We start from the raw sequence: 109,523 nt of genomic DNA on the forward strand, positions 1-109,523 counted from the left end.
TGCTAAATAAAACCTGCTTTAACTCACCCTAAAGTCCCATTTAATTTAAGACACTTCACCCGAATTTGCTCCTGTGGGTATTGTCCACAGTACATGTATAATATCAATGTGTTCTTGTAAAAGCGCCTCGATGACTTTGAGGTGTGAAGATGGGTGGTGTGGCCCGCCAGCGCTGCGTCTGTAAAGCCGTTGTGTCCTTGGGCAAGACACTTCACCTGAACTTGCTCCTGTGGGTATTGTCCACAGTAGACGACCATTACATGTATGTATGATCTGTATGTGTAATGTGTATTTGTAAAGTGCTTTGAGAGTAATTGATAAAGCGCTATAATAAATATAAGGATTATCATTATTTTTATTATTTACTGAATCACTAAAACAACATGAACGGACTCAAATACATTGCACATCAATTGAAAGTAAAATAACAGAGATACTGTGAAATATATCTATAAAGCATCTCGAGTACACAATATAAATATACAGAATAAGCACAATATAACAGACCAACAGAGGGGGGAAGGAGTGGAGTACAAATAATTCGTTACTTAAGTACATTTCTCTGGTATCAGTACTTTACTCTACTACTTATTTTTCTGACGACTTTCTACTTTTACTTCTTACATTTTGAACACAAATACCTGTACTTTCTACTTCTTACATGTTGAACACAAATACCTGTACTTTCTACTTCTTACATGTTGAACACAAATACCTGTACTTTCTACTTCTTACATGTTGAACACAAATACCTGTACTTTCTACTTCTTACATGTTGAACACAAATACCTGTACTTTCTACTTCTTACATTTTGAACACAAATACCTGTACTTTCTACTTCTTACATTTTGAACACAAATACCTGTACTTTCTACTTCTTACATTTTGAACACAAATATCTGTACTTTCTACTTCTTACATGTTGAACCCAAATACCTGTACTTTCTACTTCTTACATGTTGAACTCAAATACCTGTACTTTCTACTTCTCTCATTTTCCAAACAGCTGGTTCCTTTAGTTTGAATGTGTGTTTGGTGGCGTGATCATTATTATTTAGAGTCATTGCGTGCCTATTGATTTGAACACGATGCGTGTATCCATCATTTCCTGGTCTTCTCTAAAGAAGAGGGACCAATGGAAACGTTGTCATGAAGCTTAGCGCAAGTTCAAGAAGGAAGACCATACCCCTGGTGTTACACGTCACTGCAAGCTCTTCTCCCATTAAGTAATCAGGGGCGGGTACTCCCCAGCTAGCAATCATTGCACCTGCTAAACCCTTTAAATCTGCTCTTCCCTCTCTGTCAGTTGTCATTTCAGGTGTCAACGCACAACTCGCCTCCACCCCTTCGCCTCCTGTCTCCTAATTCAGGGCCAAGCTAATCCTTCTTCCTCCAAACCAGACCGAACCATTATCACCACCACCAGTGTCTAGACCCCGGGGGGTTCATCGGAGCGGTTTTCCCCTCCTGAATGATATCCTACAAACCGGGGCCTAATCTCCAAACATCAGTTGATTCATTGTTGTAATCTGTCAATCATAATTTTCTATACCACGTGTCCGGTATTAAACATGTATTTCATACATCACGTCTCTCATGATTGAAATGTTGCCGTTGTTCAGCATGGAAACATTAATTAGCTAACAATGACATTATTGTTCTATTAATATAAAGGGAGGTCAGGTACTCTTTAAAACAGCTGGTAGCTATGGGTACTTTTTACTTAAGTACATTTCAAAGCTCATACTTCTTTACTTTGACTTGAGTAAAGAAGTTTAGTCAGTACTTCTACTTTTACCAGAGTATTTTTAAACACGAGTATCTGAACGTCTACTTGAGGAAAGGATGTGTGTACTTTTGCCATCTATGCAGACCAACATACTACTGACACGATGTAATATAGGACAGTGTTATGTTTAATTGAATACATTTGTATCTTAAAGGTCCCATGTCATGCTTTTCCCGGTTATTACCCGTCCCCTTGTGTGTTATGAAGGTTTTTATGCATGTAAATGGTGTGCAGAGTCAAAACCCTCAAAGTACACCCTGTAGCGAGTAAAACTCTAACACAGAAAATACCTCCCCAAAATGCCTCGTTGGAGATACGTCATTGTCCATTTGATTCTTCCGGGTACGCATGATGTCATGCTGATCTCTCCTCCCTGGCTGCAGGCTGATAACAGACAGTTGGGATCGCGGCGAAATTCTCTCTGCAGACCCATTCTCTCTGCAGACCCATTCTCACAGCGTTTATCAACCTTTTTCTTACTCAATATCAAGCCACACTTATTGTTTTTACTTCGGCTGTGACTTTGTGTGTGACAGGATGAGTTTGGCTGTGTTTGGCTGTGTATCGCTAAACAAGGAAATCATACCTCCACGGAGCTCAGCTCGATTCACAACGTCCCGACCAATCAGAGCACACTGTGCTCACAGGGAGGGTGGGGGCTGGAGCTATTGGAGCTACAACGAGTCGTTAAAGGCAGAGAGTGGCATTCAGTGAATACACGTAGTTTACAGAGATGCTGTATGAGAAACCAATGTGAGTTTGGAAAATTGCACAATATAAATCTAATCTAGTAGACCTCAACAATGGAATTATGATCAGTGGAAATGGCCATGACATGGGACCTTTAAAGTAATACTTCACCCACAAAATGACTATTTGTCTATCAATTACTTTTTATTCCTGAAGGAAATGTTTTTTTCCACTTTACGGTGAACAAAACATCCAAAACTGTAGAAAAGTCTTGATTCATTAAAGTAAAGGCTTCCTTTAACAGCAACACTTAAAACAAAACTTCTGTTTACAAAATGTCACACAACTCGTCAACTTAGAAGGTCAATTAACAAACTCATTTAATATTTGTGATGGTCACTGTTATTATTTCATCCACATATTTTAGCATCTACTGTCTTTTTATGGTTGGATTGTGTTGTTTGTTGCCCTTTTTTTGTAGTACTTTCTTCAGTATTTGGAGCTGCATCTCTTGTGTGAAAAGTGATGTGAATAAAGTGTATTATTATTATTATATCTCTTTGTCCAATATACTGAGTCAATAAACAACATTTTCAGGAAATTAATAAGTATCTTTAGGTTTATTATAACAAATTCGTTCAGGTAAATAAAACATATCCCCCACAAAATGACAATTACTACATGAGTTGCTCAGCCTGTATGACCTTGGATTCTTCCTGAACTGTAGTGGAGTATAGTCTAAAGTGGCAGGAAATTGAAATACTTAACTTAAGTACAGCTCTTAAGTATATGTGCTTACATATTCAGTGCGTTATAATAAAGTATTCAGCGCTGCGCTCTGCTGATGGAGCTGGAGATTAGACACCTGACAACACCATCAGCCGCAGGACAAAAGAGAGACGGAGGAATTTATAGCGGCTCGGGATGCATCACTCTGGAAGCTTAGCACATAAAGCCTCCGATACATATTTTAAAACATGTATTGTTTATTTGGGTCACCATAAACTGTTACCTCGACCAGTGGTTCTCAAATGGGGGTACGCGGACCCCTAGGGGTACGTTGCATTTGCAGTACTGCAGGGGGTACGTGAGATGTATTTTATGTTAATGAAAAAAACAACATAAGTAATGCATTTAAACAAACTACTAATAGTAGATTAATTACTTTATTCAAAAGTTTACAGTAATTCTGGATAATAAAATGGGAACAATAAACGGGGTGCTCTCTTTTCCTCTCCCTCTCCTGACAGCCCGTCAGTCTCGTGCAGCTCGCTGAACCAGTAATAAGTGACCCGACAGTAAAGAATAAATATATGTATAACTAGTATAGCTTGTTCCAGAGTAGATAAACAAGCTAAGTGTGTTAGGTCTAACTCTTAGTGTATTTAATTTTGCTCCACTCAACGGTCCGTCACAGCGGCGGAGCTGTGATCATGCAGAGCTGCGTGTTCTCTGTCAGCAGCAGCTGATCTGATCTCTCTCTCGCGTCCGGTTATAGATCTAGCTAGTTCTAGTTAATGATATGACTGCCTGCTTATCAAAGGACACCTAAACAATAAGCGTTGCTTGGCAACGGCTTGTGGCCGCAAAGTATAGCGCAGCATTATGCATATGTTTATATGAGGAATGATGGGTCAAAATCCCATGCTCATAAAATGCTCATATATTTTTTTATCCATACCCCACGCCCCAAAATAAATGAATAAATAGATATACCAATTTTGGGAAAAGTAAGGAAGTTTGAGCAGTGTGGGTTTTATATGAACAGAGTTACACATATTTCAAAATGCAGAGTGTAATAACTGTTTGCCTCCCTGTCAGAATGACAAAGATCCTCAGTGAAGCACAAGCCCATGTTTCTCACTACATTGTAAATACAACTTATTACAAAGATCAGTTCAATGCAACTAATGTCATCTTAGTGTTATTGCATGATGTTAAAATTGGTTGGCCATGAATTTAGTGATGGATTGTAAACATTTGAAATGTAGCATTTAAGTGTTTCTCAGTTACAAGGTTGTTGTTTTAATAAATCAGACACCGATGGTGCAGCGCTGTACTGTACCTCTTTATATAGGCATTTTTCCTTAACAAATTGTTTTTGCGCAGATCAGGGGGTACTTGGCTGAATTTTCTTTTCAAAGGGGGTACATTAATGAAAAAAGTTTGAGAACCACTGACCTAGACAACACATCTTAGTCTGACTCCTCTTTTTTTGACTGATTTCTGTTGAAGTCGCATTTTGTGTTTTCATTTGTGTTTGTTTGTTTCTATGCTTGTATTAAACATTTGAAAACTTTTTTAAGTACATTTAATAAATCCATAGTATTATTATTATTATTATGACTATTATTGATATTTCTGAATATTTTTTTTTAACCTCCACTTTGGTTCTTTGTCTAGCAGAAGAGCTGCTACATCAGACTGGCTTTTCCTTTTCAATTATTATTTCTGTTGAAAGAAAACATCAAATATTGGTTTAATTTTCTCATTCAACTGGAGACACTGCATTATATTGTGTAATGAAACAAAAATAAGAGTCAACAAGTACGTTAGCAAGACTTTTCTTCGACACAGTGATACTTGAGCTAAATGCTAATGTTAACATGCTAACATGCTCAAAATGACAATGCCAAAAGGTTTAATGTTTACCATGTACACTAACTTTGTAGATTGGAGAGCAGCAAAGAAGAGATACTCCTCAGGAGTGTCGACTCTTCTCCATCAGGAGTACGTTTTCCGGACCGGAGGATCCGATGACAGCGACAGGAAACCAGATCCCGCTTGTCGATTATCAGAGGTGTTAGTCGACATCTCGCCTGACAAACGAGATGTTTGTTGTTGCCATGGATCCGTTGTTTACAGCCTGAGGTGTGAAAGGCTCCAGGGTCACAAACTGTATTGAGATCAAATGTTACCGCATGATAAATATCAAGGTATCTTATATTTCAGCCTTTTCTATAATAAGTTGGACACTATTGGCAGGGGCGGTTCTGGGGGGGGGGGGGGGGGCAACAGGGGCCAGTGCCCAGGGACCCCCCTGTGACCCCCCTCCAAGAAAAGGTTAAAATATTACGATTTATTAGAACTAAATCTAATCAGGGACCCGGATGTAAAGTGGAGATTAAACTGTTCATTACCTTATATAAAAGCAAATGTTTTTTTAATTAAATTGTCACTTGAAGTTACTAAAACAAATACTCTAAATGAAAAAAAATACTGAAACAAAGGACTATAACTTAAATTTACTAAAACAAATCTTTTACAAAAACAGATACCAATTACTGTATTTTATGTTTATACAATTACTTTATACTGTCTTTGTCTTTTTTAACCCGCTTTTGTGTGCCCCTCCCAGACCCGGCGTCATGGGCGGGCCCCATGGGGCCGGGCCCGCCCATCCAGGATTTGGGCCCGCTGTTTAAATCAGGGCTGAATACAACATTTTAATTGTTTTATTATTATGTTCAGTGGCGGCGCCAGGGTATACTGGGGTAGGCTACAGCCATACCAAGAAATGGCTTAGCCCCACCATGAAAAATGATGTTAAAGTAAGCTAAATAAAGTCCGCCAACTCGCGCGGAGTTAATTGCACAGACAGCAGTCCAGTTAGTAAGATTGATTTCAGTAGCCACTTGTCTGGAAATACCGAAGACTAGAAACGGTTTTGAAAACTTTTGTCACGTAGTGATCGTCTTCACAATAGAACATCTTTGATAATGTCTTCTGGCCAATCAGAATGAAGATAACGGCGTTGTGTTGTTGCAGGAAGTCCCGACGGAGAATACTTTTGCTGTAGTACAGGTATATACATCGATACAACATTACGTGTTGATAGAAATCAACATGTAATGAAATAAGACCCCACGGTTTGATGATTGATAGGTGTGTGGGCTGTCTTTCATTTTGACACACAGAACAATGGGGGCTACCCTTATCCACAATGTAAAGTAATTCACACAGCCTCTTCCCTCTTCAGTGAGGAACAGCAGGTTCAGCTTTCAGAACAAAGTAGGCTAACAGAAAACTAAAATGGCATTCATTTTTTTAAATATGGCGTGTAGTAATAGATGTATTTATTTTTCTTCTCAAGAGAGTACCAGAATGTGTATTTTATGTTAGTATTTCAAAATAGCTCCTGGGGGACAATCCCCCCAGACCCCCCGGGGCTGCAGGGTTGGGTTTTCAGCATGTCAACTCTTTCACTTGTGGGGAAATTGCAGGATTGACACAGCGTTACAAATGTGCCACAAAACCAACCAATGGATGTATATAAGACCGTCAACAGCCTAAACCCCTCTGTTTCCGTAACAACAATTCACGAGCGCCTCCCTCACCCCCCCCCCCTTGACAATTCAGATTTCCCGGGAAATGTAAGTTTCGGGGTGGGCCCGCCCTGGTAAATCAAATGCCCGCCCAGAGACGTATGTCTGCCGCCGGGTCTGGCCCCTCTCATGAAATAATGCCGCGTTTCCACTGCAGCGGGTAGCCCCGTTTAAGCGTCCTTAACCGTCCTCAAGCGGCCAGGCCGGTTTTTGGTGGCGTTTCCATATAGCCTAGTACCGGCCAGCGGGTACTTTTTCCCTCTTTTTCCGGCCTCATAAAATCGTGGTTCCCTCAGACCAGGGCCAGGGCTGAACTAGTGACGTCAACACTCTCGACTGCTGATTGGTCAGAGAGAATCGTCACAAGTTTGCGCGCGAGTTCATCCCTAGCGTCGCATATATATCTAGAAGCAAGCTTGCAGCATTTTTATACACAGCATTTTGTAAACGGAGGAGCTACAAAAATGGCTACTTCTAAGAAAAGCACACCGTGGTCGACCGAGGAGGTGACGACGTTCCTACATCTCATTGGGGATGATCAAATCCAGCGGGAGCTCGACGGAACAACTCTAAATGTGAACAAAAACAAAGCCGATCGCCCCGCCTACACTGCGTTGCTACCCCAGGTCCTAAACTGTAATGGAAATGCGCCACGGCCTGGGCCGGCCAGCGAGGCAGCCCGAGGCCAGAGCGAGGACGCTTAGGGACGCTTAAACGAGGCTACCCCGCTGCAGTGGAAACGCGCCATATCTGGCCCCAGCCTGGCACCTCCTAGTTAAATTGGTCTAGAACCGTCACTTCCAATAGTCTATTGTAAATCATCCTGTTAGAGGAATTATCCACCTTCAACCACCTGGACTCTGTCTAATGTTGTATATTAATATCACTTGAGCACCAACAAGCTACAGAAGGTTGATTTTCCATTATCATATATTCAAATGATTATTCATCGATAGGAATACATGAATGCGGTGATCTTCAGCGGCTGTAGTAATTATAAGGAGGAAGTCGGGAGACATAGTATAAAGAGTCAGAAAGTCTGCTTCGGTTGTTCGGATTTCGTGTGGCATGGGTAACCAAAATTCAACGTTGAGCCACTTTAACTGCCTACATAGTCCAAATATACTATACGAAATGTACGTACAGTTAAGTTACATCCATGCGGAAACCTGCAGATCGATAAGTGAACTGTAACCTGTAATCTCTGTCTTCTTCTTTCGTGTAACGTCAGAGGTCCAACTCAGTGTCGTGTAGCCCTGACCAATTTGCTGCCCTAGGCAAGATTTTAGCTGGCGCCCCCCCCCCCAAATGCAGACACTTACACTTACTATGACTCGCGCGTGCACGGTTGTGGCATGACCACCAAAACAGAAAGACTGTAACTCTATCTAGTTTCCTATCCATTTGAACATGATTTAAGTGGGGGGGGGGGGACCTCACCTTCTCTAGGGGGGTCCGGGGGCATGCACCCCCGGGAAGACTTTTTTTTTTAATATTGAAGTTAAAAGCATCAATCTGGTGTACTTTGAGAGCAACATTAGGAAATCTATGGATACATCTCTCAACACCCAGATGAAACAGAACTCTAAGCAGATTTTCTTTTTCTTTATGGATATTTTACAAATCACTCCTCTTTCAAACTGTATTCTTGTTTATTAATAACAACTTTTTTGTACTGTCATATAGTATTTTATACCTGTTTTTCACCTATTCTCTTATTTTTTTATAACTATAATGATCATATAACGGTGTGCCTTTACCTCACTGAGCTGAGGTTATCAGAGCCGCTCAGTCTTTCAGGAGAGAGCTCTCTAAAGCTCTCCCCCCGCGGCCGCTCACACAGTAAATTCCAATGTTAATAAAAGCACACAGAAGCTGTGTACGTTTTTTGGGAGTTAGATTTATTTTTAAATTAACACAAATAAATTGTGTTGTTATGAAATAAAAATCTTTTTATTTTTTTATTTCTAACTTTTTATTTTTTTTTTCTCCCCAATTTTCGGCGCCCCCTATGGGTTGATGCGCCCTTAGCATTCGCCTATACTGCCTATGCCGAGGGCCGGCCCTGCGTGTAGCCATGCCCGCATCTCTGGTCCTAAGTCGAAGAGGCTGGCTTCCGAGGGTGGTCTATATAAAGGGCAGGTGGTGATTATGTGTTCGGCAGTCTGTTCAGGGTTACCACACTGGCATGCAGCACTGTCTGCCAGGCCCCACTTCTTCAATGATGTTTTGAAGCGACCAACCCCAGTTCCTACACCTTTGTTGTCTGTGTTTTTGTTTAGAACCTTGACCCTTTTACCATGTAGGCCTAGTTCAGTTCATGAAAGTTGATTGTTTTGTGTTAAAAAGATGAACAAAATGACGATGGACTAAATCAGCTCTTCAAAACAGTAGTCCACAAACCAGTGGGTGACGCCAGTTTCGCTATAGCGTCGACGGGGGGGGGGGGGGGACGACGACGACGACGATGACGACGAGTGGAGCACGCGCGTGAACCGGAGCCTGGCAGCGGCGAATATGAGGTGCGAAACTGTGGCGCGCTTGCACTAATTGCGCCGCATTTGCGCTTCAGATGAGGCTCCCTCCGAAAGATGAGGTCCCACGCAGTCTGCGTGATCTGCATGTACGGAGGGGCGGGCCTGACGCCACGTGGATCATAAGTAGAGTTGATAATTGACGATCGTCGGACGATTTATGGTTACCCAAACCATGATACCTTTCCTTTTAGGCACCAAAAGTTAAGTGAAAGTGAAAGTCAAAATAATTATGTCAGATTTGCCCCTTCTGGCCTAGCTTCTGGTGGGTGCAGTTACTGAAGCATTAGAGGTAAGGTAGCAAAAACAACTGATAACATCCATGTTATGGCCTCATATTGTTCAAAACAAGTGATAAGATATTCAATAATGATTGCCATCAAATTCAATAAAAAGATTATCTGATTGTATCAGTCTTATTGTGTTGATGCTGCTGCTGAAGGTTGTCATGCTGATCAATTATTAACGCTGGTCAAACATTGATAAGTCTGTCTCACTCTGAATCTCCCTGATCCTCCAGCAGATCCACTTCCTCTCTCTGATCCTCCAGCAGATCCACTATCTCTCTCCACTCCTCCAGCAGATCCACTATCTCTCTCTGATCCTACAGCAGATCCACATCCTCTCTCTGCTCCTCCCGGTGTCTGACGGCCGCCGGGCGTGTCTCTGCTCGGCTGATGGGGATTCCGGTTTTTCCGGACGGATCCACCTGGTTTAACACGCAGCAGCAGCTCTGAGCGCCGGATCAGTCCGAGCAGCAGCAGCAGCATGATGGACTCCAACACTGCGACCATGGGAAACCTCCCCAGAGGGATCGGGATATGTACGACCATCCCGGACATCCTCTACCTGCCTGAACTGGTAAGAAGCAACATCTTACAGAGAACGTTTTATAGTTGTTCTGAGTGTCGGTGACTGTCTTGTCTTTGGTCAGCTGCCACTTTACGCACGCCAATGAAAACACCCTGAGTTTGAACTAGTAAACACTCAAAACTGCCTAAAAAACAACATCGGCAAGAAAACGTTTTAAACTCTTCATATTGAAAAAGCCTCCCCTTGGATCTTAGAAAAGCAAACCCCTGACATTTTAAAATTAAATTAAAGAGCTATCTTTTTAATTTGGGGTACTTTTAGTGGTATAACTTTTCATGTTTGATTGTTTTGTGACCTAACTTGTTATTAATTATGTTTCATAGTCTTTATTTTCACTCACTTTATTTTAATGTATCTTGTCTTTATCTGTAAAGCACTTGTGGCTGCATCTTGCATGAAAGTTAAAGTTAAAGTTGATTGATATTAAAATTATAATTGTGTTCTGTGTGTGAGTGACTGTCTGTCTTTGGTCAGCTGCCTTGTTATGCACGCCAATGAAAACAGTTTAATTAGTAAAGACTAAAAACTGTGGATAGTAACAAAGCAGTGAATTATTAATTGGTTTCTTGTGTGGGAGACCGACTGACTGGTGAACATCTTCACATCACCTGCAGTTTCCCCTGAGTCTCTGTTATCATTTCACTCCTTCAAACACAAATTCAGCTTCTGCTTTTACTATTTGTGTTTCCTGAAGAGAACAGATACTCGGTGCGAACAAGGAATTACTTAATCTTCCCACCGGTTTGACTGCAATCAATCTTAACTCTTTGTTTTGATAATTGAGCTATAGAGTACTTCATAATGGGCCTCTCATTCAAGCCTGATGGGAAGCTGCTGCTGTGATCTTGTAGTTTCAGATAGAGAAGATTGTCATAGGTTTCGGGAAGTGAAATTGAAATGTTGTTCACTTTTATTAAAGGAACAATCTCTAATCTATAAATATGAGCTAAGTAAGACAACACAATAAGACATCAGAGGTATTATTGGTTCTGTTGGCTTTAAATGGGACAGGATTTGATGCCAGAAGCGAGCTGGTTTTTGGAGTATTGACTAATCAGGTTTGGAGCAGGCTTTGGTTGCATGCAGGTAAACAATGGCTGAAATGCAATCTTGGAAATCATTACTGTCTGATGACAAGTTGACCTTTTTATTAGCTAAAAAATAAACTGTTGACAATCTGACTCAAATGGCTAATTATAAATAATGACACAGAAGTGAAGTTTCACCCATTGCTAAACTTGAACCACAGGAATATTGTCTTTTGTCCTGAGGCTGTTTCTATGAATCTAAATAATGTTCCTTCCTACATCTGAAATATTTCCCAAACAAAAGAAGTATGAAAGGAGGTGAAGGGGTCACAGCAGCCAGACATTAGACAGAGATAATATTCCTAGAATTAGCCTGTGTGACGCAGGAGAGATGGAATCAAAGCTTTAGCTGATACGAAAATATATAAATACTTTTACTGTGATGATTTGACGTCAGTAAAGTCTGAGATGAGGAGGAATGCTACAATCGTGTTCACATTAGCTCATGCATTAATTCAAACAGAAACACAGCGTGTGAGCAGGTGGATTCTAGGTGAATCCATGAATAATGCAGTCTGTCAATCATCAGAGGTGTGAACTGAGCCAGTTACGCCCTGCTCTGTGCTGGAAATACAGGGTGGACAGAATAAAGGAAACACACATCAACTTATAAGTAGATGTTCAGGTTTGCAGATGACTATAGGTTCCAAGACAATGACACCAGCCACAACCCAGTCTTTCGCAACTTTTTTGTGGGGGTGAGGAATCTCATCTTCAACTTTCCGTACCAAGGATATGATAATTGATGTTAGAAGACATCCCAACATACAGCAAATGAAGTCTAATCCATCAAGAATCAGACGGAGGGATTTGCAAGCAGATTGTGAAGCTGTGTGCAAAAAGGAACACAAGCATTTTTTAGGAAACTTTGACATCACTATGTAACACTTGAGGTTATTTTGGTTGGCACTCCAACACATTGTATGTGATAACTTAGGGGCGGGACACCTTTTAAGTGGTCGACCAATCACAACAGAGCCGGCCAGCTAACCAATCAGAGCAGACTGGGCTCTGGTTTCAGACAGAGGGTGAAAATAGGAACATTAAAGCATGGAGACATGTCCCAGAGGCTCAAACCTGAAAATGAACATAATGTCCTCTTTAAACATAATAATGTGCAACTATTTTTAAAATCAGAACATCTTTTGGAAGAGACACATTTTTCTCCATTTCATTTGATTTAAATTAAATGTATTTGGGTTTGAATTGTTTGACTTCACTCATTATCATCTGACATTTGATAGAAAGTGATCGAGTAATAATGAGCTGATTTGATGACAAAACAATCGCTAGACGCAGTAAACACATGCTGTCTCTCCTCTCACGCCTCTCTGGTGTCCCTGCAGGTCTTCGGGGGTCTGGTCTGGATCCTGGTGGCGTGCACGCTGGTGGTGCCGGCGAACCCTCAGGCCTGGGTCATGTTCGTCTCCCTCTTCTGCTTCTGCATGACTTTCATCTGGATGGTGATGTTCTTCTGCGGGACGCATAACAACAGAGGCTCCTGGGCCGCAGCAGTAAGTCTTCAACACATCTTAGCAAAGACACAAAACACTCAAAACTGAATCAGGAAGACTTTGACTCTCTGCAGTTTGAGACAAAGTGGTGCACCCTTCATTCCTGCTCATCATTTCCCTCAATCAATTTGAGATTCATCTTATATATATTTGTCAAACATTGATCTCAATGAATTTGTCTAAATAGAGAAATGTGTGTGAAAACCTGAACATGCCAATTGTTTGCTGGTTTCTGCTTTCTCGAGAACTCTCTCCAAAAAACACTGTGGAGTAGAAATGTGTCTGTTGGGTCTTAAAAAGTTCCTGTTGGTTCCTCCATTGGACTTCTTTGTTTTCTTAAGGAACATAGTGACATCACTATGTCACACTCGCGCTTCTATTGGCTAGCGCTCCAACACATTGTACTTGATAGTCTAAGCGGCGGGAAATCTCTTAGCGGTTGACCAATCACAACAGAGCCGGCCAGCTAACCAATCAGAGCAGACTGGGCTCTGGTTTCAGACAGAGGGTGAAAAGAGGTGCTGCAGCACAGACAGTATGAGAACAATAAAGAGCTTTTTGAACGTTAAAGCATGGAGACATGTCACAGTAGAGACACTACATACTGATATGAACCTGAACATGTGTGTAATATGTAGTGCCACATTAAGTTCTCACATTGCATACATTTATGAGTTTGGAAACTCCTTAAGAGAAATTCATATTGGTGCATTCCTGGACGCTGTGAAATATGAGATTTAGGGCTTTTAAGTAAAGAATCAACATGATAATGCTCCCATAACAACCTTGATTGCCTTCCTTTTAGGTTTGAGTCTTATGTTGGATCTTTGGCTGCTAACTCAGTGCAGTTGGAATTAGACACATGTGTGAAAGAGAGAAATTCCAGCCTATCCTCAGCTCTCAGATAATAGAGCAACTTGAACGCACTTGAGAGATATTCCCAAACAATTGTGATAACATAGCAGGACACCATGACTAACCTTTCTCTTTGTTACAGTTTTTTTAAAGAATGTGTTGGTGTGTATTTTGACTCTCTGGCAGTGGAGACAGTTCAGCACATGTCTGACTAACATCACACCATAAGGAATCTCTCACACTTTGTTTTCCCTTCCTTGTTTGTCAGGACTTTGCATATCACGGCATCGCAGCCTTCTTCTACCTCAGTGCTTCGGTGGCTTTGGCCAAAGTGACCCTGGAGATCAAAGAGACGACCCCACTCAACTCCCAAAACTACAAACTGGACATCTCTGCAGTGGTGAGTCAGGCTGGTTCATGGTAAACGGATGTTAAATTATCTGCAGAGAGGATTATATCGTGCAAACTAATAAAGAGAACCAAACACAGTAAGGTTCAGGACCACAGACCTGAGCAGAGTGCAGGAATGTGTATGTTTGTAGGCAAATCTGGAAGTTAGCATTGCTCTGGTTCCATTAACAAAAAGCTAATGTGATTTTTCCATTGGTTTAAAGTAAATAAGTTACACATGTTTTGTTTAGTAAAATAATCTTCACAAATGACCACCACGTTTCCTCTTGTCTTGACCTGATCAAGGTTTCTAGTTTAAAGGTCACCTATTATGCAAAATCCACTTGTTCATGTCTCTCTACATCAACATGTGTCCCCTCTTCTTCATGTCTCTTCTACATCAACATGTGTCCCCTCTTCTTCATGTCTCTCTACATCAACATGTGTCCCCTCTTCTTCATGTCTCTCTACATCAACATGTGTCCCCTCTTCTTCATGTCTCTCTACATCAACATGTGTCCCCTCTTCTTCATGTCTCTCTACATCAACATGTGTCCCCTCTTCTTCATGTCTCTTCTACATCAACATGTGTCCCCTCTTCTTCATGTCTCTTCTACATCAACATGTGTCCCCTCTTCTTCATGTCTCTTCTACATCAACATGTGTCCCCTCTTCTTCATGTCTCTTCTACATCAACATGTGTCCCCTCTTCTTCATGTCTCTTCTACATCAACATGTGTCCCCACTTCTTCATGTCTCTTCTACATCAACATGTGTCCCCTCTTCTTCATGTCTCCTCTACATCAACATGTGTCCCCTCTTCTTCATGTCTCTTCTACATCAACATGTGTCCCCTCTTCTTCATGTCTCTTCTACATCAACATGTGTCCCCTCTTCTTCATGTCTCTTCTACATTAACATGTGTCCCCTCTTCTTCATGTCTCTTCTACATCAACATGTGTCCCCTCTTCTTCATGTCTCTTCTACATCAACATGTGTCCCCTCTTCTTCATGTCTCTTCTACATCAACATGTGTCCCCCACTTCTTCATGTCTCTTCTACATCAACATGTGTCCCCTCTTCTTCATGTCTCCTCTACATCAACATGTGTCCCCTCTTCTTCATGTCTCTTCTACATCAACATGTGTCCCCTCTTCTTCATGTCTCTTCTACATCAACATGTGTCCCCTCTTCTTCATGTCTCTTCTACATCAACATGTGTCCCCTCTTCTTCATGTCTCTTCTACATCAACATGTGTCCCCTCTTCTTCATGTCTCCTCTACATCAACATGTGTCCCCTCTTCTTCATGTCTCTTCTACATCAACATGTGTCCCCTCTTCTTCATGTCTCTTCTACATCAACATGTGTCCCCTCTTCTTCATGTCTCTTCTACATCAACATGTGTCCCCTCTTCTTCATGTCTCTTCTACATCAACATGTTCTGAAATGATCTGAGACCTGTAGTATATTGATGAAAAACAGTATAATAGGGGACCTTTAAGTTTGCAAGAGTGTGAGTATAAACACAACAAGGCTAAAATGAGACGAGTGAATAGATGAGTTTCCATGATGGCCGTGATGAAGCCCGCCTTTATCTTAGTGATGTGGACATGAGTTATTTTACCGTGCTGTTGTAGCCTAACGATACTTTTTTAGGCTTTAGAGTTTCTCTCCTGTCCAAACATGACAGTAGAGACACAAAATACAAATATGAACCTGAAAGTGACCATAATGTGTCCTCTATAAAGGTGGAAACATGCTGGTAAGGTGCTGGGACTCTACTGGGCAGATTATTATGTCTTATCCTTTGAAATCATTCTCCGAGGGTGTGACTCACTTCATTCACCTGACGTTCTCCTTGTCTCTTCAGGTCTTCTCGTACGTGGCGACCCTCCTCTACTTCGTCCACACCATCTTCTCTGCCATTCGATGGAAATCTTTCTAGACGTTTCTAAACAGAACTGATTTTGATCCTTAAAGCTTGTGCATAAAGCTACAACACGCTGATTTAAAGGGAGGGCTGGCGATGATGGAGACTGACTGCTGAGGTTTCTGTTTCTCCCTGCGCTGGGAAAGGTTATCTGTGAAGCAACATCTGGATCACTTCAGCGTCTCTCAGCGTCCGGCTGGCAGAAGCAGGAGGGTTTCAAGTGTATAAAGGGATGAGATGAGGCTTTTCTGTCAAAGGATTTACAGAAACTCTTCAGCATGTAGTCCAGATGCTGCATAGCAACTACATCTGTATAAATCCCCATCAAGTTGAATCAACAACAAAACTGCTTAGCCTTTTATGATGGTTTCTATTCTTTTCTAATCTTCAAACTCTTCTTATCTGGTTTCTCTGTTGTTTTTCTTTTATCAAAACTGTTTAGTTCGGTCTTCTTGTTTTTCTCTCAGCTGATTAAAATGATTCAGATGTGGCTGATTTTATATTTTTATAAGTTTCTTAACAAGATAATGTTATTTAGTATGGACATTTTGTAAGGTTAGCCTTTGTTACTGACGGCTTCGGTTTTGTAAACACGTTGAGACTGCATAAAGAAAATGTATAAATCTGGTTGTTTTTAAACATTCAAAACCAAAATGTTTTCCTCTCTTTATTCAACAAATCCATCCAAATGAGGATCAATTTTGAGGAAATTAAATAAATAGCTAGATGTATAAAGGTATCAGAACTGATGATCGAGTAAGAAAGTGGGTTTATTTTGTGCATCATAATTTATGTAATTTAGTTTAATTTTTGGGATGTTTCAATCTTGTTCACTACATGTATAGTAAATAATATATTCTATAGGATAAGATGAGTCACTTAATGCTGCATGCATACCGTCAGTCAGCCGCAAAATAACAATTAATAACATTACCCTCTCCTCAATAGTCACCAACCTGGGTGTGAAAATGGACGCCCATCTGACCTTTGAGGCTCACATTAAACAGCTGTGCAAGAACTAGAACTAGGGAGGTGTGTGGCGCAGTGGGTTGTGTGTTGGTGTTCGGATCAGGGGGTCACAGGTTCAAACCCCACTGCAGTCAGCATGTCGTTGTGTCCCTGAAGACACTTCACCCCAAATTGCTCTTGTGGGGATTGTCCACAGTATTGAGTATGTAAGTCGCTTTGGATAAAAGCGTCTAACAAGTGACATGTAATGTAACTCCATTTATCACCTCAGGAACACTCATATCTGTCGGACGCGGAAAAGCTAGTCCACGCCTTTGTCTCCTCCTACTGCAATGCACTCCTCATCGGGATCCCTAACAAAAGCATCCAGAAGCTTCAGTACATTCAGAACAGCGCTGCTAGGACCCTGATGAGGGTGCGCAAATATGATCATATCACCCCCATCCTGAAATCACTACACTGGCTACCCGTGAAACTGAGGATCGAATTCAAGGTCTCCAGGTTAAATCATGGTTAAATCCTGTAACTTAACAAATGGGGAAATTTGGCAATGCGTTCTAGCAATTTGGCAACGCCCCCAGCCACTGGGATCTGCTGGGTTTTTGGTTGGAATCCGCTGGGTGGAGTCCTATGTATCCATGGAACTGCCCCCCCCCCCCCCCTACCTCAAGGAACTCCTCACCCCTCATACTTCCTTGCGGACCTCGCGCTCCAGCAAAGCCAACCTCCTCGGACCAAGCTCCGTACTATGGGAGACCGGGCTTTCTGCTCGGCTGCTCCCAGACTGTGGAATGCTCTCCCCGACCACATGAGAGCACCACAGACCGTGGAGGCTTTTAAGAAAGGCCTCAAAACCCATCTGTTCAATAGAGCCTTTTCCTAGACCTTTTATTTGATTTATTACTACCCTTTTATTTCTTTTGTATTGTTTGTTTTTACTGATTTTTATTAATCTTACCGTGTTGTGTACTGTTTTATATTGTTCCATGCTCACTGCATGTAGCACATCGGGATTTGCACTCAAATATGAAGTGGTTTATAAATGAAACCCATTATTATTACTATTATTTTCAATAATTGAGAGATCAATTCATTAGTGTTCGGTCTATTTCGGGCAGACTGAACATTTAAATACACATATTGATTCATCAGATGTATTGAGAGTAAATTATATACTGAACCAGTTCATAGTCAAAGGTCAAACTCCACTGAGAGGGAAACCCTGTCCTCAAGTGGGCGGGACAGGGGGCGGGGTTAAGGCCAGGCTAGTATTTGACCTTGAATGTAATACAAACACACACACACACACACACACACACACACACACACACACACACACACACACACACACACACACACACACACACACACACACACACACACACACACACACACACACACACACACACACACACACACACACACACACACACACACACACACACACACACACAGTAAGGTTGAGTGGGCAGTATTGCGGGTCAGTGAACTGTAGCTGTGATGTATAATTGATGAGGGAAGGCAGCAGGTGATAATAGAAAAGTATCTCCATGAAACTGAAGATGAACCCTGTGAGGATGCAGCTCATCACTACATTCAGCTCAATCACAAACAGCTGAGACACTATATATCACAGAATACTATGTTGTTAAGACCCACAGGATGTAACATACACATACAGCTCAGAGTGATGCTTTCAGTCAAAGAGAGTGTGTTGACATGTAGAGGATCATACTTTGACAGGAGCAGTCTTTTAACCAATGTGATGGGTTACATCCTATAGGACACACATTGATCATTGACACTTCAAAAGACCCTTGCACCTGTTTTAGGGGGGGTTTTACCATCATTTAGCATCACAAATGTTTCCCCAGGCACCAGTTACCTTGTTTCTGATGCCAGCTCTGGAGCTTTCCCCGTCCCTCCCTCATTCCCTGACCCTTTAAGACGACAATAGGGTGGCCCTTGTGAGTCGAGTGTGGCTTCCTGTGGCCATCTTGTCTGTGTGAGTCCAGAGGACGTCTGCAGTGAGAGATTCAGGGGTTCACCTCTGCCACAGCAATGATTCTGATTTAGAGGTTAACAATGGGGACCAAAAAGGGTTCCCAGAGGGGGTTATGGACAGGAACCTCTGGAACCTCTGCCCCAATGATGGCTGACATTCGGCCGGTGTATTTCATGCGTGAAAGGCCCTAGTTTGGATTGGGAAGGATCTGGAGGAAGGTGGTTCCCAACTCTGGCAGAGAGCTTTTTCAGTGCCCCTCGCTTGGATCTCGTCACTTCCCAGATCGAATCCTGGCTCCTGGCATGTTGATTGGTTTACGTAAAGGGTGTTCGCGGAGGTGTCCAGATTAATCATAGCAAGTACGTCACCAGGTGGGTCTGGGAGAGATGGGGCTGTATTTGGACGTTGATGTGGGCACAAAACACGGCTGAACGTAACAACTGAACTGAGTTATGCTGAGTTAAGTTATGCTTATGTCAGAAATGTTGCTTATGTCAGTACATTTGAAAAATTAATTCATGTTCGGATATGTAATTTGATATTAACAATTTTTAAAGTAACACATACGTTTCACTATAAACAAGAAAACAATCTGAATCTAAATGTAAGATTTGACACAGCAGCACAGGAACCTGAAGTCACATTAATGTGAGACCACAGCGCCACCTGCTGATGTCAGCAGGAGATTACAAGCACTTTCAGAAGCTGCTTACATTTTAGTATCAACACTTTAAATGTGTAGAAATATAGTAAAATTACCACTTTCAAATTATAATTCTTAAGATTTTCATTTAATCAAAACACATTGTTGAGCTTTAACAACTCAATGTATTCACACTTATTCACACTGCTGTGTATAAAAGTCATCTTTAAATTGAACTGCTTATAACTTTACACATGTATTATTCTGAGCCCTCTCTCTACTGTATTGCAAACCAAGAAATGAAAACACTGCATGTTTTGTTGTTGTTTATTTGGAATAAAGTTTGTTTTGGCATATTTTTAAATGGATACTTGCTCTCAAATGTACATTCTGTCAGATATTGTATCATGTCATTGTCACATCTTTAGTCATCATTAGTCTTGGATTTGCTCTGGTCTTTACAACAACAAACAAAGGAATGAAAAGCATTATGTTGACATTGAATTATTGCTTTATAACTCAAACTCAAAGCACAATAGTAGCCAGGGGACTTGTTGTCCCTTTGTTGTGCTTGTTGATGTTGTTTCATAATTGTTCTTATATTTGAAATGACTAGGTTAGCTACGTTAGCTAGATAGCTTACAGCAGATCTGCCATAATATCAGAAAGAATCATGCGATCACATTGTTAAAATAAGCTGAAAAAACTCATATTTTAGGTGAATTTCCAACAACAGCGACAGTAGGCCCACTTATAACCCCCAAACATCAACAAGTGCTCCGGTCCCAGCTGTGTGCGTCACTTTTTAGTGTCCCCGTTTCAGGTGTGTTTTGAGATTCTTGCTGCATTTGGTATTTGCAGCGTTTAATTTATGCAATGGTTTCAATAAACCCTGCGCATGTTCCTTCAAGTTGGTGAAGATGTTTCTTCATTTGCATGTGTTTTGGCACATTTGTGTTTTAATTTTGGCATCGTCATTTAAACTCCTGCGCGTCTATTATTATAAAATGTGTCTTCATAGGGTGTGCATTATTAGACATTAAAAAGTTCCTTATATCGGCTTATAACTATAACACAGGGTTATATATCAAAGCATGTATCGTAATTGTGTAATTAATCATGTCCGTACCACTTATTAATGTTAACTATTGAGACTTTAAGAACATTGGCTTTCACTGTTGGAGGACTCTAACGGTGTAAACATTTCAATTTGACCAGGAACATGTAATGGTTTCATGGACTATAGTAGAAGTCACTCAGTATCAACACAAATGTAATATGTATTCCCTAATTCTTATAGTGCTCATTTATTGATGGTTAGGTTCAATGTGTGAAGTGAGCCTGAGACTGTCGGAGCGACGATCACACTCCCGCTCTGAGCCGACATCGTGTTGGCAGCTGGAGGTGAAGCAGCTGGAGGTGAAGCAGCAGAGGAGGAGGAGGAGGAGGAGGAGGAAGGTACAGCTCCGTTCATCTCTGCAGATAAAACATACAGATGCAGAGAATCATATTTAAAAATCAGAATCAGTCCCACAGATAATTGTCCCACACAGGGGGAACTTACATTGTTACAGCAAAAGTAAAGAGCCTATGGAGCAAGATAACAACACAATTTACAAAATACACAAATCCAGTACCAGTAACAGTATTTAAAAAACCGTGAAGTCACTAATTTTGCTGAGATTATAAGTGCATTTAAGACACATCCACTGCACCTGCATATTTATTATTCAACTCCTCTGCAGCCTTCATGTTCTTCATCTCCTTCAGAATCTTAACAGCCCGCTTCACGGACATTTCTCCACCGTAGCTACTGGTCATCTGTGACACAGTTTTAATCCGGCTTGCGTCCTCCAGTTTGCTCACAGCAATTGGATTGACGCCATCCAAGTTCGCTAGACTGAGGTGCCACTTAAATGTCCCAAAGTCATCTTTGCCCAAGTCGTCCAGAGTCCCAAGCAGCAGCTTATCCACCATGTCTGCTCACTGTGAAAGCAGAAAGAAGGGAATCATTTTGCAGATTAGTATTCAGAGAATAAATCAAAGATTCAAAAGGTTTTATTGTCATATGCACATAAGCTACAGTTTAGAAATGGCAATCAAATTCTTCAGACCGGAACTCCTCCAACAATGCAGCATATGTAAAATAAAAATAAATAAAAATAGTGGAAGAAGTCTATATACATTTAAATAGAATAGGATAGATAAGAACAAAATGTGAAATGTATTTTTACTTCAACTTCTGTAATAAATCTGTAAATACCTGTGCAATTAATAGTTAAGCTATCTTTGGCTCTTCATTTTTGTAGTAACAACAGAAATGTCACCTTTGTGGGACGACTAAAGGTATTCTGATTCTGATTCAGTCATACCTGCTTTGCTGCAAAAAGTTAAATATAGATTTTGCAAAGAGAAATCAGAAAAGCCAGATGTAATAAGCAGCACCTTTGCACTTTGACCACCTTATTCCCCTATACAGGATAATAAAGTGTACCCTGACCTACACCATGAGAACATTACACCACTCACACACGTCTTAGTTTTACCAGAGCTTATGTTCTGGACTATGACTGCAACCTAAAATGTAAACAATCAACAAATACTGATATAAATCAGGTTTAAGCATTAATAATGAACTTTTTGGTTCCAGAATGTATATTAACTTAGGGTAAACATTCACAAAGGGATCATATTAAATAGCCATCGACAATAACAAGTACAGAAAAGTCATGTTTTTATATTACTAAGTTATTGTAAACTGATTTTGGTTCATAAGGAAAGGGGTCTTAAGGGCACTCCAGCAAGGTTGTCATGTTCTATTATAATGTCAATATGTGTCTTTGTTGTGCCCTCTGGTGGTCATTCAGGAGTAGTGCAGCACTCTGCAGTTTGTTTTCTGCTGTCAGTTTTACATCCATGTTCAGCTACATTGTATTTTCCTCTATTTCTGTTTGAGACGCATCGCTCTTTTTAAATTGTACTTGAAGACAACAGTAAAGAGGGTTCAACTTTACTCCTCTGACTTTATCTGGAAGCTTGTTAGCTGTCTGTCGATTTGTGTTCAGACACAAACTGAGGATAGAATACATGTAATATTGATTATAATAATAATAATAATAATGCATTTTATTTATATAGCGCTTTTCACAACTCAAAGACGCTTTACAGTATGAGGGAGGGTAGACAAACAAGGACAGGCAAACAAGTAAGTAGGCTATAGTAAAATAAAAATAAATAAAAAACGGCAGTCAAGAGGAAGTTGATTGAGAGGTAGGGGGGGGGGGTTATGTAGACAGAGTTGAAAAGATGTGTTTTGAGGCGGGACTGAAAGACTGTGAGGGACTCAGAGTCATTACTCATTATGAAGTTAGGGGACTCGACAAAAGGGATACATTGACATTTGTGCGTCGGTATATTCATCTTAACTTGTAAAGTTTGTTCTATTTTATGGCCTATTTAATTGAAATATGTTCGTATCGGCTATGTGGTTTAAAAATGTCTTTGAGAAAGGGAGGGGGCTCAAATGTAATTGTATTCTGCAATCCTGTATAATGACAAAGAAACATGATTTACAGTTCTAACAGTCAAAACTGAAGCAGCTGAGTCTGGTACAAATCCTGACTTTTAGTCCCCTGTAGGCCTATGGGTTACGCCAAATGTAAAAACGACATTTCCCAAAATGCCGGACGACATGGATCTGGGTTATTGTTTGTACATTTGACAACTGTATTCACCAGCGGAGTTATTTACTTTATACAAATGATGAATGTTCGTAACTGTCAATATCTCGAAGGATAAACCATTTGAAATGCATTGTTTTAATATGAATAACATTATATACACTCACTGTATTAACTATATATAAAGGGCACGGTTTAGAAAGCGATAACAGGAAATACTTTATAACTGACTGAATATGATAAACGATTTAAAAAGCCTAGATCAATCTGAAAACAAACACGATGAATATCCATTCAGAGAGAAGAGACAGACCGTCATTGTGTAACACAGTAAATGTTACAATATCCCGTTTAACAATCTCCTGCTGTAACTTAACCACTCATCTCTATTGTGAAATACTTTAACCACAACAACACAACGGAAACCAAGAGTCAGAACAATGCAATAATGAGCAATAATAATGTAATTCCCAAAAGGTCTTACCGTGTGTAAAACGGAGTTCACTAGTAGTCTCACTGCCGCCAAATATTTTACTTTCAGTTTCAGTAACAGGAAGTTCAGACCAGCGAAAGGGGCTGGAAGTGTCATTCTCCTGAAATCACGCATATATAGATCCGAATACATAAATACACACAATACTGTTTACATTTCTCCTCAGAAGTGTAGAGTTCTTACCTCAGCTATCAAATATAACACGAGGCATTTTATTTGGCTCATTTCCAGTAGCGTAATGTATTGAAGTACACAGTGCTTGAATTGGAATGAAAAAGGTGCCAGTACTCTAAAATCAGCAACTTTTTCAAGTCTTCTCAGCTGCTTTGCAATATACTTCACATTGTTAGAAAAGGCTCCAGAAGGCCTTGGGGACATCAGTATCAGGGGCTGGAGCTGGACAGGCTCTTTCATCAGCACTTCTCCTTCCCTTTGCCAGCCAGGACCTCACATACTGTTCCGGATTGAACTGTCCTAGTGATGGTCCATTACATTTAATGAAAACCAGGCTGGACAGTCGGCTGACAGAGAGAGCATTCCTTTTTGCAGTAAGGATATCGTTCATGCAGCTGAATGCCCGCTCACACTCACTAGTGGAGACAGCGATGGTTCGGACTGCTTTCAGTAGAGGCTCCATGGCAGCAGGTGTACGGGATGCCCTGGTTTCCTTGTATTCGCGAAAGCCCTGAACAGTCTCTCTTCTGTCCACTTTCAGCACTTCGCACAAACGTAGCACCTCTACCCCCATACTGTATGTCTAACTCCTCTTCAGGCCAACTTCCAGGATGGATAACTTTCATGTCCTGGATTAGCTGATTGTCCCGGGCCTCCCGGCCATGTAATGGGATTTCTCTTGTGCTGACATGAGAGGAGGTTGTGGAAGTCATTCTGTGTCTCAGATTCTCTACCATACTGCGGAAAAACTGACCTGCATGAATCTGTACAAGCCTGCCATTCTCACGCAGGGCAACACCCTTGAAGGACTTCTCAGCTAGAGCTGTATGAACTGTAGTCATGTGTGGGCCAGGCATGGTGACCATGGATTCAAAAACTCGTATTTCTCGAGTTAAGAGCCTATCTGCTGTAGGCAGTGTCATCTCTCTTTTTTGGAGTTGCCGAGAGAGGTCGCTGAGCTCTGTGAGCGCATCGTACATCAGTCCCAGATTGCTGACAAACGTTGCAGATGTGAGCACATCATCCAGGCCCTTGTACTTTGCTCTGTCTCTGGAATCCCTGCTCGTGTCGTTTGCAGCATTTGTGAAGTGATCATGAAGCACTCGGTAGTTTTCCCAGACTGCTCTGATGCTCCTTTCACTTGAAGCCACCCAGCGGATGGACAAAACACGCCCTATCACCAGGAGACGCTGTCCGACTGCTTGCGCACACTGCGCTAACTGCCTCTGATTTTTGGGGGAGGCATGGAACAAGGAATAGAGTTTGTCAAAAAAGATCTGGAAATGATTGAGCCCTGAGACCTCCTTGACCACATCCCCAACTGCCAGCTCTAGACGATGATTGGAGCAGTGCCACACAAACAGGCTTGGGAATTTACTACACAACTGGGTAGCAACGCCTGTTCTCTTCCCTAGCATGACTGAAGCCCCATCACATGCAAAAGAAACGAAACACTGACCTAAAAAGTCCTCGTTAAAATCTCTTCCAAGACACTCCATTAACGCCTTTGTGATATCATCAGCCGTTGTTCCATCCAACTCGATCAGCTCCCAAAAAAACGTTTCGGGCTCAGCATCAGCTACTGCTGAGCGTAGACACACAACAAGCACCGTTTTACCACTAATAGTGGTAGATTAATCGACCAAAACACAGAGTTTTCTTTGGTTTTCTGTAATGTCTTTTGCCATTTTTTTCTTCAGCTCATGAGCTATGTGGTCGATGATTTCGCCACAGGTTTTATTGGAGTGCAAAACCCTGCCCACGTTCAGCCCATTCAGTTTCTGTACATTCAAATCAATTGGCATGTCTGTGAATGGCCGGCTATGTTTGCCAATTTTATATGCCGTTCGAAAAACTCTGATAGTGGTGTCTAATTCAGATTTATGCATAGACTGCACTTGATGTTGAATAGTTTCACGTGAAGCAGCTGTAAGGATGTCAGCAGCTTTTACATGGGCTTGTGATTCTTTATGTTCTTTGATTTTTTTTCTCAGGCTAGCTTGTTGTTTGCCCTTGTCAACACCGAAATGAGACACTGCACACTCACCCCATTCAGTTGACAGTTTCAGTCCTTGTCCAGTGTGTATTCCCAAAGATTTGACATCTCTGCATATCCGACATCCTAGCTTCTTATCTTTAAGAAGGAGCCATGCATTGGTCTTGCAAAAATATTGCACCTGGTCCGTTGTCCAGCAGTCAGGTGCATCGCTTTGCCCGGTGTTGGTGGTGGCAGTTGCGCCAGCAGCAGCTAACGTTAGAGGCTCTGGAGGAGGCGGCGGAGCTAGTGCTAATGCTAATGCACTAGAACTTGGAGCAGGAGGATCAACCAAAGAAAGCTCCCCATCAGACACAATTTCCAACACAGGCACAGCATTCTCTGTATTTGAAGTTTCTTCCGGCGACAACCGCTGTCTTTTTGCACTTTTATTAATCCACGCTAACATTTTAGAAATGCTAATTTGTGACGTGACTTGCTTTCCTTCTCTCGGGGGCGTGCCTGCTCTGTTCTATCACTCTACATAGCCACCCACTGGGTGGGAGTTGCACTGCATAAACACAACACACGTGCATCTAGGTATGTAAATTGTAAAGCATTAAAACATGGTTTTACTAACAGTTTTCAGTATGTTGTTACTTCGGCATTATTATTATTATTATTTTGAAACGTGTATTACTATTAAATCACGGTCAAATAGGTTAATTTTGACATAGTCGTTTCCACCACAGTATTTACATGGAGAAGATAAGCCCCGCCCCCTCTCCAGCACGTTCTGTTTGAATGACAGGAGTAAACAGCTGACAGCCGCTGTGAAACTCCAGCGGTTAGAGCGATGAGAATGTCCGTTCGGCACCTCATGACGCATCTACTGAGTACCGGGCGGCTGTATATATATATATGGTTATGGATGTATAATAAGAACGGCGGGAGAGTGTTGAGTACTGGCACGGTGCATGAGTACCGGAGTACCGCCAGCATGCCGGTACTGAGCAAGAAGTGCCGGTACTCCATGGGTCAGAACCAGAAGTGCCGGTACTGCGTACCGGTGAGTACCGGCCCAATTCCAGCACTGGAAGTACATTTACTCAAGTACAGTAGGCTACTTAACTGCGATTTTGGGGTAGGCCTACTTAACCATTTATTGCTACTTGTATACTTTTACTCCACTAAATGTATGCAGCCAATATAGCCAACTCCTCTACATTTAACAAATTTATGTATTTACATATTCACATTATAAGTTAATACAACATATTAATATATAATATATAAAAACTTTGATATGAAGTTAAGATATCCAGCAGCAGTAGACCTATATCAAGTAAATAAATTAGCTCCACTGTTTACAGCTGTGATGAACACATTAATGGGTGAATTATTATAATCCACTGATTTAATAAATAAGATTCTAAAATGGGACAATAAGTACTCAGATTATTGTGCGTAATTCAAAAAAGGGCACACCATCGATTTTTGTTACTATAAACAATATTCCTGGAATATCTACTTTTGTGACAGTTTTAAGGGATATTAAAATGTGTGTGGTTCAATATAATTAACATATTTTAGACATGTTTTTATGTTAGCTTTATGTTAGACAATTTAATTGTTTTGTACATTTAAAAAAAGTACATTCTACGGCAGGTGCTCAAGCCCCCTTTGATGTCTATCTGTTCACCTGCCTCCTTTCAGTATATTATGATGCCATTACGCAATAAGTTACTTGTAACAAAGTATTTATAATGTAGTATTTCTACTTTTACTTAAGTGAGAAATCTGAGATGTTGTTCCACCTCTGCTCCTTTCACTTTAAAAGTCAAAGAACATACACATTGTAATACCTGAAAAGACAACATTAGAGCAGTATTTAGATTTAAGGATGAATAAATATAGAAAATAAATAGTCTTATATCTCGTAATCTTACAAATGTTTTCCCTTGAACTAAATTTATGAACTATGACATGGATACGCATGCAAGAAATAAGGAGTGTTCTCTTCCAGATCGATGCTTGTCGTGAACATTTCACAACATGAGACATTTGCCAAACTTGGAGACGGACCTTATCCCACTAACCAAAATATAATTTCCCTAAATATTCCAAGATAAAAAAACATCCTGTTCAAAGAACCTCTTGTCGTGTATAATTGATAAACCTTTTAATTACTGCTAATTTGATTACAAACAAACAATACATGGAAATACATAATAATGCAGAAAGACATAAAAATGCACTCACTTAAGATTGGATGTAGAAAGAAATGTTTTATTGTTTCATTATAACTACAGTCAATGGTTTCTTTAAAAACAAGAGAATATTATAAGACAAGTTTGGCATTAATGCAAAAAGTGTCTGCATGGCTAACAACTAGAAAACAAAGAAATCAAACATTTTCTTACAAAGAATCTCAACTTGAGGTCCACTTACTAGCTTTAAATATAGCTTTCGACCTCGTCTCACTGTTATCCTCGGATTCAGTTATATAAACTAAGTACAGAAGTTCATTCTGACTATTGTTTTCAAGGATGCACTCTTAAAATAAGTTTGAAGATTGGCTAAACTGGTCCTTTAATAGAGATGGTAGGCAAATGATCAGTAATACAAAAAATACTATACACTTTTACAAACAATATAAAATGTTCTTTACATCAAGGGATAAAACAATTATTTTGCAGTTCTGAGAGCTCGATGCACTAAAGCTAAAGAAAACATACTAACGCAGAACCGTTGCCATAGCAATATACAACCCTGTGTTGCTCAATGACAATACATTATATTTAAATTCCTTGAATTGATGACAACGCAGACTGTTTCCAGGAGACAGTAAAAAGTGACTAACATGGGATATACCACATACCATGGATTGTGACTCAAGTTATTAAAGTTGCCAATTGGTCATTTTGATCATGCCTTAAAAAGCAAGTTGAGTGCGTTCGAGGCGAGGCTTGTTTGGCGGTACCTTAAATCAAATAGTGTTATGTCATGATTAAAATGATATCAAGGGAACCGGGATTTGGGAATTGTTTCTGTACCACTTTACTGACAGTATTACTGCCGACATCGCTCAATCATCATTTATATATCATGGTCAATATGATATCTCTCTTAATTTAATAAAAAACAACAATGGATGACAAATAAATTACTTTATCAGTTAATGAGAACAGTATCTTTCAGTATTTACAGACTGCCCTATCGTAAAAGTGGTAATAGTTGACTGTTAGTAATGTGGTTCTAATTGTATACAACATAACTGTGTCACTATTTGCTGCTGACATTACGGCTAGAATTACCCATAATAATCACATTACTGGTAACGCCAACAATACCGTCAACATTCATGGCAACATTATCAGTGATTATCTATTACTGCCATTAATGGCACCAACCTTTTTTCTGACACTACTGCCAATATTCGGGGCCAACATTTCTGCCCACATTACTCCCTAACAGTTACTGTCAATATTACTGCCGATAGTACTGCCAGAATTTCCAAAGATAATCATATTACTATTACCACCAACAATACAGCCAACATTGCTGCCAACATTGCCATTACCAACAGAAGTACCTCCGGTATTACCGCCTGTACCATTGTTGATAATACCGCAAAAATGACCGCTAGAATTTGGGGCAATTGGGGGCTTGGGAGCAGAGGCACCAACTGCACCATCAGCACAGATGTTCTGTCCAGTAGAAGCAGGTGAAGAGACTGGTGTTCGAGGGACTTTTCCTTTAGCTGTTGTTTCCTCGAGGAAATAAAACCAAAGACATAGAGTCAGTAAGAGACACACTTAGCAAAGGTTAAAAAAAAATTGTGTACAGTAGCTTGAAGTTAAAAGTAATATATATCCTGTGAGGTATAGTGTAAGTAGGCTACAATATATAGTACAATATGTATCAACTGCATACCTGTGTGTGATTTCAGAAAGTCCTCTGCAGCGTTGTTCAGTTTCATTTGCTTCAGGATCGCAACTGTCATGTTGACAGAACGTCCAAGAGCAGTATTGGCACCGACATCTTGGACGGGAAAGAGGATACATTAGTTAGCATTTTATGGGAGATGAATAAGGTTATGTTAGCTATAGAGCTTCTTCAAGATAGCAGCACAAATCCAGTGTGTTTTTAATTGCATATTTAACATTGGGAAGAATACTCAAAACCTTTAGTATGGATGACTTAAGTATCATGTTAATTATTTAAATAATTGTATGAAATGATATAAAATGTGACAGTAAAATAGAATTAATACACAATTTAAAAAGAAGTAAAAAATACATAGAGTACAATGAACATTTATTTTTCCATTTGCTTTCCCATTTTTGTGTTGCTTTTAAAAAAATTGACTTATTTAAATATATATATATATATATATATATATATACACTGAACAAAAATATAAACGCAACACTTTTGTTTTTGCTCCCATTTTTCATGAAATGAACTCAAAGATCTAAAACATTTTCTATATACACAAAATAACCATTTCTCTCAAATATTGTTCACAAATCTGAAAAAATCTTTGATAGTGCGCACTATCGAGATAATCCATCCCACCTCACAGGTGTTCCTGGCAGGTAGCGTGGGGTTGGGGTTTACAGTAACTGGGTTTATGATCTGAAAGTTTAAGCAATTCCTGAAAAGTTAAAAAATACTGCACTTAAGTCAAATTTGTTTAATACTTGTACTTTACTTTGGTATTTCACTTTACGTAAAGTCAGTAACTGGCTGTAAAATAAGGACTACATTTTTTTTTTTTTAAATACCAGGACATGGAGATCAAAATGTCCCTTTAATAAATAAAGGAAATATTTTTTCTTTTTTTTTTGTTGCTGATTTTAAGGTTTATTTTTTAGAAAGATTCCACGTTTGAATCAAGGAAAAAAAATTGTTATGTGAAAATGGCATTGTTAGCTACAGACACCAGGGTGTAAATAGCATTGTTAGCTACAGACACCCGGGTGTAAATAGCATTGTTAGCTACAGACACCAGGGTGTAAATAGCATTGTTAGCTACAGACACCAGGGTGTAAATAGCATTGTTAGCTACAAACACCAGGACGTAAATAGCATTGTTAGCTACAAACACCAGGATGTAAATAGCATTGTTAGCTACAAACACCAGGATGTAAATAACATTGTTCGCTACAAACACCAGGATGTTAATAGCATTGTTAGCTACAAACACCAGGATGTAAATAGCATTGTTAGCTACAAACACCAGGATGTAAATAGCATTGTTAGCTACAAACACCAGGATGTAAATAGCATTGTTCGCTACAAACACCAGGATGTAAATAGCATTGTTAGCTACAAACACCAGGATGTAAATAGCATTGTTAGCTACGGACACCCGATGTAAATAGCATCTGCCTTAAAAGAAAAATTAAGATATTGTATACATTTTTCAATTTAGCCATTCTGCATGAAAAGTACTTTTACTTTAATACTTCAAGTACATTTAGCTGTCAAGTCTTCTGTACTTTTACGTCGTTTTTTAACTTCTTGCAAGGCAGTCATCACTGTCTGCAGAGTGAAAGACGAAGGGTAGAGATTGCGTTGCATATTTAAACAAAGAGAGAAGAAAAGGGGGGGCTCAGCTTGTCAATAATAAAAGGAGCATTCTGGAAGTTAGGGAGGCAGTATCAGCAGGGGCGGATCTACCGGGGTGGCATGGGGTGGCAACTGCCACCCTAAACAATAGCCTTGCCACCCCAGCTGCCACCCCAGTTGGCATCTTTGTTTTGAAAGAAAAGTTGTGGCTCATCGGACATTTATGAGAGAAAATCTCTAATGTCCGAGTGCAAGTGAATGCAGCACAAGACGCGAGTCTTGTAACCCCTCCCCTGGCGCGAGAGTGGAAATATGATTGGTGGCGAATTCACTTGAACGGGGGACGGCGCAAAACGAGAAGCCTTTCGGACTCAAGTAGACGGAAGGAATGAGGTGTTTGCGTTCTACAATGACAGAGAAGAGAATGTCAAGTTTGGCTGTACTCAGCAATGAATCAAAACGCACTACAGCTGTTGATCTTAATAAGTTTGTGAGGCGTTTTGCTGAACAAGATGGTAATCGCCGCATTCAGCTGTAATAGACATGCCAACTTGTTGCTCTGCTCACGGATGACTCGATGAGCATACAAAACTGTTAAGATGATGACCTTGTATGCGTGTATATATTTTTTTTCTTTGTAGGGTTCTGCCCCCAAAAAACTGTTTTAAGTCCTGAGAAAGTAAAATAAGACGGTGTGTAAAACTACACTGCCCAGCCAAAAAAAAGTAACCACTTTGATTTAACTAGGCCAGTAGGTAAGGACTTTCCACTGGATAATAACTGCAGCGATGTTTATGTTTTAGCTGAATACACGTTTTTTAAGCCTAACTGATGCAGTTAGTCACTTCTTTAATATTTGTTCTTTCTGATGTAAAGTCAAGGTTGTAACTGTATATCAATAATGATATAATTACTTGTTTTTCAAATTTGAAGGAGGGTGAGCAAGCATCTTGATGAACATTCATCATTAACTCCTCCAAAAAATATAGTTTATTCAATACTAAATGAATATGTGAATCATACCAGTTCTTCACTATATCTGTAAAGCGTCTTTGAGCACCTGTAAAAGCGCTAACAAATTAAATCTATTATTATTATTATTATTATTATTTATTAACAGTGATTGACAGCTGATAGGAATAATATGATTGTTAATATTATCATATTCATACAGACAAACATCGATGAGACAGTTAATTAATGTACTTATTGCAGCAGTCTTCATAGATTTGGTACCCCTGCTGGTCTAAGAGTGAAACAAACTCATTCAGTTATTGTTCAGTTAAAATTCATTAAATTACGTCTGCCACCTTATATATGTATATGTAAGGCTTTACTGATGTGCCACAATAATATCACCTATGTCATTGAGTTAAAATATTAATATTGTGGCTTTCCAAGTTAACATTGATAGGGGTGTAACGGTTCACAAACATTTAGGTTCGGTACGTACCTCGGTTTTTAGGTCACGGTTCGGTTCGGTACGTTTTCGGTACAGCAGAAAAAATTATCACAAAACACTAAATATATATATATATTTTTTAAATTATTATTAAACTGAATAATGTATTCAAATAAATACAAAATATAATAAAATAAACATTAAGGTGCAGCATTTCGATGAACTGAAATAATCTGTATTTGAACTTTACTGTACTAGTACTCACAAAACATAAACTATTAGTTTTGGGTTTTTAATTATTATTAAACTGAATATTCACTCAAATAAATACAAAATATAATAAAATAAACATTAAGGTGCAGCATTTCGATGAACTGAAATAATCTGTATTTGTACTAATACCTAAGCAGCCAGTTTGACATTATGACTTGCTTGTCATTGTATTTTCATGTTTTTTTAAAGAAAAATTAACTTGTCCACATTGCTTGCTGAAAGGGCAGATCTGCTGGCACTAACAATGTCTCCTGCTGTGGAGAACACCCTCTCGCTAGGGACAGAGGTAGCAGATACAGCCAGATAGCGCTTTGCTAACACGGCAACATAAGGATATTTGGCGTTTGTAATAGCTTTGGCTCGGTCTGAACTTTTTGCGAGTGGTGGAGGCTTAAATGCTAGCGGGAGTTAGGTTTGCACAGTCTTTTTTCTTTTGGTACCGGTGATATTCACGTTCGGGTGATGCCTTTTCAAATTAGTGTGCAAGTTTGATGTATTGCCAGCCGCGTAACCAATTTTAGTTGAACAATGCCGACAAACAGCTTTGGTTCGGTCCACCTGTCTTTGCCCGTCATCCTTGTACGTAACTGCGAAACCAAAATGTTCCCAAACCGGAGACTTCAATGATGCTGGAGGATTTTCGAGCTCAACTTTATCTGCGTTCGCCATTTCGACAGTTCCTCAAATGACTGACTAAATTTGAACGCATCCCTCTGACCAGCTCTCATAGTATGCCTCTCGTCCAATGAAATGACTTGCTCGCTCTATGATATATACCTGAGATTACTTCCAGAAAGTTGTTCATGTTCTCAATTTTTTACGTTTAACGCTATATTCGTTCGGTACACACGTGTACCGAACCAAAGGGCCCATACCGAATAATTTCAGTATGGGTACGTGTACCGTTACACCCCTAATTGATTGATATGATTGCGATTTAAATCAGCATATACTTCTGCCAGGGGATGCCACCCCACAAAATCTCCTGCCACCCTCTTGCCACCCCATGAATATTTGTCTAGATCCGCCCCTGAGTATCAGCATGTCCTCAGTTCAACAGAAAGACAACATACTTTTGGTGCAAATAGAGATAATAAAAATTAGTAAGAATAACACACTGATATTATTAAAGTAAACAAAATAATTTTCCGATTAAACACACACACTCACACACACTCACACACACACACGGTAAGGTTGAGTGGGCAGTATGGCGGGTCTGTAGCTGTGATGTATAATTGATGAGGGAAGGCAGCAGGTGATAATAGAAAAGTATCTCCATGAAACTAAAGAAGATGAACTCTGTGAGGATGCAGCTCATCACTACATTCAGCTCAATCACAAACAGCTGAGACACTATATATCACAGAATACTATGTTGTTAAGACCCACAGGATGTAACATACACATACAGCTCAGAGTGATGCTTTCAGTCAAAGAGAGTGTGTTGACATGTAGAGGATCATACTTTGACAGGAGCAGTCTTTTAACCAATGTGATGGGTTACATCCTATTGGACACATATTGATCATTGACACTTCAAAAGACCCTTGCAGGGTTTTACCATCATTTAGCATCACAAATGTTTCCCCAGGCACCAGTTACCTTGTTTCTGATGCCAGCTCTGGAGCTTTCCCCGTCCCTCCCTCATTCCCTGACCCTTTAAGACGACAATAGGGTGGCCCATGTGAGTCGAGTGTGGCTTCCTGTGGCCATCTTGTCTGTGTGAGTCCAGAGGACGTCTGCAGTGAGAGATTCAGGGGTTCACCTCTGCCACAGCAATGATTCTGATTTAGAGGTTAACACTGGGGACCAAAAAGGGTTCCCAGAGGGGGTTATGGACAGGCACCTCTGGGACCTCTGCCCCAATGATAGCTGACATTCGGCGGGTGTGTTTCATGCGTGAAAGGCCCTAGTTTGGATTGGGAAGGATCTGGAGGAAGGTGGTTCCCAACTCTGGCAGAGAGCTTTTTCAGTGCCCCTCGCTTGGATCTCGCCACTTCCCAGATCGAATCCTGGCTCCTGGCATGTTAGGTTTACGTAAAGGGTGTTCGAGGAGGTGTCCAGATTAATCATAGCAAGTACGTCACCAGAGGCCTGTACTACGAAGCTGGTTCAACCTAACCTGGATATGTTTGAGTTAGCCGGTTGGCCTAATCCAAAACATCCGCGCTGTCGCTAAACTGTACTACGACGCGGGTTATCAAGTGGATCGCTCAAGTCAGCCGTGTCCTATCTAGTTAGGTACGCGTTCACATGAAAGTGGTGGTATTTGGAGCATTCGACCAACCACAAACATGGAGAAGCATACTGACAGCGCAGCGTCATACTTCCTGAATGAAAAGTCAACTATAATATTAGACATATGAAGAAGTTAAACTTTAAACATCCATGACTTAAACACTTTATCCAGGATAAAAGCCACATAGTCTGCACCTGCAAGGTGAATACAGCTGGCAAAAGAAAAAGTGTTTGAATGCGTACATTAACAGGTTTATGATATCACTGCCCCATCTAAGACACGATCTGACTTTAAATTACATTTGACTCGAGTGTTTCGTCAACTTAATGTTTTGCTTAAAATAATACTTCTGCATACAGTATGTGACACTGTGAGTGTTGCATGGCCAGATACGGCTCAGCTGACTCAGATAAGGAAATATATGATACATTATGAAGTGATATGCCGCGGACTGTACTTAATGTCACTCTGATCCGGTTACTTATGTTGTGGCAGATATTTAATTAAGCTTTCTTAACGCTAATGTTATAATAGTCAGATTGCCCTGAAGATGGGAGGTGATATTCTATTAATGTTCACCAGTGGCGTCGCCTGGCCTGACAATGTCTCCCCCTCCACCCTGAAGCATTGTGCTGATCAGCTGTCTCCGGTGTTTACCGACATCTTCAACACCTCGCTGGAGACATCCAGACATCATCCCGGTTCCCAAGGAAACAAGGATCACAGGATTAAGGCCGACCCCTCTCTGGTCACAAACTGTTCACCCCCCTCCCCTCTGGCAGGAGGCTGCGCTCCATTAGGACCAAAACCTCTCGCCACCTGAACGGTTTCTTCCCCTCCGCTACCGGCCTCATCAACAAGGCCTGGCCCCCCCACCGACACTGACCCTCAGCCACATCATAGACTGAAGTACATTAATGCACACAATGTCTTTTTTCTATTACTGTCAAAATGTATTCCATATTTGATTCCTTTTTATTCCATTCTATTCTTTTGTAAATACTGCTAGATTTGACTAGATCTTTAATTATTTCTAATATTTAATTTTGTATGCATGCACCACGACACCAAGTCAAATTCCTTGTACGTGTAAACATACCTGGTAATAAACCTATTTCTGATTCTGGTTCTGATTCAGAATAATTTGGCTTTTCTGTCTTCAGAACATTGATAAAAATCTCAGTGTACATTGGAAAGTCATGCTAATGTAAGTAGCTCTAGATAGAGATGTTTCCTAAAAATGCTTGATACAGAAACAACGGTGTCCTCCTGCTTGTTATATAACCTTGCAGGCTGCGTAAAAAAGGTGAGACTGGAGAAACTGAAAGAAAAGATTAAAACTGACATATAACGTTTGCTAACAAACTCAATAACGTTTAAATGTATGAGACAATTTAGCCGTGTTTGGAGATACAGAATGTCTGAATTAATGAAAGTGCAGAACTGAAAGGTGCAGTTCTAAAATAAACACACTCTTCTTTTCTGTATGGCCCATGATGATTACTAATGCTAAATAGCTAGGAGGGGTGTATTTATTACAGAACTGCACCCTTTAAGTTCTGCACATTCACCTGGGAGTATGTTAACAAACCTGTTAGGTTAGTCTCTAAAAATAGCTTTTGAATAGCCAATTTTAACAACAGGACATTTCAATAAAATCCATGCCTTCACAATAAATTAAGAAAATGCTCTTTTGTTTCTTCCACAGTTTAATTAACCTACATTGTTATTAACAGCACTATATAAATGTTTTAGGGTTAATGTCAATCAGCAAAAACACGTGGGTTTGCTGTCCTGGCTCCAAGATGGTGGAATGAGCTCCCCATTGACATCAGGACAGCAGATAGCTTACACATCTTCCGGCGCAGACTGAAAACTCATCTCTTTCGACTCCACTTCGAGCGATAGAATTACTAACAGAGCACTTATATACTAATAAAGGATTGGCTTATCTATAGCCAGTTGAGTAGCACTTGAAATGTTTGGCTCTATCATCATCATCATCTTTTATTTAAAGAGACTCTTGGTCCATTATTACAAAAACATACAACACTCAAATATAAATTAAAAAAGGCAGTTATACCAATGTTTCCACAGAGGTGACTGGTATCGTACAGCACTGAAACACGGATTTGACAGCAGCATAATGATAGAGTTATGAGAAACATTCAATCGACAGATGAATTTGTACATTCGATTTCTCAAAAGAGCATGGAACGTGTTGACTCGTGCGTTACAGAACATTTCACTTGCACTGCACCACCTTGGTTTTCTAAGCAGTATACGCAAACAGTCATTATATGCAACCTGGAGCTTCTTGAGGCTTGCCTTCTTATACTTGACCCACAAGGGGGCAGTATAGAGAGGAGTGCAATAAGCTCTAAAGAGGTTCACCTTAACCTTATCTGAACACCAAGAGAGTTTTCTAGCCAACATGTTGGCTTGCATATATAAGACACGCCGCTGTCTATACATGTCATCATCATCAGCCATTTCATCTGTGATGATGTGTCCCAGATACTTAGTGTTACAGCAAACAGACAGCACCTGTCCTGACAGGTAGAATGTTGGAAAACAAAGGTTCTTATCCCCTTTTGCTCTGCAGATCATTACAGCGCTCTTCTTAGCATTGTATTTAACGTCAAATTTGACTCCGTAATCAGAACAAACATTTAGCAACTGTTGAAAACCAGCACTGCTAGGAGAAACAATAGCCAGATCATCGGCATACATAAGATGGTTTACAATCACATTACCAATCACACACCCTGTTTTACAGACACTTAAATCATCTGATAGATCATTCATATAGATATTAAAAAGGCATGGTGAGAGGAGCCCCCCCTGGCGGACTCCATTACCAACACCAAATGGCGCAGAGACTGCATTCCCCCATTTGATCCGCATGCTCTGGTTGGCATACCAATAAGCCAGGATCCTAATTATACTGTTAGGCACACCCCTTTGTCTCAATTTTAAAAACAGTTTATGATGGTTAACTCGGTCAAAAGCCTTAGAGGCATCAATGAAACCAATCAGAACAGTTGAATTATGTCTTCTATATGTTTCTACCATTTCTTTCAAAGCATAGATGCATAGCTCAGTACCATGCTTAGCCTTGAAGCCAAACTGGTTATCTGAGGTACATAAATATGAACATAGTCTATCTAACAAAATTCTTTCCAAGACTTTGGATAACACACTGGCTAGAGCAATTGGTCTATAGTTATCCAAGCTCCCTACCTTGCCCGCTTTGTCCTTAATGACAGGCACCAAAGTAACAGTCAACATGGAGTCTGGCAACATACCATGAGTCATGAGGCCGGTAAAACAAATGGCAAGAAGAACGGCAACCTTCGGGCTTGCCAGTTTAAGGTGCTCTGCAGTGATTCGGTCAGAGCCGCATGCTTTATTATCAGCTAGCTGTGCAATTGCTCGATAAACCTCTTTAGCTGTAATTCCCACTGTGTCACTCTTCACAACATCACCAACTTTGTAGGGGTCACTTTTAACACAATTAAGTATATTAGAGTAATGTTGCCTCCACAACTCAGCTATGTTATCGGCTCCAGATACTCCCTCTATGGTACACGGTAATGACGTACTGGCCCTGTTCAGAGCTCTCACCTCCTTCCAGAAGCCAGTCACATCATTATGAAGCAGCTTTTCAGCCATAGAGTCCGCTCTCAATGTTTCTGTGTGTTTGTTGACATAACGAACTGCATATTTATATCTAGCATTTGTACGCTTTTTGAGATCCAGGACAGGCCCCTCTCTGGGCCTACCTGCCTGGACCCAGGCCCCAAAAGCATTCTTGGCTTCAGCATATTGATCAGCCACATGTTTATTCCACCCTGGCTTGACGTTGTGTCTCTTCCTAGAGTAGGTACAGCACGGTCTACTGGCCTCCCATACAGCTCCCACAATACAATCATACATGTTACAGAGGTCTTCACGGTGAGAGTTTTCATTACAACCCACATCAACACACAGAGTTGCCACTTTGGGTAGATATACATCACTCAATAGGACATCAGTTCTCCCATAGTACAATAGCCTATCCTCATTTGTGAGCTTGGACCAATCCACTTTAGTGTTACAGGCATTTTTAACCTCCTGAGACATCTCAGGGAGACTATCACAATCTAGTGACATTATAAAAGGAATGTGATCTGACATTGATGCCTCATACACAATCTCGATTGATCTTACAGTGTCATGGGCATTAGCAGTGCTTATGCAATGGTCAAGCCATGAAGTTGTATGCCAGGCCTCGCTTATATATGAATAGCTATCTGTAGGCAGAAGTATTTGGCTTGATAATATAAGATTGTTATCATCACAAAACTGTAGCATATGCTTAGCAAACAAGGACCTTTTGTCTGATATGTCAGCATTCATATCACCCACTACAAAAACACTGGTGGAATGATTATCAGCAATAAAAGAATGTATAAAAGCAAGTCTGTTCAGGTATTCATCTTCATTATGCTGTGACTCATATGGTGTATATACATTGAGAATGCTAAACTCCTTGTTATTCATTTTGATCTGTACAGCAATACACCAGTCAACTTCAAGCCTGATGACATTAATGACAGTGTCCAGCTTCAGTTGTCCACCACTACACGTCGGATCCTATCAGCAGCGCTGTTGCCCAGGCGCAGCCCGCGACAGTTAAATGATCCAACCCGCATAACGTTTAGCTAAGCAGCTCAGCCGTAGCCCCATTCAGTACCCTCGCACCAGCAAAAGGTCTAGCTCTGCTAGCCCCTATCACCTCCGCTTTACGTGGTTCATAGTATCTTCTCACAACTGAGCCTTCAGGCCAGAGTTCTGGGTTAAACATCTCCGCAACTTCATTGCACTCAGCACACACTTTAAACGAGCTATATCTGCTGCTTGCAGTGTCAATACGGTGACAGTTAACATCACGGCCGAGTTGTTCAGTTAGATATTCGGACAGTGTCTCAGCATCAAGGTCTGGCGAGAATTTGGTAGCAAAAACACTCACCAACTTCGTACGGATCACTTTGATATTCCCTTGTGCAGCAGTGCCAACAATAGGCTTAGGCATCCTCCGTTCAGGTTTCCCAACAAGCTGTTTAGATAAGGCAGACTGGCCCTCGGCCCAGGGTCGGCTCTAGAACAAATCAAATGGGGGGGCAATCATTTACCAAGGGGGGGCACACACTGCCGTCAACAACCAACACACAAACACCAACGCAACTTCAATTTAAAAAAACATTCTGTAAAGTCTATTGTCTTTCACACACATTGCAGGGTGTAGTGCTATTGTATAGCGCACCTATGACTTGTGCATACATGCACGGCTGTGGCACGATCACCAAAACAGAAACATATGGACATAGGCCACCATATGAAAAGTGTGCAAATGTATTTAGTATCCTATCCATGTGAACATGTTTTAGGTGGGGGGTGGACCTAACCTCCTCTAGGAGGGTCTGGGGGCAAGCTCCCCCGGGAAGATTATTTTTAAAATATTGAAGTTAAAAGCATCAATCTGGTGCACTTTGAGAGCAAAATGAAGAGATCTATGGATAGTCTACATCTCTCAACATCCATATGAAACACAACTGTAAACAGATTTACTTTTTCTTTATGGATATTTTACTAATCACTCCCCTTTTAAATGGTATTCTTGTGTTATTGTCCTATAGTATTTCATACCCGTTTTTCATTTATTCTCTTATTCTTTAATAACTATAATGATCATATAAAGGTAGCCTATTCCTCGCAAATACTTGTTTACATAAATGGTGACCAAACCGTTTGAGACCCACTGAGATAACCTACACTAAAGTGAACTATCTAAACACTGAGAGAGTCCTTACCTCACTGAGCTGACGTTATAAGATCCTCTCAGTCTGACAGGAGAGGACTCTCCTCCACCTTGGTGTAGAAACAGCTCTTTATATCCGTTAGCATAGCTAGCTAACCAGATGCTAACAACAATATTCCACGTTACCGCTCGCGCACTGACAAAATGCGCTCGTGCCACACACAGAGAGCCGAGCTTGAATGAAACACAGAGACCCATGTACTTGTACTGTACTGTATATCATATTATTTTCGATGGCTTTACTGTAATCAGTGTAACAGATGGACAGATCGCCACTGGGCTTTCATCTAAACACACAGCCACGTAATGATAACAAAACAAAAGTCGGGGTCATTGGTCAAGCAACACACCAATCAGAGAGCAGCAGTGAGCACACCTCAGGCTGTGTTTCATATAAAGAATAAATAAAGAATACAAATGTGTATTCTTTATTTCTGATGTATTTCACACAAAAAACTTTTGGTGGAAACGTTTTAACTTATATGATTTTTTTTTTTTTTTAAACGGCAAATTGGCAATAAGGCTCGTTGGGGGGGCACAGTGACTCATTTGGGGGGGCATGGCCCGCGAATGACCCCCCATGACGCCGACCCTGCCTCGGCCCTATTCCTCCGACCTCGGCCCTGTTTCACAACTTGACTCCATACCTGCGAATTTACCGCAGTTCCTCCAGGGCTCACACAGGCACTCACGGTCCCTGACGCAGCGAGCGGGTCAACACAGTTGGGATGTACTACATCAGTAGAAGAGCCGGGGGGGCTCGCATCCTTCACCAACACCGCACCATTACCCTGAGCGCTCCCACAGGTAGTTTCAGCGTCACTTGGTACAGCCAGTCCTCCACCATGACTCGGCTCCAACTGGCGTTCTACGGCAGCAACTCTGCTGTCCATGGTCGCAGCCACAGCACGCAGGTCCTCACCGATATCTGCCTGAACTTCCACTACGTGTCTTAATGCGCAAACCTCGCTGTGCAGTCGCTCCATCTTGCTCAGCAGGTTGGACACATCCAGGTTGTTAAACGTAACAGGCGGCAGCTCATCCAGGTAGTGGGAGACAAAACGGGGGATGTTTTCACCGCATTCATTTAGCACTTTTAGGCAGCTTTTAATATTGTTTGCATCCTTCTGGTTGCCTTTAAAGGCCACACACCGCTGCTTGGTTTCAGGACAGAGTTCAAACAACGTCTTTTTAGAAGTCTCGATCCATTCGGAATCGAAGGTGTTAGAGGCTACAAGGACTAGCTCGTCCTGGGTCATAGTTTTAATTTTAACCGCCAGGAAGTTGAGTAACTCATCCTCTACAATAACTAGGCCGTCAACAGTCTTATATATTGTAGGTTTTAGTCGAGGCCGGTGGTTTGAATCGGGAGCTACCGAGCCATAACACACACCATCAGCCATCTTGTAAGACAGAAAGATCACGTCGTATTCATCTATGAAACCTGATGTACTTATATGATTCTGTTTTCTTCAAGGTTGTGTCTTCCTGGTCGAATGTACTTATTGTAAGTCGCTTTGGATAAAAGCGTCAGCTAAATGCAATGTAATGTAATGTAGTTTAAGTTTGTTTTTAGAATTGTTTGCAAAATAGGCAGTGCTTGAATTGGAATGAAAAAGGTGCCAGTACTCTAAAATCAGCAACTTTTTCAAGTCAATTTTATATATACAGCCCACAAACAAGAATTTGGCTACTATAATGCTGGTGGGTTTGTCTCTTTACTACTGTATATTTTAGAAAGGTTCACTGTACTTAAAATTTTTTATGATAGTCAGCGGATATGGCTAAAGCTCAGTAAGGTCAATATTAACTGAAAATATAGCAATCAAAGTCTAGATCTTCTGCTGAAGACACATGAAGCAGAGACCTTTCAGGTGAGAGCCCCTCTGGTGGTGTTCAACATTAATGACAAGGAAACAAAGCTCTGGTCAGAAGCATTTTTTATAAAAAGCTTTAACAAAATTAAGTATTTCTGTACATTTTGAATGCAATCTAACTTTCCAACTCAGAAAACGAAAAACGAAAAAGTGCCAAAAGTCTTCTCACATGGCTGAGCTGCTTTGCAATATACTTCACCACTGAAGAATACAAATATGTATAAAGTAAACTATGATGCAATCTAACTTTCCAACTCAGAAAAATGATAAAGAGCATGAACAAAGAACATGTAAAAACAAATGCAAAATGTGCACAATCTAAAATGAGAAACTGTAACTGCAAGTAACAAAGTCTGAGCCATGGTAAAGAGTTACATTGAACACCAAGCTGATCAGATAACTCCCTGGTTGGTCTGAAGTCCTTCTATCTCCAGGATCTGTACAAATCGGCACATTATGCCAAAAGTCTTCTCACTGGGTGAGCTGCTTTGCAATATACTTCACATTGTTAGAAAAGGCTCCAGAAGGCCTTGGGGACATCAGTATCAGGGGCTGGAGCTGGACAGGCTCTTTCATCAGCACTTCTCCTTCCCTTTGCCAGCCAGGACCTCACATACTGTTCCGGATTGAACTGTCCTAGTGATGGTCCATTACATTAATGAAAACCAGGCTGGACAGTCGGCTGACAGAGAGAGCATTCCTTTTTGCAGTAAGGATATCGTTCATGCAGCTGAATGCCCGCTCACACTCACTAGTGGAGACAGCGATGGTTCGGACTGCTTTCAGTAGAGGCTCCATGGCAGCAGGTGTACGGGATGCCCTGGTTTCCTTGTATTCGCGAAAGCCCTGAACAGTCTCTCTTCTGTCCACTTTCAGCACTTCGCACAAACGTAGCACCTCTACGTCCCCATACAGTACGTCTAACTCCTCTTCAGGCCAACTTCCAGGATGGATAACTTTCATGTCCTGGATTAGCTGATTGTCCCGGGCCTCCCGGCCATGTAATGGGATTTCTCTTGTGCTGACATGAGAGGAGGTTGTGGAAGTCATTCTGTGTCTCAGATTCTCTACCATACTGTGGAAAAACTGACCTGCATGAATCTGTACAAGCCTGCCATTCTCACGCAGGGCAACACCCTTGAAGGACTTCTCAGCTAGAGCTGTATGAACTGTAGTCATGTGTGGGCCAGGCATGGTGACCATGGATTCAAAAACTCGTATTTCTCGAGTTAAGAGCCTATCTGCTGTAGGCAGTGTCATCTCTCTTTTTTGGAGTTGCCGAGAGAGGTCGCTGAGCTCTGTGAGCGCATCGTACATCAGTCCCAGATTGCTGACAAACGTTGCAGATGTGAGCACATCATCCAGGCCCTTGTACTTTGCTCTGTCTCTGGAATCCCTGCTCGTGTCATTTGCAGCATTTGTGAAGTGATCATGAAGCACTCGGTAGTTTTCCCAGACTGCTCTGACGCTCCTTTCACTTGAAGCCACCCAGCGGATGGACAAAACACGCCCTATCACCAGGAGACGCTGTCCGACTGCTTGCGCACACTGCGCTAACTGCCTCTGATTTTTGGGGGAGGCATGGAACAAGGAATAGAGTTTGTCAAAAAATATCTGGAAATGATTGAGCCCTGAGACCTCCTTGACCACATCCCCAACTGCCAGCTCTAGACGATGATTGGAGCAGTGCCACACAAACAGGCTTGGGAATTTACTACACAACTGTTCTCTTCCCTAGCATGACTGAAGCCCCATCACATGCAAAAGAAACGAAACACTGACCTAAAAAGTCCTCGTTAAAATCTCTTCCAAGACACTCCATTAACGCCTTTGTGATGTCATCAGCCGTTGTTCCATCCAACTCGATCAGCTCCCAAAAAAAACGTTTCGGGCTCAGCATCAGCTAATGCTGAGCGTAGACACACAACAAGCACCGTTTTACCACTAATAGTGGTAGATTCATCGACCAAAACACAGAGTTTTCTTTGCTTTTCTGTAATGTCTTTTGCCATTTTTTTCTTCAGCTCATGAGCTATGTGGTAGATGATTTCGCCACAGGTTTTATTGGAGTGCAAAACCCTGCCCACGTTCAGCCCATTCAGTTTCTGTACATTCAAATCAATTGGCATGTCTGTGAATGGCCGGCTATGTTTGCCAATTTTATATGCCGTTCGAAAAACTCTGATAGTGGTGTCTAATTCAGATTTATGCATAGACTGCACTTGATGTTGAATAGTTTCACGTGAAGCAGCTGTAAGGATGTCAGCAGCTTTTACATGGGCTTGTGATTCTTTATGTTCTTTGATTTTTTTTCTCAGGCTAGCTTGTTGTTTGCCCTTGTCAACACCGAAATGAGACACTGCACACTCACCCCATTCAGTTGACAGTTTCAGTCCTTGTCCAGTGTGTATTCCCAAAGATTTGACATCTCTGCATATCCGACATCCTAGCTTCTTATCTTTAAGAAGGAGCCATGCATTGGTCTTGCAAAATATTGCACCTGGTCCGTTGTCCAGCAGTCAGGTGCATCGCTTTGCCCGGTGTTGGTGGTGGCAGTTGCGCCAGCAGCAGCTAACGTTAGAGGCTCTGGAGGAGGCGGCGGAGCTAGTGCTAATGCTAATGCACTAGAACTTGGAGCAGGAGGATCAACCAAAGAAAGCTCCCCATCAGACACAATTTCCAACACAGGCACAGCATTCTCTGTATTTGAAGTTTCTTCCGGCGACAACCGCTGTCTTTTTGCACTTTTATTAATCCACGCTAACATTTTAGAAATGCTAATTTGTGACGTGACTTGCTTTCCTTCTCTCGGGGGCGTGCCTGCTCTGTTCTATCACTCTACATAGCCACCCACTGGGTGGGAGTTGCACTGCATAAACACAACACACGTGCATCTAGGTATGTAAATTGTAAAGCATTAAAACATGGTTTTACTAACAGTTTTCAGCATGTTGTTACTTCGGCATTATTATTATTATTATTATTTTGAAACGTGTATTACTATTAAATTACGGTCAAATAGGTTAATTTTGACATAGTCGTTTCCACCACAGTATTTACATGGAGAAGATAAGCCCCGCCCCCTCTCCAGCACGTTCTGTTTGAATGACAGGAGTAAACAGCTGACAGCCGCTGTGAAACTCCAGCGGTTAGAGCGATGAGAATGTCCGTTCGGCACCTCATGACGCATCTACTGAGTACCGGGCGGCTGTATATATATATATGGATGTATAATAAGAACGGCGGGAGAGTGTTGAGTACTGGCACGGTGCATGAGTACCGGAGTACCGCCAGCATGCCGGTACTGAGCAAGAAGTGCCGGTACTCCATGGGTCAGAACCAGAAGTGCCGGTACTGCGTACCGGTGAGTACCGGCCCAATTCCAGCACTGAAAATAGGTATGTAACTGCAATCTCCCCACTTTGTATGTGCTTTTTATTTATGTCATATATTATTTGTATGATTAGATGTAGGTCTGCCTATATATGGTGCAATTCCCCAAATCACAAGAGTACAATGTTTTTCTTATATTTTAAGGAGTGCTATGGAGGATCCATCTGATAAAGTATTAACAATTCTAGAGCAATTTAAAGAAGAGCTGCAAACCAATGGACCTGCCGCAGCAGTTGAAAAGATCAAGGCTTATTTGAAAGAGCAGGATACAATTCCACTAAACATTGCCATCACAGGAGAGACTGGCTCTGGTAAATCCACCTTTGTTAACGCCTTTAGAGAAGAAGGATAAGAGTGCTGAAGCCGCCCCTACTGGTTGTACAGAAACCACCATGGAAGTCAAACCATTCCCCCATCCAAACTATCCTAATGTTACACTGTGGGATCTTCCTGGTATTGGCACCAGGGGCGTCGCCTGGACCTGGAAACATTCGGGGCTTAGCCCACAGTGGCGGCGCTACAGTCGAATTTTCTACATTTCTACAATTTCACATACACAATTGCGCCATCTGGTGTCACAAACGTGTGCCTGCATTAGCTTTGTTACGGCAATGCATTGTGGGAGATTCTCATAGCACCTGAGGATCACTTGAGGGTAAGGTGCCTGTATTATCTCGGTGGACAAAATGTATGTTTTTATTTTATAAGGACAATAACGTACTGTTGTGTTTGTTTAGTTTAATATTAATTGTTTAATGCTCACAGTCACAGCAACATGTTTTTTGTGTGATTGGCTATTTGTTTTATATGATTTATCAACGTGATCATCAATAGCTAATCTGAGCACCAGAACCCAGCTCACGTGTCCTTTTATGCTGTCCATTGAAATGCAGGTATGTGAGTTTTGTACACCAGTTTATTTATGTTTAATGTTTCACATTGCTCCACATGATGCCTCGACTACAAAGTCTTCCATGTTTCTACGCTTCTTCCTCTGTGTCACAGTTTCGGGAATATCAAGATCATTGCACAGGGCCTTGGTCTTGTCATAGACCTCATGTGCTTTCTTGTTACTTCGGTAACTTTTCAGTGTGTTCTCAACTGCTGTTTTGTAATCTACAGCCTGCACCAAGTCAATTGTTTCTTTCTGCAGGTATTTGTGCAGGCCCTGAGTGGTTGAGAGCAGTGCCTGGAACATGACAGCAGGTAGATGGTACTGAATTTTCAAAGCTTGCTTTCCAGTCCCTTTGCTAGAGGGGCTAAAGGCTCCCTAAAGTCTTGATCAAAGCAGGAGGTTTTTGACATGCCCAGCGAACAAGTTTAATGTTTCACATTGCTTGTGAAAAATATACTACCACTATACGATCACTGATGTTTTGTTGTTGACTGGACACTTATTTTGTAAAAGAGATAGCATGAGAGGATCTCTTAAGCAATGCAGCTCACGTGTCCTTTTTATATGCTGTCCATTGAAATGCAGGAAAGTAATCACCAGGTCTGAGTGATCTGTTGCCGAGGGGACACTACACCGGAGTTACATAAGCAGAGATAAAGTGCTATTTTGGGGGGAACTCACCTCCTCTGGGGTCCCCCAGGAAGATTTTTTTTAAATATTGAAGTTAAAAGCATCAATCTTGTGCACTTTGAGAGCAACATTAAGAGATATGGATACATCTCTCAACACCCATATGTCAAAAAGAAATCAAAGAATCAGAATCAGAAACGGGTTTATTATTTAAAAACACTTCATTTTCCAATTAAATCATAAACTATGTCAAATGATTAGAAGTTGTTAGTAATCAGATTAAACAGAACAAAGGGATGGAAGGAGGAAATAATAATCCCTCATCTCTTGCTGTTTGCGGTTGAAATGATCTCTTTTGCTGGCCAAATGGAAAGCAGTGATGTCTCACTTGCCTTGACTTGTATCTGCAGTCCCTAAATCAGTTCCCCAGTTACCCATTGCCTCTTGTCTGTTCTGGTGTTCCTGTTCATTGTTGTCTCCATTGTTGTTCTTGTCTGTTGTATCTCCTTCTTGTGTGTCCCTTTCTCCTGTTCTCCTTTCTTCATCCTCTACTCTGTTTGGCTCATCTGTGATGACTGTGTAGGTAAACACAAACAAGTATGTAAGTCAATCAGTTTCCAGCTCTGTCAAATAAACGAATTTCAAGATACACAAATGTGTCTTCATTAAAATGAGTGTCACCACACTGTCACAAAATGTAATACTAACCAATTGAAAATAGTTAAATTTACATTGGAAACCTCTTGTTAGATATCAGTGTTAAGAGTAGTTATCTGCCAATAGGACAGAATCATTCCTATACAAATGCAGTTTGAGTAATTCACTTAATACATTTACTTAAAACTTTAATATAGTCATTTTCACTTAATACTATAATATAGTCATCTTTCTGCTTTCAACACTAAGGAAAGCTGTACAATTTGACATGATAATGAGGAAAAAAGGCCTCCGACAATGCAGATATTTTTGGATCATATCAATTTTAAGATGGGGGTCAAGGCTTAATATTTGGGAGCATAGTGTCCCTTCCCCCTTTCAGGAGCCCCACTGGATTGGCTTTGATCTGAAATATTTGTATAAAAAGCTTGTTAGCTGGCTGTCCATCTCATAATGTTCACATAGAAACTAGCTGTCAATAGGAAATATCAATCAGAAGAATTATAATTTCTTGCAAAAATCTGTCACAAAAGAGGTTGCACATTTAAATGCAGGTGTTGTTATGGCAACGTCAGTGGCCAGACAGCCACATTTACTGCTGCAAATACGTTCAAACATGCTGTCGACGTAAAGCAGTGGCAACTATGCCACCATTTCAGCTGACTTTTTCTCAGAAATACTGTCACATAATATCCATATATTTCAGTGCTAGGTTGATGCTTAGCTAAGCTAACTATGAAACACTTTAACTGACAGGACTCCTGATCAACTGTGTAATGTAAGGTAGCTTCTAGCTTCATGTCGAACACAGACAGTAAGTCAACATTTCCCAGAGAGCTTTCTTTGAAATCACCAGGTAACGCTAAAAAACACAACATTTAGATTGTATGACAAAGTGTTTATTTAATATATCTGGCTAGCTATAGCTACTTGCTAACGGTTTAGCTTACCCGCGCGATTCAAAGTAACGTCAACGTGGCTATAATTTATGCTTTGCTTACATGTTGACATAACTTGTAAGTTTACTGACATGTACATACCTTGTTCATCTGGCTCAGGTGGTTGCTCTGGGGTTGTTGTGTGAGCCACCATTTGAGAATTGCCGTCTTTTTTATTAAAAAAATGTCTAATGTCCATCTTCAGAAACTCGGCGTCCGCGGCTGAAAGTTTAAACACTGTCACAGAGGAGAGTTACGTACCTGTACACTGTCAGCCAATAAAACAAGTTTATTTCCATGCAACTCTCTGATTGGTCTGGTGGTGTCTTGCCTCTGTTGCATTCACTGAACACGGGAAATTACAATCCTGCCGTCCTCTAGGTAAAGTACGGTTAATGTATTATATTATTGAGGGAGAATTTGTCCGGGGCTAAAGAAAAAACATCCGGGGCTTTAGCCCCGGATGCCTACCCCAGGCGACGCCCATGATTGGCACCCCCAAGTTTCAAGCAGAAAATTATCTGAAGCAGGTTCAATTTGAAAAATGTGACTTCTTCATCATCATCGCAGCTGATCGCTTCAAAGAAAATGATGTGAAACTGGCTAAGGAGATCCAGAGGATGGAGAAAAAGTTCTACTTTGTTCGCTCAAAGATGGACCAGGACATGCGGAATGAGGAAGACACTCAGAGCGAGTTCAATGAGGAAAAGACTCTCGCAAAGATCCGGGTAGATTGTGTCCAAAGTAAGTCTTATTCAGAAATTCAGAACATTAGAAATGCCTAAACTTAAAGGCTTCTAGAATAAGGGTCATAATAAGACACGGCTTCATTTTAAAGGGACAACAATAACGTTCCACATGTGCAGCATAAGTTGAGAAGAAGAGCTATCAATGTTAACAGGTCATAAAATGAGTCATATGAATACTGGCTGAGCTCACTGAGGGTCTGTTGGTGTGACCGATCATCCTCTCAGATCTGAAACTACCTGCCGGTCTTTGTGTCTGACCTGCAGAGGGTTGCTGGGGTTTTCCTTTACTCTGTTCCAATTTCATTGTCTGAAATTAACTTGTTTATTCTCTTTGTGATGCAGGTCTTGAAAATAAAGGTAAACGGTCTCCACAAGTCTTCCTGGTGTCCAGCCGCCATCTCCACCTGTATGACTTCCATCTGTTACAGGAGACCCTGGAGAGAGAGCTTCCTGCACACAAGAGGGATGCTCTGCTGTTAGCCATGCCCATTGTCACTTTTGAGCTCATCAACAAAAATAAAGAGGCTCTCCAGTCAAGAATAAAGTACCTAGCTGCTGCATCTGCACTCGGAGCAGCTGTACCGATTCCTGGGCTCTCTTTTGCTCTTGATCTAAACATGCTGGTTACTAATGCCATAGTGTACAAAAATACTTTTGGTCTTGATCCCGAATCACTGCAGAGTCTTGCTGATAGTGCACGTGTGCCTTTGCATGATCTCAGAGCAGAGATGAAATCACCTCTGGCTTTGAAAGAAATAAACAGTGAGGTTATCCTTAACATACTGATGGTGTCTGGGTTTCACCTTGCTTCATTCGCAGCAGAGGAAGTGTTCAGTTGTATTCCATTTTTTCAATCAACATCAGCAGCCATCTCTTATGCCTCCACCTACAGCGCTCTCACTACTATCCTCAACATGCTCGCTGAGGATGCTCAGAGGGTATTCAGAAAGGCCATCCAAGTGTGATATTGGAAGGGGATTGGCCTTGCCTTCAATGTCACATAAAACTTCAGTGTACAAAAGAGATTTTATATTATTTTCTGAGTAGATTTCATTTAATTTTCTTTTATAAAAAATGAACTGCAAAACGTAAACTTCCAGCTGCACATTGCATCATACAGTACAGGCTGAATGATCTGCAGACTGTAGATTATTATTTTTTAAAAAGCACTTCAAAAAGTAAATGTAGGCTTGTAACTTAGTCACCAGCACTTGCAATGATATGGCTTGCTTGAAGTGAATACATCTGCACTTTTCTTGTTGGTCGGAGTTTTAATCTTTATGCTTTTACACTTATTGTAAGTCGCTATGGATAAAAGCTTCAGCTAAATGTAATGTAGTGAGTCTCTGCCCCTCAGTGGTGACAGTGAGGAATTACAACACATCATCATTCAGAGGAAATGTGCATTTTAATGTTTATCATAATTATTCTTATAACAACTGCATCACTATTATTAATACAGATTTAAGAACTAATGTTGAAAGCATTTTTTATTCTTTTCCACAGGGTTTATCACGTGGAAAAGATTACATCAGTTAGTAAGAATTACTTTTATTATCAATAAATCAAATTGTTTTATTGTTCAAGCGGTAAACATTTGGTCTTTAAAAGATCTGAAAAATATAAAAATATTACATTTAAAATGTAAAATTAAAATATTAAAGTATTTCAAAATATTTTTAAATTGTTGTAAAATAATTCCTGTTAATGGGCAATGAATAGACTAATAATAATAATAACAACATTATTGCACAACTTTGGAGCATGACACATTTATACCTAAATAAAAAGTGTTAGCATTTAGAAATCATTCTCACAATCAGTTGTAAGGGACAAAGGTTTACTGCAACCCTATTTTTAATATAACAATTTGTCGTAATGCTGTGCAAATAAATACCGGTACAATTTACAGGAAAATTCAACATTCCTCAATGTTTTAATTATTTGTTATTATTCTTTGTATTACCTTATCTCAAACATCAAGACTGGTGTACAAAATACTTTTTCCACTTCTGTACATCTTTCTGTGGAGGATATCTTTTCTTTCCAACCATAAAAATACTGACTCCTCACAAAAATACAACATCTGAAACTGGGTGCATTTTTCTCAGGCAGTACAAATTGTCGTGTAACAGGTGTGTATCATCATATTGCAGGCAATATTTGAATAAAGTCAACACATCACACTTTGTGCACCCTTCTTTAGGCATGCAGGTCAATGCCAAGTGCATGCATTGACAGAAATGTGGCGCTGTCAGAAATACACGTTTCTTTTTACAGGTGACCCAGACTGTTAGGGGTTAAAAACTCTGTGTATTCAGCGGAGCCCAAAACTCACTTGCCCTTTTTCTCTCTTCTTCACACCATGCTTTTTTGCACCACTCTTTTGTTGCACCCCTCTCATTTAAAAAAAGTGCTCAAAATGGCGCTGCAAATTAAAATGTCCCCTGACAAAAGTGCATTGAACAGGCTACTGATTTCATTCCTTTTCCATCTGTTCACTCCAAAATCAGCCAGTCAATGGCCGAATAAACATCCAAGCATGTAAGTTGTTTCAGATCTGAGAGGATGATCGGTCACACCAACACACCCTTAGTGAGCTCAGCCAGTATTCATATCATTCATTTTATGACCTGTTATCATTGATAGCTCTACTTCTCAACTTTGTCTGCCTGTGTGTTAAGTTATTACTTTACTATATAATAATAAAGTCATTTTTGTTGTCTTAAAATGAACAAGTTTCTACTTTCTGCGTGACCCATATTGCATAAGCTTAAGTTAAAGACATTTCTCATAGTCACTTTGACCCAATACTTACCTTGAACGCAGTCGTTCTTGATCTTTGCAAGAGTCTTTTCTTTGTTGAACTCACTCTGAGTTTCTTCCTCATCCCGCATGCTATGGTCCATCTTTGAGCGAACCACTTGGTGGTGCCAATACCAGGAAGATCCCACAGTGTAACATTGGGATATTTTGGATGGGGGTATGATTTGACCTCCATGGTGGTTTCTACACAACCAGTAGGGCCTGCATTACTCTTATCCTTCTTGGCTAAGCCTCTAAAGGCGTTAACAAAGGTGGATTTACCAGAGCCAGACTCTCCTGTGATGGCGATGTGAAGTGGAATATTTTTGCTCTTCCAAATTAGTCTGGATTTGTGTAGCTGCTGCAGTGGGTCCATGTTTTTGTAGCACTTTTTTTAATTCGTTCAATATGTTCATTAAAAACTTGATTATCCATAGCACTAGTAATTTCATTAATTTAATTGGGGGGTTGCAGCACTTATAACTTGTATTCATGTATTGTATATACAGTATACCTGTATTATTCTACATTAGCTTGTTTTATTTTATTCACTCATTGCACAAGTTCGTAATGCTTTTAATGTGATTTACCTTGTGTTGAAAGGTGCTTTATAAATAAACTTGCCTTGCTATCATCTAATCAAACATTTAAAAAACAATTAGTTTGACAATCAAATTACTATATAATATTAAAATGTAGGAGATTTTATTTAAAAACACTTCTAATTCACATTTGAAATGTGTGTAGGCTCAGTGTAAACTCAAAACTGGTGTAATAATACCTCGAACAGCCATAGCAAATGCATCACATTATAACGCTAGGTTCAGCACAATTCAGATCACATGATATTAGGCTGCAAAGATATAGATATTCAGTAATATTGACTGAATATTAAGCAGGTGCAACTTCAGCATTCAGGCTCAAACAATTCATATAAACACATAATATCCGTAAATACAAATCTTACCGGACTCAACCCTCCGGTATCATTCAAATGCACTACCCTAATTAGTCATTCGGGACAAAATGTCCACTGCCAAAAACTTTGATAAAAACATTATATTAAATGTTTCACCACTTTTTTGGGTTCAATTATTATTATATTTATATTATATTATTATTAGTTTAGTTTTAGAAGCAACTTCAGCCCTAATAAAAAATACAAAATATGTAATCATTTTCAGGATTTTAACCCTTTAAATGCCATTTTGAAAACATGACATCACTGTTGTTTTTCATGATAAACACAAAGAAAATGTGTTATTTTCCATATAATACATATCCGGGGACTGGCTCTTTTTTAATCACAGTCTGTGATATGTCAAAGGTTAGCAATTTTTTTTATTTTGGTGCATTATTAGTTTTTGCACAGTCAGATTTAAAATGGACTCTAATTAGTCATTCAGGACAAAATGTGCACTGCCAAAACTGCTGTAAAATTATTATAACAGATTTATATTTTCAAAAACTTTTTGGGGTTGAATCTTTCAATCAGCTTCAGTCCTGATCAAAAATATCAAATATTAAAAGAAAAATGTCTCACTCACTCCCATTATAACCATATATTTCTGTCTGCGCTCAAAGTGAAGGAAACTTTTGAATATAGAATTAACCGTATGAATGTCACTTGAGTGAGATACAAATGAGTTATTTATTGCTGCTGCTTCCTGTTATTGAAGATAGCAGCTGGGTTACACCTATTTATAGTAACCATTTGCAAAGACCAACCTAAATACAGCCTAGTAACCGTTTGCAGAGACCACACTTGAAAAACAACATGAAAGCATAACCCTTGGCAACCAAAACCTACAACTACCATCCTAGTTTTAGTCTCCCTTTGCCTCACAACACCTGGACATCTGGCCACTGGGATGAAATGCTTTATAAATGATAAGATAAATGGTCAAATACAGTTAGTTTTTAATGCGATCACATTTTGCCGGTTTATTCATAATATTTTTTTATAGTCTTCCTTATTATGATCTTCATATTGATTTGGAATTTTGCTTTGAGTCAAATTAAATATATATATACACACACACACACACACACACACACACACACACACACACACACACACACACACACACCCACACACACACACACACACACACACACACACACACACACACACACACACACACACACACACACACACACACACACACACACACACACACACACCACACACACACACATTGGTTTAATGAAGTCACTGAAATGCTGTAACATAACCTATAACCTTCTTATTTAGGTTTTTAAAGTGGTGCCACACTGCTGTAATTCTTAGAAGTGTCCAAAAGAAAACAACAATACATTAAAATGTCTTTATGAAGTTGTAGTTTGCTGAGTTTTCCATTTTAAGATGTTCAACATAATACAGAATACTTTCTGATAGAACAAATGATATGTGTGTCCTTCTCATTCACAGAAAGTACAAGAATATTCATTATAGATTAAAATATGTTCAGTGTCTTTAATGCAGGATATATTATTAGACAGCATTTGTTTGCAACAAGCAACATGTCTAGGTAATACATGTCTCCATAAAGTGAAACCTTTCTTAAGGTCACTCACATGTCATGACAATACTTTGTGCTCGGTAAATAAACCCCTCCTCCACGCGTTTCTTGTAAATCAGCTGCTTTAACTGAACAGGGAAAAAGAAAGGGAACATGATGAACACTGATTGGTTTAGATTCTCTGTCACTCACTGCAGGAAAATGTTTAATTGGCCACTTCCTTGAGTTTCTAAGGGGCGGAACTCTTTAAAGTCTGAACCCAACAGCGCAGCAAAGAAGTTCAACTTTCTTGCTGAGTATCAAAGTTGCAGGTGCATCATACGGTAAGGGATATAATCAGTATCTTTTTTGAAGTAGCACTTGTTTCATATTCAGTCAATATGTGTGACTTTTGCTCACTCCTTGCATGTCTTTCGTGAATTTACTTTGTTTGTATCGAGGTAGTCTATAAATAGTTTACAATGGCTATTCTGGGGTTTTAGGACAGTTATCATGTTATCATGCTATCATGATGGACCTATCATGCTATATTTAAATGATATAGTGTATGACCATACCTATATAAGGTATATTTATACATTTTATTTTTCAAAATACCAAACAGATCATTTTTTAGCCATTCCTCGTTTCGCTCATTTTCGCTCTATTCCAAGCCTGTATTTGAAAATTCTGAGCAGCAGCTGACCACGCCCCCCTGCAGAAGAGCAGGGCATGAGCCGGTGAGAGTCACGTTACCATGCTTGCTGTGATTACGAGTGTGGAATAAACATGTCATCTCAGAGCAATGCATCAAGGGCGCCGGAAGTGGGGGGGCCAGGGGGCCAGGGGGCCATTGCCCCCCCCAGCTTTCAGCCCTTTCCCACATTTTCGCAGCAGCAGATTTTTTTATTTTTTTTAAATTATTTTTTTCAGTCTTTATTTCGAACAGATTAAAAAAAAAACAAAAAAAAAAACAGAATACCGTATAATTATAATACAGTATTTATCCACATTCATGGTAATATTTGTATATTCAACAAAAAAAACAAAAAAAGTCTTCATATTAATAATAATAATAAATCATATGTGTCCGAAAGGGAGTAGGAGGAAGCAAATGCTTATTAATTCTCACCCCTTACTTGATCAATGATTGTCCTTTAAATCATTATGCAAGTTATTCCTACTTAGATTTACATTTATACATACATATACAATAATTTCATCTTCAATCACCTTTCTTCATTCTCATATTTTTCCAAAAAGGTGTTTCTGTACATCCTTTTAAACTGAATTATGCTTGTGCTTTGTTTTAACTCCTGCTCCAAACCATTCCATAAAATCACCCCACATATTGTTATACTCATACTTCTCAGAATACTTCTGACCTTGAGTTGTTTAAAATGTAGATTTCCTCTCAAATTATACCCACCCTCTCTGTCTATGAACAATGTTTTTAATTTCCTAGGAAGTAGATTATGTCTGGCTCTGTACATGATTTGTGCCGTTTTAAATTTAACCAGATCAATGAACTTCAATATGTGTGACTTCAAAAATAATACATTAGTGTGTTCAAGATATCCAACATTATTGATAACTCTTATAGCCCTTTTTTGTAATGTGCATAACGGCTATAGGTTGGTTTTGTACGTGTTTCCCCAAATCTCCACACAGTAAATCAGATATGGCAATATTAGTGTGTTATATAGAGTATGCAATGAGTTGTGGTCCAGAATGTATCTGGCTTTTCCCAATATTGCGATAGTTTTAGCCAGTTTTGCTTTTACATGAGTGATATGAGGTTTCCAGCTGATTTTGTGGTCTAAAACCACACCAAGGAACTTAATTTCATATACTCTTTCTATGTGTTATCTAGTATTAATTGTATCTGCAGATTTGTTTTATGTTTTCCAAATAACATAATCTTTGTTTTGCTTATATTTAATGATAATTTTTGTGTCAAACCAATGTTTTACTTAATAATTTCTGCTGTTATCACTTCCATTATCTCTTTCAAATTGTCACCGGAACAACAAATATTAATGTCATCTGCAAATAAAATACATTTAAATATATTTGATACTCTGCAAATGTCGTTGATGTATATTATGAACAGCTTTGGACCCAACACGGACCCCTGAGGTACTCCACAAGTTATGTTCATGTATTCTGATTTATGTTCACCAATTTCAACAAATTGTTGTCTGTTGTTTAAATAATCTCTCACCCAGTTTAATCCCACCCCTTGATGCCATACCGTTCCAGTTTTATCAGTAAAATATTGTGATGGTGTCAAATGCTTTTTGTAAGTCTATAAATATTCCCACTGCTTGTTTTTTATTGTCCATGCAGTTTGCTATTTCCTCACTTAATTCCATTAGTGCCATAGATGTTGATCTATCTTTCCTGAATCCATATTGACTGTCGTCCAAAAGCTGATGTGTTTCCATGAAACTGTGCCGCGGAAAACTGTACAAATCCCGTTTCAATAATTCCCCTCTACTCTAAAGTCGCATCTAAAACGTGATCTGATCTAGCTGTGTATATTTTGTTATTTTTGATTGTTATATTCAATCTCACTAGCTACAGGCATGTTTGAAGCTTGTAAAGAGAAGATGACAGCTCTCGCCAATCTGCTGTTCCTCAGTGCCGCCCCCCCCTCCCTCCCGCTGAAAATTATGAATGTAAGGTTGTAAAGTAATCATAGATAACACGGCAGGGTCCGTTACAGTTTGTTTTTATCTGATTTCAAATAAGCAAAGTCTTGGTTTTTAGAATATTAAACTTGTTTCGGCAAATTCAGATGATAAATAGGCCTACAACCATAGGCGGCGCCGTGAGGCTCAGGTTTGGGAAGGCTAAATAACTTTTTTTACCTGACGCTGCCCGCCTCCGGCGTGTATAGAAAAGAGATCAACTCAGTGTGCAGAGTTTAAATCTCTCAAGTCATATTACAGGATAAACGAAATACAGTTTAAACTACCGTATGCAGAGAAGACGCCGACGTGTCGCACTTATCATTCATATTACATCATCAATCAGATCATCAATCATATAATATCATAATATATCATATATTTCCTTATCTGAGTCAGCTTCTCCAGCCGTATCTAGCCGTGCAACACTTACAGTGTCACATACTGTATGCAGAAGTATTATTTTAAGCAACACATTATGTTGACGAAACACTCAAGTCAAATGTAATTAAAGTCAGATCCACTCGTGTCTTAGGGGCAGTGATATCATAAAACTATACGCTTTCAAACACTCGGTAGTTATTTTTTAACCAGTTGTTCTATATTCTCCTTGCAGGTGCAACTCTGTGGCTTGTATCCTGGATTATATGTTTAAATCATGGATGTTTAAAGCTCATATTTGTCTAATATTAGTTTACTTTTCATTAATGAAGTATGACGCTGCGCTGTCAGTAGGCTACACTTGTCCCTGTTTGTGATTGGTCAAATGCAGTTAACCCCGCCCCCGTGAACGCGCTCTCAGCTTGTGAGAGAAACCCTGGCTTGATTTACCGAGTTGATAACCAGCGTCGTAGGACCGCTTAGCGAGATCTCGTTTGTTAGTTTGTTGTTGTTAGTTTGTTTGTTACTCAAACATATCCAGGGTCTGTTGAACTGGCTTCGTAGTAGGCCTACAGGGCACAGGTGGCTAGCAGCGTTAATGTCAAAGACACAGACATTATACACTATATTTGTATTTTACCAGGATACAGTGACACAAATATTTGGGAAGGCTTAGCCTTCCCTAGCCTACAGCACCCGCCGCCACTGCCTACAACTTTGAAGCTTCGGCATAATTACAAGCGGAGAACGGAGTAAGTCATTTAACGTCACAGCAGGCATAACCAACAGCCGGTGTTTCTCGTGAGTGCAGTAATCCAAACGAAAATATCTTCATGTGAAATATTTTGCTTAATATTTGGAGTACAAAAACAATCCTGATATCATCAGAAAGCTAGGAATTCAAATGTGTCTTCGGGTCAATGCGACTGATTTTCGTCACTTTGCATTAGGTAAAATAAAGCAGGCAGACATTAACAGGAAGAATATGTACATTTTAACCCAATCAATAGGACATTGTCACACCATTCAAATGTATCCATGTAAATTACAACCAATAAAAAAAGCTTAATTTGTTTATTTGTTACGTTGTTTACTTTATTTGTTACGTTGTTCTGTGTGTGTCAGCCGTTAACCTAGCAAAATAATATATAGCCTACACTTGCAAACATGTCAGAAGAACCAGCGCAGAAGAAAACTAAATACAGTCAATCTAAACTTAAATTTAACAACTGGAAGGTCACATCCCTGACATCCACATCTCCGGAGCCTGGACCTTGGACCTTCTTCAATCATAGAAGCAGCGAAGCCAGATGAACCCAAAAGCAGCAGCTCTGCGGCCGCAGAAGAAACTGTCAAAACCGCCGCCGCCCCCACCGCCGCCGTCGTTGAACCGAAACAGGCTGGTTCCGACTGCATGGAGGTTTGTTGTCGGGACATTGAGGCGGGTAACGCTGTACAGCTAACTATCGGAAAAAAGGAGACCGCTAGTAGATTATTTGAGCAAAGAGAAGGTACTTCAACGCAGAATGGTACAAAAACAGAGAGTGGTTCATTCTTTGCAAAACCACTAAACGATAGTGATAAATTACGATGTTAACAACCTCATGATAACCTCATATTTTTTTAACTTAGGATCATACCTGTGTTTAGTCTAGAAAAAAGGTAAATGTGTGCATTTTATTATAAGTTGTGTATATTTACAGACTATTGCAAAAACTAAGAAGCTTATAAACATCAGGTTTTAAAACTAAAAGAGCTTTACAAATAAGTAACACAATTAAAGATGTTTGGAGTTTTATTTGAGTTATTCATTTACATTTTTTGTCAAAGAGATGCTGATTTGAAACCGTTGTTAGGCCTATACGTTACGGCATTTCCTGTTTCTGCCGGAGAGAGGGGAGGCCGTCCCAAAGCTTGTTGCTGTATTTACTCTGACAGGAGGGAGCCTCATGTGTCACTCCACGGAGTTCACTCCGTCACGGAGGGGGAGTGTGTGTAGGGCGTGGTTTGGGATTGGGCCATCCACACGCACTTTTTTGGCCCCCCCACTTCTAAAATGAATCCGGCGCGCCTGCAATGCATGTGTTCAAGCATATTATGAATTTGATCCAGAGACTGACCCTGAAGCAGCGGAGGTTTTGGTGGAGGTGCAAAGATCTCGGTTTGCAGCAGGACGTTTCTGAATGGTTAGTTGACAAGCTGTTGTCCCTATTTATTTTACTCTGTTACGATGCTTGCTACTTATTCCGTTCATATTTTGGCTAATTAGCAAGAATGCAATGTGTACAGTTTATAACTTAGAGTTTGTAACGCAAAAAACAGCAATACATATATATATATTTATAAAGGGAGACATTCATATTTTCAGCATATATACAATGAAATCAGAATATTCTTTACCCATCCAAATATGAATAATCACGACACATTTGATATCAACTCGGAACTTTATTGTCAAAATCAACGGTTCTTTGAACCCATAAAAAAAACGAAATGTACTTGTATTTTGTATAAATGAGACTAAATATTTTTTTTAATGATTTCAGGCGTCACAGGTATCTAGCCTACAGAAGCTTTGTGAGCTGGTGCTGGGGCTTCCTTGGACGCAGGATCAGAGTGGTGATTCCGGCCTGCGTTGTCCTCAGGGAGGCAGGAGTTTCCTGATCCGCAAAATGTCGATGTTGGGTTCAGACAGCAGCCAAATTGAACCGTGTAGCATACCCGGCGATGACCTCCTCCCTGTCAGGTTGCTCATAATGGTGCAGGGTCCACAAACACTTGGTCGAAGATGAGGTCCATCAAGTTGGCCACGTAGCCTGTGCAATGTTAAAAAAAAGCACAACAAAAAATGTGGTTTAGATTAGTATATGCATGTAAAAAAACTGAAAGTTCTTTCTAATTTTATATTTGTAAATAGTTGTATAATAAATATTTTAAACACTTACGGAATGTGGGGTCAGTCTTTACTGGTTTTGCTCTGCATTCTCCCTTCCTGGCCTTTGGGAACTGCAGTTTATACAGAGGGTTTTCCAGTGGATGTAGTGGCTTGTGCACGCTCAGCGTTTTCATTGTAGTGCAGGGCTGCCAGGTACAGTCTTTCATTTCCGCCATGATAAAAATGTTTTTTAAATAATAGCAAAGGATGTACAAATTGTCACTAATTAGTAAGTATGTGAGGTGCTGGCCTGTAAAGAAGAAAACATAGTTAGAACAAAATCATCTCAATTTAGTATCAGGATGAGAAAATACTATTTGGATAAATATAGTCTGAAATCCCAAAAGATGGGGCTTAAAAACTCTCTATTTAGCAAAGCTCTTTGCTTAGCCTTTTCCAATCTGAGTTTAGTTTTTGAACCGTAACGTGCATGCTGTGTTTCTGACTCAATACAGATGATATGTTGGGAGAGGGGCTGAGCTCAGTAGACTGACTAATGAGTGCTAGCCACTAATTAGCCTGTTGCTAGAGGTAAGGCCTCGTCAACAACAACAGACCAACGGGGCTTTAGCTCCGTTTTACTCGTGGTGTGTGTCCCCCCTCGCATATATACAGTGTTGTATCCTCACACACCCCCATTTATATTCATGTGCGCAAACAAGTAAACACACAAATCTTTTACATATAACGCTTGCAAAAAACGGCAAGTCTCATTAGCGTAGCGTAGCTTACAGATCGATGATATCTGATCGTTCTTACAACTACAATCACAAAAGCTTTTACATATAACGCTGCAAAAAACGGCACTTACCTACAGAAGATTACGTTTGTTATTATAACTTACTCAATATGATTTTAGAGGATACAAAAATACTAATAAATAGGAGAATAAATACTTGTGTTATCGGCTAGGGCGTGGCTTTACAGCCTTAACACAGATCGCCATTACGGCAGTATGTCTGAACATGTTAGCAAATGCCTGATAATTAAAATAAAAGACAAGCAAAGACTGCGGAGCGTACAAAATAAAATGTTACAAAAACATATAAACACCTAACCGATTACTATTGGGTTTGAGGCGACATTGATACGGTGAAGCTACATGCTACATGCTACATACTACAAGCTAGAGATAGCTTTATCAGGAAAAACACCGCTAAATAAAAACTTGTAGCTTCAAAATTGGATGTGTCCTCACTGGCCTGGTCCCGGATGGTTGGTATTGATCCCGGGTTTAGCATTAGTTTGGAGGCATATCCGTGTTGGACTTGAGAGAAGTTCATAAACATGTCCGTCGTAAAATGTTTTGGAACACAGTCACACCAACAGAAATCTGCCGTGGTCTTCTGGCACATGTCCCTTGAAAATGAAGTCTAGCCACAGATTATTTTCTTTTTCCACTGATGGCATTGCATGCAGTCCCCTTTCTCGAGTCTTGCAGCCAACAACAGCACAACGTTTAACTGGCTTAGACATCCTGGCAAGAGCAGGCAAAAACACAGATGTGACTGGGGTTGATTTTAGCCTGCCGATAGCCTATATGCGAATGAGAGGTTTGGCAATGCACGTGGCCGTGGCTCATTCCCCTGATAGGTGGAGAGTTGACCAATAAGCGGAGCACGTCTTTGTGACGTAGAAAAGTGTTGAAATCTTGATCCATTTTTTTTCAGATCCGTTGCAGCCGCCCCTTTTTTAGAGATTTGGCTAAGGAGGAAAAGAGAGAGGGTTGTGTTTTCTGACACTTGGTGAGTTCCCTGGAACACCGGGGACACATATTCATGTATAAAAGACGTACAAAGGTGCATTTTGCATGATAGGTCCCCCCTTTAAGCTTTCATTGTAGACTTCACAGTTTATTAGAAAACATGTGCTTTCTTTGCAAGTTTGGACTATTGTAATTGTATTATTATCAAACTCAGTGTTTCTATGAGTTTGATTATAAATGCTCAGTTCAGCAATTTAAAATAGTGAAATTACTTTCTGTTTTTTCCTTTTAGATTAAAGGGAAGCTATGGCTGGTCACTTCCTAATGAACAATTACAAACATTTAAAGAAGTTCTGCAAAATCAAGGACCTGCGGCAGCAGCTGCAAATATCAATGCTTATTTGGAAGAAGCAGGATAACATTCCACTTCACATCGCCGTCACAGGAGAGACTGGCTCTGGTAAATCCACCTTCGTTAACGCCTTTAGAGGAATAGACAACACGGATGAGCAAGCCGCCCCTACTGGTTGTGTAGAAACCACCATGAAGGTCAAATCATACCCCCATCCACAATATCCCAATGTTACACTGTGGGATCTTCCTGGCATGGCACCCCCAATTTTCCAGCTGACAAGTACCTGCAGCTTGTTGGCTTTGAAAGATTTGACTTCTTCATCATCATCTCAATGATCGCTTCAGAGAAAATGATGTGAAACTCGCTCTGGATATTCAGAAGATGGGGAAGAAGTTCTACTTTGTTCGCTCAAAGATTGGACCATAACCTGCATGACGCAAAAAGAAGTCAGAGAAATTTCAACGCTGAAGATACTCTTCAAAAAATCAGAGACAACTGCATTTAAAGGTAAGATGTGCTCTCACCTAAAGCTTAAAACACAAAAGAGCTTAATAATGTAGTTTGTTTACATTTCTAGAAGCTGTATCTTTAGGAACAATAGACTGGAAACGGGAGAAAGTGAAAATGTGCCTTAACTGAAGCAAAAAACAAGAATATTCAAATAAAAACAACCTCTATGGTCACAGACATTACATAAAAGTACATCATTTCCTGTTTATATCCACACATTCTTGCCCTTCAGATTTGCAGGCGGGACATGCCATCGGTGTTTGTCTCCCCCTCAACATGCAAACATCCTATTCCCAGATAATTATAATAATGGTTATAGAATTATAATAATGTTCATTCCAGATACAAGAGAGTACTGCGAGAACAGAGAGTTGTATTTATGTAAAACGTAAAGGCTTACGCAACAAGGGTCACAAGTAGACACTGGTTCAATTTAAGGGGACAACAATAACGTTCCACATGTGCAGCATAAGTTGAGAAGGGGAGCTATCAATGTTAACAGGTCATAAAATGAGTCATATGAATACTGGCTGACAGGGCGGACTGGGGGGAAAAAGTGGCCCGGGATTAATTGACAGACAGGCCCACTTATCGTATGCATGTATCGGCCGGCCGGCGACGAAAGTATGTTACTTAACAAAAAACCCTATGCATTTTATGTTATTTTGGACAATTATTCATATAGTAATCACATTACCTGAGCCCTTGAGTTGCCTAGAGCAAAATAGTTAAGGCATATATTTAGTGATTTTAATGTTAACAGGTCATTGATGCGATAACATTTGGACCCAATTTGCCTGACTTGACACATGGAATAAAACATGGGCGTAGGAAGCATCCTCAATGTGGGTGGAGACAATTTAACAGGGGGTGTGGGCAGGTGGTAGACCTCACCTCCTCTAGGGGGGTCCGGGGGTAAGGTCCCCCGGGACGATTTTTTTTTAAATGTTGAAGTTAAATGCATCAATCTGGTCCATGTTGAGAGCAAATTAGGGACTAAATCTATGGCAGTCAGTAGGGGCTTGGACTGTGAGCCGTAGGGTCGCCGGTTCAAGTCCCCGACCAGACCTATTTGGAGTGTGGACTTCTACTTGGAGAGGTCCCAGTTCACCTCCTGCGTGGTGTCCTTGAGCAAGGTACAAGACATCCCCTCCTTCCCCCCTCACTCCCATTGCTCCGCGGGCGCTGTGCAATAGCTGCCCACTGCTCCTAGTGCTAGGATGGGTTAAAAGCAAGCGGCAAACTGTGGGGTAGAGCCGGGAAGCCAATACGGAAGTGCCACACACTGCAGTTCATATATTGGCCGATAGGCGATGGCTGCAGAAAGGAGCAATTTCCTTAGACCCCCATGTTAAAATGCCCCGATTTTACAGCAGAAAAAAACATGTGAAACATGTGTAGAAACCCCTGGCTCCATACATTTTATTATCGATATAGTTAGATTCCACCTTCATGATTATGGATCTGTGAGTGAATTGTTTTCTAACGCGACCCTTTATATTTATATTAGGTCTTAAAGTTTGTGCATACATTAGGGCGTGGTTCACTTTGATTGACAGATACGTGCCTCACTGTCAGCTAACAGCAACTTGTCCAATCTGCTAGGCTACAACCATAGAGGCTACAATGTTAGTTAGTTGTAGTTACTGTACTTGATCCTTTAGCTGTGTTCGTGGTGATCGTGCCTGTTAGGGAATATTGTTACAAATACCAGATAATTAAAATGTCGTGCTGTGCGCTTGAATGTACTAACAGATCTTCTAAGAAGTCTACTTTCAGCTTTTTTCGGTGAGTAAAATGATAATATTATACATGTTAACCCCGTTAGCAGGTGTTTGTGTGCTTGTTAGCTTAGCCTGTTATGTAGCTTATTAGCCAGCTAAGGACGTAACCCTTTATACATATATACAGTTTAGTTTATGATTCAGCCTTGGGTAAGACTTTTATACTATATGGCTATGACGCCCATAATGCTAAACGGGAGCAAATGTTTAAAAGGGGTGGGCCGCCGGAAGTCCACGCCGCCGAAGCTAACGGGGCTGCAGGGTGCTAGCTCGCTAGCGCGTCCCGGCGGCCGTAGCTAGCACCCAGGGGCTCCGTTAGCTTCGGCCAGCGGCGGAGTCCGGCGATATAACTGGAGATCAAGGAATGCATCGTAACGCGGACTTGGTTCGCCTGCAGCCCGCTGTAGTATTAGCTAAATAAATGATGTTGAGCAAGGCTTATTAAGCTGAACACCGCCACAATTATTCTGCTATGTATCGGTACTTATTTTATTTTTATTAACGTGTGAATGACAAGCATTAAGAATAATACCAAATAGCTAATTATCTTGCAGATTGTCTCGTTGATTATGAATGTAACGTTTATATAGTGGAACTACACTGTTTTATCAAAACCAAAGTGCCACGCAGTGACTTGGTATGCATGTATTTCAGCAGGAAATGTGCAACCTAGATGACATTTACCAACACAGACTATATAGAAATATTTGTAAAAGTTGTTTCATGCGTTACTAAGTGAATATGGCATTAACCCTCCTGTTGTCTTCGGGTCAAATCTGACCGATTTACTACTTTCATCAATCATGTTTTTACATTCGATTGATACTGAGAGCATGTTAGCTTAGCTTCTTAGCCTGAGCTAGGACTCGAACGTCACGCTCGTTGGCAGCAGGTCCCGCCCTGTCCCGCCTCAGCTCCGCCTCAGCTCCTTCTCTTTGCCCTTATTTGGAGAAGGCGGGAGTGTAGACTCTGACGACACCGTCGAGCCGTTAGTGGCGACTCCGTCCTACTAAGGGCTTCACGGCAACTCTGCAGAATCCTATGGGTGACGTCACGGACCCCTACGTCCATTTATATATACAGTCTATGGTTAAAAGCAGAGAACACATTTCACTGTGTGCTGTGTGCTCTGCATGTGTGACCATTAAAGAGGGTTTCATCCCTCCCAATTCTTATTCTTCTTCTCTCTTCTTCTTCTTCTCTCTTCTTCTTCTTCTTCTTCTTCTTCTCTTCTTCTCTCTTCTTCTTCTTCTTCTTCTTCTTCTTCTTCTTCTTCTTCTTCTTCTTATTCTTCTTCTTTCTTCTTCTTCTTCTTCTTCTTCTTCTTCTTCTTATTCTTTCTTCTTCTTCTTCTTCTTCTTCTTCTATGTAGCTTTTCTTTTTAATGACTGATTTTAAATGCCATTTTCTTAATTCTCTTCATTTTTTTGTAAAGCACTTTGACTTGCCTTGTGTTGAAAAGTGCTATATAAATAAATTGCCTTGCCTTGCCTTGCCTTCTTCTTCTTCTCTTCTTCTAACCCATATAAAACAGAACTGTAAACAGATTAACTTTTTCTTTCAAAATGTATTTGAACAGCAAGTGGAGGCAAAAGTGACTGCACCCAAAACAATAAACCTGCTAGCTAACTAGCCTAAACTCAGTAACAGAATGTGGGCAACACGTTCTTCTCCACAGCCGCGCGACCTCTGAGTCAGACGTCACTTCCCCCTTTTCTATCCTACGGGTACAGCCGTACAGCCACTCCCCCTGAACCCTGTTGTAAGAACATAATACACTTTTTGGGGATGCAGCTTGGGATGTGAGGACATGGCTTAGAAAGGGCGTGTCGCCTTCTGTCCTGTCAGTGTTGGCAGGACATGAATTAAAATGTCGAACTCGGACTTCATTTTAAGGACATTTCGGCCAGGGGTGATGAGCTATATTTGTTTAAGCACCGGATTGGCAAACAGGATCTGCTGCCCGCAGCTGTTTTATAGAAGGAAAACCTCCCTTCACTTCATGAAATCTCTGCAGCGGCCAGGGGGCAGCGGGAGGGTTAACTCAGCCTCTGAGAAGAGGAGCGTGCAGTGCCTTTCACGCACCGCCTTCACTGTGTTTACATTGTGGGGTAATATTTGTATGTATTCATATTAGCAAACTATGGATGAGCTTTAAAATGGAATAAGTGTTGTAAAACTGTGAGCTGGAGTTGGGGCTGTTTGGAGTAAACAGGGTTTTATTGCTCTGTGGGGGAGGTGTAGGTTATGCAGGTTCTTGAGACCTTTTGGTTGTGAAGTGAGCCCTGTTTGGTCTTCCTGCTGGCCAGCGTTGCGTCGCCGAATGGAGACGACCGGAAAAGATGACCAGCTGACCCTAACCCTTAAACCCCTCCTTCTTACTCCGGCATATCTCCGGTTGATCCCTGGCTTTCTGCCCTCTTCTTCACATGCTGCCCCGGGTTGAAAGTATCTCTGCAGTATGCGAACCAGTGCAGGAGTAAGCCGGCATTACTCTTTAAGCATTACAATATAACTGTAATATATCATGTTGTATTGTAATGATTGTATTGCATTGTCATATTGCCATTAAAGTAGATTATTGTTAACGGTACTTTGTAGATATGGATTCCTTCCTGTATTATAACCAGCTGGATAGGGACGCGCGGAGATTTGAAAAGCGGCCCAGTTTGCCCTCCCAAATCTCTAACAACCTTCAGAATCATTAGAAAGGCTAAAGAGCGGTGTGGCTGATGTGTTTTAACCACCACCCTCTACACACACACATACACACACACACACAATTTAAACTCAGACTTTTGTTCCTCCATGTTACGTTGTTATTGTTTCACTGAGCGGACCCGCACATTTTTTCAAACGCTCCCCTTTTGGTCCATCTACGCGGTTTTGTACGTGTGATGATTCGGCGTACCTTTAGTAATGAATATTAAATGTTGTGAGGAAATCTTTCCACCAATAATTCCAATAAGTAATCCAAAATGTATTCACTTCAGGTTTACGAAAGAACTGTAATCAGATTACTCGTTTTTCAAATGTAACGCGAGCTGAATACAGTTACTTGATTTTTGTATTCTGATTACGTAACACCGTTACATGTATTCCGTTACAACCCAACCCTGCCACACCCCACTGGGCTGGGCTGGGTCGGAACACTTACAAATGTGGGCCCTCGGCCCACACACAGCACCGGCCCAACGGGGAAACTCCTGTTATTCCCAATGGCCAGTCTGCCCCTGCTGGCTGAGCTCACTGAGGGTCTGTTGGTGTGACCGGTCTTTGCGTCTGACTGCAGAGGGTTGCTGGGCTTTCCTTTACTCTGTTCCAATTTCATTGTCTGAAATTAACTTGTTTATTCTCTTGTGATGCAGGTCTTGAAAATCAAGGTATACGGTCTCCACAAGTCTTCCTGGTGTCCAGCTTGATCTCCACCTGTATGACTTCCATCTGTTAATGGAGACCCTGGAGAGAGAGCTTCCTGCACACAAGAGATATGCTCTGCTGTTAGCCATGCCCAATGTCAATCTTGAGATCATCAACAAAAGAAAGAGGCTCTCCAGTCAAGAATAAAGTACCTAGCTGCTGCATCTGCACTCGGAGTACTTTGTACCGATCCTGGGCTCTACTTTTGCTCTTGATCTAAACATGCTGGTTACTAATGCCATAGTGTACAAAATACTTTTGGTCTTGATCCCCGAATCACTGCAGAGTCTTGCTGATAGTGCACGTGTGCCTCTTGCATGATCTTCAAGAGCAGAGATGAAATCACCTGTGGCTTTGAAGAAATAAGCGTGTGAGGTTATCCTTAACACACTGAATGTGTCTGGGTTTCACGTTACTTTCATTAGCAGCAGAGAGGAAGCGTTCAGTTGTATTCCAGTTTTTGGATTATTAAAGCAGTAGCAGCACCAGTAGCGGCAGCAAACAGCAGTTCAGCCAGCAGCAGCAACCAGAAGTAGCAGCAGCAACAGCTAGCAGCAGCAGCACCAGCACCGAGCAGCAGCAGTAGCAGCAGCAACAGCAGCAGCAACAGCAGCAGCAGCAGTAGTAGCAGCAGCAGCACCAGTAGCAGCAGCAGCACCCAGCAGCACCAGTAGCAGCAGCAGTAGCAGCAGTAGTAGCAGCAGTAGCACCAGTAGCAGCAGCACTAGCAGCAGCAGAACAGCAGCAGCAGCAGCAGCACCAGCAGCAGCAGTAGTAGCAGCAGTAGCACCAGTAGCAGCAGCACTAGCAGCATCAGCAGCAGAAGCAGCAGCATTAGCAACAGCAGCAGCAGCAGCACCAGTAGTAGTAGCAGCACTAGCAGCAGCAGCAACACAGCCAGCAGCAGTAGTAGCAGCAGTAGCACCAGTAGCAGCAGCACTAGCAGCATCAGCAGCAGCAGCAGCAGCATTAGCAATAGCAGCAGCAGCAGCACCAGTAGTAGTAGCAGCACTAGCAGCAGCAGCAACAGCAGCAGCAGCAACACCAGTAGCAGCAGCAGCAGCAGCAGCAACAGCAGCAGCAGCAGCAGCAGCAGCAGCAGCAGCAACATCAGCAGCCATCTCTTATGCCTCCACCTACAGCGCTCTCACTACTATCCTCAACATGCTCGCTGAGGATGCTCAGAGGGTATTCAGAAAGGCCATCCAAGTGTGATATTGGAAGGGGATTGGCCTTGCCTTCAATGTCACATAAAACTCCAGTGTACAAAAGAGATTTATATTTTTTCTGAGTAGATTTCATTTAATTTTCTTTTATAAAAAATGAACTGCAAAACATAAACTTCCAGCTGCACATTGCATCATACAGTACAGGCTGAATGATCTGCAGACTGTAGATTATATTTTTTAAAAAGCACTTCAAAAAGTAAATGTAGGCTTGTAACTTAGTCACCAGCACTTGCAATGATATGGCTTGCTTGAAGTGAATACATCTGCACTTTCTTGTTGGTCGGAGTTTTAATCTTTATGCTTTTACACTTATTGCAAGTCGCTATGGATAAAAGCTTCAGCTAAATGTAATGTAGTGAGTCGCTGCCTCTCAGTGGTGAAAGTGAGGAACTACAACACATCATCATTCAGAGGAAATATGCAATTGAATATATATCATCATTATTCTTACAACGACTGTATCACTGTTATTAATAAGATTTAAGTACTATGTTGAAAGCATTTTTGATCTTTTCCACAGGGTTTATCACGTGGAAAAGATTACATCAGTTAGTAAGAATTACTTTTATTATCAATAAATAAACCTTTTTTTTTCAAGCAGTAAAACATTTGGTCTTTAAAATATCTGAAAAATATAAAAATATTACATTTAAAATGTAAAATTAAAATATTAAAGTATTTCAAAATATTTAAATTGTTGTAAAATAATTCCTGTTAATGGGCAATGAATAGACTAATAATAATAATAACAACAACATTATTGCACACTTTGGAGCATGACACATTTATACCTAACTAAAAAGTGTTAGCATTTAGCTGTGTAACTCTAACAACTCTTTTACAATCTAATCACATTTTAAATGTTGCAATAGTTCATAACATAATAGCCTTTGGATTTAAACAACCACTCTTAGTTTCACTTTCATTTATCTTGAAAGCACACACCTCAGTGTGACTCTCTCTAGCTTTCGTTTTCCGAGGCTCACAGCTGATCTGAAGTGCTTTGTGAGGGATCAGTCAGCTGGGACTCGGGCAGGTGGTGTGACAACATGTTTTCCTGGGGTGAGGACAGTCAGAGGGGCTTCAGGCTAAAAGATGGCTCAGAAACGGCCCCCCCTACAGCAGAGGGGCTCCATCATCTTCAGCTCGGGTATCATATCACGGCTCTGTCTGCGGGGCGCACTGTGCTCGCTTTCCTCAAAAGTAATGGCAACGCGTTCATCATCGCCATCAGAGAGAGCCCAGCTGGGAGCAGAGTGAGAGGAAAACAGAGTGAGTGTTAGTCCAGATACTCTTCGGACTCTACGATTTATGTACACCATGTTTTACTTTTACCAGCTCAGCTCGTGTAAAAGCTGTATTGGCGGAGAAGTACTCACATCTTGTACTCAAGTAGAAGTGTCAGTGGCGTAACTATCGACGGCAGGCAATACATACGTAAAGTACCAAGAGTAAAAGTAGCTACTTGTTATGCAAATTGGCTAATTCCAGAATAATATATATGATATGTTTTAGAATGATTGATCATTATAAAACGTGTTATCAAAGCTGGTAAATGTATAGAGCTAATTTCCTGCCATAACTCCACAAACAAACTAAACAGGTTTTACAAATACCTCATGATTCACTAACAAACACAATGTGGTTTGCAAATACAAAACCCCATCTACAACTAATGCATTTAGTTTTGCAAAGAAAAAACGTATCTATCAAACAAACACATACATGTTTTCTAATAAATCATGTTTCAGAGACAAATTCAGCATAGGTTTTACAAGTACAACACTTTTTTTAGCATGGAGAGACGCAAATACTTTGAGCGCATCTATGATACGTCGCCGTGACGTCTGACATCGTCGTGACGTCGCCTGTATTCTACGTCAACCCATTCAAAATTGATGGAGGCGTTGGCGCACGTTGACAGTTAGTTCTCCGCTCAGTCACCTTAGTTATCTGTTCTTTGGCACAAATCACACCTCATAGCTGTCAGACATCAGCTGTGCGGTGTCACACAAACGGACGTCGCTTCACGTGACGCTCCGGAGGAAGGACGTCCCATTGCTCTTAAAACTCATTTCCCTGCTTCTCGTGGTTTCCTTGTGATGGACGCAAGGATTCCATTTAATCGACCTGAGATGCAGCCAAAGTGTATGAGCCAGCCACGGCGGAATATTCCGCCATGAGAAGAAAAAAGTGTTGTACTTGTAAAAAAAGGGTGTACTTGTCAAACCTATATGCTGAATTTGTCTGAAACATGATTTATTTGAAAAGTGTGTGTTCAATAGATACGTTTTTTCTTTGCAAAACTAAATGCATTAGTTTCTAGATGGTGTTTTGTATTTGCAAACCACATTGTGTTTGTTAGTGAATCATGAGGCATTTGTAAAACCTGTTTAGTTTGTTTGTGGAGTTATGGCAGGAAATTAGCTCCATATAAAGGTGCAGCTAGTTTGAATGACTTTGTAAACTGCAGGGTAGCTTGTGAATTTACTCCAGGTGGAACTAAAGTCTGATTTAAGAGTTGATTATAGTTCACATCATTAATCCAAATCTGTAAAGTAACTAAAGGTATTACATACATGTAGTGGAGTAAAAGTACACCATTTACCTCTGAATTTTAGCGGTAGAAGTACAAAGTAGCATAACATTGAAATACTCAAGTAAAGTACAAGTACTTACATTTACTTAGTTACTTTACAGCACTGTACTTTTCTCTAGTTTTACTATTTTATTATACATGTGTTTGAGTCAAATAACACTTTTAATAAGTGGAAGAAGTATTCAAATCCTTTACTTCCGTAAAAGTACTAATACCACTGTAAAAATACTCTGACAAGTAAAAGTCCGGCAACCAGCAAAATGCAGTATAAAATCTAAAATGAATAAAATAAAAAATGCACAAAAAAATCTAATTATTTAATATAAATTACAAAATGACTTAAATGTTCAGAGACGCCAATAAATCCTCTCTTAATTGGATAGATGATTAATCGACTAAGCTGTTCTTGGACAAAATGTTGGCTAGTTTAATTTGTAACACAATATCATATTTTATAAACGTGTGTTTTTTATACCATAATATGAATTTGTAGTGTAACTATAGTACATTCACTGTAAATTACAGAGTTTTAAGTGAAAATACAGTACATTTATAGTACAATACTTAAGTAGATGGACTTATTTACATTTCATCACAGCATGTCATCTATAAATTAATGACAACATTCCTACAGAATTCCAAATAAATACATTATAATTTAGATGTATTTGCAATTGGTTAAAATAGCAAATAATATTCATTCAGATATTCCCAAGAAAATAAGTTAATATTCATTTTCAAACAACAGTACTTATGTTTAAACACATCAAGGGCTCCCAAAAATGATATAGAGGAATAACCCTGATTTACAATCACAGCTTTCATTCACGTTTGTAACCATCCATATTTGTCTTGATGATGTCTGAGGTGTTCAATGAACAAATGGATGATTTAGCATATTTTCTATAGTTGTAACCAATCAGCTGCATCCCTTACACCTGCTGTGTTTCTGTGTTTTCTCAGAGTTTGTGAAGTTTAAAGACAAGATCAAGACTGTGAGTTGTGGAGATGATACGGTCACACTGCTGTCCAAGGGAGGACAAGTTCTCTGTGTGGACAGAAAGCTCGTTCCAAGGTGAGGAGCCACTGAGGTTATGCGTCAATCAGAGTCCTGCATTTGCAAGTAAATGTATTAAATTGTGAAAATGTGTCTTCACTTGGATTCTTGTTCTCTCAGGCCTATGCAGACTTTGTGTGCAGTTTCTCAGGTCGCCTGTGGGAGCCATCATTCAGTCGCCCTGACCAAAGGTACAGTAAAGGCCGTGGCTCAGGGGGAGAGCCGTTTCCACACATGTGGTGGTCACATCGTACATGATAAGCTGAGGGCCGAATCATCTCTTAGGGGTTGACCAATCACAACAGAGCCCGCCAGCTAACCAATCAGAGCAGACTGGGCTCTGGTTTCAGACAGAGGGTGAAAAGAGGTGCTGCAGCACAGGCAGTATGAGAAAAATAAAGAGCTTTTTGAACATTAAGCATGGAGACATGTCACAGTAGAGACCACAAATACTGATATGAACCTGAAAATAAGAATAATATGAACCCTTTAAATGTTATTTTATACTTTTAATGCAAATTCATACTTTTTTTAGGTTGATATAAATATGTTTTATTTTGTTTATTTTTCGCTTTATGTTATTTAAAAATGGAACAACTGTCACGGAAACCGCATTTTCTCCAGGATTTATGATCCTAAGGTATGGACATCGGCTCCAAAAAACCTAGTATTGGACGGTAATAATAATTATTATAATAACAAAACCTGTCTCTCAAAAAATCATTGATTACAAAGTAGTTTGCCAACAAAAGGTGCATTAGGGAAGTTCTATACAAGTCACGGTGTTTTCTCCACAGATGGTCAGGTGTATACATGGGGCCAGGGCTCCAGGGGCCAGCTGGGTCTGGGGGAGAGACAGCCCAGCACCGAATCCCCCCAACACCTGAACTCTCTGTCAGCGGTCCCCCTGGTGCAGGTCGCTGCAGGGGGGGGGCAGAGCTTCCCTCTCTGTCTCTGGAGCGGTGTTCAGCTGGGGCAGCAACCACTGTGGGCAGCTCGGCCTGGGAGACACTACAGGTACATGTCAAGTACTATTGACACAGCACTAGCATTTCAAAACCTATTTATACTATTTACATTAGAACTTGTTATTCTTTTTTTACAGACAGACATACACCCACTCCTGTTCATTGTCTGAACTTGAAGAAAACTACCCACATTGCCTGTGGAAAGGCCCACACGGCCACTTTGACAAAGGTTAGATTCCTGATTTTGCCAACCTGCAGTCCTTTTTTCTTCTGGACAGCAGACATAGTACACATACAGTAACATAATTCAAATGTGCTCATAAAATCACACCCTCGTGCAAATGCAATAGGTTTTCAATGGCTCAGAGAACCAAGAGGATAATTTTTTTTTTTTGTTTTTAAGTAAAATGTCTGTGGTTAAAAGCACGCAATAACTCAAAAACACAACAAACCAATAAATCGTCCAATACTTATTTTAAATATATTCAAAAAGTCTTGAAAAAGTTAAACATGCTTTAACAAATTATGTTTAGCTGTTCGGGTTTAAATATGACGAGCTTTAGCTTACAGATGCTTATTTTTATAGCCATATATATGTATATACAAATACAAAAAATCACGAAAAACTAAAAGACTACCCTGCTTCGGCTAATCGGTGCTGGTCAGAGAAGTGAGTCTGAACCAAAACAAGTATGATGTTAACAGCAGACTATGAATTATTGGCTAACAGAACAAAAGGTCTCCTATCATGCAAAATGCACTTTTTTGATGTCTTTTATATGTGTCCCCCGGTGGTGTCAGGGAACTCACGCAGTGTCAGAAAACAAATACCTCTCTCTTTTCCTCCATACCCAAATCTCTAAAACGACGTGTTTTTGGCACGTAATATGGTCTTGTTACATTAGCAAGCATCGCTAACACTCAGAGCTAACCTGTACTGGAGAGCATGTGTGTAAAAAAGCAGGAAATAAAAAAGGAACTCACCCTTTCTAATAAACCCGCCAGCAGAAAAAGCATTTGAGCTCCCATACTGTTCAGAAAATATCCTTGATGTGGTTTGCAACATGATGGCATTTAATCACGGCAGCATTTAGCTGTATCTCGTTAGAATTCTGAGCAGGCATTAGCACCCCCCTCCTCTTTTTTTTTCAATCTAAGGACCCCAGAATCAGGTTTCTCTAACAGGGACAAACAGAAGGATGTGAGGGGTGTCTAAAATGCATGATCTGTTTGGTATTTTGAGAAAAACACATCATAGACATCTTAAAAATATATATTTGTATATCTCTGAGACCCATAATATATGCCCTAAAAATAGCATGTTAGGAGATCTTTAAGGACCTTTTATGCAATACTGGAAACTTCTAAGACCCCGTACCGAGAACGTCTAACACAAGTACATGCGTAACAATGTCTGGTTGCCTCCTCAGGACGGGTGGAGTGTTTACGTTTGGCTCTGGTGAATATGGACAGCTCGGGCACAAACTCATTCAGAGATGAAACTACGACCTCGGCTTGTTGCAGAGCTCTGGGGGGCAAAGGTCACCCAAGATCGCCTGTGGAAGGTACAAGAATATCTCACCTTTTATGAAGCAATCATGGAAGCAATTTTCATTCAAACTATTGCAAGAGGCCGGTCAAAGTGTGTTTGTGTCTGCGGTGACATTAAAATGATTGCCCTTTGCTCAGACATCACACATTCGGTGTTGCACAGGACTCCAAGAGGGTCTACTCCCTTTGGGTGTGGAGAGAGCAGGGGCAAGCTGGGACCCGGAGAGGAGAGTCATCCGTCTGTGCCGCTACCTGTTCAACTGCCACAGGGTATCTACACGGTGAAAGATAGATTAAATAATGCAAACGCAATGAATGACTTCACAGTGATTTCACCTTTATTCTGTTTTATTACAGACACCAACGTGTAATTAAAAAACATCTTTGCAGGGGAAACAGCTGTTCATTTGCAGTTTGCACATCTAATGAGGTACCAGCACAATCATACAGTACAGACCATAATGGTCATGGGTTTAATCACGTAACATTCATTCAACTGTCTATTTTGCAGGATGTTCAGGAGGAGGCAAACACTGTTACAGACTGTTTTGATCACATGATGGACAAATGGACCGCTGAGTGTGATTCAAAGGCTGGAAACAGATGAAACAGTAAGTATATCAATTATATTATTACTTACATGTATAATAGTAGCCAGAAGTTATATGGACTACATGGCAGAAATGATTGATTGGATCTGTAGCGGTTAATAGTGCAATGAACTAAGATTTCAAATCTTCACAGGGAAATTCACAGAATGTTTTCCTCTGCTTCCTGTCTGAATGCAAGCTTCCCTTGAGAAAAGGTAAACACAGTGCACAAACTTTATAATCATTTCTTTTTATCTGGTGAAATTGTAACATTTCCTTTTAAGCTGTGCTTGTTGAATGGCTATAGAGATGGCCATGTTGATCTGTGAATGAAATCCACAACTTTATACATCTTCAACATGCATGGTTACAAAACATTTTTAAAATGCATCCTCCTCAGGATTCTAGCACAACATGGGTGCACAGACATTTACTGGAAAATAATTAATTACAAAAAGTTCCAGGAAGCAGCCAGCAGGTTACTTTGTGTTTAGCGCAAATGAGCTAAACACTTACCTAAGAAGTTGATTAAGTTAAAAAGACCTGCTAGCATGGATGCTGTGTGCTGCATGTTAGAATACCAGTCATTTTCCCTTTCCATTCATTGGACCGAGCAGGAGATCGGAGGCAGGGCTTAAGCAAAACACAAGTGCGCACCCTCCATGGGCCGAGTTACTTTAGCTCTCGAGAGGGCAGGCCGTTTTGGCTTCTTGTGCCACTGAGCAGTTTTCATAGGAACGAACGGGGTCCCCGCCTCCCAAGGTATCCAGTTCTCTTTATACATCCATGCTGTAAACATGTTAGCCTGCTGAAGTTAGCATTTATCTGAAAGCACCAATATGCCTAAGGTAAAGTCTCACAGAAGTTTTTTTTTCTTTGTTTTTATAGGCAAAGATGAACATTTCCCAGACTTCACCCAAAGTACTGTGGCCTGAACCTGCCACTTGCACAACTTGCTTTCCACAAACTGGTAAAGAAGGACAATGTGTTTGCAGAGGTAAGGGTAGGTTTGGGCTTCTTAAAGTTGTTCTACCTAAGACAAGCGTCTTTGAGCACTGGGAAAAGCGCTATACAAATTCAATGTATTATTATTATTATTACCTTCAGTATGTTCAGTATTTGTAACTAGTACAAATTGTAAGGCAGGATTAACTCTATAATTACTCTTGTCTAAAGTGTTAAGAATGACCAAAGAGTCCTGATAGGTACTTATCCCTTGCTGTGCTTCTCGAAACTAACAGGTTGAGGGTGCTCTCTTGAACTTGCTCCCCTCCCTTGATAAGCAGCCAGTGGGAGTGGAGGGGTTGAGGATCTTCCTGATTCTCAATGAGCTCCTGCATGTGATCCAGAACCACAAACCTCCACTAAAGAGCATAAAGCTCGCTAAGGCGATCGCTGCTGCTATACTGAACTTGTCTGCTGGCAGCCTCCAGGTCATAGGTAACCTCACCTTTACACAATCAGCAACATATATTTTTTCATACTAACTGTTTTTTGAAAATGCATTACACATCAGACGTTTTTAGGTCATTGTGGTTTACATGAAGTCAAACCCCAATTTTAATACTATTTATTTCTGAAAATGTTCTGCAATAGTCATTACATTTATTTACATGCAACTATTACCTTCCTACAGTATAGCGCGCATTTTATTGGTGGTCACAGGGAAAGATGCATGCGTACAATCTTGCACAATTTATCTCACAGCCTATTTCGTGGTCACTGTCCTAACACTATGTCAGAGCTGCGGTTTTAAGTTACTGCCTATGCAGATGTCAATATCTGGTTGTTTTCTTCACATCAAAAGCAAAAAAACACATTTTTATTTTTGAAGCTGTTGGAGAAAACTAAATGTAATTTTCACCACATTACCCACCACCGACCTTGAAATTAAGACTTCCGTTGAGATATTTTTGTTTGCAGTGGATGATTTTAAATACAGATAGCAGGCATTTAAGAAACAAAGAGTAAGTTGTTAGATGAAGAGTTGGACAACAGAATGCACTCCTCAAAATTCCACCCAAGGTAACCACATTTTACGTAGCCCTGCTGTTGTGGGGACTTCTGACCCGGAAGTTCAAGAGAACTGGATACAGCGTTTGGAGGTGGATCCCCGTCCATTCCTTTAGAGGTGCTCAGCAGCACATGAAGACAAAATGACCCGACTTGAGTTCAATAATCCTCAGATCATCGTTGAACCATGGCCAATAGAGAATGCGTTTTCCTTAAGACCCGCCTCCAATCTAATCCGTCACTGCCGGTTTCATCTTAATCAAATGAATGCAGGGGAAAATAACTCTGGATTTGCTTTTAACACATTTACACACTTTTAGGACCTAATCATTTAAAAAAAATTGGCAATTCAAATGTTCATTCTTGGTTTATGAAAAAAAAATATGCTGATTGTCAAGGTATGACATCTGCTCAGGGTGTTTCGTGCTCACTGACGTTAATGACTGCATATCTCCATGTTGTGTTCCTCAGGGGACTGGTGGTCCTCACTGCCATCCTCCACCATGAGGTAAACATGTTGAGGTATGGAAGCAGGCCCTCTCAGTGATCCTGTTCAACGAACCTGTGCATCGAAGCTCAGAAGTCAAAAATCTGCTACTAGTCCTCCAGTTGATGTACAACGTGAGTATCCGTTATTGGCTGAATTTTCATAAATGTCACACAGCATGAACCAGTTATCCTCCAGACTCTAACAACAAAATAAAGCTTTTAAAATTGCTGAACCTTTTACTTAATAAATGTAACACTTATTTTAAGGTCAACCACAGGATTGCAGAACCTCAAAAGATGCCAGAAAGTGAATTTTGTTTGTTGTTGACAAACGAGACATTTTATCTTGAGGATTGGCAGCTTTGGCGTTTCGGATCATCATACAAGGTAACAAAAAAAAAGAGAGAAAAGCTAAAATGTTCATTCAGAATAGTCGTTATTAGTAGTAGTAGACAGATACACCAGCGAGGGTAAAGCACTCACTCAAGTAGACCCACACAAACACACACTTAAAAACCATCTATCTAACCTTTTTTCCCTTTCAGAAGAATACTGAGCCACTTATCCTTTGCAGCTTTCCGTCTGTGATGGACCTGGAGTCGAAGAAGTATGTTTTTGACCTGAATGCTCAATTCACCAAGGTAAGTCAAGTTCTGTACCTCATAAGAATTAAGAAAAACCCACCGAAGTAGGCATTAAGTTACACAACAGAGAATGGGTAAAATAAGTTATGAGAAATGAAATCTGGAATTGTCCTGTATTCCAGACCAACGAAATGGCTCATATTTTTGGGGAAATCCAAAGGGAATTCGGATTCCCTATGCCTAAAGACCTGCTTTTGTAGTGAAGGTGAGGCGAGGATCAGTTTTGAAAGACACCTTCGAATATCTGGCTTTTACAACTCCGAGTGACTACAAGACTCCACTGATGGTAATATGGTGGTTTAATTCTGCGTGAAGTCACATTAAAAATCTTGCATTATTGTTTAGTGACTCTTGTATGAGCTGCTGTATATTTTTTGCCTTTCATCTTGTAGGTTTATTATGATGGAAATTTGCCCGGCTGGAACGATTTCTATGGCTACGTGAAAGACTTTTTTTACGAAGTGTTTCACGAGATGGTTTCAGCTGAAACCGGGATGTTCATGTACAATGACTCCAAGACACTGGCATGGTTCCCATCCAAAGTAAGATGATAATTATGCAATGATAAAAAGGATCCAATGATCATACCACAAAAGTAATTATCATCCTGGTATTTCTCCACTTTTCTGTTAAACATTGTCTCTCCTAACAACACCAGGCAGCACCAGAGGACCAGAGGTACCTACACTTTGGGGTTCTGTGTGGATTGGCCTTGTACAACCAGTGTATCGTTCACTTACCCTTCCCACTGGCTCTGTTCAAGAAGCTGCTGGGTGTGAGGCCTTCACTGGGGGACATGATGGAATTCAGGCCCTGTGTTGGAGAGTAAGGAAATTCATTTAAATCCCACACATTTTGGGTTTGACGTGCAGATTTTTGGTCAGAATATACAGTACATTTTTAAAAGCTGAAATGTAATTCCTTTTATCGTGTTTCAAGGGGTCTGAAGAACATTCTGGAAGACTACACAGATGATGAAATAGAAATCCTCAACATGGATTTCTCAGTATGTGTTTTACAGTCTTCATCCTCTTTCTGATCCAACAACAGATATTTATTTCCCAATGCAGTGATTTCACCTTTTTCTGTTGATCACCAGATCAACTGGGATGGAACAAACGTTGACCTTGATCCTCACAATCCTGAGAAGCCTTTGACAGGTCAAAATAGGTAGGAGCAATGAAAGCATTTCTGTGACTTCCTTGTGTGTTTTGTTATTTGTCATCAGATTACAATCTTAAATAGTATGTAAGTCAACATCTTGGGTTTTATATATAAGCTTTAAATTTCACCGGACATTACACGCCTAAGTTTGACCTTGGCATAATTTGTGTTTGCTAGTGTCACTCAACTATACGTGCTGGCGAGGAGGTGAAACTTATCTCCATGTAGATACCAACAACAACAAACAACAATTAACATATATTTATTTGATTTAATTGTAATATATGTATCAGAATGATGCCGAAATAACAACATACTGATACAGGTTAGATAAAACCATGAATTCATGCTTTTCAAGTGTGCTTCCAAGACGGCAGACTAAAAACTTTTAAAATGTATGTTTTCGAATCGATCAGGCTAAGCTACCGTTATAGCCGCGTCATTCGCTTGATTTGCGCCACAGGGCAAATTCGCATTTATCCGCGTCTTCACATTGACCTAGGGTTGCCAACCGTCCCGTATTAGCCGGGACGTCCCGTATTTGAGACAAAAGGGGCGTGTCCCGTACGGGACATTGTTTGTCCCGGACTCCCGTGAAAAGGGGAAAATAAAAAATATGTTTCTGTTTGCGCGCAATGCAGTGTGTCTGGCTGCGTGCCTGTGTGTTTGTGTGCTGTATGCGAAGGGCACTAGGACCGCTCAGTGGACAGGGCAGGCACAATGCTCGCACGTGTGTGTGTGTGAGATTTTCTCCGGTGGGCCGCGGGCGCGGCATCATTGTTTGTGTGTCATGTCAGCCTGTTCAGTCGTGTGGGAAAATGAGCGCTGCCGGTGGAGGAGGTGATAATGAAAGAGGAGAAGAGAGAGAGGATGTGGTTCTGGGCCCTGGCCCTTCTAAAAAGAAAAGACTTACAACAAACAGTGGAAGAAAAACACTGTTGGGTAAAGCCTGTGAGTGGAGATCTGTCTCGGGTCGTGTGTGTGTGTGTGTGTGTGTGTGTGTGTGTGTGTGTGTGTGTGTGTGTGTGTGTGTGTGTGGTGTGTGTGTGTGTGTGTGTGTGTGTGTGTGTGTGTGTGTGTGTGTGTGTGTGGTGTCAGCTGATTGATGGGAAAATGCTGGGAAAATGGTTGGTTGAAGGATAACATTAAGTCTAATAATGATGTACCGTGCATGTTCACATCATGTATACTTTGCATTACTTAATACCATTTTTCAAATATTTATTTTTTAAACATTTTGGACAAAATAGCCAATTGTACATCGAGGTGCCCAGATGTCCCTAGTTGCCCACCTATCCGATTTGAACATGCTGATATACAATGTGATGTAGTAGCCTAATGCAGGTGTAAGATCATTGTGTTTGTATTGTGTTATATGCATAGTTTTCTATGCATTTTGAGGGTTTTGGGGGGTTTGACCCCTCGAACCCTTGGGTGCTGGCTCCCCCAAAAGAATTAAATAACATAACCCTAACCCTAAAACCGAAATAAAGTTTAAAAAAAAAGTAACTAAATCCGCCAGAAACCCGAAAATCTTCGCGCGCGGGGGACACATGCATGTGTCCCGTTTCTCCATTTCTGGAAGTTGGCAACCCTACATTGACCTTACATGTAGCCACGCAAAAGTTGCTTCTTATCCAGTGTGAACGCACCATAAGGCTTATATTGTAGAGAATTATGAAAGAAGATACATGACTTTTATTGGGTTTATCTGAGATTTTTCCTTTATTATAAAATAAAATTGTAGGGCAAAAAACTAAAACAATAAGCTTAAAGATAGCAGGTAACTTTGTAGACAGAATTTCTCTTAAATCATTGCTTTTACCTGCTAGGAAATACCTTTAAAATCTAATCATTTATTTCTGACGCTAACCCGTAAAAAGATATTTACATTACATGTCACTTGTTAGACGCTTTTATCCAAAGCGACTTGCATACATTCAGTACTGTGGACAATCCCCACAGGAGAAATTTGGGGTGAAGTGTCTCAGGGACACAACGACATGCTGACTTCAGTGGGGTTTGAACCTGTTCAGCGCACTAATTCACTGAGCCACAGCCTCCCTATTTAATACATTGATTGATTCATTTACATCAGTCTTGGTATGTGTAACACTATAATCAGCACCGGCTCAGTCTTATCTTAATCAGGCTGAAGAAAATGATATCCTCCTGTCAGAGCATAGTTTGACAGGATCTGAACCTGATCTTGTTGACTTGTAACTTCAATCTGCTGAACAGGAAGGAGTATGTGGAAGCCTACGTGAACCATGCCTTCAACACATCAGTGGAAGGTGTGTTTCAGGAGTTCAAGCGGGGCTTCTTCCAGGTGTGTGACCAGGATTTGGTGAAGCTGTTCCGACCACGGGAGCTGCAGGATGTGCTGGTGGGCAAAGACTTCAATGACTGGGCCAGGCTGAAACAGGTACAGTCCAAAACAAGAGCTTCTCATGTTCTAGTTTTCGCTTAAACCTGTCCCATCCTTTTGTGCTTTATTTGAATACTACAACAGTCTACTGTATATAAGAAGTATGTGTCTGTTTCACTGTATTTAGGTCACAGTTTATGAGGGGGAGTACGACACGACCCCTCTACACCCCACCATACAGATGTTTTGGGAGGTTTTTGATGATCTAACGGAGGATCAGAAGAAAGCTTTCCTTTGTAAGCATTTTACCTGATTTTAACAGATTAAACCAATGAGAAATTATAATTTTCATGAAGCAATAATGTAGATGGTTCATGAAAGTTTCACATTTACTATGTACATCTGGTAAGTTATGTAACTGTTGGTTGCTTGGAGTCAATACAACTTCTTATAGTTGCCTTAAAATCTTCTAATGAGCCACTATAAATTGGTGCAGGAATGAGTCCTAAAACCCGGAATGACTTATTCCACATCTTACAGGCTTCTTATCAATTCTGGTTCCTTTGTCTTATCACAACTTCTGTGTCATATACATTGCAGTTGTTAAAAAGTGTCCAAATGAGACTACTTCATCTATTTCCGTCAAATATTAGCCACCTTTAGCTTTTCGGTGGTGATGCACAGCATGTGACCATCATGTACGTTGTATAGCCTAATTAGCTTTTTACTTCTGGCAAATGTCCTAAACTTCTATATGTCATGTAAATGGTGGTTGCTAACAAGGGACTAAATACATTTCTAAGCGTCATTACGCCAACACAAATCCGCTTTTAGCTTAGCAGTGTTGATGCACAGCCATGTAACTTTGATGTCGTTTATAGCAATATGTTTATTATATATAATTATTTCTGCTGTTACATTTACACTTCATAAATCTTCAAGTTGTGTTGATATGTGGAGATTATCCTGCCGAACAAAACATGTTAAATATCATAAACATGTGTTAGCCAAAAAGCTAATTTTCTGCAATATATCGAAATCCAATGGGAAAATCCCAAGCCCCCAAAAATACTTCATCACTGCACCACTCTATTGAGCGGGAATACATACAGTCTGTAGGAGCCATTTGATGGGTTTTGTTGGTGTCTCAGTTTATTTAATTTATATGTATAGTGCAATATTATTTTTGAACACTTGGTGGCGGGGTTTAGCTGCACCGGGTGTATAAAAGGGGTCATAGGTGACAGGAGGAAGAGCAAACCGATTCTACCAGCCCAGCCGGCAGATGCTCATACCACAACCCTTTGACACTGTATACTTAAACCTTGGTATGTAAAGCAATACACATCGTTCTAAACTGCAGCAAAAGACCGGAAATTCATCTGTTTGAGTCTGCATCAGGATCACTCTAAACCAGGCATCCTCAAACTACGGACTCCGGTCCGGATCCGGACCGAACCACCACTGTCTCCGGACTCTGAGCAAATTATACTTTTCATATGTATGATCTCTCTGTATTATATGTGAGACATCGCCACAACGCATTCGCAACGAGTCAAAATTCTCCGCTATGTCCACTGCAAACAGCGCTCTGCATGTCTGACTGTTCCACTGTGTTCCACCTGTGTGTGTCAACGCTTTGGTCCAATCACATTCAGCATCCAGTCAGCGTTTTTTCCCCCCAAACAATCTGCGAATCAGAGGCACAGTAGGGCGGGTCTTCGCGGACTGCGGGTGGGAAAAATGTGTGTGTCTCTTTCAACCTGTCTAAGTCAGAGCGAGAATTAAAACAAAAACAAAAAAAATTCAGAGCGAGAGTTAACAGCTCATCTAGTTCCATCTGTACTGTAGCTAGTAGCCTAGTTTCACCTACCGGGGTGGCAACTGACACCCTAAAAATAGGCCTTGCCACCCCAGTTGGCAGCTTTGTTTTGAAAGAAAAGTTGTGGCTCATCGGACATTTATGAGAGAAAGTCTCTAATGTCCGAGTGCAAGTGAATGCAGCACAAGATGCACGTCATGTAACCCCTCCCCCGGTCCTGGCGCGAGCGTGGACATACGATTTGGCGGCGATTTCATTTGAACTGGACGGCGCAAAACGAGAAGCATTCGGACCCAAGCACTGAAGGAATGAGGTATTTGCGGTCTACACTGACAGAGAAGAGACTGTCAGTTTGGCTGTACTCAGCATTGAATCAAAACGCACTAAAGCTGTTGATCTTAATACGTTTGTGAGGCGTTTTGCTGAACAAGATGGTAATCGCCGCATTCAGCTGTAATAGACATGTCAACTTGATGCTCTGCTCACGGATGAGCATACACAACTATTAAGATGATGACCTTACGTGTGTAAATATATTGTTTTCTTTGAGGGGGTCTGCCCCCAAAAAACTGTTTTAAGTCCTGAGAAAGTCAAATAAGACGGTGTTTAAAACTACACTGCCCAGCCAAAAAAAAGTAACCACTTTGATTGAACTAGGCCAGTAGGTAAGGGCTTTCCACTGGATAATAACTGCAGTATAAAAGAATGCATGACTGAAGTGATGGAGACCATGTTGAAGGCAAACAAAAAGAGGAAATAACAGGTCAAATCAAGCAAATCCCCCTCTCAGATTGCACAGCAACCAGAAGAACATAAATACTGGCTGGTGATTTGATTCATCAGCTTTGTGATGGAATAAAAAATGCACAGTGCATTTCCTTAGCTGTGGGTGAGTCCACTGACACCACTGACAATGCTCAGTTGCTGGTGTTTGTGAGTTTTTATGATGAGGCAAAGGGGGAGTTTGTTGAAGATGTGTTGGGCCTGACGAACCTCAGTGGACACACAAGGGGAATACATTTATAAAGCAATAATGGGAATGCTGAATGAAAGAGGGTGCAGCTGCCTTTATTCCTAACTGTGCTGCTCTTACACTGCGACTCTGAGGGGTCAAGCACAGAAACAATAACAATGAAAACTGCTGCATACAGATTATTTTTGTTTTTGCAACCTCGTGTTAAGAATCTTGTTGCAATTGTTTAAAAGTTTGAATGACCGTAATAAACGGACCTTTGTCTTATTGAAACATTTATTTTGGACCTTTAAGATTTGTATTTGAGTACCCCTGCTCTAAACCCTCCTGTGAATTAATGGCAAAGGATATAGAACATTGGAACATTAAAATTGCACAGTCCAAAACAATAAGCAACTGCGGGTCTAAAGAGCAACAAAGGTATTTTATTGAGAAAAGTCTTCAACTAGAAATTAACTCTCAAACTTCAAATGTAACTTAATTGATAGTTTGAGGGGAATACTTTGATGATTTGCTGTCAAAAGGATATTCTGCTCCCTCATGTTTACCAGGTGTTTTATTGGCCGGTGTGTCCATAATCTTCTTCTTAAATAAACGTTCTACATTCAGTTGCGAACCCGACCTTAAAGGAGGGCACAAGAAGGCACAATTAAACTAAATTAATTTAACATTCAGGTCTGATTTATAGGAAGAGCAGTTTAAAAGTGAGAAACTCACTGATTACCACTTCTCTCTCCACCAGGCTTTGTGACCGGATTTGAAAGGGTGCCTATTCTTGACCTGGAGAAGTTCAAGATGAAAATCAGAGATGCAGAAGTCCAAGGCCCCCCTGACCAGTTCTTCCCCAACGCAGATACGTGTTACTCGGACCTGGAGCTGCCCTTCTACTCAACCAAAGAGATCATGCAGACCAGGCTGACCGAGGCTCTGAGCAGCAACAAAATCATCTTCAAAGAAGCTGGGACTGAACTCTGATGGTGTCTGGTCTGAACAGAAGACTTAACATTGTCATACAGCACTTTGTAAACCAAGAAGCAGCCTTTGTAGTATTGCTACTATACCTGTTTCTTAACAAACTGTATGGCTGAGAAATTCTTGATAAATAGGATGTATTGTGTGGTGGGTTAATATCAGAAATCCTTCCCTAATAGCAAAAACGCTGTTATACATACTCCATTTTGATTTGTATGTATATATGCATATTTCATAAAAACGCCCTATGTACATATTTAAGCATGACATGATCTTCTAAGATGAATAAGGGTGTGACTTTGTTGTATTATTTTGGTAAGTTAACCATGTAACAAATGTTACATACAATATGTTTAAACATAATACTCCTTTGTGTTCTGGAGACTTTTATTGTTGAGTTAAGTTTTTCAAAACCTTAATATAGGAATCATTTGTTAATTAACATTATACTGTATGTTGATGCAATAAAAATGACTTCCTACTGTGCTCCTCGGCTGTTGAATAACTGCTAAAACATACACATCTTAAGATATAACACTGTACTGTGGAACTGGTTTATTTACTGCAGAATCTCCTCTTATTTAATTTACTGTGAAATAATCACCTCATACATTATGTTAGGTCATATTTTTATGCATACAAATTACCTTTAATCTTTGATGATTGGGTCTGAAAACTCTACCTCATCCTGTATACTGAGTTTAGCGGCAGTAGGCCTATTCGACAATAGTTAATTGCTAATTTACCAAGCCCAATGTTATTTTGAACTAAGTATTGGGAATTAGTTTCTTCCATATTGACTAAACAAATGTATAACTAGAAAGGAATTGTCAAACACAATGTGATTACTAAATATCCGTTTTTTTTGTCATTATCCCCCCCCCCCTCTCAAGGTGTTTGGCTCTTTCCAGGTGGAACAATTACTTTATGGGACTGTATCTCGATGGTATGATATTTGTAAACTGTTGATGCATTGCTCTGAGTTATCTTTTCACCAACTATTTTAAGGAAACAAGTTTATTTATTTTCTGCTCTTTTCCTTACTTAATTGCAGTGATGGGAAGTAACTAAGTAGCCTACATTTACTCAGGGACTGTACTTAAGTTCAATTTTGAGATACTTGTCCTTTACTTGAGTATTTCAATGTTATGCTACTTTGTACTTCTACTCCACTACTATTTAATACCTAATTTAGTTAATTTGCAGATTTTGATTAATAAGGCTGATGCATTGACTGGGACTGATAGAAAGATGAGGCTGAAGAATCTGCGAGGAACGAACTAGGGGCAGAGAAATAATCATATTTTCACCCTTTAATTGCCAGACGAAGAAGAAATCTATGGGAAAATTATTTATTTGCATTTTTTTATCAAATAGGACAAATAACCACAAACCTTTTTTTTTTTTGACTGACCACACAGTTTTGTTTTTATGAGCCTCTACCAACTGGTCGTGCTGGCAAAAGTGCATTTTCAGTACAGTATTTGTATGCATCAAACTCAAATACATTTGTTTCTTTTATGGAAAATGAGCAATATATACAACCAGATATATTCATAAAAAATAATAAATTATAATTGTTAAAAAAAAAAAAAATGGAAAAAAGTAATGGAAAGTGTTTTTCAATATAAAAGAAAAACTTGCTAATCTTACTGTATATGCCTAACAAAAAACAACTGGCCCAACAGGAAATGTCTATATCCTGTGTTGGCCTAACTTGCATCTGTGTGCAACTTTGGGCTGCATTTCATGCATGAAAGGTGCTATATAAATTATTATCACTCTGAGACTCATAAGGCAGTGCTAGATTTAGTCATATTACAATGAAACTAGCTATTCACCGTATTTTATTGGAAAACATCTCTAAAACTCTGAAAAAGTCATATTGCTAGTTTACAATATGAAGGCGAATTCGACCGGTTGGTTGAGCATATTTTCCAAAAAATAATTACACCCTTGTTACAAAAATGTTTTGTGCATCAAGTTATCTAATTATGTTCAGTCAGTGCTCTGACACTAAGATATGTCAAAATGATATGGTTACCTTACAAAAGTTGACCAAAAAGAGTGATTTATTCCGGAGTAATTTTTAGCATGCCAACTTTCTCAGTGGAAGCTAGCTGAAGGGCTTTCTGTTCGAACCACAGTGACATCTAAAGGTTGTTTTGTGCATAACATGTCAACCAAACGGTAGAGCTGACTGAATCAGATGGAGTTACCCTTTTTTTTCAACAAGATATCAAGACACAAAATGTGCTCTACCAAATTACTATTATCATTTCATTGCATTTAGCTGACGCTTTTATCCAAAGCGACTTACAATAAGTACATTCGACCAGGAAGACACAACCTTGAAGAAAACAGAATCATATAAGTACATCAGGTTTCATAGAGCCAAACATTTCAAGTGCTACTCAACTGGCTATAGATAAGCCAATCCTTTATTAGTATATAAGTGCTCTGTTAGCAGTTCTTTGTTTGTAATTCTATCGCTCGAGGTGGAGTCGAAAGAGATTAGTTTTCTGCTGTCCTGATGTCAATGGGGAGCTCATTCCACCATTTTGGAGCCAGGATAGCAAACCCACGTGTTTTTGCTGATGGGAACTTGGGTCCCCCTCGCAGCGAGGGTGCAGCGAGTCGTTTGGCTGATGCAGAGCGTAGTGCACGCGCTGGGGTATACAGTTTAACCATGTCCTGGATGTAGGAAGGGCCAGATCCATTCGCAGCATGGTATGCAAGTACCAGTGTCTTGAAGTGGATTCTAGCAGTTACCGGAAGCCAGTGAAGGGAGCGGAGGAGCGGAGTGGTGTGGGAAAATTTAGGAAGGTTGAAGACCAGACGAGCCGCTGCATTCTGGATGAGCTGCAGAAGTCGGATGGCACATGCAGGTAGATCAGCCAGGAGGGAGTTGCAGTAATCTAGGCGTGAGATGACGAGAGCCTGGACCAGAACCTGCGTCGCTTTCTGTGTCAGCTGGGGACGTATCTTCCTGTTGTTGTAAAGCGTGTATCTGCAGCAGCGGGTTGTAGCAGCGATGTTTGCAGTGAAGGACAGGTTGTTATCTAGGGTCACACCCAGATTCCTTGCAGTCTGAGTCAGGGAAACAACAGAGGTGCCGATGTTGATTGTCAGGTCAAGAGTGGGACAATCTTTTCCCGGAAGGAAAAGCAGTTCAGTCTTGTCAAGGTTGAGCTTGAGGTGATGAGCAGACATCCACTGAGAGATGTCAGCTAGACAAGCAGAGATGCGTGCGACGACCTGGGTCTCTGAGCGGGGAAAGGACATAATTAATTGGGTGTCGTCAGCGTAGCAGTGGTATGAAAAACCATGCGGGCCTAATGACTGATCTAAGCGAGTTTGTGTACAGGGAGAAGAGGAGGGGACCGAGAACAGAGCCCTGAGGGACCCCTGTAGTTAATTGACAAGGGTTGGACTCGGACCCTCTCCAAGTTACCCTGTAGGTGCGTTCTTTGAGGTATGAGGTGAGGAGTGAAAGTGCTGAGCTTGACACTCCAAGTTCTTGGAGAGTGTGAAGGAGAATCTAATGGTTCACCGTGTCGAATGCAGCAGACAGGTCCAACAGGATGATGACAGAGGAGAGGGATGCTGCTTTGGCAGTGTGCAGTTCCTCAGTGACAGCAATGAGAGCAGTTTCTGTGGAGTGACCTGCCTTGAAACCAGACTGGTGCAGATCCAGAAGGTTGTTCCAATGGAGATAACAGGAGAGTTGTTTAAAGACAGCGCGTTCAAGTGTTTTAGACAGGAACGGGAGTAGAGAGACAGGCCTGTAGTTTATAACATCAGACGGGTTGAGAGTGGGTTTCTTTAGGAGAGGGTTTACTCTTGCCTCCTTGAGACTGTTTGGAAAGTGACCAGAAGTTAGAGAAGTGTTGATGAAATTGGAGAGAAACGGTAGAATATCAGGAGCGATAGTCTGAAGGAGGTTTGAAGGGATAGGGTCCAGAGGACAGGTGGTAGAGGTAATGAGGGTAAGAACCTCACTTGGACGGCAAATGGTGGCACTGGCTGTTCAAGGTAAAGACAGCATCATCATAAGATGCCAACAAGAGTGACAGGGTGTGTCACTTTGCTGAAGGATAGACCAGCTATCCAGGATAGTCTCTAAAGATTTCCCAAGGGGTAAAAGCTGCTGCTGGAGTACTAACTGGAAGTAGTGCTGATATCATGTCTACCATATCCTCTTAAAATACTCTGTCCAACAATAATAGTCGAATGACACATTTTTATTTAAGATGCATTCTTGTACTAGGGAGGGGAATTTGAAAGAGAATACCTGAAAAAGTACTTGTTGGTGTAATTAAATTAGTATACTGAGTCAAACAGTATCACTCTCATTAAGAATTTATGGCAGAAAATAATTTTATCTCTCATCAAAGATAGCAGAAAACATGCATTATTGTAGTCAAGAGGGGAGTTTGACAGAGTACACAGTAAAAGTACTCTAAATAGTACCTCCAAGCTGTTTTAATATAGTTTTGAAGAAAAAACCCTCGATGCTGACTTTACCACGCAAACGGGAAATACGGCCGCATCAATCCAGCAGTGTCAGCAGCATCAGACAGAGTGAGAGATACTCATACACTTTAAGATAGGGATTCATGGCTGACAGTGCAAGACAGACAGATCGTGAGACCGACAGACGCGCACACATACGCACACATACGCACACATATGCGTACACACACACACACACACACACACACACACACACACACACACACACACACACACACACACACACACACACATACACACACACACACACACACACACACACACACACACACACACAGACACACAGACACACACACACACACACACACACACACACACACACACACACACACACACACACACACACCACACACACACACACACACACACACACACACGGACTGTCTTCTTCTGTATGTTTTGCATGTAGCCATATATTCAATGTATTTTTGTGCAAACACGCACTGCACTGTCTAGGCAACGAGTGTATAAACCTTTATTTTGAAGAGTACAGCGCAAGCATAGGGCAAACTAGCCAATCAGAAGCAAGAAGACACTGGAGACCCACCCATCTATGGAAACGAAACATTGGCCCTTTCTCACTTCTCTTATTTTTAATTTCCTCGCTCCTCGGTCTCGGTCTCACCGGAAGTTGATTTGTCTGCGCCATCTTGAGTAGCGTCCCAATGGCCTTATGTTTGCCGGAGGAGCGAGGAGCGATAATGGAGGAGCTAAAATCGAGGAACCACCAGACCATCGTTCGATGAAATCCTCAGACACTCGCCCCGCCCCCTTACTGTGTATCGCTCACTGATTGGACGATGCAGTGCATGCACTGATCTGATGCTTCTTGACATGAGAGCAGTTTCCCAGCGGAGTGAAGAAAATACATGAACCTCACGGGAGTCACTCCTCAGTTTATACTGTGTTTTGTTTCAATTAATGTATCATTTAGTTACAAATATGTGATATATCTGAACAACAAAGTGGTCAAAAATCATTTTATTCATTTTTTGGAAACATTTTCATGATCGCTTTTTTTCATTAAGTGCTATTAAAATGTTAATGTGCTACATATCCAAACAAACAAACAAAGTGTGCAATCCAATGAATGTTAATCTAACTGGGTTTTGATAGATAACATATCTCTTTTTCTTCTCTGAATTATTTTATTTCTATTGTGCACTCTAATCAATATTAATCAAACTATTGTTCGTTTATACATTTTAAGAATGGCGTTTATCTTTTTTGAGAATTAGTTCTTATTGTATTTAATGTATTTGGGTCTACAACAGATGATACAAATGTTTGTGTCAGTAAATGTGTACTAACAGAGGCGGGGGTGTGTGTGGAAATAACGGGGACAGAGCTGCTGTCAGACGATCAGCTGTGCAGCGTCATCACAAACGGACGTCGCTTCACGTGACGCTCCGGAGGAAAGGACGTCCCATTGCTCTTAAAACTCATTTCCCTGCTTCTCGTGGTTTCCTTGCGTCTCTCCATGCTTCCCTGGTGGGAGGGACTAGTCACAGGGAAACGACGCAAGTGAGGGAAGCAAGGATTCCATTTAACCAAAGTGAGAAGGACCCCTCGACTCCTCCGTGTGCATTTCAGCTCCTTCAAAATGGCGTGTCTTGATCGATTTCCGGGTCAAGTTCCGGAGGAGGGGAAGAGAGGAGTCGAGGAGGGGTATTGGGATGAGGCTTGTGTCCTCCTTCCTTTCTCTTTCTCTTCTCTACTCAGACTGCAAGCAAGCAACCAACAAGTCCTCCAACTCATACGACCAAATGGGTCGATTGTTCAAGCCCTTATTACGACCAAATATGTCGTTTGTTCAAGCGCTTAATACGACCTATAATTACGTTTTAAAGTTGTCGGCCTCTAGTGCTCCCGTTGAATGCAAATGTTACAGAGGGTCGTTTATTCACAAATAACCCTCTCTGTAAAATCTTAAATTATAGGATAGTTTGGCCATTAAAATGCTTTTGTATTAGATTTCTAGCGAGAAGTATATATTGTACTTTTAGAATCCACGTCCAGTCGATGTGTAGGATCTATAGTTTGATAGATATTACGAAGATGATTTGAGGTTTCGTCAGGAGAACGTGTATAGGGCAAGCTTCCATGTAAAGTTACGGGTTGAAAACAGTATTTCCGATCTTGACGTTTTCATAATAAAACCAATGATCACATGATTTAACAGTGATATCTGCAGTCCTACTCATCCACTAAAAAACATCAGTTTATCCTAGTTAATTATACGACATTAATTGGTTTAAATTGTGTACAATGCTTTTGTGTTTTTCCCATAGGTTTTTCTCTTTCGATTCTGAGAGACACCTTTCTTTTTTCAGAGGTTTTGATAGGCTAAAATCACGCCGCAATGCACGTTATGTTATACACATATGGTGTTTATGTGATATGAAATCGGAAAACATTTTTTTTTAAAAATACTTTATTCCGAGTGTTCTTGCTTTTCTCTTTTAAAGTCATCACATAACGGCATTGTAATACACGGTTCGGCGGCATTAAATATTACATATCTGCCGAAGATATTTATTTATAGAGCCCTGATCAGAAGACCTTTTGACAAACTGGAAGAGATGCCGCCAAAACTGAATACGTGACGTGGATCATAAATATATCAACAATTAAACAACATCTTCCATTTCTTTTCACACAATACGTCTCCTTGCAGTATCAACACTAATTCGGCTGACTTTTATATTTGATCCAATTAGTAGATAGTCTGTATTTACACCATAACGGTGCACAGCTGATAGATTAAGGGACTTTTTTGTAGTTTTTAAAGATATTACTGATTTTCTGAACTACCTTTCCAACTCCTCATGCAGTTGACTGTTACAGGTCTATACCAGTTTATGGTACAATGCATAAGCTTCACATCGAGAGACTGAAACTGTATTTTCCTTTACCGTTCTGTTTTAATTTCACAATAAAGTGAATAGTCATATTATGTTTGATATTATTATGTTTTATTAACTAGACCACTGGTTTTTTAAACCGCACCTCCTAGTGGTTAAAGCACGTTATTGAATTTAGTTGAATAAGTTATATTTGATGAAAACATTTAAATATTAAGAGTAGCCTACATACAAAATAGGGGTCAATGATAGAAATATAGAATAGAAAATATCAAGAAGATACTGTAGTGATCTCTACAATAAAACAGTTTAGTGCAGGACGTCCAAAGATATTAACAGGAGGATGTGCAAAACAGACAAACTGATAAGGCTGAATTTTACTCAGGTGTAACTAAAGTCTGATTTAAGGGTTGTTTATATTTCACATCATTAATCAGAATCTGCAAAGTAACAAAAATAAATGTAGTAGAGTAAAAATACCAGGTTAACCTCTGAATTGTAGTGGAGTAGAACAAAGTAGTACATGCTGCTGTAACAAAAACATTTCCCAGCTTGGGATCAATAAAGTATCTTATCTTAAGATGATCGATGGCTACTGCCATATTTGCTAAATGTGCATCTGAACCTTGACCAGTGCATGTTTCAGACTTATCAATTAACAACAGGAGGGGTCACAGACATAAGACCAGCTGTTAAATAAAGCTCTTCTGACCTTAGCTGTCATTTGGGTATATTAATGCTGCCCATTATGGGCACAAGCAATTTTCACCCATTTATTAATTATATGTTTTAAATATGATAACACCAATGTGTTTCGTATCCCCTAAACCTCCAGGGATGTATAGTTTAATACTGGCAACTTCTAATTGTGGGAAATACGAAAACGTCTTTTAAAACTAAAATTCCCAGTAGAGACGTGCCATAGAACATGTTGCGAAACACACAATAGCCAACATGTGTAATTCTGGGGGGGGGGGGGGGGGGGGGGGGCTGGGCTGGACCCGTCCAAGTCCAGTTTTGGATAGTCTGGCGTGGTTCCATTCCATTTCAAAGAGCTGTTTGACACTCGGCGTAACCTTGTCACACTGCCACTCCAACATCCAATCACAGAGCTTGAGGGATAATCACGGGGTTTGTAAAGCAAGGCGGATGTTGTAGTCCCAAACGATAGCTGGGGATTCTGGGTAGTGTAGTGTCTTCGGAAACTCTGTAGTGTCTAAACTCCGAAAAAACTATTTGTTTCTCCGAATCGAAGGTTAAAAACACAAAAGCATTGTACACAATTTAAACCAATCAATATTGTGTAATTAATAAGGATAAACTGATGTTCTTTAGTGGATGAGTAATGGAGATATCACTGTGTAATCATTTGACAGTGTGGGGAATACTTCCGGTTTTATTATGAAAACTTCAAGACCGGAAATATTGTTTTCACCCACGCTAACTTTACATGGAAGCTGCCCCATATACAGTACACCAGGGATCACCAACTATATTTGTCCAAGGGCCAAAATGTATCCAATAGACACTATCACGGGCCAGCGATTTTTATATAGTTCAGAATTTTGAAGTTGTAGACCGGGGGGGGGGGGGGGGGGGTATTGAGTGTTCTGTAATCAGTTACTAAATACTGAATACATGGCTCTGAAAGTAATCAGAATACAGTTACGTGTCTTAAACGTTGGAATCGGGTCTACTTTAACGTATTCAGATTACTTTTAGAATACTTTTGGAATACTTTCTTTTTCCATAACAGATGGGTATGTTTTGGTGAACAGGAGACACGTATTTTACTGTTTTAATGGCTTATCATGACTCAAACACAACATCTTGGTGTCATTCTGGACAGCTCTCTCATCTGCACCCCACATAAAAAACACCACCCGGACTGCATTCTTTGTACTGTCTTAAAACCTTTCCTTGGAATATGTTATGAATTGTAAGGTGTCCTTGGTGCTTTGAAAGGCACCCCTAAATAGAATGAATTATCATTATTATGTATTATCTGAAACGATGTAATAACTTTTAAAACTTTTTCCAGTGCATTCAGCAGCAGCAGGCCATTCACTTTGATTTGATCCCGTTATGAAATGTCATAATTTCGACAATAAAGAAATTCTACATAAACGTTATCTTGCACATTTTATCTACCCATCTCCGTTTCTAACTTTCAATATATTTTAAAAGAGATCTCTCTCTCATCTGCGTGCGGGGGCGGGGCCTCACAGACGCGCTGCATCTCTCTCGCTCACAGACATGCTGCAGCGCCGTGCAGTGTGCACACAGCTCTGCCGGTAATGACTATTACATTTTGTGAGGTAATTTTTCCACCAATAATTCCAATAAGTATTCCAAAATGTATTCACTTCAGGTTTACGAAAGTAACTGTAATCAGATTACTCGTTTTTTAAATGTAACGCCAGCTGAATACAGTTAGCCTACTTGATTTTTGTATTCTGATTACGTAACGCCGTTACATGTATTCCGTTACAACGCAACCCTGCTTCTAGGCTACTGTCCCGCAGCTCCTGCCTCTCTGTTGGACTCTGTCGCAGCAGGGCTGCTGCTGTGCTGCGGAGCGCACAAACCAGACTCTTCACAACGAAGGATCACTTCTTCTTCAAGGCAGGGAAGGTTTTGCAGTAGGCTACGCAGTCTACTGTCCCGCAGCTGCTGCCTCTCTGTTGGACTCCGGTACTGCACACAGTGGTTACTGCGAACGCAGTAACCACGCCGCAGTCACCCCCGTCGTGCGGGCCGGATGAGAATGTCTGGCGGGACGGATGTGGCCCGCGGGCCGCCAGTTGGTGGTCACTGCAGTACACGTTCTCCTGGCGAGACCTCAAATCATCTTCGTATATCTATCAAACTGTAGATCCTACACATCCACTGGACGTAGATTATAAAAGTACAATATACACTTCTCGCTAGAAATCTAATACAAAAGCATTTTAATGGCCAAACTATTCCACAATTTAGGATTTTCCAGAGAGGGTTATTTGTGAATAAACAACCCTCCGGAGCGTTTGCAATCGACAGGAGCATGTTGTTTCTTACACGACCACTAGAGGTGCTACACTTTAAAACGTGACTCTGGGTCGTATTTAGCTGCTGAACAATCGACCTATATGGTCGTTTTTTGTCGGAGGACAGGCTGCAAACAACATGTCCTTTTCTGATCCTCAATAAAGCTACCTTTTGCACCTTCGATGCACCGCCTCCGACTCCTATCTCTCGGCACTACAATATAAGAATAAAACACGGAGGACGCAGATCTCTTTTTGTCCCCTCTTCTCCCTGCTGCAGCCTAGCAGCTGATCTCAAAGCATGCTCCCAGGGGGGTGTGGTCAGCTGCAGCTCACAGAATCAGCCCCCTGCAAAAACAGGGCTGGAAAGAGCAAATAGAGCCAAATGAGGCATGGCTCAAATGCAGGATCTGTTTGGTAAATAAAAAAAAAACTATATTTATATACTTAAGGTATGGCCCTACAATATATTGTTCAAATATAGCATGATAACTTTAACTCGGCTTCATTTTTGAGGTAAAAAAATGCATTTGGAATAAACTAAAAAAATGAGATTTTTTAACCAATGTGATGGGTTACATCCTATAGGAAACACATTGATCATTGACACTTCAAAAGACCCTTGCACAGGTTTTAGTTTTTTTTTACCATCATTTAGCATCGTTTCCAAGGCACCATTACCTTGTTTCTGATGCCAGCTGTGGTGCTTTATGTCCCTCCCTCCTTTCCTGACCCTTTAAGACGACAGTAGGTTGACCCTTGTGAGTCGAGTGTGGCTTCCTGTGGCTTCCTGTGGCCATCTTTTCTGTGTGAGTCCAGAGGAGGGCTGCAGTGAGAGATTCAGGGGTTCACCTCTGCCACAGCAATGATTCTGATTTAGAGGTTAACAGTAGGGACCAAAAAGGGTTCCCAGAGGGGGTTATGGACAGGAACTTCTGGGACCTCTGCCCCAATGATGGCTGACATTCGGCGGGTGTATTTCATCCTTGGCGGTGGGCAGTGAAAGGCTTTTGTTTGGATTGGGAAGGCTCTGGATGTATGGGATTAGTTTTGTATCATAAAGATAAAGCAACACTTTCTCAGAATAAAGCAAAAACTATGAGTTTAAAAGAAGAAAAAAACTGAGTCAAGCAAAATTAAATACATTTCAAAAATAAAACTATAAGTTGCAAACAAATCATTTGTGTAATCATGTAAACTATAAGTCTTTTTTCTTTGTTTTAACATAGGTTTTTGTTTGCAGTTCTTGTTTCTTCTTTCTCAATGATCAGACTTTTGCTCTCGCTGCAGCTCTCTCATTTGCGCTCCTTCACTTTTTGTTTGAGATTCTGACACAAACGTCCCAGGTGGGCGGGACTTTCAGGGGTGCGTCCCCATTGGCTACTCAGTTTTTTGAGTTACAGCCCAGTCCTCCAGCGATTGTACAGTGCAGGAAGAAAGACCTGCACCATCTTCCTCCACGCTGGGCGTTACTCAGTGTCATTTCATTTGACCAAATGTCTTTACATATACATTTAATAGATGTTATTATTATCCACCTTTTTGTTTTATGTCCTTTTATTTAAAACATTCTTTGAGACGTAATCTTCTGGTTCAAATTTCAATAAATGTAATTTGTATAATCACTCTTTTGTCTTTATTCTACATGAAAATGTTAGATTCCATTCAAATCTGTTGATTATTCATATCTTCCTCAGGCTAGGAATAGTATGTCGAATTTGTAATGATAAATGTATATTATTTTCTCACAGGATATAGAATGAGACAACACAGTTGTTATCCATTGTGTATGAATGCTTCAGCTCTTCAGACCAACATAGTAAGATGTGAGCGTGTTTCTAATTGTGTTGGTATGCAACCTAGGTCTGTTTAATAAAGAAAATCTGCCACTTTTATATTGTAGAATTTGTTAAATTAAAGCAGCCTTTAATTGTTTGTACTAAACATAGCAATATATGCTTTTGAAATGTAACATGTCTTTGAAAAATAATAGTATACAGTTTATATAGTGTATCACCTTTAGCTTGAAAATACATTTTAATCTATAAAATAAATAAATAGATAGACAGACAGACACTTTATCAATCCCAAATTTGGAAATTATTTAACAGCAGAGTGTGTTCAGGTATTAAAATATTTAAAGTTGGAATAAAGTATAAACTACACAACACAAGTCTAATGCACTGCAATCCATAAGATAAGTCCGATATGTTCATGAAACTCCCCAGGAGACACCGACACTAAGTTATTTAGCCTTCCCAAACCTGAGCCTCACGCGCCGCCTATGGGGGATGTGCTAGTGACTTATCCGACCGGCCTACTTCGGTACCGGCACATCGGGATTCGTCCCGATGGCCAGTCCGCCACTGCACTCAGCCCACGTAAACTGTCAACGGGGGGCAACACACTCTCACTCCCTAAGCGTCCAGGAGCGACGTTTGGTCAGTGTCCGTGGCGTCCAGTTGTGACGCTCCTAGGCTCCTTCAGCGTCATAAAGGGACGCAAATAGCTTTCAACTGATTGCAATGTATTCCCATCTGCGGCGGGATTTGACGCTCATGGAAGCACGGCATTTGTTTGTGTCGGCTGCCCTTAAAGGCAATGTGAGCGTCCATTCCCATTGGATAACGGAGAATTGTACACCCGGAAGTAAGTATTCCTCTTACTGTCGATTGATTTTACAGTGATATCTGCACTACTCATCGACTAAAAAACACCAGATTATCCTTGTTAATTACACAACATTGATTGGTTTAAATTGTGTGCAATGCTTTTGTATTTTTCCCCTTCGATTTGGTGAAACAAATGTTTTTCCATCGTTTGGACTGTCCAAACGATAGCTGGGGATTCTGGGTAGTGTAGTGTCTTCTGCCATCCTTTACTCAGAAAAAACATTTGTTTCTCCGAATCGAAGGGGAAAAATACAAAAGCATTGCACACAATTTAAACCAATCAATGTTGTGTAATTAACAAGGATAATATGGTGTTTTTTAGTCGATGAGTAGTGCAGATATCACTGTAAAATCAATACGTTCCCGCATTGACGTCACTTCCGGCTTCCCCCAAAACTTCAAAATGAGTCGAAGGAATTTCCCCGCGATGTTCGAAATTATTGATATTTAACGGAATGGTATCGCTTTTTCTTTTTTAAACTGACGGTTCGAGATTGCTAGTAGCCCAATATTTCATTGCACAACAGTTGTTGGGATGCTGTCACAGGCTCTTTAAATGTCTGTTACAGCCGCTGCTGCCTTGTGCCTTTAACTCTGTGGGTGTGTGTATGCAAATAAGCTGTGCCTTCCTATGCTGTCAGTGGCCGTCTCGACCTCGCAACATCCGCGGGGATTGGACAGACGTCACCCAAGCCCTGCCTGCTTCTGCTACGTCATCCGGGGGAGGAGTATAAAGGCTGGGCATGGATACCATTCGGGAGGCTCTGTATTGTGTGACAGACGCCTCAAAACTCTCATTGTGACAACGCCATTTTCTGTGATTCTTAAGACTGCCTAGCAGTGTGTATTCTGTAGGGTTCTGTGCGAGCACACTGATTAGCGGTGTGTCCTATTATTCTGTGTCTAGTATAGGGTTTGTGTGTGTGTGTTGCGTAGATCCAGGTTGCTTAGCTCCTGTAGAACCGCATTTAGGATAGTTACATTGTGAAACAGCTTAGACCCAGGTTAGCTTAGTGCCTGCAGATCAGCATTTGTGAAACTATTGCTTAGACCCCGATCACCGGTTGATCAGCAACAGCTGTGTTTCAACACAGCTTCCTTTTGTTTAGTGTTTTGTCAGGGTTGCCAACTTTGGGTACCTGGCTGGAGTGAGATTTTGATATCATGGGTTTAATTACATATGCGCACGAAATGACTGCTATCGTGTCAGCAGCGGGACCTTAGCATATATATAGGATATATATACAATATATACAAATACACAATATTGGACACAGACTATAAAGGGCACAAAGTTTCATTCACTATTGAAAGTCAAACACATGTTTGTTTCCACTGTTTTATTGTGTAGGCCTACCTGTCGCGATAAGCAATGAATTGACGTATCGTACGATAAATAAAAATGAACTCGATAAATTGCCATTTACATGAGGATGTGACTAGCAGTTTGAAAGGATGTACTTGAATTATTATTATATATTATCATTATGTCAGTGGTCTAAAATGGTCATACAACGGTGCCGACAATATTATCGTTTATCGCAATAATTTCCGGGAAAATGTATCCAACAAAATTAATTATCGTGAGAGCTATACATGAAACACACACACACAAACAAATCTACAGACTTACTCCAAACTGCCAAATATATTAATTAACACACTCTCACTCTCATATACTCTTTGACTCTATTTTGGCCTAGTAGAACAATAAGCAGCAGACTTTTACTTTTTTATCATTTCTACTGGTTCTTAGATCTGAGCATGCACAATACGGGTCGGCAGTTGCGAGAGAGTATTTTTGTTGGGTAATCTATGGTAGGGCTAACTATGAGGGGCCGTACAGGCCATAATTCATACTGGTCCTCTCACGCACATACATTCTCCTTTTACATACATATATTTTCACTGTTACATACATACATTCTCCTTTTACATACATATATTTTCACTCTTACATACATACATTCTCCTCTTACATACATATATTTTATAATATGCATGTCTGAAGAGAATATATGTATGCAAGTGAAGAATGTATGTATGTGTGAAGACAATATATGTATGTGAGAGAAGAATGTATGTATGTGAGAGAGAAAGTATAGTGGAAACGGAAGGAGTATGATTGAAACGGAAGGCAGGTCATTCTTGCGCTGTGATTGGCTCAGAAGGTCGAGCGGGGCGGGCTCATGTTCAGAACTTCTGATTTCAAATCAACATGATGGAGGGAGATGAATCGCGTAGATTGCAGCAAGCATTAGGGGTTTTAAAGAACATTTTTGTCAACCCCTGAAACTGTCACATCCCTGGCCAGGTGTCCTTGCGGGTGCGTTCGCTTTACTTATCAGAGCGTGCCGTAAGGACGGTTACTCTTTGGTTTATAAACTCCCGCCTGGGACGGACTGATGCATTAGATTATGTGCTATATGGAGGGGACTTTGACCGAGTATTTCTCACAAAGTACACAGTAAAAGTACTTCAATGTATTGTTAGTAGCAGTCAAACTAGTACCGAGTCCAACAGTGTCAGTTTTATGAAGAACTTGTGGTAAAATATATTTGTAAAAAGAAAATGAAGAGCTACTGATTTGAAAAAACGGCTCTCTGTATAGTTTAAATCTCCTAACAATGTTGTCCATGTATTCTTCTCCCCTCAAGTCCAACAGTGTCAGTTTTATTAAGAACTTTCAGTAAAAAATATTTGTAAAATATGAAGAGCAGCTGATTTGAAAAGACAAACGCGAGAGACGGCTGAGTGACCGCAGTGCAGAATCGCTGTATAGTTTAAATCTCCTAACAATGTTGTCCATTTTAGACACATGCTTATTATATTTACAGCCTTAATAACATTCATTTTCTGGGCTCAATGTGTGTCTTGGCCGTTTTCGTCGTGATCGCTAAATTCACCTTGTTTCCCCTTGTTTATAATTATGTTCAACATTCCAAGCAAACGAGTGCTTTTGTTTTGAAATCACTTCCGCGAGTATCGCGCCCCCCCCCCCCCCCTCGCTACAATGACCATTAGACCATTTAGTAAGGTAAAAAGCAAAAACGCCTCGCAGACACTCTTCCGTTTACTTGTTTAATAAAGAAAAACAAGTGGTTCGTAGATACACGGAGTCATCTAACCCTAACCCTCTCCCTCATCATGTTGATTTGAATTAGAAGTTCTGAACATGAGCCCCGCCCCGCTCGACCTTCTGAGCCAATCACAGCGCAAGAATGACCTGCCTTCCGTTTCAACCATACTCCTTCCGTTTCCACTATACTTTCTCTCACACATACATACATTCTTCTCTCACATACATATATTGTCTTCACACATACATACATTCTTCACTTGCATACATATATTGTCTTCACACATACATACATTCTTCTCTTGCATACATATATTCTCTTCAGACATGCATATATTATAAAATATATGTATGTAAAAGGAGAATGTATGTATTTAAGAGTGAAAATATATGTATGTAAAAGGAGAATGTATGTATGTAAGAGTGAAAATGTATGTATGTAAAAGAAGAATGTATGTATGTAAGAATGAAAATATATGTATGTAAAAGGAGAATGTATGTATGTAAGAGTGAAAATATATGTATGTAAAAGAAGAATGTATGTGCGTGAAATGACCAGTATGAATTACGGCCTGTACGGCCCCTCATAGCTAACCCATACAGTGGTGGGGCTCATGTCAGTATTTGCAATGTAATTACATACACGCTCCCCTTGACAGTGAAACGCCACGCGTGAGGTTTAGATTATTTCCCTGTCTCAATCCAAATTGAACTGTATGAAATAAGAAGGCACATTTGTCTTGTAGTAAATAAAAAGGGCGACCTGGAGCCAATCCTGCAATTTCTCCACAGGTGAAAGAGTTGACATGCTGAAAACCCAAACCCTGCAGGGTGGTCTGGGGGGATTCTCCCCCAGGAGATTTTTTTTGTTTTAGTTTTGAAATAGGCTACTAACATAAAATACACATTCTGGTACTCTCTTGAGAAGAAAAATAAATAAATCTATTACACGACATATTAAAAAAATTAATGCCATTTTACTTTGTTCTGAAAGCTGAACCTGCTGCTCCTCACAGAGAGAAGAGGGAAGAGGCTGTGTGAATTACTTTACATTGTGGATAAGGGTGGATAGCCCCCATTGTTCTGTGTGTCAAAATGAAAGACAGCCCACACACCTATCCAGGGACGTGCACAGACATTTGGAGGGGCTATTGCTCTAAACTGGAAAAAGGGCCTCCCCCCGAAAAAAAAACACAAGACCTTTTTTTAATGTAAAAGGAACCAAATGATTATTACATCAACTAAATTGAACAGTAATTCACATCTCATAACAAAATAAGCTAAGGCGACTACTTGCATTCGGTGACTTAATTTCAAAAATGAAAATCAGGGACATTTTTTGTTTTGCGGTCCATATCTCATTAAAATATCTAATGTTAGTAACTATTAAAGACAAAATGGGGACAATTCTGTTCTAATGTAGTTTGACCATTGTAACTGCTGTGCAGTCCAGACATACTGATAAAATAGGGCCTCTAACCAGGGGTTAAATTGGGCCGGGACTGTCCGGGGCTCAGCCCCGGCACATAGGACGATGCTCTGACGTCATCGCCCTCGCTCATTTGTCATTTGTTTAAGCCATAATGTCAAAACATCTCTCGTTCTTAATATAGACTTTATTTAGGGTCGATATGTGTTGACCTTAAAATTTAAAATAGCAGATCTCTGTGACAGGATATCGTTTTTCTGCTTAGTAAACGTGTGTCTCAGCTCCGATCAGGAGCTGCAGCACCGTGGCTCCTTCGTGCAGAGAGTCTGCAGCGGTGTGTGTGTGTGTGCAGAGAGTCTGCAGTGGTACCGCCCAAACCCCCGACCCGTCTTGTAACACGGAGCCCGTTTCTTACACCATCAGGGCCGGTTCTAACCAATTTGCTGCCCTAGGCGAGATTTTAGCTGGCGCCCCCCCCTGCCAGAAAATCGTTCAGTAGAACAAATAAAAGTATCCAAGGAATACACAATAGAATATATAAAAAATAAATGAAAAATCTCTACAAAAGACCAATGCACTACAAAAACAGAAACGTATTGACATAGGTCATATACATCAAAAAGGCTTCAAATGTATTCAGTATTATATGAACATGTTTTAATTGGGGTGAGGACATCACATCCTCTAGGGGGGTTCCGGGGGTATGCCCCCCCGGGAATAAATGTTTGAACATTTAAAGTAAAATGCTTCAATCTGGTGCACTTAGAGCACACATTACTAGAGACCTGATCTAGGGGGTACAACTCTAACGGCCCGTCCACACAGCGGCGTGCGTTGAAGCTTGCCGGCGGGCGTGTCTGAAACTCGACCAACATCCAATCACATGAATCTCCCGCCCCTGACTTACAAGCAGTGGTTTGATTGGCTAGAGCTTGTACTGGCATATGATTCGATTGGCTGACGCTTCTGCCGTGGCTTCAAAACTTGAACATTGCTCAACTTTTGCAGCGAGCCACGCCAGCAAAGTGACGTCACCCCATTCAAAGTGAATGGTGAAGCTTTCAACGCACGCTGCTGTGTGGACGGGCCGTAAAACACCCATATGAAAAAGATTGGTTTACATTTTAATAATCAAATAAGTATGTGAACATAACCAATAACCTACCATAGCCAATAGCAAATAAATGCAACTTATTTTATTTTTGTTGTTCATTCATATCTTATTTGACCTAGTTAACGTTTATTTATGCATATTTTTGTATCTCTCAAGTTTTAAATGATATTTTTGGTTTTCTGTCCTATAATATACACATTGAAATTATTTCAAACCTGTTTACCCCAATAATTATAAAAGAGTGCCTTGGAAATATTTGTTTACATAAATTGCATTTATCTCTCTCGCTCGATCCCACACCCACTTTGGCTGTGAGCTGCGGACGCCTGATAAGCCAACACCCCCCACTTTCATCACTTACAGCGCCCATCGTACAGGGCAAATGAAAAGTGTAACCGGGATGAAAAAGGTGTTACCTTGACTTAATTATGAATGTTGTTACATCAAGGTCGAAAATTAGGATGAGCGCAAACAGTCAAAATGTTTTTTTCCCTCCCAGAGCTGCCAGCGCAGCGCAGCGCCCCCCCCCCCCCCCCCCCCAGATCTGGCGCCCTAGGCGATCGCCTATGTCGCCTATGCCAAGAAGCGGCCCTGTACACCATGCTAAATATGTCTGCATAAAGCTGAGTTATGATCGGTCATAATAACACAGAATTTGGTGATGATTAAATAGTTTACAGTGAGATTTACTCCCATACTTTTGGCCATACTCACGCAGCCCTACAAATGAATTGAGATTTCCACACAAATGTTCTTTAGCAAGTGTGCAGAGCAGTGTTGATTTAAAAAAGCAATTTGAAGGTTGGATATTTGTAAACCTTTTTTTGTGTATATATATTCATAATTTAAGATGTAAATGAATTCCAGTTTATTTGTAGTACTTTCTATTTTTATTGTGACATTTGGTGGCATCAATGTCTGCATTTGATACAGATAATGGAGCAGTTGCTTTAGGGCCACAGTGTAGGCCAATATGTCCCTTAAGGTCAAATAATGAGATCCTCGACCTCCGCCCCCCCCCCCCCCCTCTCGCACCTCCACACAGAGCCCCCCCCCCCCCATATCAAATCCCAACTTAACTCCTGCTTCTAACTAGGCTACCTTAAATAAACTCACTAATTAATGAAACCAGTTCAATACGCATTATTCTTATTCTTATCATAATGAGCGCAGCCAGTAACGGTAAGGTATCTAATTACTTATTTAGGCTATTTAGTATTCCGTAACTTAATAACAGAGATGGTCAAACTAAAGTGGTAGAGACATGGCAGAAATTCTACAATGAAGTGGGACAGTGAAGTATTCACCCATGAGAGGGCGATCAAGAAAAGAGAGCGAGCGGCCCCGTTGACGGAGTTTACAGATGAAAAGACACACAATCACAACAAGTAGGCTATATTTAGGTGTTTTTTTGTAAATAACCAACGGTATCAAGAGGAAGTAAAGTCCCCTGGTTTGTCCCTTATACCCTAACTGCCATGATGAGACAACTCAAAATCAAGTTTCCAAAATCCGACACTGAGGTGGTCTTAACGCACCGGCAGATGACAGCGCTGACAAAGTGTGTTTCCCGCAGCGAGACGCTACTAATTGTGGGCTTATCATGTTGATTCGGCCACAACAGAAAAAATAAAAAAATAAAATCTCGCTCTCTCCAGAGGGGCAGGTCAGCCAAAAAGGCCAAACGGGCCGTTGCCCTGGCAACATTAGCCCGTACCTGTGCACGTCCCTGCACCTATCAATCATCAAACCGTGGGGTCTTATTTCATTACGTGTTGATTTCTATCAACACGTAATGTTGTATCGATGTATATAGAGATGTAGCTACTACAGCAAATGCAAAAGTATTCTCCGTCGGGACTTCCTGGAACAACACCACGCCGTTATCTTGATTATGATTGGCTAGAAGACATTATCAAAGATGTTCTATTGAGAAGACGATCACTACCTGACAAAAGTTTTCAAAACCGTTTCTAGTCTTCGGTATTCTTGTTTTTGGCGTGAGAATAGTTTGGGCAGCGTGAGAGCGTGAGATTGAGAGTGAAAGCGTGTGTCACACGCCAGATGCGTGAGAGTTGGCAACCATGGTTTTGTTCCACTTTAGAAGTGAGGTACTGTACTTATTTTCCTTTTGTATACCCTGGTGCTACTCTCTTTTGGAGTGCTCCTTTTGTTAACCAGTAACAGTTTGGCCCTTTGTTGGTGTCAAACTGTTTGTGCACATTATTCTGTTCAAAGTGTTGGTTACAAATAAACCACCGGTAGCAATTACCAATTCCAAACTGGTCGTGTTGTTTCCCTTTGTACCCCTAGCCAAGAGGGAACGTAACAATGTCCAAAAGTCATTTTGGACCAAGTCTTCCAGAGTCCCAAGCAGCAGCTTATCCACCATGTCTGCTCACTGTTAAAGTAGAAAGAAGGGAATAATTTTGCAGATTAGTATTCAAAGAATAAATCATTTCTACTTCAACTTCTGTAATAAATCTGAAAATACCTGCAATTAGGTATTTGATTCTGGAAATAGAAATAAGAAAAGCCAAATGTAATAAGCAGCAAATAAATGGCAGGATAGTATCAAAACACAGGATTGCTATATGCATTAAGGCTACGTTAAATACGTGTTCTGTAATTTATTTCATTAGTTGACTATAATGTTGATTTGTAATCCTTGTATGGTGCAATTTATTGTTCTGTTTCTCTGTATTAGTGCGTAGCAGCAAAAGCTTGGAAGTGCATCGTGTTGTGTGCACGTGTGTGTGTGTGTGTGTGTGTGTGTGTGTGTGTGTGTGTGTGTGTGTGTGTGTGTGTGTGTGTGTGTGTACAGTGGTGTAGTGGTCGTTGGACGCAGG

The 109,523-nt window shown here is 40.5% G+C and overlaps 4 protein-coding genes, 1 long non-coding RNA gene and 2 pseudogenes across 7 annotated transcripts; 6 read left to right on the forward strand and 1 right to left on the reverse strand.

Annotated features, from left to right (window-relative positions):
• Positions 1 to 9,935: 9,935 nt before the first annotated feature.
• Positions 9,936 to 16,645, forward strand: LOC117553424 (myelin and lymphocyte protein-like). The gene is made up of 4 exons (XM_034227328.1): positions 9,936 to 10,200; positions 12,647 to 12,814; positions 13,938 to 14,069; positions 15,932 to 16,645. Exons 1-4 carry the CDS (start codon positions 10,108 to 10,110, stop codon positions 16,004 to 16,006), a joined length of 468 nt encoding a protein of 155 aa, XP_034083219.1. The 5' UTR covers positions 9,936 to 10,107; the 3' UTR covers positions 16,007 to 16,645.
• Positions 16,646 to 28,268: 11,623 nt separating this feature from the next.
• LOC117553430 lies at positions 28,269 to 42,691 on the reverse strand. 3 transcript variants are annotated; one of them, XM_034227345.1, is made up of 4 exons: positions 41,884 to 42,691; positions 40,439 to 40,549; positions 29,867 to 29,974; positions 28,269 to 29,703 (listed from the first exon to the last, which is right to left on the reverse strand). In XM_034227345.1, exons 1-3 carry the CDS (start codon positions 42,688 to 42,690, stop codon positions 29,933 to 29,935), a joined length of 960 nt encoding a protein of 319 aa, XP_034083236.1. In that variant the 5' UTR covers position 42,691; the 3' UTR covers positions 28,269 to 29,703; positions 29,867 to 29,932. The 3 variants fall into 3 exon arrangements, with proteins under 3 accessions (XP_034083236.1, XP_034083235.1, XP_034083234.1); XM_034227344.1 differs by having other exon boundaries at positions 28,271 to 29,693; XM_034227343.1 differs by lacking the exons at positions 28,269 to 29,703; positions 29,867 to 29,974 and having other exon boundaries at positions 40,047 to 40,549.
• A 4,017-nt stretch (positions 42,692 to 46,708) lies between these two features.
• On the forward strand, positions 46,709 to 51,901 carry LOC117553441 (annotated as a pseudogene).
• An 11,527-nt stretch (positions 51,902 to 63,428) lies between these two features.
• On the forward strand, positions 63,429 to 64,958 carry LOC117553429 (T-cell-specific guanine nucleotide triphosphate-binding protein 2-like). Its single transcript, XM_034227342.1, is given in 5 exon segments — positions 63,429 to 63,486; positions 63,739 to 64,050; positions 64,053 to 64,127; positions 64,130 to 64,218; positions 64,220 to 64,958. Coding segments are annotated over 4 exon segments (549 nt in total). The 5' UTR covers positions 63,429 to 63,486; positions 63,739 to 63,752; the 3' UTR covers positions 64,307 to 64,958.
• Positions 64,959 to 68,342: 3,384 nt separating this feature from the next.
• LOC117553421 lies at positions 68,343 to 69,995 on the forward strand (annotated as a pseudogene).
• A 1,738-nt stretch (positions 69,996 to 71,733) lies between these two features.
• Positions 71,734 to 88,440, forward strand: LOC117553422 (probable E3 ubiquitin-protein ligase HERC4). Its single transcript, XM_034227325.1, is given in 22 exon segments — positions 71,734 to 72,016; positions 74,307 to 74,418; positions 74,521 to 74,591; positions 75,198 to 75,342; positions 75,344 to 75,417; positions 75,506 to 75,597; positions 77,058 to 77,189; positions 78,411 to 78,506; positions 78,751 to 78,949; positions 79,994 to 80,031; positions 80,033 to 80,143; positions 80,279 to 80,398; positions 80,557 to 80,652; positions 80,778 to 80,844; positions 80,847 to 80,941; positions 81,048 to 81,197; positions 81,314 to 81,480; positions 81,595 to 81,661; positions 81,755 to 81,825; positions 84,061 to 84,244; positions 84,375 to 84,483; positions 87,725 to 88,440. Coding segments are annotated over 22 exon segments (2,652 nt in total). The 5' UTR covers positions 71,734 to 71,793; the 3' UTR covers positions 87,958 to 88,440.
• LOC117553425 lies at positions 77,157 to 77,725 on the forward strand. The gene is made up of 3 exons (XR_004570147.1): positions 77,157 to 77,349; positions 77,431 to 77,530; positions 77,664 to 77,725. It is a non-coding gene; the product is annotated as an uncharacterized LOC117553425 (long non-coding RNA).
• Positions 88,441 to 109,523: the final 21,083 nt, after the last annotated feature.

This window comes from Gymnodraco acuticeps, unplaced genomic scaffold, assembly GCF_902827175.1.
Source record: "Gymnodraco acuticeps unplaced genomic scaffold, fGymAcu1.1, whole genome shotgun sequence".
NCBI classification, from domain to species: Eukaryota; Metazoa; Chordata; class Actinopteri; order Perciformes; family Bathydraconidae; genus Gymnodraco; species Gymnodraco acuticeps.

Bases quoted from the DNA above. Each gene is read 5' to 3' on its own strand.
- LOC117553424 (XM_034227328.1), top strand. From the start codon at position 10,108: ATGATGGACTCCAACACTGCGACCATGGGAAACCTCCCCAGAGGGATC. The intron at 10,201-12,646 runs GTAAGAAGCAAC...GTGTCCCTGCAG, and splicing joins TCCTCTACCTGCCTGAACTG to GTCTTCGGGGGTCTGGTCTG. The intron at 14,070-15,931 runs GTGAGTCAGGCT...TTGTCTCTTCAG, and splicing joins AACTGGACATCTCTGCAGTG to GTCTTCTCGTACGTGGCGAC.
- LOC117553430 (XM_034227343.1), bottom strand. From the start codon at position 42,690: ATGGCTGATGGTGTGTGTTATGGCTCGGTAGCTCCCGATTCAAACCAC. The intron at 40,550-41,883 runs GCAGGGTCGGCG...CCCTGGGCCGAG, and splicing joins GTCGGAGGAATAGGGCCGAG to GGCCAGTCTGCCTTATCTAA.